At 44.9% G+C, this 118970-nt stretch overlaps 1 long non-coding RNA gene across 1 annotated transcript; it reads right to left on the bottom strand.

Annotated features, from left to right (window-relative positions):
* Window positions 1–19530: 19530 nt before the first annotated feature.
* Window positions 19531–105751, bottom strand: LOC138363782 (uncharacterized). Its single transcript, XR_011228117.1, has 3 exons — window positions 105582–105751; window positions 22546–22695; window positions 19531–19819 (listed from the first exon to the last, which is right to left on the bottom strand). It is a non-coding gene; the product is annotated as an uncharacterized lncRNA (long non-coding RNA).
* Window positions 105752–118970: the final 13219 nt, after the last annotated feature.

A 118970-nucleotide genomic window follows, 5' to 3' on the forward strand; every position in this document is an offset into this window, starting at 1 on the left:
CACACACATACACACAGTACACACGCATAAGTACTGCATAAGAGGCTGGTACATAAGCTGGAGAGACAGGCAGGTGTAGCTGGTAAGGAGCTCCAGTGGATAAGGGAGTACCTAATGTTATGATCTCAGCCTACAGGAGAAATGAGTCTCCCCCTTGAGAGTTATTCAACAAACCTGACCTAACTAGAAAGTATAGGAAATATAGAGGCGATAACACAGATGTAAAATAGCCTGTTGGGTTCAATGAACAATTTGAGATTATGGGCAGTAAATAAGGAAATAGATAAATGACTGGTTAGGAGATGTGGATATTTTGCTGGAGGCGTGAGGCTCGCTTCTGGAGGGGTTTGACCTCACTTGAGGCCAGACATCGCAGGGGGAAATCCGCGCTCCGTTTGAGCTCCCGTCAGGAAGGAACCCCTAGTGATATATCTCCAAGAGAAGAGAAGTGTGTAGATGTGCCAGCTGTGGAATTGAACTGAGAACGTTGTGGTCTCAAGTCCTGGATGGCGAGGAGAGTTTATTAAGCCGCCCAGAGACATTTTCGTGGGCTGTGTGGAGCGCCCTGACCAGGCTCCGTCAGAGGGATAGCGCCCTCGACTAGACAATCTGTGGTAAGCACGATTTAAGCCAGTTCATAGTGATTGCTTGTAGTTGGTCGTGTGCCCAGCGACAGTAGCAATGTTTATTTATAAGTTAGAAATGTTTTGGTAAGGCAGGAAGCCTAAATGAGAGGACGGAGATGAGAGAGACAGCTGGAGGGACGAGCAGCGTGTCCTCTCCTATCGACAGCCTGAAGCCAACTGACGGAGCCCAGCTCCTGGTGGCGGAGGACCCTCCCTGAGTGAGTGAGGCCCGGACCCTCCCTGAGTGAGTGAGGCCCGCCGGACGAGGTGGAGCATGGACCAGCCCAACGGGGAAGTCCACACTCACTGCATGTAGAGAGCGGATAGATGTTAGATGCAAACATATTGTGTCTATTATTTCGTCTATGCGTTTATAAGGAAACATTTTTATTGGAGTGTCGATGGGTTGCAGGTTTGTCTTTGGGAAGAAGTTGCTGAGAACTTTGAAGCCAGCACAGAGGGAGTAGTTAATGAGACTCCAAGGTAGGGGAGGAGAGGACCTCGAGCTGTGAGCAGAAGCAGTGAAAAGGAGTGTCACGTGCTTCTGTAGAGGTGGTGAAGCACCATAGTTGCTCGAGGGAACTTCATGGTGTAGCAGCCAGGAGAGCTGTGGAGGACCCTAGCAGAAGGATGAAACACCGTACTTGCTCAAGAAAAACTTCATGGTGTAGCAGCCTGGAGGAGCTGCAGAGGATCCTGGTAGTTAAACCCGGAAGAACCTGAAGAGATCAGGGTAGTGAACTTCCAGATGTGGAAGGGAAGTTCTAAATGATCACTTGTAGGGAGTTGATAGTGTTTGGTTGTTATTAGCGTGCAAGACGCAGTGAACGGTGAGTGATTGTTTGCATTCTTATGTCAAGGAGTGTTTTATACTGAAGTTTAGAGTTACAGTCGTAGGCTGGATTATCTACAGATGTATGTGTTCTAGGACTGATAGGGTGATCGACTGAATATTGTTGTGTATCAAGGAACATTTATACTGATATATTTATGTTATTGCAATCATATGCTGATTTTCCTTGTACATGTTCATAGATATATATAATCTCTTGCCGATAGTGCAACATTGAAATATAAGACTTGTCCCACTTGAGGAGGTTGATAGTATCTGGTGGTGAACCAGGAAATAGGATACCACTGATAAGCTGATGATAATTCTGATGGTGTTGGAGTGCAACCTGATTGTAATAGTATAGAGTATAGGGTTCATTATTATTATATGTGTATATGTATTGTGTATGTGCTCTGTCCAGTAAATGTATTCATATTTGCTGGTAATTGACCTTGTCCTAGTGAGGCTTCCCATGAAATAGTACAGAAGGAGAGAGAGAGAGAGAAAGAACCAAGAACCACCGCTGTGGACAGGGTAGGACGGAAAACTAGCAAGTTAAAGGGGATCGAGATCATATCACATAAGGAGAGAGTGGTGAGTCACAGCGGCTCGAGTGGGTGTGTGCACGTGACAATGAGGCTAAGTGTTGGAGCCGCATCCCCTAATCGTGTGATGTTGAGCCCCTCTCCAAGAGCCAGAAGCGCCTAGTGTGATCTCCTAGTGATGTATAAACACTCTACCGAGTTGTGGGTTGGGTTGTCTGTAAAGAAGGATCAACGGCGACAAAACCACCAACACACAACTACAACACTAAGCAATAGGAAGCCGAGAGTTACGGTGAGGGGCGAGACCGACTGGCGTTAAGTTACCAGTGGAGTCCCACAGGGCTCTGTACTCGGTCCTATCTTGTTTCTGATATATGTAAATTATCTCCCGGAGGGTATCGATTCATTTCTCTCAATGTTTGCGGACGATGCCAAAATTATGAGAAGGATTAAGACAGAAGAGGACTGTTTGAGGCTTCAAGAAGACCTAGACAAGCTGAAGGAATGATCGAACAAATGGTTGTTAGAGTTTAACCCAACCAAATGTAATGTAATGAAGATAGGTGTAGGGAGCAGGAGGCCAGATACAAGGTATCATCTGGGAGAGGAAATTCTTCAGGAGTCAGAGAAAGAAAAAGACTTGGGGGTTGATATCACCCCAGACCTGTCTCCTGCAGCACATTAAGAGGATATAACATCAGCGCATATGCCAGGCTGGCCAACATACGAACGGCATTCAGAAACTTGTGTAAAGAATCATTCTGAACTTTGTATACCACATATGTCAGGCAAATCCTGGAGTATGCAGTCCCCAGCATGGAGTCCATATCTAGTCAAGGATAAGGACTAAACTGGAAAAGGTTCAAAGTTTTGCCACCAGACTAGTACCCGAGCCGAGGGGTATGAGCTACGAGAGACTACAGGAATTAAACCTCACTTCGCTGGAAGACAGAAGAGTTAGGGGGGACATGATCACCACATTCAAGATTCTCAAGGGAATTGATAAGGTAGATAAAGACAGGCTACTTAACACAAGGGGCACACGCACAAGGAGACACATGTGGAAACTGAATCCCCAAATGAGCCACAGAGATATTAGAAAGAACTTTTTTAGTGTCAGAGTGGTTGATAAATGGAATGCATTAGGAAGTGATGTGGTAGAGGCTGCCTCCATACACAGTTTAAAGTGTAGATATGATAGAGCCCAGTAGGCTCAGGAATCTGTACACCTGTTGATTGACGGTTGAGAGGCGGGACCAAAGAGCCAGAGCTCAACCCCCGCAAACACAACTAGGTGAGTACACACATATACACAGAGCTGTGTATTTGTTTGTCAGCTCTCAGCTTATCCCCAATGCAAGTCAGCAGAACCTCTCCCTCTTTATCCCTCTCTCTCTTCCGAGTTCATATTTTATATTATATATATATATATATGCGAACAAGCCTGAATGGTCCCCAGGACTATATGCGAATGAAAACTCACACCCCAGAAGTGACTCGAACCCATACTCTCAGGAGCAACGCACCTGGTAACTACAGGGCGCCTTAATCCACTTGACCATCACGGCCGTCAAAAGGAAGTAATAGCCGAGGCTATTTGAGCCACTTTCCCGATGGCAACTCGGATGGTAATCTTGGGCATAGCATTTCACCAAATCACCTCATTCTTTGGGGCACACGTGAGGAACACAAATGCGAACAAGCCTGAATGGTCCCCAGGACTATATGCGAATGAAAACTCACACCCCAGAAGTGACTCGAACCCATACTCCCAGGTGCAACGCAACTGGTAACTACAGGGCGCCTTAATCCACTTGACCATCACGGCCGTCAAAAGGAAGTGATAGCCGAGGCTATTTGAGCCACTTCCCCGACTGGCAACTCGGATGGTAATCTTGGGCATAGCATTTCACCAAATCACCTCATTCTTTGGGGCACACGTGAGGAACACAAATGCGAACAAGCCTGAATGGTCCCCAGGACTATATGCGAATGAAAACTCACACTCCAGAAGTGACTCGAACCCATACTCCCAGGAGCAACGCAACTGGTAACTACAGGGCGCCTTAATCCACTTGACCATCACGGCCGTCAAAAGGAAGTGATAGCTGAGGCTAATTGAGCCACTTCCCAGACGGCAACTCGGATGGTAATCTTGGGCATAGCATTTCACCAAATCACCTCATTCTTTGGGGAACACGTGAGGAACTTAAATGCGAACAAGCCTGAATGGTCCCCAGGACTTATATGAGAATGAAAACTCACACCCAGAAGTGACTCGAACCCATACTCCCAGGAGCAACGCAACTGGTAACTACAGGGCGCCTTAATCCACTTGACCATCACGGCCGTCAAAAGGAAGTGATAGCCGAGGCTATTTGAGCCACTTCCCTGACGGCAACTCGGATGGTAATCTTGGGCATAGCATTTCACCAAATCACCTCATTCTTTGGGGCACACGTGAGGAACACAAATGCGAACAAGCCTGAATGGTCCCCAGGACTATATGCGAATGAAAACTCACACCCCAGAAGTGACTCGAACCCATACTCCCAGGAGCAACGCAACTGGTAACTACAGGGCGCCTTAATCCACTTGACCATCACGGCCGTCAAAAGGAAGTGATAGCTGAGGCTAATTGAGCCACTTCCCAGACGGCAACTCGGATGGTAATCTTGGGCATAGCATTTCACCAAATCACCTCATTCTTTGGGGCACACGTGAGGAACTTAAATGTGAACAAGCCTGAATGGTCCCCAGGATTATATGAGAATGAAAACTCACACCCAGAAGTGACTCGAACCCATACTCCCAGGAGCAACGCAACTGGTAACTACAGGGCGCCTTAATCCACTTGACCATCACGGCCGTCAAAAGGAAGTGATAGCCGAGGCTATTTGAGCCACTTCCCTGACGGCAACTCGGATGGTAATCTTGGGCATAGCATTTCACCAAATCACCTCATTCTTTGGGGCACACGTGAGGAACACAAATGCGAACAAGCCTGAATGGTCCCCAGGACTATATGCGAATGAAAACTCACACCGCAGAAGTAACTCGAACCCATACTCCCAGGAGCAACGCAACTAAGGCGTTGCTAAGGATTAAGGCGCCCTGTAGTTACCAGTTGCGTTGCTCCTGGGAGTATGGGTTCGAGTCACTTCTGGGGTGTGAGTTTTCATTCACATATATATATATATATATATATATATATATATATATATATATATATATATATATATATATATATATATATATATATATATATATATATATGTATATATATATGTCGTACCTAGTAGCCAGAACGCACTTCTCAGGCTACTATGCATGGCCCGATTTGCCTAATAAGCCAAGTTTTCCTGAAGTAATATATTTTCTCTAATTTTTTTCTTATGAAATGATAAAGCTACCCATTTCATTCTATATGAGGTCAATTTTTTTTTATTGGAGTTAAAATTAACGTAGATATATGACCGAACCTAACCAACCCTACCTAACCTAACCTAACCTATCTTTATAGGTTAGGTTAAGTTAGGTAGCCGAAAAAGTTAGGTTAGGTAAGGTTAGGTAGGTTAGGTAGTCGAAAAACAAATAATTCATGAAAACTTGGCTTATTAGGCAAATCGGGCCTTGTATAGTAGGCTGAGAAGTGCGTTCTGGCTACTAGGTACGACATATATATATATATATATATATATATATATATATATATATATATATATATATATATATATATATATATATATATATATATATATATATATATATATATATATATATATATATATATATACCTATATATATATATATATATATACCTATATATATATATATATATATATATATATATATATATATATATATATATATATATATATATATATATATATATCTTTAAGATAAACTCATCATCCTCAACTAGTTTTTTTTTTTTTTAAATTCCCAACCTAAATTATACAGGTAATATAAAGAGCGCTAACCTTCCTTCAGTTTATTATCAACCACTCCTCTACATCGACAAGAACGTAACTTATGATTAACAGAGCTTAGTCTACATAGGGTAATATACAGTGAATGACGATGACAACTACACCTCTATTTAACATCCTCATCATTACTATCAGTTTTAGCTCTGATTAGCGCACACAAGCATAGAAAGTAAGTAAGTAATTATCAAAAGAAGGCACCAAACCGGGAAGGCTATGTAGCACCATCAAATGCGCAGAATAATCAGAGGGCGCTAAATATCACCAAGGATGCCAATACGAGAACAAAAACGCATAAGGCGAACGATATCAAAAGTATCCGAGTCACCAAGAATTCTACTGAGGGACAGGTGACCGCGAGGGGCGGTCGGAAAGCAAGACACATGCTCGTCCTGGAAGTCATGACATTCAAGAAGGACATGCACGACCGTAAGAGGGACAATGCAACTAGGACAATAAGGAGCAGGGCGGTGCTCCATCAAGTGACCATGGGTTAAGTGAGTATGGCCAATACGCAACCTCGCCAGAGCTGTTTCCTACCGCCGGTTACGGTGGAAGGAGGACGGCCACGAGGAAACACAACATTTAAGAGTACGGAGCTTGTTACCAGTAACAGACAACCAAGAAGCCTGCCAATGGGTAAGGACCGAGGAATGGATAATCGGGTAAAAGTCGGAATACGGAATGCCTTTACGAGAGATGGGACAAGAGCGGACAGCTTCCTTGGCGGCAGCATTCACACGCTCATTTAAAGTCACACCAATATGGCTGGGAACCCAACCGACTTAAATTTACTGTGAACAAGGAACAGCCAATGCTGGATCTCGACAACTACTGGATGTTCCGGATTAAAGGACCCGAGAGCCATGAGGGCACTACGAGAGTCAACAACAACTACAAAGGAAGACTGACAACGAGAAAGCAGGAGACGAAGAGCATAGAGAATAGCATAAAGTTCCGCTGTAAAGATGCTAGTCTCCGGAGGTAAGCGACACATATAAGTGCGATCAGGAAAAACACCGTCCGCCGACTTAGACCCATCGGTGAAGACAGAAACGGAGCGGGAGTGAGAAGAAAAGTGCTCAAGAAAAAGGCGTTTTAGAACCGTAGGAGGGGTAAAAGCTTTAGTGATACGGGTCAAGGAAGTACAAAACCGCGGAAGAGGGACTCTCCATGGGGGCAAAGAAGGAACAACACGAGGAGAAACATTAGAAATACGAACGGAAAGAGAATCCTGGAGGCGAGATAACCGGACAGGAAGAGGGAGGTGGTGAAGAGGAACAGGAACCGCAGGAGAGGTAAAAGTTAAAGCACGACAGAGGCGAGAGGAAGGATGTTGTAAGGACCGCGCAAGATAGTGAAGACAGTAGCGATCACGGCGGTCCTGGAGAGACAGGAAGCCAGTGTCAACGTACAAGCTAAGGACGGGAGTCGAACGAAATGCACCAGAACTGAGGCGTAACCCAGTATGGTGCAAAGCATCAAGACGGCGAAGAGTAGAAGGAGTAGCAGACGAGTAATCAGGGCAACCATAATCGAGCTTAGACAGGACGAGAGAGGAATGTAAAGTAAGGAGAGTGCGCCTATCTGCCCCCCAAGAAGTATGGGACAAGACCCGAAGGAGGGTAAGGGCCTTAGAGCACTCAACACGGAGGTAAGAGATATGGGGAGACCAAGACAAACGAGTGTCAAGGAATAACCCCAAAAGCTTCGCGGAATCTTTGTATTCAAGGGGATGACCATAAAGTGACAAAGAGAGACGAAGAACAACCCGTTTCCGCGTAAAAGTCATGGCACAAGTCTTAGAAGTAGAGAAACTTGAAGCCATGATCGGTGGCCCAAGACGACACGGCATCAATTGCAAATTGAAGCCGGCGTTGAAGGAGAGGCGAATCATCACCCTGACAGCAAAGGGTAAGATCATCGACATAGAGAGCGGAGAAGACACCAGAAGGAAGAGAGGAAAGAAGACCATTGAGGGCAACCAGAAAAAGAGTAGTGCTCAGAACACTACCCTGGGGCACACCTTCGTATTACTGAAAAGAGGCAGAGAGAGCGGTACCAAGGCGCACCCGAAAGGATCGACGGGAGAGGAAGCTGCGAAGAAAGAGAGGGAGATGACCACGAAGGCCAAAAGAATGAATTGAGATAGAATATGATTTCGCTAAGTGGTGTCGTAAGCCTTTTCCAGGTCAAAAAGGACGGCAACAACGGAGGTCTTCGCAGCAAAAGCAGTACGAATATAGACCTCCAATATATGTTGGAGGTCTATATTCGTTCAGATATATATTCGTTGGAGATGTTCACCGGGACATCTGTTATGTTGCGGCACTTGCGGAAACCTAATTTAGAAGGGAAGAGGTGGTGATAATGTTCTAAGAACCACATCAGACGAACGTTAACCATACGTTCAAAGAGTTTGCAGACAACTTGTGAGAGCAATAGGGCGAAAGTCCTTAGGGGAAGTACCCAGAGACCCTGGTTTGCGAACAGGGAGGACAACGGCATCGAGCCAGTCCTCAGGGACTGACGACGACTCCCAGATCCGAATATACAGACTCAGTAAATACTGAGACGTGCACGGAGGGAGACGGCGAAGCATCTCATAATGAATACCATCGGAGCCCGCCGCCGTAGAACCGCAGAGGGCCAGGGCAGAACGAAGTTCAGAGAGAGAGAGAGAAGGGATCATTATAGTGAAGTTGAAGACGAGTGCAGAAATCTAAAGGACGTGATTCAAGGACAGGTTTACGAAGAGGGAAAGATTGGGGAAGATGAAGACCAGAGCTAACAGAAGAAAAGTGGGAACCTAGTTCGGTAGCGACCTGAAACGGGTCTGCCACAAAAGTATCATGGAGGTGAAGGACCGGTTAAACATCGGGAACGAACTTACCCGCTATCTTGCAGATATGCTTCCAGATCTGTGGCAGAGGAGTTTCGGACGAAATGGTGGAGACACAAGATGCCCAACATTCACGTTTAGCCACTCTCTTTCCTCGCACTCGCTTTCCAAAAGAAAAGAATCGGCCGTCTGCCGATGGCGGTGTCTCTTCCTGGCTGCACTCTTACAGCGGACAGCCCGAGCACAGTCTGCACTCCACCAGGGAACGCACTTCCATGGACACCAAATGAAAGAACGAGGAATAGAGCAGATGGCAGCGTCGAAAACAGTGTCATGAAAAAGGAGGAGAGAGCGAGGGAGAGGTCAGAGAGAGCAGCACCGAGGGTAAATACGTTCCAGTCCGCTTTAGCAAACTGCCACCTAAGGAAGGAGAGGGGAGGGCGAAAAGAGAAAAAGGTGCCACAAGGATGTAGAAATGGTCACTGCCATGGAGGTCATCAAGAACCTGCCACGTGAAATCTAAGTAAAGAGAAGATGAGCAAAGAGAAAGATCAAGAGAGGAAAGGGAGAGAGTCCGAGAGTCCAAATGCGTGGGCTCACCAGAATTCAGAAGAGACAGGGAGGAAGAAAGGATAAACGGCTCAAGAAGGCGACCTCGGGTGTTCGTCAGAACATCACCCCAAAGGGAAAGACGACAATTGAAATCACCCAGCAGGAGCACAGGCTCCGGCAAGGAGTCATTAGATGTTTCAGATCAGGAAGAGAAAGCAGGACACTCGGGAGGAGATAAATGAAACAAACTGTGTACCATTTCTCCACAAAGATACAAGCAGCAGAACAATGGAGAGGCAAAGGAAAATGTAAGGGGACAAAGGGAACATCAGAGCGAATCAAGAGAGCAGAAGAATTAGGAGCTCCAGCAAAAGTTGGGGGGGGGGGGAAGGAAAGAAAGGAATAGCCACGAAAGCGACCAGGACGAGCACCAAGCATCGGCTCCTGGAGACAGACACAAAGGGGCGAAAACCGCGAAATCAGAAGTTGGAGTTTGAGGAAATTTGCGTAATAACCTCGAACGTTCCATTGAAGAACAGACATCGACGAGAAGAGAAAGAACAGAGGACAAGGAAGAAACAAAGGCGAAAGAGAAACATAGCACGTTAAAGAAGATCAGGGTTGGGATCAGGGTCAGCAAAGTCAGGGTTAGGGGGCATGGGTAAACTGAGCAAAGACGGAGGGAAGGAAATGGGAGAACAGACCAGAGGTGGGCGGGCTGGGTCCGGAGAAGGAAGAGACAACGGAGAGGAGCAGTCAAGGACAGCAGCAAGAAGAGGGGGAGTAGAAAGAGGGGAGTACACCTCAGCAAGAGCAGCAACCGAGAGGGAAGCAGAGGCCAAAGAAACCTCCATAGCAGGAACAGGGGGCACAACCACCAAAACGGGAGAGGAAGGAGCAATAGAGTCAGTAGTAGGGGCCGAGGAAGAAAGCGAAGCCTTCTTACCCGCCGGGGAGGAGGAAGGAGAGGAGCCAAGCTTACACTTCTGAATTAGAGACACTGGTGTCCCAGCAACTACGTACCGGGCAACGGATTCCAGCGTCTCAACAGGAGAAGCTGGACGAGAGCACACATGACGGCCGTTAGGAGAGAGATGGACATCAGCCCGCACTGACAGGCGGCGGGTAGAGTCAATAGACGAAGAAGGATGGAAAGGAGTATTGGAGGGCGACGAGGAAGAAGACACAGGAGACATGAAAGACCGGGTAGAAAGAACGGGACCCAAGACAGAGGACCAGGAGGGGGACCCTTCGGGACACAACTCAAAGGAACAGAGGAGGGGGCAGTGGGCGTATCAGGGTCCAAGGCCCGGAAACAGTTGTGAGTGAGGAAGGTGGGAAGGACGAGGAGAGGAAGAGCGCAACACGCGAGCGTAAGACGTTGGCATAAGGCAGGAGCCGGCGAACCTGGCGCCTCGCCTCAGGAAAGGATAAACGCTCCCGGTGCTTCAAGTTGAGGACGGCTGCCTCAAGCTTGTAATTGATACACGCACGGGAGAAGGTAGGATGGGCCTCACCGCAATCGAGGTAGCGAGCCTGGGGAGAAGTGCACTCTGTCTTAGAGTGACCTTCGCCCCCACACAAAGGACAGAGAGAGAGTTCCAGAGCAGTGGAGGGCACAATGCCCAAACCTCCAGCATTTGTTACAGAGCCTAGGAGAAGGAATGTACTTCTGGACAGAGTACCTGGCACCAGCAAGAATGACAGGGGGAAGGGGGGGGGGGGGAAGGGTCCTACCATCAAAGGTAATCTTCACAACCCGAAGGGGTTGACAGCGACGACCACGAGGGGGACGAGTAAACGTGTCCACCTGGAGGATAGAATGGCCCTGGGCATCGAGGATATGCCGATCATCATCGTGGCAGTCCTGCAGATTCCGAACACCGGTCACAACATGGGGCGGGAAGAGAATAGTGTCAACACTGGCATTCAACTGAGCATTCTTCGAGACCCGAACAGGGGTCTCCCCAAGGCAGGATAAGGCAGCCAAGCAATCCTGGGAAGGAGCAGCAACCACACATGTACCGAGATGAGTGGGGTTGAAGATAATAGAGGCATCCACGGAATCAACAAGATGTCGATGGAGGGAGAAATCGTCAGGAGGCACAGAATCAAGAGGGAGGAGATCAAAATATTTGGCCCACGAAGCGGGACCAAACAAGGCTTGATAGGCATCATAACGGGAAGGAACCGAGCGAGTGCGGCCGTGTCGAGGATGGCGTTGAGAACCCCCAGAGAGGGGTTAAAAGGCGCAGTAATTACAACTTGAGATTGAGCCATGCCAGGGGACGAGGTAGTCACCACTGGGGGCTTGGGGCTCGACCCAACCACAGGGAGGGGAGTAGTCAGAAGCCAAAGGAGGAGCTAGGTCGGGGCCCCAATGCAGCAGGGTCTACAGAGCTGACCGACTCGGGGGCTTGGTCGCCCACCCCCACGAGCCTGAGAAGGGAAAGGAGGAACAGAATACAACATAGATACGAAAAAGAAACATTCATTCCCGAATATGCCCCCACACCCACCATGGAGCCACAATTAGAGGCAGGACACCCAACAACAAGCTATCGCCGATCTTGCCGGGGTCCCCCCAGGGGTGCGTCGTGAGTATACGCCCCACAAACGCCACCTTAAGAACCGCGAGTCCGTCGAGATCGGGCTCAGTGACGAAAGGGGGTTTGACAATAAAAGGGTCTACTCGCTCGAGACGTTGGGTACTACAGTTCTACGGGTGCAAGAGTATGCCTCCCCAAACACCCGGGCGTCAGAAAAGAAAGTCGAAAGAATAATCAAAACAGGCAAAAGGTCGGCAGGAAATTACAATATGATAGAAGAGGGGGGAGAACAATGAAACACGATGAAAAGGATAAGGTTACTGGCAAAATGGGTAAAGACAGCAGCAGGAGCATAAGGCTGCAAAAGGACAGGACTGACCCATGGAGCATCACACCCCGGCAGCTGCCCACCAAGCCCCCTCACGGCAACAACAGGCCAGACAGTGAGGGGGCACACGATCATAAGATATGCTAGTGAAAGAGGAGAGATGGCGGACTTTGCGTCTCGCCTCAGGAAAAGAAACTATTGCGGTGCTTCAAATTGAAGTCTTCCTAACATTTGTAGTTTATACACGTGCAGAAGGTAGGGTGGGCGTCACCGCAATTGAGGTAGTGAGCCTGGAAAGAAGAGCACCGTCTTAGTGACCAGAGTCACCCCTCATGGGGCATACACTGTAATTGTGCATTTGAGGGTACCATGCTCAAATTTCCAGCACTTATTGCAAAGTCTATGAGAGGGAATGTACTCCTAAGTGGAGCATCTGGCACCAACAAGAATTATAGCAGGTGGAAAGGTTTAACTATCAAAAGTGATCTTCACAATGTGTAGAAGCTGATGACCATGAGGGGGGTCGAGTGAACATAACCTGTAGGACTGAATGACCTTAGGCTTCAAGGATATGTTTAATATCCTCGTGGCAGTCTTTCAGGTCCCTAACACCAGTCGCAACATAGTGCAGTAGGATAACTGCCAACACTGGCATTTAACCGGGTATTTTTGGAGGCCCCTAACTGAGGTGGGGAGGGGGGGGGTCTTCTCAATGCTGGACAATATGGCTAAGCAGGTAGCTGCATCCTGAGGAGCAGCAGCAATGACACTTGTACCAGTACAGGTGGGGTTAAAAGTAAGAGGCATCCACCTAATCCACGAGATGTTAATGAAGGAAGAAATCTTCAGGATGTGTAGAATCCGGATGGTTGAGATTAAAATATTTAGTCCATGTAGCAGGAATAAATAAGGTGTGGAACGTATTAGCACTGGAGCGAATCTTATGAGCGAGTCTTAAAAAGGGGGGGGGGAGGTTAGTGCCAAACACCCAACGAGAGTGGGGGGGGGGGAGGTAAAAGGCGCAGTTGTCACAATGAGAGAAGTAGCCACTCCAGGTGATGAGGTGGTCACCAATGGAGGCTTGGGGGCTCAACCTACCACAGAGGGAGGGTGAGTGAAGGGAGTAGTCGGGAGGGTCAAAGGAGTAGCTTTGTCTGGGCCCAATGTAGTGAGGGCTACAGAGCCTGGTCTTCCAACAGTTCGACTCGGGGGTTGGGGGTGCGCCTGGTCGCCCACCCGACGAGCCTGGGGAGTTATACAAGGATCATTCAGCAGCAGCAGAAACTAGTATGTAATAATTACATTCCATGGTGGTTATGGGGGCTTATTCGTGAGCCACAATTAGAGGATAGGACACCTACGTACATATATACGGCGCACATACGGCACACACAGACGAGATAAAGCACCTGAATTATTGGGATCGTCTCAAAGCTCTCCAAATGTATTCACTAGAAAGGAGACGAGAGAGATACCAAATAATACACATGGAAAATACTGGAGGGCCAGGTCCCAAATCTGCACAGTAAAATAACAACGTACTGGAGTGAACGACATGGAAGAAAATGCAGAATAGAACCAGTGAAGAGTAGAGGTGCCATGGGCACAATCAGAGAACAATGTATGAACATCAGAGGTCCACGGTTGTTCAACGTCCTACCAGCGAGCATCAGAAATATTACAGGAACAACCGTGGACATTTTCAAGAGGAAACTAGATTGTTTCCTTCAAGGAGTGCCGGACCAACCGGGCTGTGGTGGGTATATGGGCCTGCGGGCCGCTCCGAGCAACAGCCAAACTCTCACAAGTCAAGTCTGGCCTCGGGCCGGACTTGGAGAGAAGAAGAACTACCAGAACCCCATCAACGACTTGGAAAGTAGAAGAACTCCCAGAACCCCATCAACGACTTGGAAAGTAGAAGAACTCCCAGAACCCCATCAACGACTTGGAAAGTAGAAGAACTCCCAGAACCCCATCAACCAGGTATCAATCAGGTGCCTGACAAGACAGACCCCCGCCCCACCCCCAGGGGTGCATCGTGAGTATATGCCTTGCAATTGGCAATCGCCACCTTAAGAACCACCAGTCCGTCGAGATCGAGTTCCGTAACGTCGGGTACCACGGTTCCATGGGCGAGTGCCTCCCCAAACACCTGGCATAAAAATAGATGTCAAAGAATAATTAAGAATGTCAAAAGGTCGGCGGGAAAGAATTAGTTGAAGAGTGGTGGTGGTGGTGGTGGTGGTGGGGGGGGGGGGGTCGGGTGAAGAAAAAGGGAACTTCAGAGGAAATAGCAACCAGCACAATTAGTTAAGACGGCAGCAGGAGCACAAGGCTTCAAAAGGACACAGGACCGTCCCATTGAGCATCACAGCTCGGCAGCCGCCCACTAAGCCGCCTCATGACAACAGGCTGGAAAGGGAGGGGGCAACTTGTTTTTAACTGCCGATATCCGCTATGTATAAACGAAGAAAATTGTTGTGGGAACCGACCTGTGAGATTTATATTTATTTAATTTATATGAATTTATATTTACGTTAATTTATATACTTCGATAGCAATTTGTATAATGATAAGTGGACTGTATTTCTGCAATAATCTCATAATCTCACAAATCGATCCTCTACACATTAGGGGGGTTTTATATTTATATATATGCAGCCAATCAAACTACAGAATTAACTACATATTATTAAACATTGAAGAGGTTCCTTATCTTATAGTACAGCAGGTTAGTCCACCAGGTATAACTAGGGTGTAGACACCAAATTATCCTCTTTGAGGTAGCTTCCATATCACCCAGTAACTGGTGCACAAATCTTGCATCCTCGTCTTGACCTGTCAAAAGTGCGCTAGCTGTGAAGCCAGAATCCTATATATGACAAGCTATATCAGAGAAAACACTATACAGAACATTGAAGACCTGGCTTAATTACCTTTAGTTTGAGGCGATTTCGCGATCTAACCGGCTCACCCTATATCCTGACATTAATGGCCATAAATGAATGATAAACGGGTTTCGGATAGACACTTAACTTGAATTTGTAGACAGCGTGTTGAAAAATGGTACACCTTTGGGTTCCAAAACACTACGTCCAAGTAAAATTAACAGGAGCCGAATTTGCTCCCGTGTGAGCCTCTGGTCTCGTATAACAACAATGGCTGCCCTCCTTCCCCACTCTGACGCCTGGCCTACTTTGTCCAGATTTCAGAAAGTGATAGAAGGGTCACATTTACTCTACTTTAATATTGATAATTAAGTTAATTTATATAAGATGTTTTTATGATGGTAAAGTCCAAAGACTAATGTATTTAAGAACAATTCCCAGCAGAATAGCTGGTGAATTATAATAGTATGTGGTGATGATATCCCGTTTTCTTTAGATGGTAATTCCACTACAAGTTACGTTTTCTATGGGTAACTTGTTTATACAACACAGCTATTATCTGTATGATTATTAAATGGTGTCGGATTTTCCGACATAATTCCCCAGGGGCTGCTCACGGGTCGAAGTCCTAATTAGAACAGACGAACACCGATACTCCTCCATCGAATTATTACATTAATTTGATGTTAGTAGTTAGTAATCACACATTTGTGTGTCTGTTCGTACAGGACGGATGTCCCGTACTAGAGTTGCAGGGGTTAGAAGTCTAATGCAATTTCATTTCCCTGTCAACTCTTGAAAGGCTAATATTCAAGCCTTATTACATATTATTTAACCCAGAAGACTGAATGTGATCAAGTACTACAGTCAAGTATGATTCAGGGACTGCAGTGAGATCAGTGACATTAGATATAACTTGAAGTTTCTTCAGGTAACTGGTCACTGATATATAAACACTGAGGCCCATGGAATACATCTTGATTAAATAATAAATGTATCAAATCAGTCATCAGATTTATTGGGGTTTTAATTTAGTTAATTGATTCAGAAGATTGAATAGCTCATCATTAAAGTAAAGTATAGTTCTGAGACTGCAGTGGGTTCAGTGACATTGGTCGCAGTGACTTGTAGCTGTTTTAGGCTACTGTTCACTGATTTGCCACTGAGGCCTCATGAACTCATCTTCAGCTTTAAATGATGATACTAACATCAACCTCTGTTAGTATAGTCAGCTGTAATCTCCTTAGTATAATGCTACTGGAGAAATATAATCAGCTGACAAATTTAGATTTCTACTGGTATTGTTTATCTGCAGGCATAGGTCTCCTCAGGCTTGATACTGGGCCTGAGAGTAATTTACCTCCTGCAGAGTTTAACATGGTTATACCCTGATATTTAGTAGGGCTACCGATGAATTGATGGTAGTAGTCTGTCCCCACAAGGACAGCCATTTGGCATTTGATTTGCTCAAATTTACCTGCAGCTGCTTGATAATAGCTTTCCAGGTCAGCATAATCAACTTGAGATTGTTGTGACAAATCTTCACATTTCTTGATCTGTCTTGTTAAATGGCCTTTAAGACCTGCAAGGGTTCTTTTCATTCTCCCTGCATTATCCATACTGGCTAGTTGGTGAAGCCTTGTGGGGCTTGTACTTGGGCTGCTCATAATACTGAACAAGCTCTGATGGTAGCCTAGGGTAAATTCTGAACTCACTAGGCAATAATCCTACCTCTACTAGAGGTTAGCACTTAAAATTAATACACATTATATATATACAATCATACACACTAATGATTTGAGTGATAAACCAGTGTCACTGGAAGTACCTTTAGGTTAGCTCTTCTATATCACCCTAGGATGGTAGAGACACTAATTAATCACTCAAAGGTGTAATGATCATAAGTAAATTATTATATATACAACTCAACTCGAGTTGATAAAAATTACACCCAAAATAGAGTCAGCACCATTCATTAATGGTGTTAGGTTGTTGAATATAGTACAACTGACTATAGTAATAATGGGACTAGGATGAACGATAATAGTTCAACTAGTCAATGGTAATATCCTACCCTGTTGTGGGTTGGCAATTAGTAAATATTATACTGTGATCACTAGTGCAATATATATTAAATAATTCTCTATTTTGGAGAAATAATATATACAATTATTGTTAATAGCCTCTTAATTAGCCTCTATGAAACTTCTAATATTATCTAGAAGTATTAAATATTATTAGTGACCTCGCGAAATAAAGTCCACAAAATTCGTAGATAATCTCTCGCGAAATGTAACACCACGAAATCCGTGAACAATCTCGCGAAGACACAGTCACTAATTTGGCTGGATTCTATATTAGCGCTGTCATTTCACGAAATAACACGCCACCAAATATCTGTGGGTGTGCATGAAACCGCTGACGAAGCTGAACTGGGCTGAGGGAGGCTCCTGAGCTCCCTCGAGGCTACGCTGCCGTCTTGACTGCTGGCTTTTGTTTAAATCACACTGCACTAGTATATTTAATGAATCCACTGGTTAACTGGTTCATCCGGTACTAAGATGACCAAATGTGGGTTCAAAGGATCAAATAATCCGTCATCCGGTTCGAAGATGACCAAATAATGTGGGAACCGACCTGTGAGATTTATATTTATTTAATTTATGTGAATTTATATTTACGTTAATTTATATACTTCGATAGCAATTTGTATAATGATAAGTGGACTGTATTTCTGCAATAATCTCATAATCTCACAAATCGATCCTCTACACATTAGGGGGGTTTTATATTTATATATATGCAGCCAATCAAACTACAGAATTAACTACATATTATTAAACATTGAAGAGGTTCCTTATCTTATAGTACAGCAGGTTAGTCCACCAGGTATAACTAGGGTGTAGACACCAAATTATCCTCTTTGAGGTAGCTTCCATATCACCCAGTAACTGGTGCACAAATCTTGCATCCTCGTCTTGACCTGTCAAAAGTGCGCTAGCTGTGAAGCCAGAATCCTATATATGACAAGCTATATCAGAGAAAACACTATACAGAACATTGAAGACCTGGCTTAATTACCTTTAGTTTGAGGCGATTTCGCGATCTAACCGGGTCACCCTATATCCTGACATTAATGGCCATAAATGAATGATAAACGGGTTTCGGATAGACACTTAACTTGAATTTGTAGACAGCGTGTTGAAAAATGGTACACCTTTGGGTTCCAAAACACTACGTCCAAGTAAAATTAACAGGAGCCGAATTTGCTCCCGTGTGAGCCTCTGGTCTCGTATAACAACAATGGCTGCCCTCCTTCCCCACTCTGACGCCTGGCCTACTTTGTCCAGATTTCAGAAAGTGATAGAAGGGTCACATTTACCCTACTTTAATATTGATAATTAAGTTAATTTATATAAGATGTTTTTATGATGGTAAAGTCCAAAGACTAATGTATTTAAGAACAATTCCCAGCAGAATAGCTGGTGAATTATAATAGTATGTGGTGATGATATCCCGTTTTCTTTAGATGGTAATTCCACTACAAGTTACGTTTTCTATGGGTAACTTGTTTATACAACACAGCTATTATCTGTATGATTATTAAATGGTGTCGGATTTTCCGACAATTGTAGTCTAGTAAAATTACTTTTGCCGTTCCGTTTCAATTTTTCGTTCTATCCATTACTATTTTTTTTCCTTCTCAATTCAATTTATGCTTTGATCTCTTAGTTTTAAATTTTAGTCTGTTTCCCACATATTGCTTGAAACTGCACATTGGTGTCTTTAGGCATATTATGTACCTGCTCAAAATCCAACATTTTAACATCTTTTATGTATGCACTTTTACCTGAATAAATTATATTATATACCTTATACATAAATCATGCATTTAACAAAGATTAAAAAAATTAGCAGTTTGTAAAGGTACACACATTTCCCGTCCAGCCTGAGCCCGTTACCAGTTTTGCACGGCTCTGGCAGGAGCCGAGGGATACCACTTACCGGACCTGCAAAGGCGCCAAATACATGTTGGTGCACTTGAGCACTGCTTCGGGCAACACCCTTCTCTTTTTAAACAGTTCAACGATATTGTACATTCTCTCAGGCCGGTGCGAAGTCTTCATCTTGCACCATAGATGGTGCATCATTCACAAGTACAACACCCAGAGCAGGCATGAGGTCGGGGGGCCGAGCCAACCCCAGCAGCTCCAGGCGGCCACTTAACACGGCAATCAGTCCTCTGCGGAGGGATTGACAAACTTGCACCTTTATCTAGCAAATAATCAACTTTTGTATTTAAAAACTTACTACCACTATACTTAGTTGCTAATAGCCTATGAAATAAACAGACTTTATAGAGGTTATTAACAAGGAAAATTTATGAAATCTTTATTTATACACGACTAGTGCACAAGTGCTAACATTCACAAAAGCATTAAAGATAATTCAGATATTCATCTTGGCAATCACTTCTATCTTGTCGAGAGCAGCAGTGAAGGTGTCGAAAGCCGCAGCAGCATGCGACTCGAGGCCAGTCCGAACTTCACGCCGCCGCCTCACTACTGCTTTCACCAAAGGCATGGTCGAAGAACTTTGACCGGTTTTCTAGTGGGATCGAACAACGACACGAAGAGCAGCACACCACCGAGTAGGAAGCCAGCCACACTAAAACAATCAGGGGGATGAGTAAATTAACACATCAGCAAAGCTACATTGCTTAAAATGTTCTAACACTAAAATGGTAATAATTATATCAAAAGTGTGGACGATAGTCACTTTGAACTGTTTTATAAGATAAATATGAGCATGGCAGTAGTTTAAGGCTGTGTGTAAACAGTAGGAACACATTTAGCCTGGGAAAGGGGGAAGGGGATTGATTGTAAAACATCCAAACGTACTTCGCTTTTGCAGTTGTCTAGAATCTAGATCACACTAATCTGTGCATTATACATAGGGTGTATGATTTTGTAGTTAAATAATAATTTGTAGAGTTGCGCCAATAGTGTACAGCATTTCGGCCAAACCTAAAAAGATTAATATTTTGGTAACTTATCAAGTAATCCTTAAACGTAACTAGAAATTTAACAATTTGAACTCTTGATAATGCTGAAGTAGACTACTACTTTTAGACATCATAGCTTTAAGTGAACTATCCAAGTGACAATGTTTAAGTGACCACGATAAAGCCAAAACCTGAAGCCCGATTAAGTGACCACGATAAAACCCGAAAAACATGCCCAAATATCTTGGCCGAAACGCTATTCATATTATTAGCTTTAGGTATTTTATGTACAAGCTCTTTATATCCTACATTATGTTTGCATCATCTATGTATGTACTTTGTCCTGAATAAAACGTTTAATTCAATTTAAAACGTGCATGAACACGCTGGCTTCCTGTCCCGACAATTGAAATTGAAATAAGTTTATTGAGGTAACACACAAAAGGGATGAGGTAGCTCAAGCTATTCTCACCCTGTTCAGTACAACGTGTTCTTACATATGTAGACACACATCAAACAAACATATTGCCGAACATTCTGCGAGATAAACATACATTTCCTCCTTTACACAAGTAGTATGGTATCAAACGTACACACAAATACTTTTATGACTTAGGTATACTGTATAGACATTTTGCAAGACAGATAATTTAACAAAAGTTTACAGTCTTGGTGCAAAATTCTTTTATCTCTCCAGAATATCAACCTTTCCGTTGTGACACATCCAGGCTATTTGTTCAGGAACAATCCTTCTCTGTTTCTATATACATTAATAAACTGACAATCAAGAACATAATGTGAAAGGGCGTGAGACCTTAACATACCACATAGTTTACACTTCGTGTCATTACCATGAACACCTATCCCATATTCCCACTAATATTTGTACCAAAGCCTGAGCCACATGTGCACAGTAATTCCAAGCATTTCTCCTTTTACCATAAGTAAAATGGGTGTTTTGACTCGCATGTAGTGTTGCATGGTTTGACTTTCCTCATACATGATACCTCTCTTCGCCACTTCTGCATGTGCCTGTCCCGACAATGATTTATTATTTTTATTATTATTATTATCATCATTAAGAGTAAATGAAAAGTATGGGCGTCATTTGGTACACAAGTCCGATTCGACGAAGCTAGTTTTCCCCCTTAGTCCTTAGTTTAAAAATAATTATGTTGTTTGTTAGGCTAGGAAGTATTCGTTTAGGTTGCATTAGAATGTTGGTCTTGGTTTTGCTTATTTACTTAAACCACAATTGGGAGACAATTCCACAATATTGGTTCCTTTTATTTGCTTTGGATAAGTGACAAAATTTCAGGGGCTTTGAGTGACTAGTTCCATTTCACCCCTTTAAGTAGCATTTCAGTTAGTAATTAAGAACTTTTAAAGTGAACTGCAGAACCGTTATGGATTTTGCAAGACAGTTATTTATACCCACTCTTAATAAAGAGCAAAGTTTTAATTTTTCAGAGTGCGTCAATTACATAGCCTATGAAGTTATACTATTACAAGCTTGGTTCTGCTCAACCCTTTACGATGCCTTAACCCTATTCTTCTACAATACTGTGTAGGCTCTAACAGCTCTGAGTAGCTATTAGAGAGTAGGCTCTAGCAATCATCGTTAATGTCATCTGCAGTTTATTCATTCCTACAAACATTGTTGGCAGACAAACTAAAGCATAATTGAAGCCTTTCACAGCCTAAATGGAATGAAGATTCCATCACTTACAATAATATAGACCACCAAAGGTCAACGTTATAAAATTGCAAATAAAAATAAATCTTAAAGAAAATTATCAAATTTTAACAAATTAAAAATATACCAACAACACTTCAAGTATGTTTATTGAGACAAGAAAAAAATACATCTCAAAGGGATAGAGTAGCTTAGGCTATTTCTACCCCCCCCCCCCCCCACTGCCCAACAGCACTTATTGTACCCGTGTAGACTGTCAGTACTTTAAATGGCTATGTGTACATTAATAAATTACCAGAAAATTTTAACCTTCAATCACTGTGGCACAAATTGCTTCGCAATAACTTGCGATCCTCGTTTCCAATCTTTCAGAACTTCTGCTTTATATAATTTTTTACCTTTCCTTGTTACAGCAAGGGAAGATTTTAATGCTTTAACTTATTCAATATACTGTACTGACCAGCCACAAATTGCAGGGCATTGATGCGCTGCTTCATTTACATTAATTATCCTGCCGGGAGTCAAGATTTAAAGCTGACTGCTTAATATAAAAGCTTAGCTTGGAATGTTACAAAATCTGCACATTTACCAGGTATTACTAAAATAATTTAACTTGGAAACTAGGTTATAATCTAACCTAGAAATTATTTTAATACGAGTTTCTCAGAGCCGAACAGTTAAAAAACTGCTTACCTGTACACAACGTTGCCGACTGTGGAGTCTGATCTAGCCAAGGGGACGTCTGTCCGCAACCTTTCCAACTCCACCTTCGTCTTGGTTGCTCCGTGCTCGTCAAGAGGAACACCCATACCCTAGGCATCCCCAATCACCATTAGTAGTACACTGAAAAAAATTACCTTTTGAAAGTTACAGCTCAAACTAATCTACACCCAAGTTATTAGGTATTTTGAATCCTATTAAACCCCTGTATATTCTTTACAGGTTTTAAATAAAAATCATTATTATTATTGTTTCAGAGCAATCCTGGTGGGTTTGATGCTCCCTGGATACTAGTCTGGGAGATGTTGAAAGAAAAATTAAGAACTAGTGCAGACTAACGTCTGAATTTTCAGCCACATACTAAAAGCTATAAATTGAGTAATTGCTGCACAGAATAAAGGGTTTCGAATCTCCTTGGTATGGGTATCAAATATAACCCATCATAATGACAGACATTGTTCTATCTGCGGTTGGCTAGCCGCTCCCTGCCACGTCCTTACCGGGCGTGTAAAATGGTGCCGATTCCTAAGATTTCTAGGCCAGGAAACACTCCCCCCACCCCTCCTCTCACACTATTTCCTCATTACCGATTCTTCTACGATAGTGCAGCCGTTTCATTAGACCGTAAACAGACTTTCAAGCTATCAGGATAGACGAGAGACAGAAGTGTTACGGACCCGAATCCAGCGTCCGAGCCTGGAGCAGTGACGACCACGCCATCTGTGGGTCAGCTCCCGAAACCCCCTCCAAATGGACGACGACACCTGGTGAGGACGAGGTGTACTGGCCACAAGGGTTAGTTTCCCGTCCTGTTCAGCTCATAACACAGCCGCTGCTGACCTCTGGTGAGGTGGAGCTTAGACAGCAACGCCATCTATGGAATGGATACGTCGGGCGTTTGTGTCTAAGCCTGTAAGTGAGGTGCTTTAGAGTGTCCCTGTTACTGATGACGTGTCTGATTACAGAGTCGACCTGGGACTGCTGTAATGGAAGTTGGATCAGTCTACCCAAGGCAGTCGTCTCGTCTCCAAGTGTTTGCTGCAGCAGCTGTGAGTCGCCCCCGGATGAACACTGTGGTGTTGACCTGCCTGTGAAGTGGCAGTTGAGGGATTGTCATATCCGGGACTGACTGGTGGAGACGCTTAACCACTGGGGAGTTGTGGCAAGGAGAGTGATCTGTGGTATCACACGAGGCTCCTGACAAGGGTTCGCTACCTTAGTATCGATCGTGGAGTGGCCTAACCAGCGTCGCTGATTTGGAACCTGCCAGCTATCTGCTGGACTTGTGGTTGATGGCCTCCACGATGGTGCCCCCAGTGGAACTGTGACTTGGCTGGCCTGTGGCCGGGGTAGACTCAAGATTCTCGAAGGATTCGTCGTGAGGCCACAAGAGCACCAAGAGCTTGGCATCGTGAGCACCGTGGAGATCCAGAGTCTTCAGAAGAAAACAGTGTATATAATAGTGTTTATATCCCCCCCCCCCCCGTGTAATCTTCTTATATATATTTATTGGTGACGGTAATTATATTAATAAGTTTTTGACCATTTCCCTTCCCCTTTAATTTACTTGCGTTACGGATCTCATCCCTTGAAAGCCACTACTGGCTTGGGCCGGATACGCTTCCTCTAACAACATCAGAGTAAGAACCCGGTTGCGACCCGAGAGGGCCGTAACATAATTCCTGTTCATTCATTCCTGTGGATGGATGCGCTGAAAACCTTTAGATCCTAGATGTTCTTCTGGCTGAGGTCCAAGTGCTGAAATTCCTGCGCACCTTGACATTGAGGAGACTTTCGACAGCGTCCCTCATGCAGCCATCGATCGGCCCATGGAGCTCAAGGAAATCACCAAGCTTTTAGGGATATTATGTCGGGCTATGATGGTGCCTCGACAGTCATAACCAGTCAGAACGAGAAATCTAAGGTAATCCCTGTGACTAAGGGAGTCAAACAGGGATTGTCCCTAGTCCCTTTCTTTTCAATTTGGCGATTGATGAGGCACTTGCCAATATGAAGAAACTGAGCCTGGGGATTCGTCTGGGGGGGGGGGGGTAAAAGGTGTCTGTACTAGCGTTTGCAGATGAGCTGGTCGTGGCAGCAGAGACGCCGACCGGCCTTCAGGTATTGATATGTGTGATACGTTGAGTGGCGCTGTCTTGAGGGTCAACGCGGGAAACTGCCGATCACCGAGCCTACAAATTGATGGGAAACGCAAGAATGGTATCTTCACAAACGAGGTTCCATGTCGAGGGCACAGCCATGGACTATTGGTATCACTGACGAGTACAAGTACCTTGGTATTCTTGTTGGCGACTGTGTCAGGGGCATCTCCTCTGTCTCACTGAGGAGGGTCTTATCACACAGGCCCCCCTCAAACCTCAGAGGTTATACGTGCTAAAACACCACCTCGTTCATAAACGACGACCGTCTTATTCTGGGCGTGGTGTACAAAACTGAGCTAGCAAGAATCAAATGGAGGATGAGGCAAGGCAAGCTATCCGTAGCTGGCTTCGTTCACCGCACGACAATAGTAGTAGGCTTCCATCAGTCTCTGGAGACCATGGAGTTGCGCTCTGGTGTCGGTCTGGTCGGAAGTGGTCTCACCAGGGCGCAAAGCCAGGGTAGGTTGATTTGGGGAGAAAGCTGTTACCCAGGCAGCAGGTCTCCCCCTCCCCCCCCCCCCTCTCCATGGCGCTGAAAGTCTCCAATGGAAAGGCACACACACCAATACGATTGGTTCCAGCGCCGTCGCAGGAACTGAGTTCCGGGGATAACCTCGAAGTAGTTGAAAAAGGGCACAGGGACCTCCAACACCAGAGACCGCCGTGGACGTGGCCGGAGAAGAACCACCCCATCAAGGGTATTAACGACCCCAGCCTCTTGAAGCAGAGCTTGGGCCGCACGACCCTCGGGAGGTGGACGTTCCGATCCTGCACCTACGTGTTCCAGACAAAGATCGTCACAGCCCTCTTTCACCCGAGGCCTGCCTTTTTCAAGACCAAGAAGAAGGAAGAGTGATTATTATAATATAAATATTTAATAATTATTATAATAGTAATAATTATAATGGCTCCGTTCACCGCACAATGCAATAATATGCAGGATAAGATACCCATTAGGTCGAGCCTTGAAGTGCGGACAGCTGAAGAGAAATCAGCGAGAGGAAATGCTGAAGTTGTAGAGAAAGTGCCAGGGCTTGACCAAGCTGCATGTCTTAAGTCGATGCTGAAACAACCCCACAACTGGCAAGGCTTCGAGTCGGGTCAGGAAGAGCGGCAGTGGCGGTGCTTCATTCTAGGTGGTGACTGTCTTCGGTGGTGTCTTAGTTTTCTTTCTTCACCTATTTCTTCTTGCTTCGTGTTATCATTTGATGTTTATTCTTTTACTCAGCATAGTCCTGGGGACAAAGTTCGGATACCAGTGTGGATTTATCGCATACCGAGAAGATTGCGTCGTTGTCAACCATTTCACATTAGCTCCTAGAGTGTGTTCTTCATACCTTGTGTAATATACGGCTGGTGAGAAATCTGAATTCGGGAGATCCAAATGCAGTGTTGTCACGTTGTTAATATATTTCAGTTACTGCTGGAGAATCAATCATGGTATCTTACGAGTCTGGGGTGGTGAGTGTTTCAATGTCAACAGAGGCAGTAGAATCAGAAGACAGGTGGAGGTCTGCAGGAGCAACTGATATTGGTGCCGATGCAGGTGATGTAGTCGCCGGTATAACTGGAGTAATATGTGGTTGGTCTGGAGTGGCAGTTTGCAGAGGTAATGGAGCTGTAGCAGGTTGCAGAGGGTGGGCGCCGGCAGAGATCTGCCAGTGCAGCCACTGCCACCGCTACGTCTGCCAGTGCAGACGTAGCGGTGGCAGTGGCTGGAGCTGTAGTTGTGAACAGTTCCTCAGAAATATTAAATGTTGGTAGATTATTGGAAGCATATAGTATGTTTAGAATTCGTGCGAATTCCTTGCAGTTCCTGCCTACCACCATTTCAACCAGGTGGACGAGTCCGAAGATGGTACTATGATCGATGTTGGGGAACAACTGGTGTGGTGAAGGCTGGCTTGTTGATTGGCCAGAGGCTGTGGCTGTTGCGGCCGAGTCGATGATTGGTTGGCGGACTGGGAGCTAGACCCCCATTGGCTTACAGGTTGTGCAGACGCTCTGCCTCCGCCTGGAATTTCAGGGAATTGGCGGCTTGCACGTTGAAATTTGATGGTGCACGGGGAGTGGTGTTGGTCTGCCTGGCGTCGAACATCTGTATTTCTTCACGTCTTCGGGGCACTCTGCGGCGACGGCAGTATGTTCGCCATCGCAGAGAAGGCATTGAAGATATTCGTTCATGCAATTTTTTGAAGTGTTGGTTCCCAGTGCACTTGCTGCACCGTTGGTCCCGAGATGTACAGTTCTTTGTGAAGTGATCGTAGCTAACACTTGTAGCATTGTCGAAGCCGTTAATAGTGTACTTTGGTCATTACACAGACATTGAAATTGCGTGATGCATTAAATGAACACATCCACAAGGGCCGTGACGAAGATTCGAACCTACATCTGAGAGCATCCCAGACGCTTTTATCGAATGAGCTACAACTTGGTCAAAAGAATTTTAACCAGAAGTTCTACTGACCTTACTGGACCCTGCAGCCTCTCAGACAAACCAGGATTTTACAAAATTCCCCCCCCCCCCTTCTGCACTCTAGCTATGTCAACAGGCCGTTCTACGTCTTTCGCCATTACTTCATTACGCAAGTCACAATAGCGTGATGCATCGAATGAACAAATCCACTAGGGCCGTTATGAGGATTCGAACATGGGGGAATTTCGTAAAATCCTGGTTTGTGTCCGAGAGGCTGCAGGGTCCAGTAAGGTCAATAGAACTTCTGGTTCAAATTCTTTTGACCATGTCGTAGCTCATTCGATAAAGGCATCGTCGGATTCTCTCAGACGTAGGTTCGAATCATCGTCACAGCCCTTGTGGATTTGTTTCTTTGGTGATCTGTCCGGGGGGGGGGGGGGTGCTAGCGATTCCAAAGCACCAGAAGCCGTTGGTAGTAGCAAAGGTAGCTTCCTTAGGCGATGTGGAGGTGACCATCATGGTGGAGAGGTGGCTGTCATGTATAGATTGATTGATTTAGATTAAGCCACCCAAAATGGGGCACGGGCATGAATAGCCCATAAGTGGAGGCCCTTTGGAGTCATTACTAGTACCAATAGCTGGTTCTTGGGATCTGTGGATGGATGGCATCTTCATGGTCGCTTGCAGTTTATGACCCGCAGGAGGCTTAGTCGCCAGGTTGCAGTTTAATGTGCAAATCAACGGTTTATATCTGAACAGAGCAACGCCGGCAGTTTGGTACCATCAGGATCGTCGTCCTTTGAGGAATTGCATTTGTCCATCAGGGAATTTGCGGTGAAATTCTGGGTCGTGGTATTCTTTTTTCAGTATTGAGAGATTATTGTAAGCGTTCATGGAGTGGGCGTGGACATACTTGGGGTGCGGGTATTTGTTCTGGCTGATTAACTCGTTACGTCTGTGGGCCAATTATCGTCTGGTGTGTGTTGCCATTGAGCTCACTATGTGCTGTTCTTTCCGATCAGCAAGTATTTTTGTTTTCTTAGTCGTCTTTGGTCGCAAGGCCATTCTCGTCAACGTCGGCTCTGGGAAGCCTCGGTGTTGGTTGTGGGAGTTTCGCGTGGTCCGTTGTTTTTGGATGTGGTGTATTCGTTGGCAGGGGTAGCCAGTGTGGGTGGCGTCCCTGTCACCGGACTGGTTGTGGGTACTTTTGCAGGGTCGGACACCGGGCCGGCCCCAGGTGGAGGAGCTGGGAGATGGTCGTCTGGTACTGTCACCGTCGGAAGTACATTTGCAGTGAGCAACCTCTTGTTGTTTTAGATTTAGCTACTCGGAACGAAGTGTCCATGTAGCACGGGCTATGGTGAGCCCGTAAGGAGCTTGTTAATAATGTGGATGTATAGGTAAATTTCGTTGCCTGCCAATTTGTTGGCAAGGTGTAGTAGCACCGGTAGGAGGGTGTTGTTGGTGGCAACTGCAGCAGCTTCCCCAGCGTTCTCGGGCAAGGCCGGGAAAGCAGACGTAGGCGGTTTGGCTAGCCGAGTTGAGGTGGTGCTTGCCATCATTTTTATTTCTTCCTGATGGTGGAGACAGTTGGGTGAAACTTCAGTGTGCGGGCCATTGCAGAGTAGGCAGCGTCAGTGGGAGGATGTGCAAGGCTTTGTAGTGATGCTCCTGGGCGCAAACTGCATTTCTGCACTTACTCGGTGCACTTACTGGTGTAGTGGGAGTATCGGTAGCACTTTAAGCACTGGCGGAGCTCTGTGTATCGTTCTTTGGTCATGTCGGCAGGTGGAATCTTAATTCCGGCGCACTAAAGGCCGTGTTCTTTGACGTGGGTTGCTGCAATGACTGTGAAGGTCACTTTCAGTGTGGGTCTGCGAGTGTTGTTGGAGTTGGGGCTGATCTTGGCCACTACCATGGTCAGCGTCAAGTTCAGGAAATTGATGCTGGCGAGGATTTCGTCGTCGCTGCGGTCAGAGATCCATGCGCTGATGTGTCTGGCAAACAGTCCTGTCCGCCAGGTGGCATCTAGGAGTGAGGGTGAGGCCGACGTCTAGCAGCGTGGTCGTGGAGGAGGCGGCGAATAGTTTCTCCAGGTCATTGTTGCTGGAGAAGAGAAGGTGAATACCTCTGGTCTCCACGATGTCAGGTGGTGAGATATTTTTGATGGTAGAGACCTTTTCTAAGATCCCAGCCGTAGTGAGAATAAGGTCCTCTTGGAGGCAAACCTTGACTGTGCAACATGGTACAGGTACCATAGATGCCTCGGTCTTTGCACTATCTGTGCACGCGTGGTGGAAAAATACCAGGGGGGGGGGGTGGTAATGTATAGGAATGAACTTTACCGTGAAGGAAAGGTGTTGTTCGTTTATGCTTGTGACGTCTTTGGCAGCTTTCAGAAAATAGGGAGCTCACTCTCCGGACAAACACCGTCCTGGCTGCGAGGTAGTGTCATGGTGGGGTGAGGTTCATGTGTGCCGCCTCAAGAGCAGAGGGGGTGGTGGGGTCGAACAGACCCTGTAATGTTGCAGCACTGTTAAACAGCAGTTTGGGGTTCTCCGTCGTTGAGGACTACGTCTAGAGCTGCAACAGGTGTTATAGTGGTGATCAGGTCCAGGATCTCTAACCGGGTAACGGTCCGGTCCCCTCTGAATCGCACCTTGATCCGGTAGATCATGGTATACATGCTTAGTACCAGAGGGTTGCACATTACTGAAGAGGCCTCCCATCTCTTTCCGGTATAATGCACTGGTTTAGGATGGGGTCTGACCTAGAGTAAAGCACTCCGAATGTGCACGACACGCCCGAATGCGTTCTTTTATACTGACTGGAAGGACGGTGGTCTGGGGGATGCCCGAATTTGCCTCTTCGATCCGGCTGCACAAGAACAAGCATTTCAGTAGTCTATTTGAGTCGGCTGACCCAACGCGCAAGGAAGCAGCCCTTCTACCAGCATTCCCCTCCCTGTTCGGCCCATTGTTGCCATGAGGGGGCTTGGTGGGTGGCTTCCAGAGAATGATGCTCCATGGGACAGTCCTCTGTCCTTTTGAAACCATATGCTCCTGCTGCTGTCTAAGTTTGTCGATCGCTTTTCCTTATGTTTCGTTTTTCTCCCGCCTCTTTCTAATTGTCATTTCCTGCCGACCTTTAGCCTGTTTTGATTATTCTTTTGGACTACTTTTTGACGCCTGGGTGATTGAGGAGGCATACTCTTGCACCCGTAGAACTATACTACCCGACGTCTAGAGCGAGGGGAAGCCTTTTAGTGTCAATCCTCCTTTCGTCACTGAACCCAATCTCGACAAACTGACGGTCCTTATTAAGGTGGCGTTTGTGGGGCGTATACTCATGATGCACCTCGGCATGATCAGCGATAGCCTCTTGTTGGGTGTCCTGCCTCTATTTGTTGCTCCATGGTGGGTATGTGGATACATTCGTGAATGAAAGTCTGACCTCTCGTCCTTATGTCAAATTCTGTTCCTCTTCTACCTTCTCGGGCTCGTGGGGTGGGCGACCAAGCCCCCGAGTTGGACCGTGTTGGAAGACCGGGCTCTGTAGCCCCCGCTACATTGGGCCCCACCCTTGATCCTCCTCTAACCATTCAGACTACTTCCCTCGGCTCCCCTCCCTCGCTTCGAGGTTGGGTCGAGCCCCAAGCCCCCAGTGGTGACAACCATGTCCCCTGGCACGGCTCTGTCTCTGACTACTGCGCCTTTTAACCCCCCCCCCCCCTACCTCTCTCTGGGGGTTCTCAATGCCGTCCACGCCACGGCTGCGCTTGCTCGATTCCTTCCCGACTGATGCGTTACAAGCCTTGTTTGGTCACACTTTGTGGGCCAAATGCTTTGATTTCCTTCCTCTTTATTCTATGTCTGACGATTTATCCCTCCATAGGCACCTTGTTGATTCAGTAGATGCCCGTTACCTTGAACCCCACCCTTCTCGGTACACGTGTTGTTGCTGCTGCTCCTCAGGATGCAGCCTCCCGCTTGGTTGCCTTATCCTGCCTTGGCAAGACCCCTGTTAGGGTCTCTAAGAACGCTCGATTGAATGCCAGTGTTAGCACTATTCTCCTCCCGCCCCATGTTGCTACCGGTGTTCGGAATCTAAAGGGCTGCCACAAAGTTATTCGGCATATCCTCGAAGCCCAGGGCCATTCTGTTCTCCAGGTGGACTTTTACTCGTCCCCCTCGTGGTCGTCGCCATCAACCCCTTCGGCTTGTGAAGAATACCTTTGATGGAAGGACCCTTTCGCCCTTTGTCATTCTTGCTGGTGCCAGGTGCTCCGTCCAGAGTACATTCCCTCTCCTCGGCTCTGTAGTAAGTGCTGGAGGTTTGGGCATGGAGCCCTCCACTGCTCCAATACTGTGTCTGTCCTGTGTGTGGGGACGAAGGTCACCAAGTCGGAGTGCACTTCTCCCCAGGCTCGCTGCCTCAATTGCAGTAAGGCCCACCCTACCTTCTCCTGCTCTTGTATACATTAAAAGCTTTATGCAGCCGTCCTCAACCTGAAGCACCAGGAACGTTTGTTTTTTATCGAGGCGAGGCACCAACTTCGCCGTCTCCCCCCTTATGCTAACGTCTCTTATTCTCACGTGTTGTGCTCCTCCTCTCCGCGTCTTTCGCGTCTTTCCCGCCTTCCTCAGTCTCGCAACAGTTTCTGGGCCTTAGACCCAGACATGCCCACCGCCGCTTCCTCTGTTCTTTTGCGTTCTGTCCCAGAGGGTCCCCCTCCTGTCTGTGTCTGGTGTTCCCCTTCTTTGTACCCAGTCTGTCATGTCTCCTGTGTCTTCCTCGTTTCCCTCCAATCCTCCTTCCCTTCCTTCTCCTCCATCTCTTAAGGGGGCATATTCATGTAAAATTAAAAGTGGTTCAATTTGCTTATAAATTTATTTATGAAATGGTTATAGAAAGGGCTGCAACTGGTCCAAGTTTCACCATCACACCCTAAACAGAAAAGGAGAAAAAAAATAAACGAATTATGCAACGAATTTTCAAATAGTTTCATGGAACACATGTGTCAACTAAAATCATTTCTATAACACTCAGATATTAAATTAAGCACATGAAACTGATCACTAGAATCCTTTATTATCAAAAAAGTGTTTAGTGCAATAATATCATTATTCAAAGTTACCCTTCTAAAAAATATGCAATATATGATATTTATAAATTTTTATAAAATCAACAAATAGACTTTGGACTAAAATGTCTACGCCATGTTGTAGAAGCACAAACGCTACATATAAGGTGTAATTTGCATGTAAATTGATTAATAAATGAAAGCTCTGAAGTACTTTGAAGGTGTAAATTACTTTCCAGAGTAAAATAAAGATCCAAGTTCGGCCACCTGTAGCTGAGCTTGACTTCGACAGATTTCGTTCATAATTGGCACCCTTGCAGATAGGCATCCAATGAGCAAGGTGTGCAAGTTTCATGCAAATCCCTTGATAAACGAGAAAAAAAATTGGCCAAAAAAAAAAAAAAAAAAATTTACATATAAATATATTGCACATACATATTACAATTATTACAAGAGTTTGTGCTTCTACAGCACATGGTAGACATTTTAGTTGACATGTGTTTCCCGAGATTATCTGAGAATGTTGAACATTCGTTGCATAATACGTTGTGTATTTTTTTTCTCCTTTTCTGTTTAGGGTGTGATGGTGAAACTTGGACCAGTTGCAGCCCTTTCTATAACCATTTCATAAATAAATTTATAAGCAAATTGAACAACTTTTAATTTATAACGATTTAAAATGATATGCCCCCTTAACTCTCCACACCACCTGTCAGTGCGGGTTGATGTCCATCACTCTCCCATCGGCCAGTGTAAGCCTTGCTCCTCTCCTCTCTCCAGCAGGTAAGAAGGCTTCGCTTTCTTCCTCGCCCCCTACCTCTGACACTCGCTCCATCCTGTCCTGTATCGCTGGTTCCGCCCCCTGTTCCTGCTTTGGAGATTTCTTTGGCCCCCACTTCCCTCTCGGTTGCTACCCTTGCGTAGGTGCACTCCCTGGTTTATGCCCCTCCTGCTGCTGTCCTTCACCCTCGGTTCTCTTCCCTCCTTTTCTCCAGACCCTGCTCGTCCGCCCCTGGTCGGTCCTCCAGCTCCCTTCCCTCTTCCTCTACTCAGTTTACCCATGCCCCGTAACCCTGATCCTGCGCTTCTTTAATGTGCTGTGTTCCCTTTTCACCTTTGTTTCTTCATTGTTCTCTGTTGCTGTCCTTTCTCTTCTTGTCGATGTCTATTCTTCAGTGGAACATTCGTGGTTATTACGCCAATTTCCTTTAACTCCAACTTCTGCTTTCACGATTTTCGCTCCTTTGTGTGTCTCCAGGAGCCGATGCTTGATGCTCGTCCTGGTCGCTTTCGTGGCTATTCCTTTCCCTTCCCCCCCCCCCCCTTCCCTTAGCTGTTGCTGGGGCTCCTAACTCTTCTGCTCTCTTGATTCGCTCTGATGTTCCCTTTGTCCCCTTACTTTTTCCTTCGCCTCTCCATTGTTCTGCTGCTCGAATCTTTGTGAGGAAATTGGACACTTTCATCTATCTCCCCCGCCCCCCAGTGTTCCACTTTCTCGTCCCGATCTTAAACACCTACTCGACTTCTTGCTGGAGCCTGTGCTCCTGCTGGGTGATTTCAATTGTCGACATACCCTTTGGGGTGGTGATCTGACAGACACCCGAGGTTGCCTTCTCTAACCATTCATCCTCCTCTTCTGTCTTCTGAATTCTGGTGAGCCCACTCATTTAGACACTGACTAGCACCCTTTCCTGTATTGATCTTCCTCTGCTCGTCTTCCCTTTACTTAGATTTTGAGTGGAGGGTTTTTGATGCCCTCCATGGTAGTGACCATTTTCCCATCCTTGTTTCCTTTTTTCTTTTCACCTTCCCCTTTCCTTCCCTAGGTGGCAGTCTGCCGAGGCTGATTGGCTCCTCCTTACCCTCCGTGCTACTATCTCCAACCTCTCCATTCTGCCTCCCCCTCGTGCCCTCTTTCATGACACCGTCTTCGACACTGCCCTCCGCTCTATTCCTCGCTCTTCCTTTTGGGTAACGCGGAAGCGAGTTCCCTGGTAAAATGTCGACTGTGCTCGACATCATCCGACATTAGCCGGACCATCCGTACGGCTAAACGTGCATGTCGGATGTCTTATGTCTCCATGTCCGAAACTCCTCTACTGCTGATCTGGAAGCGTATCCACAAGATAGTGGCCAAGTTCGTTCCCAATGTCTCGCCAGTCCTTCACCTCTGTGGTACTCTTGTCAGACCCGTTGCAGGTTGCGACTGAATTGGGTTCCCACTTTTCGTCTGTTAGTTCTGGTTCTCTTCAATCCTGCCTTCCTTCGTAGGTCTCTTCTTGAATCTCGTCCTTTGAATTTCTGTACCCATCTTAACCTTCCTATAACGATCTCTTCTGAGCTTCAGTCTCCACCTGGCCCTCTGCGGTTCTATGGCGGCAGGCTCCGATGGCATTCATTACAAGATGCTTCGACATCTCCCTCCGTGCTCGTCTCAGTATTTACCGAGTGTTTAATCGGGTCTGGGAGTCTTCGTCAGTCCGAGGACTGGCTCGAAACCGTTGTCCTTCCTGTTTGGAAACCAGGGTCTCTGGGATCATCCCCTAAGGACTTCCGCCCTATTGCCCTTACGAGTTGTGTCTGCAAACTCCCTGAACCAGGTTAACGTTCGTCTGATGTGGTTCTTAGAGCACTACCACCACCTCTTCCCTTCTCAATTTGGTTTTCGCAAGTGCTGCAGCACAACGGATGTCCTGATGAACTTGGAGGTCTATATTCGTACTGCTTTTGCTGCGAAGACCTCTGTTGCTATCCTTTTTGACCTGGAAAAGAGTCATGACTACCTGGCGGTGTCATTCTGTCCCAACTTCATTCTTTTGGCCTTCGTGGGAATCGACCTCTTCCTCCAGAGTTTCCTCTCTCGTCGTTCCTTTCGAGTGAGGCTTGGTACTACTCTGCCCCTTTTAGGCAATATGAGGGTGTGCCCCAATGTAGTGTTTTAAGTACTGCTGTTGTTGCTCTCAATGGTCTTCCTTCTTCCCTTCCTTCTGGCGTCTTCTCCGCACTATGTAGAGAATCTTACCTTGCCGTCAGAGGTGATGATTTGCCTCTCCTTCAATGGCGGCTTCAACTTGTGATTGATGCCGTAGGCCACCGATCATGGCTCCAGGTTCTCTCCGTCCAAGACTTTTGCTATGACTTACTCGAAAGCGTGTCATTCTCCGTCCCTCTGTCACTTTATGGTCATCCCCTTGTTTACAAGGATTACGCTAAGCTTCTGGGGTTAATCTTTGACACTCTTTTGTCTTGGTCGGCCCATCTCTCTTACCTCCACGCTTAATGCTCTAAGGCCCTTTCCCTCAAGGTTTTGTCCCATACTTCTTGGGGGGGGGGGGGGGGGGGGGCATACAGGCGTCTTTACTTTCCTCACTCGTTCTGTCTAAACTATTATGGTTGCCCTGCTTACTAGTCCGCTGCTGCTTCTCTTCGCCGTTTTGATGTTTAGCACCATACTGGGTTGTGCCTCAGCTCTGGTGCCTTTTGTTTGACTCCCGCCCTCAGCTTGTATGTTGACATTGGCTTCCTATCTCTTCAGGACTGCTATGATCACTACCGTCTTCGCGCTCTGGCGCTGTCCTTGCAAATGCTTCCTCTCGCCTCTGTCGTGCCTTTACTTTAATCCCTCCTGTAGTTCTTGTTCCTCTTCATCACCTCCCTCTTTCTGTCCAGCTATCTCGCTTACAGGACTTTCCATTCGTCATATTTCTCCTCGTATTGTTCCTTCCTTGCCCCTGTGGAGGGTCGCCCTTCCAAAGTTTTGTACATCGTTGATCCACGTTGCTAAGTCTTTAACTCCTATGGTTCTGAAGCGCCTTTTTCTTGAGCACTTTTCTTCACACTCCCGCTCCATTTTCATCTTCACCGATGGGTGCAAGTCTGTGGACGATATGGGCTACGCCTGACTGCCCTTGTGTGTGTCGCCTCCCTTCCGAGACTAGCATCTTCACAGCGGAACTTTATGCTATTCTCTCTGCTCTCCGTCTCCTGCTTTCTCGTTGTCTATCCTCGTTTGTGATTGTAGTCGACTCGGTGCCCTCGTGGCTCTAGGGCCCTTTAATCCTGTCCATCCGGTAGTCTTCGAGATTCAACATTGACCGTTTCTTATATTTACTAACATTTAATCCGTAGAGTTTTGCTGGGTTCCCAGCCATATTGGTGTTTCTTTAAAAGAGCGTGTGGATGCTGCCACTAGAGTCGCTATCTGCTCTTGTCCCATTTCCCGTAAAGGTATTCCTTTTTCCGAATTTTACCCTGTTATTCATTCCTCCATCCTTGCCCATTGGCAGGGTTGTTGGTAACAAACTACGTTCTCTTAAGCATTGTGTCCCCATGGCCTTTCTCCTGTCACCATAACCGGTGGTTGGAAACGGCTCTAGCTAGGCTGCGTCATGGCCATCTCGCTTAACTCATGGACACTTAATGGAGATTTGAAATCTGTTTCGTGAAAGCCCTGACCTTGACATTCCATATCAAATGTGGTCCAAGAGCACGGTAACGAAAGTTGATAATGATCACCCCTGGACATGGGTGGTCTTAACCCTTGTGCCCCGAATAACCATGAAACTAGGGCGAGTTAACTCTAGCTAATGAGTCGTACATCTTGGGGTACCACTTTCCCCATGGCTATTCTGGAAATGGATGGCCTGACCGAACCTGTGAGAGGATAAGCTATGGCTGGAGGGACGTGTGCATGGTCCTTTTACTCTACTGGGGACTTTACTAGTGCAAGCCAGGCATGCCACCCTCGTGATATTCTTTTCCATGTGTGCATGCCAAGCAAGGTGATCATCTCTTCTACATGTCTGAAAACCCAACGCCATTTACTAATACAAACACTATGCAGGTAATATTGCTGCTTTTGTATATATAAATTCACTCATAGAAGACGTGGCACAGTGGAATTTTCCGTCAATAAAAACTGAGATCATTGCCACAGCGCTATAAATTCACCAGCTATTCTGTTGGGAATTACTTAATACAGCAATCTTTGGACTCGAGTCAAATGAGATGTACTTATAATAATTGTCAGTACCAAAATAGTAAATGTGACCTGTCTACCACTTGTTGACATCTGGACAAGAGCCAGGGCGTCAGTTGTGGAAGTAGTCAGCCATTATTGCTGACGCAAGTAAGCAGAAGCAGAACACCTTAGAACTCTCCCTTGGACAGCTGTGTCACAGGAGTAAAGTACTTATGATATCAACAGACAACTACGTCTACTATAAGGAAAATATTACCCAAACCCGTTTATGTTTTTTTTACATTCCTAGCCAGTTATGTTAGGTAGATATAGGGCAAACAGTTTTCGCGCTTGCGGCGTTCTGAAAAAAAAAAAAACCATCAGCCCTGGGCTTTCGGCGTTTCGCACGCCTAAGCGGGAAGGCCGAAAAGTGTATACTCTTGAATGTCCTGACACTAATTGTAGGCGTACGTATTTAAATTTGGTATCACTGAAATCGCAATAAAATTCTCTACACGGACATATGCATATAAATATAGATTCAATGTCGTAGCCCACCCAAAACAGTGGGGGAAGTGGCCGAAGTGTTACCCGCGGCGGCATATCGGTGAAACCCGCTTTGAAGTGTATATTCAATTCACTGTCCTGACATTATTTTTCGATGTATTTCATTTTTGTTCCAATGTGTTCGCAAGAACATAAGTATAAAAGGTCACATAAGAATGCGTTCGACCGGCAACATATAAAAACTACGTCGATTATACTCGTCGTGTCAATAATACAATTGTTTTACCACGATGATTCACTGCCACACCGTTCTCTTTAATAAGCTGTTCGACTATTAGAGAAAACGTAAATTTCATGGCAAACATTTGTAAGCTATCCCCAAGTTGATCGGATAGTAAATGGATTTTATACAAATATTTTTTCTTGTGACTCGCGAGCGCGGCACGCCAGCGTAGTCAGTAGGAAAATTGGTGATGACACTTGTCACCAAAGCGCGAAAGTGTTTAATAACACAGGCAATTATTCCTTGGTCCTTATCTAACTAATAATATTTCCTCTGATATAGCTGTCATAAACATACACACATTATACATGCACATCCATACAATATGTACACACACATTATACACACATTATATATATTATATGTGAGAAAGCTACATGAACGTGCTAGCCATAGATCACTAAGAACTCTGACCCGGCCAGGATTCGAACCCATGCCGTCCAGGATCACCCCTAAACACACCAATGATCATCTTTCATTAGACGATCATTGGTGCAGTGGTCACGTACTATGTACGTTTAGGGGTGATCCAGGACGGCATGGGTTCGAATTCCGGTCGGGACAAAGAGTTCTTGGTGAGATTATATATTATATATATATATATATTATATATATATATATATATATATATATATATATATATATATATATATATATATATATATATATATATATATATATATATATATATAAATTCCTGCTTTATAGCAAGTGTCCTTTGACAGGAACAATTTAAGAGGAAGCAAGAATTAATCCTAGTAAACCAGTATATGGGGCTGATGCTAGCCTCAACGAGGATTATTTTGTCATCATCCTTGTTTATACCTGGTGGACCAGGCCTACCGTAGAATAAGGTAAGACCTCACAATTTTCATTATTTATATATGTAGATTAATACTGTAGTTTTCTTAGCTGCATACATAAATTTAATATAACCCCCTCCCCCCCTAATGTGCAAGGAGTCGATTTGTGAGAATATTGCAGAAATAGTCAGGTAAACAGCATACAAATTGCTACTGATATATATAAATTAGCGTAAATATAAGCACTAAATATCAAATAATTAAATATAAATCTCACAGGTCGGTTTACTACACTACAGAATATTATTTGGCATGCCTGCGATTTTGTGTTATTGGATATTTTAATATTTCTATGTATTGTTTATGTCTCCACTATTTTGATGTACCATCTATTGTAACATACATGTTTAGTTGTTTTTAGGATGTAATTTTTTAGGGTTACTGCTGAGGGGCCTATTCGACCCATGCCTAGTAGCTGGGCCGCTGGACCCCAAAGCCAGAGCAACACCCTTAAACCCCCCCCCCCCCCCCCGCCACCACCAAAGTGGCAAGAGTTAGGGGACAAAAAAAAACACGCCTCCCAATCCTGAGCACTAAGTGCAAACTGAACAGGAACTGCGGTATGATCTCCCACACTACATTACCGCAAGCCTAGTTATCAGACCCGTTGGCATGAGGTACCTGGAGCTTTGCAATTACTTTATTTACTGTGTCAATAATGATATCCTCAATGCAACCAGAGTTTGCCGGTGAAGACTACTGATCACATGCCTTTGTATGACTAACCATCTTGTGTGATGGGGATTTTTAGCATCACGTAGCTAGTTTTTTGATATGCTGTACTCCCTTCATATAGGCTAGGGCAGCTGCACAAATGCAGTTGTACCTAAATGTGTTAATAAAAAGTGGTGTGCGCACCATTGAATCTGAAGGACCTTCCACAGATCATGGCAGAGTGTGTGTGTGTGTGTGTGTGTGTGTGTGTGTGTGTGTGTGTGTGTGTGTGTGTGTGTGTGTGTGTGTGCGCGCGCGCGCGCGCCCCCCGTCTTTCGGACACTTGCAGGCCTCTGGGGTCCTACCCTCAGCCGTGGGACCGATTGCACCATTGGAGATTCGTACCCCATGTCATTGGCGATCCTGGACAGCTTTGGTCAAGTATTTGACCACCGTCAAAGCAGCTTACTGGGCCATGATTTCATGAAGACTGACAAAAACTGCCTTTTCATATGGGTCGTCCTTTTAACAGATCAGAATGCCATACGACTCTGGACCAATACCTGCTACCTTACAAGCCATCAACTTTAAACTGTCCTAGATAAACTCACCGGTTCTGACTATTCTGCAACCTTTCATAGTAACGTTCAGAACTCCCAAAAAACTCGAGGAATAATGCTGGATTTACACTAAACTTCAATATATGCAACTTTGCTTCACGAGACTTAATTTCTAAGTTTTCATGCAACTCCTTACTTCACCTCTACTGGCATTTCGCCAATGGGAGAGAGTCTTTAACAATTTGGGATTTTTCCTTTAGATTTTAAACAGGGCTTATCGATGAATCGACTGAGCTATGACAGGGTTAAAAAGGCAGTGTCTGGGATGCTACCGGACGCAGGTTCGAATCCTCGTCACGGCCCTTGTGGATTTGTTCATTTGATGCATCACGTTAGTGTGATCTGTGTGTAGTGTTTATGGATACTTTAGGCACCACATTCGTAACCTTTTGAGGAATGTCTCGCTAATGTCCTTTTTTTACTAGTATGCTAAATTCGTCTGGACATTTGAAACTTCAAAGAGCTTTCAAATTTAATTAATCGTGACTACCCTGTCTTAAGGGTTTCATACTTTAATGTTCTAAATCCAATAGTGTGTTTGCATCAGCAATGCCTATACTGCTGTCCCAATGTGACCAAGAAAACTTTTCCCCACGTCTTATTTCACCTAAAAGCTAAAAAGGTGTCTTACTTTCTAGGTGAAATTGGTAACTAAAAAAATGTGTTCCACAAATCAAGGGCCCCAGAATGTGGAATGACTTTCCCAATCATGTCAAGCTGGTCGAGAGGTACAGCCTTTAAGATAAAGTACTACCTAATAAACTATGTAACCTACCTTACCCCCTAAATGTCAACCCATGTCTTGCTATTTTCAACAATGCTGTTTATTGACCAATTTGTAAAATTGCCGATTTCTGCCATAACCCCCCCCCCTTTGTATTACTTTTTTTCAACAATTTTTATTTTAATCTCTTACCATTAAGTTTTAGTCTTTTGTTTCCCCCCCCCCCCCCCCACCTCCACACCTTGCCCTAAACGTTATGGGGTATTAGTGACTTTAGGTATTATATGTACTAGCGCTATCTATAAATCCAACTGTTTTGTAACTCTTCCAAGTATGTACTTTCACCTGAATAAAAAATGAAATTATATCAACATTAGTGAATCAAAAAATGCATAGGGTCAATGAAAGTGCTACTGGAGCTTTTGGCTTAAGGGCAACTACAGCACACTGCCGTATGTACCCCCGCCATGCCGATACGTCGGAAAATACGCTAAATTCAGGAAAATGAGAGTTCCATGTTGGCAGAAAATCAGCTGCACCTCAGCGGGATGACTAGAGCAGGCGCTTTGCTACAGCCTGGCATCTGCCTGGGCGGTGAGATCCAAAACCCTCAAAGAACCTACCGGAAGACTGATCACTATCACAGAACTCTTCTGCGCGCTCGTCACGCTAACCGATGTTAGCTCTCGACCAGTTAAGAGCTAATTGACGTTAGCTCCACCGAAACTGGGGGTTGCAACCTTTCTGGACCCGGTGTTTGTTCGTGGTGAAGCCCTTAGGCCAGGTCCTAGACCTGTGTGTAGGCAAGGTCTTTGACCTGGCCTACACACTGACCCTCGCTGAGCTTTATGGATTCGCAGTGATTGGCACAAACACAGGACTGTCTGCAGATAGCGAGTCACAATGGCTCACTGTCTGGATGAACTACACTAGCACTACACCCATGGATACTATTGATTGCATCACTACTTTCTTCAATACCACTGGAACACCTGCCACTAATCTTATCAAACATGTCAATACCAACAGCATCAAATTCCTCATTGCCTCTGAAGACATGCTCTAAATGCTCTGCAGAAGGCCATTTTCATATTCTGCTCTGCCCACACCCTAAAATGCACTAATTGCCATGGTGCTCATTCAGCAGTTGATAAATCTTGCCCAATGGAGAGAAACTCAAAACTCTTCGTACTAACCAACCTCGCACTCATGCACACCCTCACTCTTCCTCAACCTCCCCTAACCCATCCCATTACCAAACAGCATCAGCCAACTATATTCATGCCAGAGTCAATGCTACCCCTCACTACCATCACCACCACCCTACTACTGCACAATTTTTTTCTTTTTTTTTGGGGGGGGGGGGAATATATACAAGAGTTGTTACATTCCTGTACAGCCACTAGTACTCTTAACGTTTCGGGCAGAGCCCTGGAATACGGTCCCCGCCGCGAAGAATCTTTTTTACAACCAAGTACACATTTTACTGTTGAGTTACACAAAGGCTACAGTTAAGGATTTGCGCCCAGTAAATCCTCCCTGGCCTGGATATGAATCCATGACAAAGCGCTCGCGGAATGCCAGGCGAGTGTCTTACCACTACACTACGGAGAAACTGTCCTCTCCACCTCTCTTCCCTCACCCACCACCACTTTATTCTCCTCTTCAGAACCTTTCATATGAAAGTCACTGCCTGTGTACAAGCTGCTTACCTGAAAGCCAAGGATCGTGACTTTGCTGACCATCTTCCTATCTTTCTCACAATGGTCTTCCTAGTATCTCTGTCCCTCCTCCTCGGATCTTGCTCTGCTCCATTCTCTCCTACAGTTCTCGCCAAAAAACACCACAACTTCAGCTGAGGAAAATACCATACTTCCCCCAGAACCTCCAACTAACCCAATCCTGACACAGAAAACGGAACCACTGACTAGACTGCAGACCCTGTACTTGAAGTTGCTCGCCCACAGCGACCAATTTTGTGATAGTTGGCAGGGCGCATTACACTAGGTCAGCCCCACTCATCCTGAACATACCTTGGAGAAGATGGATGGCCTCCGAATAATTAGCATTGTCGGGTAAAGCACTAGCAAGCTAAAGTCACTGCACAAAAGATCGCAGGAAAGTAATCAAGACAGATCACAAGCCTGCCCACCGTCACTGCGACCCATCAAGGGGTGGCAATGTGCTATAAACGCTTCAAAGTCTAGACAAACCCCCGTCGACGACATTGTATTAAAGATCAACCTCCTAAAGATCCCCAAGACATCGCAGTTACACCCATCGATACCGGCCGAGACTTTTGTACTTTTTACGAATCAATGCTTGATTCTGACATTTATCACTATAAAGCATTTATGTTCATATATTCTTTCCTCAGTTACTGGGAGATTAACATAGAACAAATGGATAGAGTTAAATGTAGCATGCTGTAGTGTGCTTTTATAAGATATTTTTGTTAATGCTATTGCATGTATGTTCATGGGGGGGGGGGGATGATAACCATATATGGCTGTTCCAATGATGCGTGCAGAGTACCCAATAGAGCGTCACCAATTTGGTCCTATAATTCAGTTTTCTTGTGTGTACATTTCTTTTAATTACACCTTATTAGTGTTAAATGTATATTAGTGTATTTACAAATATGTTCAAAAGTATTACTCTCAGACAGCAGAGTATCTAGAGATTGTGTGTTCCTTAGTTGGTAATGTGTAGACCCCACAATAGACCTCAACAACTAACCCCTCGCAACAAACCCCAACCCTAAGGCCAGCTTAGGTGCTGAACTCCTAGCATTTGCCCATATCACATTTCCAAACAACCCGGTGAAGCTGCTGGCCCAGCAAACACAAATGGTATAGAAAACGTTCATCTATCTCTTCCCATAGGTGTAGGAATGACTTTCATTGAGAATGGTGCAGGAGAGCCTTTGAGAAACTTAATCCAAAAATCCAAACACACAGGTTTTATAATATTGTTTTTCTACAACTATTTTGTTCCTAATGTATTACAAATAGTTTCTACATGTTTAAATATAATTTTTTTTTTTTTTTTTGTAAAATTCATTAATAAATTGTGAATGATATTTAATGGCTGAATGAAACCTTCAAAATACATTAAGTTATTCTATGATCAGAAAAAAAAAGTTTCCCAAATTTTCTAAAAATCGCTCTTTTTAACAATTTGACTCCTTATGCATTCCACTAAACACTAATATGTTTAAATATAAAATTTATGTATTATTCCCTAAAATAATTTATATAAATTGTAAATGTTGCTGGAAAGTGGTGTGAAAGAATCTGAAAACGTTTTGTTATATTATATATTGGCGTGTTCTTATTAACTATGTCTCAAGTGCACAGTTTATCAAACAAGAAGAGTAACATTCGTCAACCCTTAAAATCTTACATGTTATCTTGCCGGTGCAAAATGAGGGAATCTTTAAGAACAGTATCTCTGTGACAAATGGCGTTTTCCCTAACTCAAACAATGTAGGGTTTATTATTCTACACATTTCTAATGACTCTTAGATGTTTACATTCTCTGAAGTATAGTTGTCAAGTTTGTGTCCATCACTCTCACCACAGATTCTTAAACTCCTCTGCATGCTCAACTATAATTGTTTCCATTCTGAATCTCCATGCATTTGTATCGAAAATGAAACCAATGTGGTTTCCTTCAGCAGCCAGCACATTTGCTCATTCATTCCACATATTCCAACATGGTAGGGGATTCTCAGAAATTTGACTATTCATATGTTATTATATGAATGCATTTCCATATTATAAGACAAATACACGAGTTTTATGATAAATTTGTTTTCTGTGACATAACATTGGTATGCTGTTTTTTCTTTAAACCCCATACTGAACTAAATCACGAGAGTATATATTGGGTGGTGGAGGGGCAGTGTGGGATGGTGGAGGGGCAGTGTGGGATGGTGGAGGGGCAGTGTGGGATGGTGGAGGGGCAGTGTGGGATGGTGGAGGGGCAGTGTGGGATGGTGGAGGGGCAGTGTGGGATGGTGGAGGGGCAGTGTGGGATGGTGGAGGGGCAGTGTGGGATGGTGGAGGGGCAGAGTGGGGTGGTGGAGGGGCAGAGTGGGGTGGTGGAGGGGCAGAGTGGGGTGGTGGAGGGGCAGTGTGGGGTGGTGGAGGGGTAGTGTGGGGTGGTGGAGGGTAACTGATGAGGAGGGCGGTTTAGTCAGGACCTTAACGGTCGTCACGGTGGGTGACCGTGACCGTACGCTCGCGAGAGCTTTCAAATTATGAAACGAAATGTTGTAAATATAAAAAAATGTAAATATGCAGCAAGGAAATAAGACATGTCAATGCATTAATATTATTATGGGTTTAAAAACTAAAAATTAGATGGAAATATTTCTGAATTCAGATTCTATAATGTTGAGGAATAGTTGAGTTTTCAAACACTGCCACTATCCCAAGAGGCCCCTGCAGTCTGCCATTAGGCCTTGTCCTGTGAACACGTGGTCGCTGGTGCTACACCACACGCCTCTACGCCAGGCCGCTACACCACACGCCTCTACGCCAGGCCGCTACACCACACGCCTCTACGCCAGGCCGCTACACCACACCAGGCTACAGCACCACACCAGGCTACAGCACCACACCAGGCTACAGCACCACACCAGGCTACTGCACCACACCAGGCTACTGCACCACACCAGGCTACTGCACCACACCAGGCTACTGCACCACACCAGGCTACTGCACCACACCAGGCTACTGCACCACACCAGGCTACTGCACCACACCAGGCTACTGCACCACACCAGGCTACTGCACCACACCAGGCTACTGCACCACACCAGGCTACTACACCACACCAGGCTACTACACCACACCAGGCTACTACACCACACCACCATGCCACGCCACTATACCAGGGTACTACACCACACCACTATACCAGGCTACTACCTGTTCCACTGCATAGTGACCCCAGGCAAGAACGTGGGATCAGACCACATCCCTGTGGTCACCACCCTCCAAGCTACCCCCCTTCTGGTTATCTTGAGGTTATCTTGAGATGATTTCGGGGCTTTAGTGTCCCTGCGGCCTGGTCCTCGACCAGGCCTCCACCCCCAGGAAGCAGCCCGTGACAGCTGACTAACACCCAGGTACCTATTTTACCACTAGGTAACAGGGGCATAGGGTGAAAGAAACTTTGCATATTGTTTCTCGCCGGCGCCTGGGATCGAACCCAGGACCACAGGATCACAAGTCCAGTGTGCTGTCCGCTCGGCCGACCGGCTCCCCTCCACCACCACCACCACCACCACCACCACCACCACCTCCGGTGGTGGTTTGTGGCACCTCCCAGGCCCAGACTGGAAACCATGCGAGCCCGGGGATATGACACCTTCCTCGCTGACGACCCCATCATTGAGTTCGAAAACCTCCCAACCCAAACAATAGACCAAGCAATAAACACCATCTACAACCGCATCCAGCTCGCAACCGAGGCCACCTATGAATGATCCACCACAAGCACTTACACCAATATAAACCGACCTGAGAAATCAGAGGTAAAAATGAACGAGTACCAACGGGCCTGCCAAAGCCACTACCAAACTGGCCAGCCACCAGCGTTAGCCCTACAAAACTCTGAAGAGAAACCATAGACCTAACGCTGACTCACAAGGGCCATATTTGGGGGAACCCTTGTGAGGCAGGCCAACCAGTACAAAAGGGAGCCGGGAGCCTTCTGGCGTAAGATCTGACAGTTCTTGGGATCGGTTAACCCCACCCTCGCTCACCTCGTACACTTTCCTTGATGATGACGAGGAACTGGAAAATAGAAGACCCATAAGAGGAGGCTGACCTCATGGAGGCAGTGTGGAAAAAAGACACTCACGGCCGTAAAGAGCAGAATCTTCAACAACTTTCACTTCAACCGTGTCAACCAATGGACAACAGTAAACACCGCCTCCCTACTCGACACCCCCTTGATAGACCCGACAACCCTCTAACAAGACCCATAGCAATGGTAGAGATGAGAGGAGTCATTAAAAGCATCCAAGATATGGCCCCAGGACCATCAGGGATCAAAGCACAGCAAATCAAACTCCTACCAGGCAATCTTCTGCAATCCCTACTCAACTTATTCAACGCCATGCTGACATCTGGTCACATTCCCGTACCTTTTAAGTCGGCCAAGATGATATTCATTCCTAAACCCAAGAAAAACCCTCACCAGCCTGACAACTACTGTCCAATCTCCCTCTTAGACACAATAGGCAAGTGCTCTGAAAAAATCATGTCCAACCGACTTAATTACTATAGGTAGTATAACAACCTCTTAACAGAAAAACTGTCTCTTTCGAGCACAAAGGTCAAAGCAGCACGCAATAAACATTTACGATGCTGTAAGCTCAATTTGCCAGCAATCAGGTAGCCCTGATTGCGACGAGAGACGTGCACAAGGCTTTCGTGCCCATGGCATGATGGCCTGGTGTACAAATTAGCAGACTTACCAGCCCAAACCTGGACCCCTCAGGCTGATGAGAAATTTCCTAAAGAACACACGTTACTCCCAGATTCAAGGCGAAAGCGGCAGCAGCCTTCACCCCCAACAGCTGGCGTCCCAAGGGTCGTGCCCAAGCCCAGTCCTCTTCAACATTTTTGTAAATGACCTGCCCCAACGAAAGTATAGGGACACCATTATCATCCAATTTGCAGACGATGTAACACACGTAATAACGTCTAACCCAAGCAGCCAAACATGCAACTAATCCGTAATGCGAACGTAAAACTAGCCAGAACTGCTAACTGGGAAAGAAAATGGAGGATCACCACTAACCCAGACAAGATCCAATATGCACTGTCGGCTGTATGGCCTACACAATCTAAAATGAGGGGGGGGGGGGAGATAAAGATCAGGGGTGAACCCATAACCATCTCAAACCCCAACAGTGCTTGAATACAACTTCAAACTACTCAACTCCGTCCAGTACGTCTCCCAGAAGGCAGCGATGGCCCGGGGTTCCCTGTCGAGACTATTCCACTTCAGGCAAGCCCCACCCCACATCAAGCTCCACCTGTACAGAATGATCACAAGGCCTAGTCTGGAGTACCTTTATGTTCCCTGAACCTTACCGACAAAACCAACATGCTGAAGATCCAACGGGTCCAAATTAAAGTACTTCGCTTTGCGGAGGGCCTGTCGTTAATGGACGGGATAAGAAGACCAAATCCATGAGAGAGAACATAATACCAATGGACACCAGGCTCAGCTACCTGACCAGAAGGCAGTTGTACCGCATGAAGCACATGTGCGCCCCAGATACCAAAGAACCCCACGAAGCAGTAAACAACAACAGTGACAACGAGAACCTTGAACCACCATACACAACTAGAAGAATCACACTCCAACAAAAGGTGATCAGACACATCCGTGATCAGGCCTTTCCGAGACCTCAAATACTAAGTGGTCTGCCAGACGACCCAGATGAGTGGCCTATCCCGGAGCCGATCTATACCTAATGAATTAAATTTATATATAAATATAAAAAAATATATAAACAAAAAACCTTTGTGCTACCAGAAGTGTAACTACCCTGATGTTGCTAAGATTAATCTTCTGCAGCCAACTCCATCGGCTCTAGGGCTTCTAAAGCTGAGACACAAACACTAGCCACAGCCGATGTACTGACAACCCAACATACCACATACCCAAACAAACGACACCCACTCATTTCAAACCCATGGTGGACAGGCCACCAAACTTTCAAACTTCTCTCTCTACACCCACATCATCCAGAATTTCACCTCCCCATCCCACTACCTCCCACATCCTTTCCAAACCCTTTGGACATCAAAGCGAAATCGAATGTGTAGACGCCACAGAGGTAGGCGTCTAGCCGTGTTAGTCGCGTGGGTAAACCTGACTGGAGAGGATCTGTAGACATGAGAAGTCTTTGGGGTCTGTTTTTGCTCAATGAACATGGCTAATTCTCTGGTTAGACCATTATTTGCGTACCCATCTATCCATATAAGATTTAATCAAGTAATACGTGCTCATAGGAGTTATTGACCTCATTATATGCATCTTTGAATATTTCTGGTGATTCTTTGCTACCTGTATTTCATTTATTTGTTTGTATATATCATTGTTACCCTTAAAGTAAACTGCTTTGCATATTAAGCTGTCGACTTATTTATCCCTAGACAATTGTAGTTGGCAAGACCTTATTAATATCTTTTACAACTGCAAAAGCAGAGGAACCATACCCAGGTCAAGGGTCATAACAGTACTCTACTTCGAGAGCGAGAAGGACCTCTAAACACTACACCGATATGCACGAAGGCGCCTCGCGACTACTACCCACGTCAATTCTTTGCCGCAAGAATGGTCTCAGACCAGCCACTGGATCGCGGACAAGCACTTGTGATATCTTCGCCAACGGAAAACCAGAACATTAAGGTATTTCCCGGGGCGGTGTCTACGGCAGGTGCTCACCATGAAGCTAACCTTCACTTCAGTAGCCGCGACAACCGAGGCCACTACACAAGGAATCAATTGTTTTATCAAGATTCCACCCTACCGAGTGAAGGAACGCTTCTACGAGATAATAGTGCTTATGTGCTACGAGTTCTCTCACTCCAAGTGTCAGCATCCCATCCAGAAGTGCAGCATTTGTGCCAAGGACTACCACTATTCAATCTGCAAGTCAAACTATGCTGCATACTCTGCGAAGGCTATCACTTCGCGATTTCTCGACGATAACCGAGGTGAAGATGCTGCTAAACCCAATTTAACAGCATCAACCAGTGAACTCTAGCAGGACCCGGACGCTCACGAGCAACAGGTCGCCAACTGTCTGCCATCTTTAAGGCCAAGCAGGTGTTGGACAACTCTGCACCCGAAGACCCAGCCCTAAAATAAACGTCTGTGACCCCCACGCGACAAAACCATCGGAAATCTGGCCGTTTAAGAGTAACGCCAAAGAGCAGTATTGTGACGCAAAGGGACAATAGTCGCGTTCAGTTAATCAGCGGTACCCAGGTAAAGCTAGAGTCCACAATGTCAATAGTGGAGTCCAAGAGTCAATAGAGTTCTCAGGAAAAAAAAATCTGCATGCATAGCTTATTTGTAAAGGGAACGGAGTCTACTATAAAAACATTATTAAAGTTAATAATTGCATGTTTGGGAGCTATCAAATACCACGTGTTAAATATAGAAAGCTATATTTAACTATAAATTACCATTTGTTCTGGATCATATACCTTATGAACCAGAATGACTACTTTAGTATCTGAATTATCTAAAATAAAGTTGGTGTTCGAGATTCTATACAATTGCTGAGGTAGTTTTTTACGATGTTCCTAGAAACTAAGGTTACAAAATAATATCCTCCAGTAAACTAAAGTTGGTTAAGTGAAAGTATTGTAAACCTGTTCTTAATAGAGTCACCTTCAGGAGTCGAGTGGTGTATACTGCTAGAAGTAAATGTTTCAAGGCACAAGCTACAATCCAATAGTATTAACTTTACTGTAAGTGATAGTGTTCTTGCTCATGTCCCAGCAGACTTGTTATCTATAACTTAAAATTAGTTACGTTTATCATGTTCTCCACTTCGGGGCCCCCCCCCCACTCACATTAGTTGCAATTCCCCAATGACACACACTTGTCCCACATAATAGGAATGTTTCGACAAGAGCACAGTCTCAATAGGACAGTTGGTTTAATGAAAATGCAGAAATTTGCAGTGTTCCATACTAGTCCACCGCATAATAAAATTGAACTATTGGGAAAGGGGGAGGGGAGAGTAAGTGGCTTTTATCCCCCAATGTGCACTACCTGCAGCATATGCATCTCTCCCTCCACCACTGAATACATTAGGACACCCAACACTTCCACTACTACTCTGGCCAAAAAAAATCGCTGGACGTGAGGTTGTATAACTTTTGATCCATTTGCACACGTTGCGGACAGTTATGAAAAAATATTAGCGTTATATACATGAAATGTGCGCAAGGGAAGGTATTAAACTTTTCAAAATTTAGCCAGAAAAGTCAAGTATTTTGAACTATATTCATTAAACTATCTGGGGAAAAAACATTAAAGGGGAAACGAGCCATACTGATGAAACTCCATGTTTAACAATTCTGCTTCACTAGGGCTGAAGAGTAACGGACTAAAGTCCTATGAAACAGTCGGCTGTACCCAGTTTTGCATTCCCCAACATTATTCCCTCTCCTCTAACCAGGGGGTAATTCTGAAGGACAAAACTCTGGACAAATAATAGCTCTTTCACACAGTCAAACACTACGATTTTCCCTGATCCTCCTCTTGGAGTGAACGGGATTCGGACACCGTTTCTGGGAGAAATACTATTCTTTGTTTCTCCTCACATTTCACACATTCAGAAGCCAAAAAGGGAAGAACAAACCTATAAACATTTTTTCTTATCCATTTCTTTACGTGTCAAGTGTCAGGAGTTATTTTTGATGATGAATTGTGGAGCCACCAATCTGGGTAACATGGAGATCGATGCATCAAGGCAGAAGAGGGCACGTGCACCTTCACCAAATCAACCCTCGACCTCGAAGGCGAAAAGACAAACTGACCCTCATACCGCAGTCTCTGAATTCCTACCAGCAGCAATGATTGAAACCCTCAAGGATTCTCTCTCCTCCGTCTCAGGAGAGGAGTGGGAAAGCGGACTAACAGAGACCCTGCTCAGGTATGAGCATGGTCCACAGCTCCCGGCAGGCACCATACACGGTGTATGGAGAGACAGGCAGGTCTGGACAGGAGCAGGTTCATCTGCATTGAAGTATCTCCCGTTCTCCCCAGACCCGGAGGATCTACTCCAGGTACACGACATCACACCACTAGTACATACAATGATGGGAAAGACCTATTTCGAAGTGGACCGTTTTTTCCTGCCAGAGGAAACAGATTATAGCGCTCGTAAAACCAATCATTACGACCATAGAGTACCTGAAAGACACACATTCAGCGCACAACCAGACTAGGAACAGTCCCAGACTACCTGGCCCTGCAGGTATGTTTTCCATTTTTCTCTACAGGTATCCCGATTCTGACAGGTCTCAACAATTTCATCAATAAGGTAAACTTAGCACAAGCTAGGGCGTCCATGGCAACCTACACGCTGCTGCTCAAAGCCTCCCACACAAGGAAGATGACCAAAATTGAGTTCATTGTGGCCCCCCCCCCACCTAATGAAAGGATGGGACGAAAAGAGGACATGGACCACCCTGTGGGAAGGTTTTAGACGGAAGACGGCCCCGAAGCAGGGCAACCTGGAGAGACCCTACGATGGACGCCTCATGATGAGATCAGGGCAAACGTCGCACAGGTACGATGAGTTTTTCTCTAATCCCAAGGAAGGTATAATGCAGAGCCTGCTGAATGCTGTCGACAGGGCACTAAACCAGGGGCAACCAGTGAACCAACAATCTGAGCAGCAGGAAGCCCAGGCTCAGGTCCGTACTTGAGTACTCAGGTCCAGCCCAGGTCCGTACTTGAGCTTCCGGATGATGAGGACATTAGCCTACGTCCTAACCAAGATCTGGCCCCCTCCCAGCAAACCTGTCCTAACCCCAAAAACGTAGGAACCCTAACCTGGCCACAGAAAACCGGAGGAGGAGCCCTTCCAGACAGACATGCCAAAGATGACTCGTGGACAAACTACGGAAAAGCGGAAGGATCGATACAGATCCAGAGTTGGGTGGGAAAACCCACCAAGAAATAACGGGGACAGATATCGAGGAAACAGGGAATAAAAACAGACCCCCCTCCCTTCCCTAGGTAGAACTACCGCCCTAACGATAAAGGTAATTATAACAATAGGGGACAATTTTTTCCGAAAGAAGAAAGACATGAGCAGGTACGACAACAGAGGCAAGGACAACAGACGTCATGCAGGGAACACCAAGATCAGACACCGGAACAGCACGAACAGAGGCCAGCAGAGAGGAGGCAGAGACGCAGATTGGAACGATGGAGGTCAGAAGAAACGGAAACAATGTTAACTACAGCAGAGGAAGGGAAAACTAAGACGGTCATCTCGGAAGTCCCCCTCACCCAGTATGAAAGGAAACTGCTGGAGAAGGGTCTTAGGTTTGTGATAGGCCCTCCAGCACGCAAGATACGACAGGCCACCATTGAGGACCTCGGCAACAGCTTTGAACACAGTATCAACCAAGTCTGGAGCAACCTCCAGCCGGAGCAAGGCAAGTTACAACGGGCAACCCCAAAAACTAAACTCTTAGGTACCTCCACACAAGAGAAACGAAACCGCGAATTCGAAACCGAATTACCACCTGGTAGGACTGAGGTCAGTGATACAAAACCTGAAGGAAGACCTCGTACGGAACAGGGAGTGCAGACAACTGCAACCTGCCCCGGGAGGAGAGGGAAGCCTTGGCGACACTGAAGTCGAGAACGGACATCGTTATTAAACCCGCGAATAAGGGAGGCACGATCGTCGTCTGGAGACGGGATAACTGTACACGGGAAATGGAACGACACCTGGCAGACACAGCGGCGTACCACCGGATCACATACCAAGACGCTGCTCTGAAGAACGCTCAAACAAGGAGCAGGAAACTAGTCCTTAAGCTTTTTGAAAATAAAGCCCAAGACAGGAATGGCGGGCTCATGCAAGCAAAGGCAAGGGACTTTTACGTAGCCTTTGAATCTGCCATCCCACACCTTTATCTTCTACCAAAGGTTTACAAACATCCGAACGAGATCACAGGAACGTGGCGGATAGGAGATGGATCCTTCCTACCCTGTTCATTCCTGGTCTTGCTGGGAAACAAACTCTCAGACGTATGGGCCAGGATGAGGGGGACACAGTGACCACCTCTCTTGGGAGAACTTCCCTCAAAATTCACCAATGATTGCGTGGAGGCGGGTCAAGTCCAAGGTTCACCTCGTTCGAGCAGGTTTACAACCCGGCACCCACGACCCGACAAGAGAGTAGGATATCCATGCCGAAGGAACCCGTCAAAACCCACCAGTGCAGACCTAACCTGACACAGGAATCTGCACAACACAGCAAGGTAACCGCAGTATGTGGAGTGGTTAGGAGGGGGCCAACATGCAAACAATCTCAGGCTATCGAGGCTTCTTCCTTCCATGGACCAACGGGCAATCCAGGGGATGTGCAATCTATGTAAAATGTGACCTGATCTCCAAGTCCATAACTAGCCCACCCGATTGTGGAACAGGGACAGAGGTAATGCGAGTATCCATTGAGCTAAGACAACAAACTTGAAGTGTTTAATGTTTACAGATCTCCACATGCTGAAATGGATCTCTTATTGGACACGCGACGACATCAATCATTTGTGGAGATTTTAATGCCCATCATCGATTGGCACTGGGCTCTAACACAACAAATGAGGCCGGCATTCACATTGCACATCTACTAGATCAGCTTCCAGAATTCCAAATCCTAAACAAGAATGAACCTACCCACATCCAAGGAGGCAGATTAGACCTTACCTTCGTTTCAGCCTCCCTAAAAGATGCAACAACATGGTCAGTTGAACCCACACTCACAAGCGACCACTATGGAGTCCAAATTGATCTTAATTTAGATCTACCCACCAAACCTCCGCCTCCATCTGAAGCCTGGAACTTTGCTTTAGCAAACTGGGACCGATTTCAAAACCTCATTTCAGAGTGGCATAGAAACTATGATGTTCCCGAAGACAATCAGGCCGAACAAGATTTTGTCAAAGCGATTCAAAGTGCAGCCAACCACTCAATCCCACTGAAACAGTCCACTGGACACCATAAAGATCATTGATACTATTGCAAACGTGTCAAAGAACACAGACTGGACTGAACAAGAAAGCTATACAAAAAGCAGCCAAGTGACAGCAACAGGACCTTACTTTGTGAGGTCAAGGAACATGTGCATCGAGAGACCAGACTAATAAAAGAACTAAAATGGCTGTAATGGTGTTCACTTTTGAATGAACACCTCCGAGAGATGAGGCAGCAAATCCACCGGGCCAAAGGAAATAAAGCACCTAAAGTTCCACACCCAAAGGATCCTCAACAGGAAGCCAAAGTACTGGCAACCAGGTTTGCAGAAAGAGCAGCCAGCAATCAGCTTCCACCAGATGTATTAGCAGTACAGACAGGATTAGAAGAAGAAAGGTGGCACAGAATCCTTACAGCATATGCAGAAGTCTGACACTAATGCCCTTTTCACACTGGATGAGCTCATTGGGTTAAGAAAATCTCCAAGGATACATCCCCTGGGACGACAAAACCTATAAAATGATTAGAAACCTCGGCCCAGAGGGACACGCTGCATACCTAAGGTTAATTAATTTAGCCTGGACTTTTCAAACTAGACCTACAGCTTTGAATAGAGCAGATATAGTGCCGATCCCAAAACCCAAAAATCCAGCTAATCCCAGGCTCATTTCTCTCTAAAGCTGTGCAGCCAAGACGGCTGACAGAATGGGACTCAACAGACTGGAGTGGAAAATGCCTAAACTTCATCATGATATGTATGCCTATAGAAGAGGGGTTGGCACAGTGGAATGTATTACAACTGTTAGCCCACTTTAATGACAGACCAGGAATGCTGATATTCCTGGACCTCGAGAAAACCTTTTAACTGGCTAGCACCCCAGCTATTCTCTGCTGCCTCATCGACAGAGGTCAAAGGCCTCTCCTGGACCAAAAACAGCCTCAAACAGAGAAGCAAGAGTAAAACTTCATGGCACAGTCTCTGAATACAAAAGACATGAAAATGGTACATCGCAAGGAGGTATTCTCAGCCCCTTTCTCTTCAACTGTTTACTGGAAAGAATAACGAGGTTGAAACTCCCACATCACTGCAGGCTGCTAAACTACGTGGACGACTTTGTCATCATCATAAAAGGAAGGGATGAGGCGCACCTTGCACTCAAGTGCTTAGACTGCATCAGTAAGGAGGCAAGACAGATTGGTATCAAATTCAACCCCTCAAAGACAAAAACCACGCCCATAAAAATAGCGAAGCCCAACATCCAACTCACAGTACAGGGTCACCCATTTGAATGGGTGGACACCTATCAGTATATAGGAATAATCCTGGACATTAATTTTAATGATGAGGTCGGTCTCTTAAGAGAACGAACTGCGGCCCGGACGGCAATCCTCGGGTCGCTAACCTCCCCCTCTGGAGGAGCCAATCTGCAAGTCCTTCGCACATACTATGTACAGGCAGTCAGATCAGTGATCGACTATGCCGCACCTGCACTTACAAATCTATCCCACCAACAGTGGAAAAAGCTTGAAGTTGCCCAAAACAATGCTACGAGAGCCGTACTGGGAGCCTCCCATGTGGACCAGGCTTGAAAGTAAGACTGGAAACGGGATTGCCCTCTCTTCAAGAAAGAATATCACAAAGAACAGCTACAATTATCAGTACGATAATTATTTCTCCTGATCCAATCCCAGTATGGCAGGCCTTGGTGGTTGGGCTTCGCTAAAACAATGGAAACTCTTGGGCTGCAAGAGCAAGAAATGTCAGACTACATTTAAAAAGCATGATTTTTAATATGGAGGGTCATTAACCACACCCAAATTACACTTCTTCCGCACCGTGGGAAGAGCCTACTTTCAAAATAGTAATAGAATGTCTCCCAATGAAAAAGGCAGACTATGATCCAACAATCCTAAGGCGCATAATAGAAAAGCAAATTTATAGCATTACAGTAGCAGGAGCCACCCACATCTTCACAGACGGATCGGTTGACATAATGAGAGTGCTGGCACTGCTCTTTGCACGGCCAGCGTACAGGCATATTGGAGACTGGAAGGACTAGTATCAACCCAAACTGAGCTGTTTGCCATACAACAGGCATTCACATATGTGATTGGACAAAACACCAAAATGCAATCTCACTGACTCGAAAGTTGCACTTCAAATATTAGGACAAAAACAGTGGAAAGATAATGTGGAAATAATTACTACCATTTTCTATCTTAACAGTCGCTAAAGGCAAAGGACTCAAAATAACCTTAAACTGGATCCCATCCCATGTTGGAATGCTGAAGGTTCGCCCTCTGCAATATGGCATCTTCAGGCAACCAAATTAGAAAAGCTAAATATCCCAAAAGGAATCCACAGGGAAATAGCAGTTAGGTTATATACACTACGTCTAGGTTACAGATGCAACTGGGAAATTGGTGAACCCCGATAGAGAGAGTGCATCTTCTGCCAAACAGTCACAGAAAAGTCATTACTTCACTATCTTCTGGAATGTGAAGCAACCAACGACCTTAGAAGAGCTTTAAGAGTGTCCCTGTATCTTGCAGTGGCCACCCTGAAGCCATCAACACAGCCACTCTCCTGGTCAAAAACCCTTAAAGACTCGAGCAGTATCCTCCTCGCGATAACAGCTTGACGATTAAATGCAACATCAGAATATTGAAAAGAATTACTGAACAAAAAAATTGTACCACTTACGGGCTAGTCATACCCGTGCCACCTCATGGGTGGCTTAATCTTTAGCAATCAATCGAGGGAGAGGTGGACACCCCCCGTCGGACGGATACAGGGAAAACAGTGCAGACGCTTCGAGCATCACCTTCACTCAACAGACATCACTCATTAGAAAGCATTTGACCGTCAGAATGGACTACCAAATGAATTGTGAGAACTAAAGTTGCTGCGCCCAGTAATAAAAGAATCTCTTCAGTGCAAGTTCCGAAAGTAATGGCGATTGGCTTCTCGTGACTAAAGCAAACAGGAAGAACCACTATGACGACCCATCTACCTACAAGCACTCCAGCTCCTCAGACTAAATCTGCACTACCAGTCTTCAAGGTCCAGCATACTGAAGGTAAGTCTTCCTACGCCACTGTAGTGGACCTTTAAAAAGAGTACCCCCAGCTCCAGATCAGAGCAAAGCCAAACCTCAGAATATATTGAGGCCCAAAGACGAGTCAGCTGTAGCGATTCTGAAAAATTACAGAAAGTGTGAGGAACTCAAGCCAGAGGACAAATTAAGAAAAATCATTGTCCTCCACCATTTCTTGCATATGGAACTAGATAATCTCGTAAAGCTAAACTGTGTGGTGTCAGCAGAGGTAAAAACCACGAAACAGGAAACCAAAGAAGCCTTCTCACAGTAAGAGGACGGATCCCGGAGAAACTTTACCTTGGAATCTGGGGCATGATCCAACACAGGCTATACACCCCTGAGCCCTTAAGATGCTTCAGTTGTCAGATTTGGACATCACAAAGATGGCTGCCAACGCCCAGCGAGGTGTGGAGTCTGCAATCAGCCCCACAACAAAAATAAGCCTTGATAAACACATGGCAAACCCCTCCCCCCTCCTGCCCAAGCAAAGTGCCCAAATTGCTCCAAGGCACATCACGCCTGGAACTTAAAATGCCCTGAAAGTTAACCAGACCCCACACTAGAAGACGAACTGACTACGTCGTTTCGGTCCGTCCTGGACCATTCTCAAGTCGATTGTGATGAGGGAAGGTGATGAAGGCAATAAATAGGCAGGAGGTGAGGAGCAAGGCTAAAGGTACGAAAGGCAAGGTGTAGTAGATGGGATAGTAGTAGGAATAAGAACTGCAGAGGGCCCATTGGCTCATATGAGGCAGCTCCTATTTATAACCACCGAATGAGAAGGGGATAGTAATAGGAATAAGAAGAGGATAGCAAGGGAACGTAAGAGAAAATAGAAAGAAAAAGGAAAGAAAAAGATAAATGGAAGGGAACGCTTATGTTAGGTCACGTTTGCTAGAAAACGTGTCCTTATTTTGTGATAAGGAATCATGAACTTATTTTATAATAAGCAACACATTCTACAGTTGCAGTATTTACATCTTTTACTTCCCCTCGAACGAGAGGACTTTTTGGAGAAGCCCTCTTCCAATTAAACCAAGATGCAAGAGCACTCGTCAGGGATAGAAGCCGTAAACAAGAAAATTACACAAAATATGCAGTCATTCAATGAAACATGTATATACGTGTAAAGGCACGTCGTTTAGCGTAGCCGGATGAAGCAAGGTGGTAGTGTTAGCCGCTTGAAGCGCCTTTACCCGATGCCGGGGACTAGCGATCGGCAACCTTGACGATGAAGCGAGATAATGGAAATACACATTATGTTGCTTGCAGTTGCTTGACCCAGAGATGTGTTAACAGAGACCAGGAGTCATACCGTAACAGTGTGAATGTAGATGGTTAAGGCCAAGCATGTTTTAGCCTCCTATTGTAATTTTGAAAATAGTGGGATTATTACCATAAGTTTAGGGAGCGTAATGGCCCTTAAATGCGGCCGGCAGCCATGCTGTTTTACACCTTGTTAATTATAAAGCAAAATTATGTACCCATTAGTTCCAGTAAGGAAACATATCGTTTGTTAGAATATTCAATCTACCATTTAGTGGGTATTGGTCATGTAGCCTTTATTAGGAATCATGACTAATGTTTATCATGCATATGACAGGTGAATAGTTGCATTAGGATTACACCACTTGCCATGTGAGGAATCCCACCCGAGCTGCCGTAGGGTGCAGACGTGTCGTCTGACCGCTCCGGCAGTTTGGGGAGGTTGCAGTTTTCGCCAGCAGGGGGTGGGTGTCTACATCCCCGCTGTCCCTGCCTGGTGTTGACGTGGCGCTTTTACGATGAGCGGTCATCTTCCCGCTGTTGAGAGGGTAAACTCCGTGGGTTTGGAGTTTACCTGCCGTGCAGGGTATCCTCTCATTGAGCAGGTCATGTGTGACGTGCTACATGTCCCGGTCGAGGAGGTCTACGGGGTTGAGCTGGTGACTGCTCGCCGGGTGATCATCAAGTTTGTGGGTGAGGAGGCGTACCATGGATTTCTCCTGCGGTACGAGGGCCGTACCTTGAAGTTGTTGGATGGCACTGGTTCTGTGGCCATATCTGATCTGAGTGGTCCGTGACGTATGTGAGCATCCATGGGGCCCCCATGGAATTCCCCGAGTCCCTTCTCCGGCGTTTCTTCCAGAGATTTGGCTCCGTCGTCAGTGTGAGGATGCACAAGCCGTCTTCTGGAAAATATGCGGGGTTGAAGACGAACATTCGTACCCTCGGGATGCGCCTGAGGTCGGACATTCCATCCTCTGTCCGACTTTTAGGGTACTACGTGCGGGTGTATTATGCCCGGCAACCCCATACTTGTTTCCGGTGTGGCTTGTTGGGGCATTAGGCTGCCGGATGCACTGCGGATCCGGTTGCTCCGGTCAACTTGTTCCGGGAAGAAGATTTCCCACCGCTCCCTCTGGAGGAGGTCTCCGGGGATGAGGTGAGCGTTCAGTTAGCAGATGCGGCTTCCCCTACGTCGCCAGACGTTCCTCCGGTTGTTACAGACTCTCCTCCGGGTCTTGCAGTGCCATCGGATGGTCTACGTGCTCCTGTCACCGTCTCCGCTGCTCCTGAAGGCCTTCCTAGTGATCATTGCCACGCACCGCCGTCTTCTCCCTCGTCTTCAGCTGCTGCGCCTGGCCCTGTGTTCTCGCCTCGGGTCCCGGATGTGCTGGGTGCTGGGGTGGCTGCGGAGCCGCCTGCTGTGTGTGAGCCAGTTCCCCCTGTGGTGGAGGCTGCTGCCGTTCTTCGTCGGGCGTCTGTTCGTCCAGCTGGTGGGACCCGTGTTTTTGGGTCCGCTTCCGGCTCTGACGATCTCCGCCCGGAGCCCAAGCATTCCAGGCGTTCGTCGTCTGCCTGGGCCGATGTTGGGGAATTCGGTGACTCTGGGTCCTTGGGAGTTGACGGTGTGGAACCGGATGTGTCGCTGTCTCCACGGTTGGTGGTGGCAGAGGTTCATGTGCCTGCTGTTGCTGGTGCCCAGGTCTCGAGGGTGCCTTCCATTCCTTCTCCGCCTGGGGATTCTCCGCAGTGGGAGGTGGTGGCTCCCGCTCCCAGGGATGGTGTGGTTGCTGGTGCTGGGCGTGGCCTGGTTGTGACATTACGGAAGGATACGCGCCGCTCTGGTTCCCTGCAGTCGTCTGGTGGTGTGCTCGTGGCCGCTGGTGCCCCGGTGGTGGTGTCCTATGTCCAACCCCCTCTTGTGAGGGTGTGTGTTGGGGACCTGGGGGACGTTGCCGGCGTCGGTGATGCCACCGGGTCACTGGTCGGCGATTGCCGAGTTACTGCTGAATGACGAGCCGGGGGAATTTCATGGTGGGGGGTGTTCCCTTGATGTGGGGGATTGTGGCAGTTACTCGCGTCAGGAAAGATACCATTTGGGTCCCCTGCTTGCGAGTGTTTGTAGCTAGGGTTCCGGATGACATGGCGTCCCCGGTGGGTGTACGAGACCCTTGGGGGTGGTTACGTTGGGAGGTGTTCAATGTGCGTTTCCCCCGGGCTTTGTTCCCGGGCAAGTATGTCCGCTGATTGGCCGGTGTTTTGCAGAGTGGGTATTCTCTTCATGTATTACCTTGTATTACCATGTTGTATTGTGTTTTATTTTTAATTTTCCCTTTGTTTATATTTGTGATTTGTTTGTGTGTGCATTGACTTGTGTTATGTTTCATTTTCTAAATTTTGATGTGTTTTGTTGTCGGTCCTTCTGGCCGGTGTTTGTTTTGTTTATTTGCTTACATTATTTGCTTGTTTGTTATTGTTTTTGTTCATTAATTTGTCTTTATGTATGCTGTTCCTCCATTTTTGCTAATTATTGTCCTGTGCTGTCGGTCCTTCTGGCCGGTAGCTTCTGTATTTTGTTTTCCCTGATATTTTATTGTATTTATTGTCTATCTTGCATGCTTGCATGTAAAAATAAAGAAAAAAAATAAAAAAAACTTGCCATGTGAAAATGTTCTAAATATGCTGAAGCTAGTAGTACCATTTCCTTTGTTTAAACCTCCTCCCTCTGGTGGCCTGATGCGGTCTGTTGCACTCGGGGCCCCCTCTGGGGGCAGGGACGCCCCAGAAGCAGTTGCGGTTGATCAGTGGGTGGTGTCCTCTGGTGTGGAAGGTCCTGGACGGGATGCGCTGACGTTGAAGTTTACAAAGTCTACAAAGTGTGCGAGCGCCGACGTTCCTGTGGGCCCTCCTCTGCAGGGTTGCCAGATGGTGCGCCTACTGTTCCTACTGCCTCCCATGTGGGGGGGCTCTGCTCCACCTTCTACGGGGGCTGTGGGGTTGGTGGGGTCCTCATTGCCTTCCTGATGGCGCCCTCTCTGACTTGTGCTATGCTGAATGTGCTTGGATTGCGTGACTTGGCTGTACAGATGGGCTTGGTGGCTGTGCTTCGTGAGCAACATGTAGATGTAGCCTTTATTCAGGAGCATAATGTGCGTGACTTTAGTGCTTTGTCTGGGTTGACTGATGATTTTCATGTAGTGCTTAATCCGCCGAGGATGTCCTTTGGGGGCACGCTGATGCTGTTCTCCCGGAGGGCGTCCATTTCCGTGCTTCACACGGAGATGGATGAAGAAGTCCGGGTGTTCGCTCGTGTGCGGTACCTCGGGGTGGAGATTCCCTTATTGACTGTGTATGCTCCTTCTGGCACGGCGCGTCGCAAGGAGAGGGAGGAGTTTTTCCAGGGTGGGCTGTTACACTTCTTGCGTCATGACAAGGGACATGGTTTTTGGGGGTGATTTTAATTGTCACTCTTGCACGGGATTGCAATAGTGCGCATCCGCAGAATGTTTCTCGGGCGTTGGTCTCCATTTTACAGAGTTGTGGGTTTCGTGATGCTGCTCTCATGTTTGGGGGCGATTTGGAATTCACCTTTGCTGCGCGAGGGGCGTGTTCCAGGCTGGATCGTTTTTATGTTCATGGGCGGGAGGGCTCTGTTTTTGCGTTTCGTACAGTTCCTGTTGCCTTTTCTGATCATTGTTTGGTGTTGGTGCGTGTTGCTGTTCATAGTCAGGTTCGTGTGAGGAGGGGTTGGTGGAAGTTGAATTGTCGGTTGTTGCGTTGTCCTTGGGTGCGTGAGGCGTTTCGTGGGTGGTGGGTGGGGCTTGTTGCTCGCAAGTGCGAGTTTTCGTCTGTGTTGGACTGGTGGGAGTGGTGCAAGGTGAAATGCAAGTCCTTTTTTGTTGTGGTTGCGAGGCGTGAGACGGCGGGGCGGTTTCGTTTGTTGCGCTTTCTTTAGGCGCGGTTGACTCTGTTGTACGTGTTGCTAAAAGGTGGGGCTGATTGTTTTGATGCTATTTCGGTGTGTAAGGAGGGCATTTGTGGTTTGCAGTAGGAGTTGGCAGAAGGGGTTCGGGTGCGGGCTCATGTTGACGAGCGTGTGTCTGGTGAACGGCTTTCTCCTTTTCTTTTGCGAAAGGAGAAAGCCCTTCGGGACTCGGTTCTTTTCACCGGTCTCCAGCGTCCGGACGGTTCTGTTTTGTCTAACATGGATGGGGTCCTGTTGTATGTGCAGCAGGAATTGGGAGCGCTGTATGGGAAGGTAGGGGTGGATGAGGATTTGGCTGCTTTCTTTTTGCGTCACTGCTCTCCTGGTTTGTCGGCTGTGGGTTGTTCCGCTTTGGTGAGGGACGTGTCGTCGGCTGAGCTCTGGGATGTGGTGCGGTCTTTCCGTTCAGGCAGAGTGCCTGGCTCGGATGGGCTCCCTGTAGAATTTTATGTGACTTTCTGGGATGTGATTGGGGAGGATTTTTTGGAGATGGTGCGATTTTGTTTCCTGACCTGTTCCTTACCCGCATCCCATTATGATGGGGTTGTGAGGTTGCTTCCGAAGCCAGGTGATTTGCGTTTTCTGTCGAATTGGAGGCCGATCACCCAGTTAAATGTTGATTATAAGGTTGTCTCGAAGTTGCTGGCAGGTCAGTGTCGGGATGTTATTGGTTCTGTGGTTTCGCTTGAGCAATTTTGTGGCATTCCGGGTAGGTCTTTGCTTCAGTGCAATGCTCTTTTACGTGATGTGCTGTGTGCCTCTGAGCTTCGCCTACCTGCGGCGATGCTCAGCTTAGATTGGTCGAAAGCATTCGACCGTGTGTCGATGGGCTTTGTGCTGCAGGCTATGGAGAGGTTCGGGTTTCCTCCGTTGTTTCTTTCTTGGGTTCGTATGTTGTATGCCCGCTGTCATATATGTGTGTGCATTAATGTTTTTTTTAGTGCCCCCTTTGCCGTTCGCCGCTCGGTGCGGCAAGGGTGTCCCTTATCTATGCTCCTTTATGTTATTTTTCAGGAGCCTTTGTTTCGTGCGGTTAAGTCATGTGCTTTGGTGGTTCCTCCGAGGCTGCCTGCTGGTCTCTGTTTACCGATCTGTGGGTATGCTGACGATACGGTTCTGTTTGTGGCGACCGATGGCTCTGTGGTTGCGGTTCAGGACCTTGTTCGGCGTTTAGAGCTGGCTACTGGGGCCCTTGTTAATAGGGATAAGTCCTGTCTGATGGGGCTGGGGAGCTGGACCTCCCGTTCGGTGTGGGCGGGGTCGTGGTTTCCAGTGGTCAGGTCGCTTCGGGTTCTCAGAATTACTTGGTTTAGCGCGTATGCCCAATCCTTGGAGTGGAATTGGGATGCGGTGTCTCGGTCGGTTGAGGTGGCGGTTGGTTTGTTATCCTCGCGTCCATTGACGGTTTATCAGTGGGCGATTGTTGTTACTAGCAAAGTTCTTCCGAGGGTGTGGTTTTTGGCTCAGTGTTTCCCCCTGGATCGGCAGCGTGCTCATAGGTTGGAGTGCAGAGTCTATCGGTGTGTGTGGTGTGGGAAGTATCATCCGGTTCGTCGCTCCACCATGGTTTTGCGGGCGGAGGAGGGGGGTGTTGGCATCCCTGATGTTTTTACCAAGGCATTGGCTTTGTTTTGGGTGTCGTTGCGTCAGTATTTGGGGGTGGGTGGGGGCCTCGGTGCGCTTGGGATTTATTTCTGTTCTGTTCGGTTTAGCTATTTGCTTGAGTTAGGGGCTGGGTGTGAGGTCGCCTTTTGTATACCTGCTGTGTATTCGTGGGCAGTTGGGATTCTGCGGAAGCTCTGTCATGTTCCAGGCTTTTTGTCCCTGTCGTGTCGGGGGGGTTATGGGGTTCTCCGTCGTGTGAGCCATCGGGTTGAGGGTTTGTTTCCATGCTGGGATTGGGGGGGGGGGGATTTGGTCGGTCTTGGGTGGGCGGCATTTGGCTCCGCAGCAGCGGGAGTTTCTCTTTCGGATGCTGAACGAGTCTTTGCCGTCGAATGATCGTTTGTGTATGCTTGGGTTGCGTTCTTCCGCGACATGTGCACATTGTGGATTGGTTGAGACGCAGTTACATGTGTTTTATTTTTGTGAGAGGGTACAGGGTTTAGTTGCTTGGTTGCGTGATGTGATTGCGGTGTTCTGTGGGCTCGGGTTTCAGGGGGATGTTTTACGGTTCCTGTTTCTTTCGTTTCCTCAGGGCTCCGGGCGGCTTCGGAACACTCCGAGTGTCTTGATTGCAGATTATGTGTTTTGCGTGTGGGTTGGGCGTTTGGAGGGTTATGGGGTTCGCCGGATTCTGGGTTTTCTGCGGGGGCGTTTGCGTTTCACATGGTGATGGTTGCGGCATGCTTTTCCGGTGAGGTTTGCCGATTGGTTCACTGACGCGTATGTTCAGGGTGATGCTTTGGGGTTGGAGGGGGGCCGGGGGTTTGATTAGTGTTTTGGTGTGGTGTCGATAGATTTGGGGGGGGGGGAGGGCTTCTTGGGTCATTTGGGCGTTTGGGTTGTGGGTATTCCCCCTGCCCCCTGAGGGCTTCCTCGGCGGTGCGTTGTATGTGTTTGCCTGCGCTGTGCTTTTGTGTTGCTCCTTGTGTGTCCTTCTTGTGTGTGTTTCGTGTTCCTTTGCCGGATCCTGCGTGTTCCGCTGTTTCTTTTTTGTGTGTGTGTTTATTTGTGTGGGCGTTTTTTGTGGTGTGTATGTGTATGTATCTTTTCGTTTGTTCCACCGGTTCCTGCGTGCTCCGGTGCTGTGCTCCTGGTTATGTGGGCTTCTGCCTTGTGTGTGTGGCCCTTTTGGGTACTTTTATCCGTCATGCTTCATGTAATTTTTCCCTTGTTATTTTAATTTTTTTTTTTTTTTATGCCGCTGGCTTATTATGTGTAGCTGCTCTGTGTGAGCCTTTGTGTTCTCTGTGTTACTCATGTGGATCTTGTGTTATGCATGATTGGATTTCTTTTTCATGTTGTATTCTTGTACAAAAAAAAAAAAAAAAAAAAAAGGAAATAGTCTTCATGCTCTTGCATTTGTTCTGTATAATGTTTGTTGTCTTAAGAGTTCTTTGGGTTCTTTACTATGTACTTTGTCAGGCTTTATCTTTTTTATTGTGTATATTGTACTTTTATAAATAAAAAAAAAAAATTGTTGAAGTTGGTAAACATGACATTGATTGGCCAATGAGGCTTGCAGGAAAAAAACCCGATTTTGGCTTTGGGACTGTCTAATGCAATTATTAGAAACATACAAATTAAAGAAATTATTTCAAATTTAGAAGAAAAATGCCCAGAGACCTGAAAGCTGCAGTATTAATAGCTATAACTTTTGTAACAGGTATTTGTATGGTCAGCACAATAACCGGACCACAGTGTGAGAGGTTGTGTTAGCTCGAGCTCCGATTGTAGTAACATTATTACAGCAATAATGTAAGGATTAGTGAAGGAACTGATGAATCTAGTTGGAGCTCTGAGGACGGAGTTTGATTCGCTATGGGAGGAGGTACGACAGCTGAAACAACATCAGGAAGAAATAAAGGGGGCGACCAGTATTAAAAAGACCGTCTTGGCAAGTTGTAAAGGACAGGGGTCTTAAGAAGACCTTGGCAAAACCGACAACTAATAGCCTAAGGACTCCTAACGCATTTGATGTGTTAGAGGACGAGTACTGTGGTGAACCTGTAGTTCAACGAGGAGGCAAAGGCAAAGCAACGAGGAGCATTGAAGCACAGGTTCCACAAAGTGCTCAAAAGGAAAAGGGAGGAACGAAGCAAAGTTTGGTTGTGGGAGATTCCCAGGTGAGGTATTTAGACAGAACTTTTTGTGCCAGAGATAGGGGGTACAGGTTAAGGGTTTGCTATCCGGGAGCTGGAATTGGTGATATTGTTGGAAACAAGAATATGACGGGAAATGGGAACAAACCCATTATTTGTATTAGTGCAGGGGGTAATGATGTTGAGCGTGTTAGCAGTGAGGAACTAATTCAAAGATTCAAGACAGCCATAGACTTAGTTAGGAGCAAGGGAGGAATCCCGATCATACGTGGCATTCTTCCAAAAGAGAGTGGGAAATGAATGGATGTCGAGGGCACTTGGGGTCAATTGCCGGCTGGAAAGAAATTGCAAGTCTAATGCAATATCTTTCATAGACAACTGGGAAGACTTCTATGGAAGTGAAATGTATGCTCGGGATGGGGTGCATCTATCGAGGGCTTGGGTGGTAGATGTTGCGAACTCGTTGGAACTAGTGGTTAGAGGCGTTTGTTTGGGTTTAAACTGTTAGTAGATAGTGGTATAGGAATTGATTTGGAGGAAGGAGGTAATAAAAGAATGCGTTTGTGGGAGAAAGGAATTGGCAAAATGATCAGGGAAAGAGAAGGGCCTCAAAATAACAATTCACTTAGGGTGTATTACACTAACAATAGAAGTCTAAGAAATAAAATAAACCAATTAAAGGCTCTTGTTTGCACAGAAAAAAATAGAGATTGTGCTTACCGAAACGTGGATGAATGTAGAAAAGAGAACTATTTCCAGAAAATCAAATAAATGGATTTAAACCATTTCACACATTAGACGAGGAGGGGGAGTAGCCATATACGTTAGGGACAATTAGAAATGTAGTCTCAAAGAGGGAATCAAATCTGAGCCCCACACAAACTATTTGGATAGAATTAAACGAAAACGCAAATAATATTATAATAGGAGTTATATATAGGCCACCAAATTTAGACAGAATGGAAGCAAAGCATCTATGGGATGAAATATCTAGATCGAAAAGTTTGTCATGGGTGACTAAATTTAGTGGAATAAACTGGTTGAATAAAACGGGGAATAATGAAGCAGAAGATTTTCTATAATTAATTGACGATTGCTTTCTTTCGCAACAATTAAGGAACCAACGCGGGAAAATAATATTTTAGATTTAGTGTTAACTAACAGGTTAACACAAATTAAGGACATCGAAATAGGGAGTGAGCTAGGGAACAGTGATCATAAAGAAATCAGATTTAGCATAGAATGGAATAGATCTGTAGGAGAAAATTTTGTTAAAGTACCCGATTTCAAAAAGCTAATTTCAATAGCCTAAGAAATTTGTTGGGTCAAATAGATTGGAAAATCTTGGGTATGGAGTGTGGGCCGGTCTTGGAGCTGGACGTGAGCCCAGCGATAGGTGACGTAAAAGGGGTTTTCGATGTGGATTCAAAATATAACTGTGGTGGTGTGTGTTACTGAGGAAGTCTTGGTTGTAGGGTTGATATAAAGCCATGGCTTGGTTATTGACTTTAATACTTAAACTGATGCATGACTAGCAGCTTCCAAGCTGGTAGCGTCCTGTACGCTCTTGTTTACCTCCCTTACTGGCGTCTCAGCCGCCGCACATAGAAAACGGATGGTACCATTTTCTGTGAACATGACAACCTATTTAAAAATATTCTAAGCGAAGCCCAGGAACGTAGTATACCAAAAATATTGAATAGCTCGAATAATAATGATACATAGTGGATAACAAAGGATCTGAAGAACCTTATAGGTAAAAAGAGGGTGGTACAAAAGGATTAAGAATGGGGAAGTCAGTTTAGAACAGGAATTCGTACAACTGGTTAGAAATACTTGAGAGAGATAAGGAAAGTGAAAAGAAACTACGAAGTTCGCATAGCAGGGCAAGCAAAGACAAATTCTAAAGTTTTTTCAGTTTATATCGAACAGACTAGGGAAAGTATAGGTCCATTAAAAACAGACATGTCAGATAACGGATAATGACGAGGAGATGAGTAGTATTTTTAATAAATATTTTATCTCTGTATTTACTAAAGAGGAACTTAACACCATGCCTTCAGCCGAACAAGTCTATGTGGGTGGGGACGTGGACAGGTTGACTAGTTTAGCAGTTACCAGGGAGGATGTTATTAAACAAACAGTAAAACTCAAACCAAACAAATCCCCAGGGCCGGATGAAGTGTTTGTCAGGGTGCTTAAAGAATGCAAAGGGGAGCTTTGGGAGCCACTGTCTACCATATTTAATAAATCAATAGAGTCAGGCAGAGTCAAAGAGTCATGGAGGGTTGCTAATGTGGTACCAATTTTTAAGAAAGGAGATAGATCACTTGCATCAAACTATCGACTAAAGGACTAGGAGACCGACATACATTCTGTTATATATAGAAATCAAGTATTTATTCAGTAATTAAATACAGGTATTCTCTATTCTGGAAATATTTTTAACATGCTTTAAATGAATTTGATATACAATTGGTATTTTTTCCAACAGTGTTGCAGACGGGGTTCACGTTGCTTGAGGCAGGATACGTAACGTCCAAGAACACTGCCAACATTCTTTTCAAGAACTTACACATTATTGGTAAGTAAGTAAACACCCGCCTTCGTTTTTAATATGTGAAGTTCTCGCCCATTTCTTGAGAAATGTATATTTGGTTTTCCAAACCCAAGTCTGCAGGTGTTATGCATAATTTTGAAATTATAAAAATTCTACTACCATATCGTCCTCTTTAATCCTTCCCTGACCCGCCTTAATTACTTCTTTACAGTACTGTCTCCATCACTTCTTTTAGTGCTTATTCCTGTACTAAGCATCTACCTTATTGCTCTCTCCAGTCATAAGTGCCATAGCGTACTTGCTGGTAGGGTTCCAGCTGGCATTTGGAAGAGGAAACAGCTTCTCTGGCATGGGCGATTGGACATAAGGGCTGGCGGACGAGCGCCTGGTCTTTTGGTTGTTCCAGTTCGCGTTCGCTGCCACAGCTGCCACCATAGTCTCCGGGTCGATGGCTGAGCGGTGTGCCTTCAACGCCTACCTCATCTGCTCCGTCATGCTGTCTGGTGGGTGGAAGGAATTCGATTCTCTTTATCTCTGTTTCTGTGTCTAAAAATTCATAAGAGAGGAGACTGTCTAACATTTGCACAGCTGGCATATGTAAGACAGCCCCTATGGTGTACCTGGATATGACAATGTTTGTGTGTTGGTACAGCTGTGGTGTACCGTGTTATGATAATATTTGTGTTTGTACAGGTGTGGTGTACCCTGTGGTGTCACACTGGACCTGGTCAGATATTGGCTGGCTCAAGACTCAACACTACCAGGACTTCGGTGGCTCCGGCGTCGTCCACCTCACAGGGGGCGTGGCAGCTCTTGTCGGGGCTGTAATTCTTGGGCCCAGAATCGGTCGCTTCGGACCCAAGGGCAAGGAGATACGTAGACACACTGTGCCGGTATGTTCATAGAACATAAGTAATGTGTGTTATTATACAAGGTCATGAAGCAATATATAATTTTAGTGGAATATCATGTTTAATACAAATATTACACGTCAAGGTGGAGGTGTAAAGTTGTGTTTGAACTTCCAGCTGGCAGCTCAGGGATTCTTAATCCTGCTCTTCGGGTTCCTGGCCTTCAACGGAGGGTTCCAAGCGTCCATCAGCCACGAGGTTGATGCTGTAGCCATTGCCAAGGTTGTCTTCAACGCTACGATATCGGCCTCTTCAGGAGGCATCGCTGTGCTCTTGATGAATCATTCTAGGAGGGAGTCCCTCTGGTCCTTCCTAATGGCCCTTAATGGTTCTCTCGCTGGCATGTTAAGTACCACTCTGCACTGTGTGGCCGGGAGTCCATCTGGTGCTAGTGTGATGGACTCTGCTAGCTGTTAATTTTCATGGATGGACATTTAATTTAAACTTAATTTAGTATTATGATAACTAATTTCTTATCAAAATACCGTTACTTGCAATATGTCTGAGTTTGTTTATCCAATGCTTAAGGACATATTTCCATGACAGGTGTCAATCAGTGTCGGGTGCAACGTTGTCCAGCCATGGAGTGCCTGTGTCATTGGTACAGTGGGTGGATCAGTGTTCCTCGCCATCCATACCCTTCTGCCCAAGTTGAAGGGTACGTCACAGATTCTCTCACCGCTCGGTTTTCTTAACAACTTTGTCTTAAGAAAACAACAAGCAGCCAGTTTTATCTAACTTGAATTTGAAATATTTAACTCTAATGTTATGTTCTGTAGATGTAAAGAAAATACTTAAATATTATTCTCTTTTTATATTACTTCAAAGTGTACGTGCATATTGGGACTCTTGAGTTTGAGTGTAAAGTTAATTAATATTTCTTCCACAGTTGACGACCGACTTGATGCTGTGGCTGTGCACATGGGAGGTGGGTTGTGGGGGCTGGTTGCTGTGGCCCTCTTCCAGGATGGTGGCATTGTGTACGGGGGCAGCGCGGAGGTCCTCGCCTGGAACATAGTGGGGGCGCTGGCCATAGTGGCCTGGTCTGGTGGTCTTTGTTTGGTTATGTTTGGTTCCCTCAGGCTGCTCGGCGTCTTGAGGGTGCCTCCAGATATGGAAATTGCAGGTCAGTGAAGATAATACATAAAGTTTCCACGTTTGTATTATATAATTGATAATTGTATTATAATTGTTATGTTTTCAGTGTTATGAACACAGTCATTATACATTGTATATGTTTTATATCTCTAACAATATCTGTACGCCAGGAATGGACCTCTTGAAGCACGGGGAGCCAGCTGACGCTTGGCTGGAGAGCCAGTACTATGGATCCATAAATGCACAGAACAAGAGGAATTCAGGTAAGATGTCAAACAAGTTGCTTTTAAAGTTTAGTGTGTGTGATGTTTGTCTATATATAATGGGCCCTATGCACCCTCTTCACAAAGTCGGTGGATGTATGTGTTGGAGACCAGGCTGTTGTGCTAAGAGTGATGGGGAGGGTGTATGTGGGGGAAGACTGCGAGGGTGGTATGGAGGGAGATAGTGAGGGTGTGTATGAGGAATAGATAGGTAGGGAATGTAAGGGGGTGATGGGCAGGGTGTTCATAGATTGAGGGAGGGATTTATTATTATTATTAACATCTTTATTGACAAAATTAATTACAATTTTTCCTTATCTGAGGATTTCGATTAAGTCTTACTGAAGTGAGGATAATGCTGGTATCCTCTGTCACGCAGGACAGAGGGTCATACACAAGACAATAGGTCTAAACTGTAGGCGGAAGTACATATACATCATGGTTACAACCAATGTTTTAATGTATGGATGTGTGAAAAAGAGGGAGGGTGTACAGTTGGAATGGAGATGGTGTGAAGATGTTTATAATTATTACGACAGTGCATATTGAAAATAGTTACAAGAATGGTAAAAATTTATGTAAGTGAAAAAGGGGGGCCATGGGATAGGGGTTAGGGAGAGACCTAGCCAAGTCATCCTAGTCATCGTCGTAGACCCCATCTAGTATGTGTATGTGTGTAAAATAATATCTATCCATCAATCTTCTATAATGATCCATTATTTTTCCAGATCTTCTAGCCAACATGTCTGCCCCAGAGAAATGTGGTTGTACCAATTTCCAGAACCCAATTCCACCCAAAGATGACCAAAAGTGTGCGAATCGTTCATCGTGTTCAGTATGCTGTTCGCCCATGTACCCCGGCCTCCCTGAAGCTAGTCACTTCAACCCCCACAATGACGGTGAAGGTAGCTGAGCATTTGACAAACTTTTCCAACATTCTTTTTCTTTATTCGTTTACACACACACACGCAATTTAATTATTGATATATATATCCATCATTCACTTAATGATCCCATTGCTTTCCAGATTTCCTGGATCTTCAACCTTCGAACCCGGAAGTTAGTGAATGCAATCAAGAAGTTTATGGATGCAATCAAGAAGTTTATGGATACAACCCAGCAGCAGCCTACGATCTCCCACCTCCAGCAGCAGCCTACGATCTCCCACCTCCAGCAGCAGCCTACGATCTCCCACCTCCAGCAGCAGCCTACGATCTCCCACCTCCAGCAGCAGCCTACGATCTCCCACCTCCAGCAGCAGCCTACGATCTCCCACCTCCAGCAGCAGCCTACGATCTCCCACCTCCAGCAGCAGCCTACGATCTCCCACCTCCAGCAGCAGCCTACGATCTCCCACCTCCAGCAGCAGCCTACGATCTCCCACCTCCAGCAGCAGCCTACGATCTCCCACCTCCAGCAGCAGCCTACGATCTCCCACCTCCAGCAGCAGCCTACGATCTCCCACCTCCAGCAGCAGCCTACGATCTCCCACCTCCAGCAGCAGCCTACGATCTCCCACCTCCAGCAGCAGCCTACGATCTCCCACCTCCAGCAGCAGCCTACGATCTCCCACCTCCAGCAGCAGCCTACGATCTCCCACCTCCAGCAGCAGCCTACGATCTCCCACCTCCAGCAGCAGCCTACGATCTCCCACCTCCAGCAGCAGCCTACGATCTCCCACCTCCAGCAGCAGCCTACGATCTCCCACCTCCAGCAGCAGCCTACGATCTCCCACCTCCAGCAGCAGCCTACGATCTCCCACCTCCAGCAGCAGCCTACGATCTCCCACCTCCAGCAGCAGCCTACGATCTCCCACCTCCAGCAGCAGCCTACGATCTCCCACCTCCAGCAGCAGCCTACGATCTCCCACCTCCAGCAGCAGCCTACGATCTCCCACCTCCAGCAGCAGCCTACGATCTCCCACCTCCAGCAGCAGCCTACGATCTCCCACCTCCAGCAGCAGCCTACGATCACTGACCCTCCAATGACCTGCCATGTTCATAATTTGTAATTTATACGATTATCATTACCGTAAATTATAATTAATGTGATAAATACTGTGCGTTTAGAATTTAGTTTATTACTATGTGTACCGTGGGACAGTGATGTGTGGTGTGGGACAGTGATGTGTGGTGTGGGACAGTGATGTGTGGTGTGGGACAGTGATGTGTGGGGTGGGACAGTGATGTGTGGGGTGGGACAGTGATGTGTGGGGTGGGACAGTGATGTGTGGGGTGGGACAGTGATGTGTGGGGTGGGACAGTGATGTGTGGGGTGGGACAGTGATGTGTGGGGTGGGACAGTGATGTGTGGGGTGGGACAGTGATGTGTGGGGTGGGACAGTGATGTGTGGGGTGGGACAGTGATGTGTGGTGTGGGACAGTGATGTGAATGCAATTGTGAGACAGGGATGTGTAGGGTGAGACATAGATGTGTAGGGTGAGACAGGGATGTACACTGTTAAAGAGTTTTAATATTTCAAGAACTTTTTGTTTAAAATTTAGCCATAATAAATCAATAAAACTCCAACACATGTTGTATTCTGTTTAGCATTGGGCCTCCTTAACCACTGGCAGAGATGAAAGTTCCTTGTATATCTTTTGCTTTAGCCCTTACACTGCTACAGCCTGGGCTGTAAATGAGGGTATAAGCTAGGGCTGGGCGAAAATATACATGAATTATGTGAAAATTAATATTAAATGTTAAACAATTTTCCAACTTATTTGCTTCAGCATCATGATAACATCCCAATATTTTCATAAATGAAATTTAGACAATTTTTTTTTTAAAGAAGAACGTTTTGTTGATAAGGAGAATAGTTCCTATTACTTGGGACTGAGGGATAATGCAGTAATAAAGAGATGCAAACATCTGTACGATGCACAAAGAAGAATAGTGGCAAGAAGTGTCCACAAAGTGGATATGCAGCTGGTGCCTTTATTGCATTGCTGAGAAATACATAATAACACAAATAATAATGAGTAAGTATGTTATTATGCTCTATTTTGTTATATATCACACAAATACATTGTCTAATGGTATTATCTGTGACTTTCATCTATGTCCTCAATTTGTTTTTTTGGGGGGGAGGGAGATTATTTTTCTGATTTTGTTGTAACCTCTACATCCTGGAGAATGCATACCCGTCCCTACCTATGTGAAGATAGAATAAAATTGGTCAATAAATCAGTCATAACTGGCAAAACTTGGGACTGAATTTTTTTGGGCTTATTTTTTCACAGATTTCAAACTATTTTTCTTGTTTCTTTAGATTGTTTTGATGATTAGGAACCTGATTAGGGCTTTTTGATTTATAAAAAATATACGCTAAATATACCCCCTAAATTAGTACAATTATCGCTATATTTTGTGTTTGGGGGTTATTTTTTCTTGACTATTTGAACACATATTGACCTACAACTTTCACATTTCGAGTATGAATGCAAAATTATGTTTATTAAAACATACAAGTAAATTAATTAGAACTACCTTATACATTGTCAATAACTTCAACTTCAATTATCTCTAAAAGTTGAGTTTCAACATTGAGTCAGCTTAAAAAAATCCAGTTTCTGACCGATATTTTTACATATAGTGTGCGCCGCTAACTGTTCTTCAATCCTATTAGAATGGATTTTTCATAAACTAAACGTTTTGAGTTATAAATTTTGTTTTCTGAATTTGGTGCATATTTCAAATGCCATATTGACGATTTTATTTTACAGTAAACTAAACTGAAAATCTATATTTTAAATCTATTAAAATGAAAATTATATACTATTCTAATAGCATAATAACACAAAATGAACAATTGGCGATATATATTTTGCAGCCGATTTGAAAATCTGAAATTTTCAATAATATATTTTATAATAATTTTGATTTTTGTTGTTTTTCGAGTTATGTTGGTGATTATTTAGACAAAGTTTTAGTGTTTGCTTAGTCGATTATGCACAAAAAATTGGAAAGTGTTAGAACAAGTTTAAAAAAATTTAACTTAAGGTACCATTAGGTCCTGTCGTATATATACGCCATGCGCAGTTTAAGGGTTAGGGGACTCGGCAATCCCCTAAATTTATTAAAAATGTTTATGATAATCTATAATCGTCGATCTATAATCTACGATCCTCAACAGGTTGTAGCATTGTTGGAAGAGTCGTGTGTAAAGGCTGCTCTGACTAGGTATTCCTTAATGGATTTTTCTATTTTCCATGCTAGCATAGGTGGTCTTTGTGGGGAAAGTCGATTAGGCCGGGTGGTCTCTATAGGTTTCTTGGAGTCATTACAATACTTGTCATATTCTGTTGAAGGTGCTTTGCCAATCCTGGGAAGTATCTTGTGGGTGATATCCATAGGTTCCCTTCTCCTGGTCTTTTTGATAGTAGGTGCACTTTGCATGAAGGGCATATCCTCCTGATGACTGCACCAGGACAGATATTAGGAGACACGTGTATGTGAAGAATGAGAAGGGGTCAAATGTCACTAGCAGCCGTAGACAGAGGAGCAGCGACGAAAACAAAGGCGGACGGGAGAGGGAGACATGTCGCATGTGGATTCAAAATATAACCGATTTAAAAATATTCTATGCAAAGCACATGAACGTAGTATACCATACAAATTGAATAGATCGAATACTAATGACCCTAAGTGGATAACAAAGAATTTGAAGAACCTTATAGGTAAAAAGAGAGCTTGGTACAAAAGGATTAAAAATGGGGAGGTCACTTTAGAACAGGAATTCGTACAACTGGTTAGAAATGTTAAAAAAGAGATAAGGAAAGCAAAAAGAAACTATGAAGTTCGCATAGCAGGGCAAGCAAAGACAAATCCTAAAGGGTTTTTTCAGTTATACCGAACAAATATTAGGGAATGGATAGGTCCATTAAAAACTGACAGGTCAAATAACGGATAATGACGAGATGAGTAGTATTTTTAATAAATATTTTATATCTGTATTTACTAAAGAGGAACTTAACAATATGCCTTCAGCCGAACAAGTATATGTGGGTGGGGACGAGGACAGGTTGAATAGTTTAGCAGTTACCAGGGAAGACGTAATTAAACAAATAGTAAAACTCAAACCAAACAAATCCCCAGGGCCTGATGAAGTGTTTGCCAGGTTGCTTAAAGAATGCAAAGAGGAGCTTTCCGAGCCACTGTCTACCATATTTAATAAATCAAGAGAGTTAGGTAGAGTGCCAGAGTCATGGAAGGTAGCTAATGTGGTACCAATTTTTAAGAAAGGAGATGGATCACTTGCGTCAAACTATCGGCCAATTATCCTAACGTCTATTGTGGGAAAGTTACTTTAATCGATAATTGCAAATACAATTAGTCTTCATCTTGAAAAAAAATTAATAAACGAGTCGCAACATGGGTTTACAAATAGCCATTCATGTTTAACAAATTTGCTATCTATTTATTCCAGCATAGTTGAGGCAGTTGATAGTGGTAAAGATTGTGATGTTGTGTACCTTGACTTTAGCAAAGCTTTTAATACAATGCCACATGAAAGACTGATTAAAAAAAAATAGAGGCTCATGGTATTGAGGGTGCTATATTAAGTTGGATTAGGGCATGGCTATTCTAAAAGGAAACGGTATAAATGGGCGAGTCCACTCTGAACCACCAGCCAGGTCGGACGTTCCTGAGGGGTGTCTGCTGGTGTTTCCATTGATCGCTTCTCGGTTGCCCTGGCGAGTGGTCGTTTGCCTCTGCAGGGTGACTACTTATTCGTCTCGGTATGGGGACTTACGTGCCGCCACTGAGGAGGAAGGAGTCGGCAGGGCTGACATTCACCTGCAAAGTGGATATTGGGGTCATCAGCAATACGCTGTTTGATATTATGAAAGTGAAGGTAGAAGAACTCGTTGGTCTGCAGATCATTCGCGAGGACAGAGTGGTGGTGAAGTTCGCCGAGAATTGCTTGTTCCGGCAGTTTATCGAACAGTATGAGGATCGGGAGGTGCGGCTGAGCAACGGTCGGGGCTCTGTGAGGGTGGCAAATTTGAGTGTGGAGTACACATACGTATCTATTAAAAATGCTCCAATTGAAATGTCAGGATCTTCTCCGTTGGGCGCTTGCCAGGTATGGGCGTGTCGACTTTATTCGTGTGTGTAGGCACACGTCTGGAGCCGTCAAGGGACTCTTGAATGGTTACAGGATGGCAAAAATAGTCCTTCGTGGGAATGTGCATTCCTCTCTATTGCTGACTATACGGTCGGCTGCTTCTACCAGGGGCAGACTCTGACATGTTTCAATTGTGGTCATGTTGGCCATATGGCTGATGCCTGCACCACTAGGATGGACGACCGGGTTAATCTATTTAATGAAAATTATTTTTCTCCTTTGCACGAGTAAGAAGATCTATCAGTTTTGAGCAGTGCCCCTTGTTTGGGAACGGATGCAGTGGTGGATGGCGCCAATCTGGGTCCTGTAAGTGCTGCTTCAGTGGTATCTCCTGGTGGGGATGACGTCCGTACTGCTGTGGCCTCTCCCGGACGGTCTGGTGGGGATGTTGATCTCCCTACAAGCCCGTGCGTGCCCGTGCAGACCGGCTCCGAAGGCGAGTGTGCTGCAGTGACTACGAGCTCTGGTGAGGTGGTAGATGCAGTGGTGGGCATTTCATCGGTGGATGGGTGCTCCAATGCCGAGTCGATTGGTGTGCATCGGAACCCGCAGCAAGTGATCCGTGATGGTGTTGATGCAGCTCTGTCTGCTGCTCGAGCAACTGAGGTGGTGGCAGAAGTGCTTATGGAGGATGTACATGCTCCTAGTCGCGGTTCTGAACGACGTGAGGCAGATTGCCTGTTGGCACTGGGCAGCACAGTATGAAGCGGCAAAAATTTGGGGGTTTTCTTCAAAACATCCTAGATGCAAGGAGGAGGCTGGCAACCCCCCCCCCCCCCCCCTTTTCCTTGACGGCTGTGCAGTGTGATCCTATGGTTCCGTCCGACTCGGATATTCCGCCTTCTGGTGGGGGCGTGTCAGTGATGGAGTCCCTAAAATTCGCGGGAGTGGTCCACCACCTGGTGATACAGAATGTGGATTGGTGGGATATTGTGAAAGGAGTCCAGGAAGAGTCGGTATGGGGAGATTTGGTGGGTAAGGCTCCAGAAGAGTTCTCTGGGTAAGCTTGCCGAAGTGGCTCCCACTCAAGTAGTTTTGGGGGATGGGGTTGAGGGCTCTTCTGTTGGGTGCGATGCTACCCTGGGATGTAGTGGTAGTGTTGTGTGAATGTCGTCTTATGTTTATTTTTCTCAATGGATTTGTGGATGAAATGTGTGACATTGAACGTTAATGGGTTGAATTGCCATTTGAAGCAACGTCAGCTTGTGTTGGTGGCCCGCTATCACAAGTTGGATGTTATATTTATTCAGGAGCATAATGTTAAGTGTATGGACCGACTGGAGGTGGTGTTGGATTATTTCGAGGTGTTGCTGAACCCTCCTGTGTTATCAAAGGGTGGCACGATGATATTGTTGGCGAAGAGGGCGAGTATGGGGATAGCGAGCTCAGAAATGGATGACTGTGGTAATGTGATTTTGGCGAATGTGTCGTTTATGGGTTCTGTGATTCCCTTGCTGAATGTGTGTGCGCACTCAGGGACGCATAGGCGAGCTGAGAGGGAAGAGTTGTTCTCGGATGGTTTGCTTATTTTTTACAGAATGACACGAGAAGGATGATTTTTGGTGGTGACTGTGTAATCTCAGTCCGGGACTGTAGACGAACCAAACTATGACTGGGTGGCACCACCATATGTCCACAAAAGAGAAGACCCAGAAGGAACCGTTACCAAAGCTTGAATGTGGACGAATCAAACGAACCTTCCCTGACGCTTGAAGATGGGGCAGGCCAAAGTACTCCTCAATAGGGAAGACGACGTCTGAACGCTGGACAGAACACCTCAACTGTACCAGAACACCACCACCATCGCCTCACCACTAGCCTCCTGCCGCTTAAGAACTCTAGCAGTAAGCCTATACCGAAAATAATCTAATCCGTGGTGGAAAGGCCACCGAAATTCAAGCCTCTTCTCTCCATACCAAATCCTCTTCCAAGAATGTCACCGTCTCGTCCTCCTTCCTCCCCCATCCTCTCCAAACTCTGGAATTTCTTGCTCAAGCAAGCACCCCCCCCTCCCCCTTGCATCACGCGCAGACATTATCCCTCGTCTTGTTAGACTAGCCGAGAGGTTTGCCAGACAAGACAACCGATTCGTCAGGGAACTGAACGTGCTGTAGCCATTGGCTAATTCTTACTAAGAATTAAATGAAATAATTACATTTTCATCCCTCAGTTTTTTTGTAGTATGAAATTGCATACTATTATGATGAGCATTTTGTTTTGGTATTTTTATCATGCTGTCGTGTCAGTATCTATAGTAGTAGGCATCCATCAGTCATGAGACTAGGGAGTTGCACTCTGGTTGTCGGTCTGGAGTGGCATCTTCTTTGATAGTATTCATTTATACATCTTGTGGGTTTATCAAGATTGAGAGGTCAGTCAGCGTCGCCAGCAGTGGTGAGCGTATTATGACCAACTTTGCATCATTGACCGACCCTGTAACCAATTCTTTTATTGTATTCATTATTACTGTATTATACTAAGTGTACATTATAGTTAAGTGTACATTATAGTTATGTTTAGATTGATCGTTCCCAGTTTGTCAGACTTAACATCTGATAATTTGGTAACTGACGCCACTCCTCCAGACGCGGGAAAGCCAGAGTAGACTCTGGTAGACTTAGATGGTCAGACGCGTCGCACTGATAAGTGTTTAGATATCAACCACAATCAACAAAAACGGTAACCAGTCTGGTTAGATCGTTATTCATGATATATGCCGTTCATTTTTTATATTATAGAGTTATTGGTCAGTGCTTAGAGGTTATTTCACCCCATTGTGTTCAGATATTTCTGGACGGTTTTTGTACATTGTTTTATTCACCATCACACAGTATATTGGTGTTGTCATTTAGACAGTTTTGTTTTAATTCCCTTGACAGTGATACTAATTGTGAGGCCAATTTTACATGATTAACAACTGTACAGCAACAAGAACCACATATGTCCACTAAATTTTACCTTCACATAAGCACAAAGGAACAAGACCTCTCTTCCTACTACGAATTTCACTTTCACATAACCGACTGAAACACTGCTATAGTCGACAACGCAGTGCCTTAACAACAATGCCTTAATAACCAGGCATTCAACATGACCGACCTCCTGAAGATCCTCGAGGACGCGGCAGGCGTTACTCGCCTCGACATCGGCCAGGAAGGAGTAGATTTTATATTCTAGTTTGACAGCAAGAAGGACCTTAGCAATTCATGACCACTACGTCAGATTGATCTAAAATGACCCTCCACACCAATTCCAGACCACAAGAACCTTCATCAACGGGAAGAGTCAATTGAACACCGATAAGCCAATTAATAGCCGACATCTACACCAGCGTAGAAAATTAAAACTAAAGTATATTCTGGGGCTCTCCTCGGCGAACGTGAAACTGAACTTAACCTTCGTCTCATTAGCCGCAACCAACCAAGCCACCATACAAGGACTACCTCTTTGGCTACAAGATCCCACCCTACCGAAATAAGATGGAACGCTTCGACAACAATGTCTGAAGTGTTACCAGTACACGCATCTCGCCGAGGATGTTAGCACAAGGATGTTATAATTGACAAATTTTAATTGAAACCGAGATGTTTAACACTAGAAGCTATGAACGGTCGTCTTCAAAATCTCAAACCAACTGAATCATATGCTTTTACTGATTGTTCTGTGCAATTAGGCACTGGTAGAACAGGGTGTGCACGAGCAGTATATAAAGGGAATGAAATGATCACGTTTACGAGCACAGTCAGTCGCCGAGTGTAGCAGTACACAGTTACAGTCACTCCCTCAGTCACTCTCTTAGTACAGTGTAACAATGTCTCCCCAGGATATGACTTTCCTAACCATCCTCCTTGAATTATTAACGTCAGAAGGACAATGATCTAGTAGCAAGAGCAAGGAAAATTGCTGAAGACGACCCAACCCTAAACGAAGTACCGTGGCAACTTGTAGGCAACGGAAAGGGAAACAAACGAAGAAGAACCGAAGAAACGCCAAAAGAAACCAAACTAGAAGCCAACCAGAACTCAAGAGCAGCATCCAAACCAATGCCAAGGACCATATTCAAAACCAAAAAACCAGTAGATGGTCCCACTTATGCTTACATTGCCGCACTGGAAGAATAATAATCCAGGATCAGATCTTAGAGCCAAACCCGACATTAGAGGTAGATATAACATATCCACAGCTAATCCGGATATAATCACAAACCTCAGGAACACAGAACACCTAGTTGAACTAAAACCAGAAGAAAAAACACACCAAAATAATAGTTCAAGATTTCCCGGTCGAAGTTCATGCAAAGACTCCTAGAATGCCCAAATGTCACAACGGCGGAAAGATGCAAGCACAACAATATCGAAACAAGAGAGGTTCTTGTAACAATAAAAGGACCTCGCATCAACACTTAGTGTTGGGATCTATGGTCAATTCAGGCCGAGACTGTACAACCCTGAACCCATGCGCTGTTACAGATGTCAGCGCTTCGGCCACTACAAAGATGGCTGCAAAGGCCCGGAACGATGTGGTGTATGTAGCTGCTCCACAATACCAACATATGCAAGAATCTGCACAAAGGCAAACAAACTAAAGCAAAATGCCCGAACTGCAGGGATACACATCACGCCTGGAACAAACGATGTCCAGAGGGGGTAAAATGAATACTAGCTTTCGGATCAACCCAGCAACCCAAAGTAACAACTTCTAGACCCCAATCGACCAGACCCTCGGTAAAAAGCCAGGTTATCTTGAGGTTATCTTGAGATGATTTCGGGGCTTTAGTGTCCCCGCGGCCCAGTCCTCGACCAGGCCTCCACCCCCAGGAAGCATCCCGTGACAGCTAACACCCGGATACCTATTTACTGCTAGGTAACGGGGGCATAGGGTGAAAGAAACTCTGCCCATTGTTTCTCACCGGCGCCTGGGATCGAACCCAGGACCACAGGATCATAAGTCCAGCGTGCTGTCCGCTCGGCCGACCGGCTCCCGACGGCCGTTGCCCGGCCGACCGGCCAGTGGTACACTCCTTGGCAAGTTCGAATAAATGAAGATCAGCAACAGTGACGCACCAAATCCTTCTAGTCTGAGCAAGGACTGGGCCTCCAACAACTGGAGGAAACAAAGAAGCACTACTCCACTAAGAAACAGCAACAGAATAGATGAAGGCAGCAAAACGAACATACCTGCTGTTGCCTCCAAGACCTCCCAAGCAGAAATGATGATCCCTACATCATCAAATGCCCCAGTAGCTGGATGTAGCAAAGACTTCAACCCAACCTAGTCTCTCCTCACCCACCAAGAAGAGTCTCCACTCCAGCCAAGAAGACAAACCGTCGGAAAACCAGTACTGTAAAAACCATGGACTCAATGATTCCACTATAACGGAAAAATGGACAATCTCAAAATTATACAATGGAATATTCAAGGATTCAAAAGCAAAGCACAAACACTCAGAGCAGTGCTTCAAGGATAGCATTGATATTGTTCTACTTCAAGAAACTCTCACCAGGACTGGCAGAAATATCAATATCCCAGGATATCAAGGATTCCACTGCCCTATGGCACAAGGTGGCACCAAAGGCATTTCAATTCTAGTAAGAAATATCAATGCCACGGCAATCACAGACCTGCCCAACTGTGGCGAGAACGTCGAAATTATGGGAGTTAAGCTCACTATGAGGAACTCAACGCTGTCCATCTTCAATGTATACAAGAGCCAGAGAGAACACGAAATGGATCTCTCAACAATCTTTGAAATAGCAGTCACTACACCTATCATCATCTCTGGCGACTTCAACGCTCATAGTGAATTACTACTTGATTCACCATGAACCGACGCCAACGGAAGACATATTTATCACCTTTTGGATGAAGTGCCAGAAATCAGTCTGCTTAATTCGACGGAACCAACCCACACTTGTGGGGGAAAGCTGGATCTCACGTTTGTTTCCACCAGTATTTATGAGTTGTGTCATTGGTCAGTGGATCATGTTCTGACTAGTGACCACTTTGCTACAAAAACAGTTATTAATATAGCACTACCTCTTAGACCTCCAGCTCCCGAGCCCGGATGGGACTTTATCAAGGCAGATTGGACGAAGTTTCAGGAAGCTCTCGAAACTTGGCACCAAAACTACACTCCTCCTGACAACACCGAAGAAATGGAAAAAGATTTAGTAAATGCAATACATAGAACAGCAAATCACGCCATCCCCAAGAGGAAAACAATTACCCAACAACACAAGGACCATTGTATTACTGTAATAGGATCAAAGAGTCACATAACAGACTAAATTGTGCACGAAAGAATTTCAGAAGAGATAGAACCGAAGCTAATCTAAGACTTCTTAGAGCTGTCCGAGATCATGTGCACGAAGAAACAGCAAAAATCGGAAGAAAAATGGGTTGAGTGGTGTGTGCCAAGCTAAATCAGCATACGTCCTTGGGCGACATCTGGAGGCAGATCAACAAGGCCAAAGGAAAATCGCCTCCTGCTCTGCCGCACCATGTTCATCCAGAGCAAGAAGCAGAAAGGCTAGCAAATCTATTTGCTTCAAGAGCCAGTTCCGCTCAACTTCCTCAAGCAACTCTGACTCGCCAACAAAGATTTCAAGCAGCAAGATGGAAAAAAATAGATGATCCTTTAGCCCCTACCTGATGAGCTAGACCAACCTTTCAATCTGAAAGAACTCAGAAGTGCTACAAATAAAACTAATAATACAGCTCCAAGCGAGGATAAAATCACTTACAACACGCTAGTCAAGCTATGAGAAAAGGGTGAAGAAGCCTTTTTGAATCTCGTCAACAGTATGGGTGACAAGAACCCGACCACTCTTGGGTCAGTGCAATTATAGTTCCCATTCCAAAACCTAAAGACCCAGGAAATCCAAGACCCATCTCATTAACAAGCTGTATGGCCAAAACTGCAGAAAGAATGGCCCTTAATCGAATTGAATGGAAAGTCAATCCACTACACCAAAATATGTTTGCTTACAGAAAAGGTGTTGGAACCTCAGGATGCCTTACCTCCCTCTCCTGGATAAAATCCATGAGAAACCTGGAATCCTTATTTTTCTAGACATTGAAAAAGCCTTCGCGTTAGCCCGTGCTCCAGCTACACTGTGCTGCCTTGTGAATAAGGATATCAAAGGACACTTGTTTTTGCCAAAGGAAGCCTGCTTAACCGAGAAGCTAAAGTCAAATTCCTTGGAAAAAACATCGACCTCAAAGAGGCTGGAAAATGGAACTCCTCAGGGAAGAATACAAAGCCCCTTTCAACTGTCTCATGGAACAATTCATGAAGCTCAAGCTACAAAAAGCCAAACTTCTTAACTATGCAGACTTTGTGGTCATCATCAATGGCAAAGGTGCAAGGAACCATGCACAAAAATGCCTAGATATTATCAGCAGGGAAGCGGAACGCATAGCAGTGAAAATAAACAGCAATAAAACAAAAGCTATGGCCGTTACAATAACTCAAGACATCAGACTGGCAATACAAGGACAAGAAATTGAGTGGGTTACCTCTTTTCAATACCTAGGAGTCATAATAGACAGTTGAAATTCACTCAAGAAATTTAATATCTTCGGCAACGCTGTAAAGCCAGAAACTCAGCTTTGCGCTCTCTGACCAATCTTAGAGAGGGTGCATCTCAACCAGTACTCAAAATGTACTACGTTCAAGCAGTTCGGTCACTCAACGACTATGCTGCCCCTGCTCTTGCATCCCTCAGTGATACCCAATGGGAGAAAACTGGAAGTGTCTCAAAATGATGCTCTGAGAACAATGCTGGGAGCACCTATATGGACGCGTAGAGAGAACCTTAGAATGGAAACAAATTTACCAACATTAGAAAACAGGATGAAACAAAGGATAGCCACCATAATAGGAAAACTTACTGGAACAACCGCCAGACTGTCAATCAAAGACAGCATACATAAATCCTTTCAGAAAAACCTACAGTATAGAACACGCTCATGGATGGATAATGTGAGGATTTTAGAGAAAATGTACCTGAAATGGACCATTAAAAACAAAGGGGGAAGATGGACCATATCAACACTTTCGGCAGCCTCCTCCATGGGAAGAATCGAATCTAAAGATAATCATTGAAAGATTACCAGTTAAAAAATCAGCACGTGACCCGCAGAGGCTCAAGGAAGTAATAGAACAACAATAGAAACTATCTCTAGACCCACAACGACTCGTCTTCACAGATGGATCAGTTGATCAATAGAGAGGTTCTGCTGAGGCAGCAGTTTACACTACCAACCATGAAGCTTACTGGAGCATGAATAGTGGGTGCTCAACTTGGCAAACAGAATTATATGCCCTGAAGGAGGCAATAAACTATACAATTGAGAATAATTTACATGACGTCATCATTCATACAGACTAAATCTTCGCTCCAGGCATTGCTATCCAGTCAGCACAGAGATAATATACAACTCCTCACAGAAATTCAACATATAGGAAAAGAAGCCCATAATCGAGGCTGTCAATCACCCTAAATTGGATATCAAGTCACATTGGCATAGATGGTAATGAAAAGGCAGACTCACTAGCAAAAACTGCCACTGCTCTATCTGTTGTACAGGTTCAAATACCTCCAAGTTTCTCACAGATAAAGGAGCAAATCAAGAAGAAACTATTCTCAACTATCGAAAGTCGCCACAGAGCCAAAGTAGCAGAAGGAAGATCCACTGCGATATGGTACGAAGAAGCCACTGGTTACTCCTCTTTCAAGCCTGGCAAAAAGATATCCAGAGACATTGCAGTAGCCATACACAGACTCAGACTTGGTTACAAGTGCTGCTGGGAGGTAATGAACCCAATAGTTAAAGAGTGTCACATCTGTGAAACTAAAGCAGAGGCACCACTATTGCACTACTTACTGGAATGTGAAGCTACTGAACCCCTGCGCATCAAACTCAACATTAATATAACGACAGCAGCTGCAGTAGATGCACATTCCACCGCGACTACAATGATTAGACAAAGCTGTTGAGGAATGGGACTCACTAGTGAGCATTCTGCATCTACATCCGCAGCCAAGATAATGTTAATAAACAAGATTAAAAACTAGTGCACTAAAACAGAAGCGATAAATAAGCAGGGAAAAGGAGAAATCCCCTCCTCCACTTTAAACTTAGACCCAAATATCACAGGAAATAGGTTATGTCATAACCAAACTCAATTACGGGCTCACCATAGCCCGTGCTACATGGACACTTCGTCCTGAGTAGCTAAATCTGAAAACAACAACAACAGATCACGTCTAGTACACAGATTGAGCGACTGGGCAAGCACGACAAACCGAGCTACTGGTAGCTATCTAGCCACGGAGTACCTTAAGCGCAATGGGGTGGAGTGATGGTGCGAGTGTTCTGCAGTCCTTAAATAACCCATTAATTTATGTCTGAAGTAGCTTGTAATAGTAAATGGAATGAATTTTTGCCAATGATAAATGTTGTATAAAATTTGTGTGGATCCCGTCCCATGTTGGAGTTGGTAAACATGACATTGATTGGCCAATGAGACTTGCAGAAAAAAAACCTATTTGGCTTGGGACTGTCTAATGCAATTATTAGAAACGTGCAAATTAAAGAATTACTTCAAATTTAGAAGAAAAATGCCCAGAGACCTAAAAGCTGCAGTATTAATAGCTATAACTTTTGTAACAGGTATTTGTATGGTCAGCACAATAACCGGACCACAGTGTGAGAGGTTGTGTTAGCTCCAGCTCCGATTGTAGTAACATTATTACAGCAATAATGTAAGGATTAGTGAAGGAACTGATGAATCTAGTTGGAGCTCTGAGGACGGAGTTTGATTCGCTATGGGAGGAGGTACGACAGCTGAAACAACATCAGGAAGAAATAAAGGAGGCGACCAGTATTAAAAAGACCGTCTTGGCAAGTTGTAAAAGGACAGGGGTCTTAAGAAGAACCTTGGCAAAACCGACAACTAATAAGCCTAAGGACTCCTAACGCATTTGATGTGTTAGAGGGACGAGTGCTGTGGTGAACCTGTAAGTTCAACGAGGAGGCAAAGGCAAAGCAACGAGGAGCATTGAAGCGCAGGCTCCACAAAGTGCTCAAAAAGGAAAAGGGAGGAACGAAGCAAAGTTTGGTTGTGGGAGATTCCCAGGTGAGGTATTTAGACAGAACGTTTGTGCCAGAGATATGGGGGAAACAGGTTAAGGGTTTGCTATCCGGGAGCTGGAACTAGTGATATTGTTGGAACATGAATATGAAAGGAAATGGGAACAAACCATTATTTGTATTAGTGCAGGGGGTAATGATGTTGAGCGTATTAGCAGTGAGGAACTAATTCAAAGACTCAAGACAGCCATAGAATTAGTTAGGAGCAAGGGAGGAATCCCGATCATATGTGGCATTCTTCCAAGAAGGGAGTGGAAATGAATGGATGTCGAGGGCACTTGGGGTCAATTGCCGGCTGGAAAGAAATTGCAAGTCTAATGCAATATCTTTCATAGACAACTAGGAACACTTCTATGGAAGAAGTGAAATGTATGCTCGGGATGGGGTGCATCTATCGAGGGCTTGGGTGGTAGATGTTGCGAACTCGTTGGAACCAGTGGTTAGAGGCGTTTGTTTGGGTTTAAACTGTTAGTAGATAGTGGTATAGGAATTGATTTGGAGGAAGGAGGTAATAAAAGTATGCATTTGTGGGAGAAAGGAATTGGCAAAATGATCAGGGAAGAGAAGGGCCTCAAAATAACAATTCACTTAGGGTGTATTACACTAACAATAGAAGTCTAAGAAATAAATAAACCAATTAAATGCTCTGTTTGCACAGAAAAAAAAGATTATTGCGCTTACCGAAACGTAGATAAATGTAGAAAATAGAGAACTATTTGCAGAATATCAAATAAATGGATTTAAAACCATTTCACACATATTAGACGAGGAGGGGGAGTAGCCATATACGTTAGGGGACAATTAGAAATGTAGTCTCAAAGAGGGAATCAAATCTGGGCCATACAAACTATTTGGATAGAATTAAACGAAAAAGCAAATAATATTATAATAGGAGTTATATATAGGCCACCAAATTTAGACAGAATGGAAGCAAAGCATCTATGGGATGAAATATCTAGATCGAAAAGTATTGTCATGGGTGACTATTTAGTGGAATAAACTAGTTGAATAAAACGGAATAATGAAGATTTTCTAGAATTAATTGACGATTGCTTTCTTTCGCAACACAATTAAGGAACCAACGCGGGAAAATAATATTTTAGATTTAGTGTTAACTAACAGGGGAACACAAATTAAGGACATCGAAATAGGGAGTAAGCTAGGAAAAAGTGATCATAAAGAAATCAGATTTAGCATAGAATGGAATAGATCTGTAGGAGAAAATTTTGTTAAAGTGGCCGATTTCGAAAAGCTAATTTCAATAGCCTAAGAAATTTTTTTGGGTCAAATAGATTGGAAAATCTTGGGTATGGAGTGTGGGCCGGTCTTGGAGCTAGACGTGAACCCAGCGATAGGTGACGTAAAAGGGGTTTTCGATGTGGGTTCAAAATATAACTGTGGTGTTGTGTGTTACTGAGGAAGTCTTGGTTGTAGGGTTGATATAAAGCCATGGCTTGGTTATTGACTTTAATACTTAAACTGATACATGACTAGCAGCTTCCAAGCTGGTAGCGTCCTGTACGCTCTTGTTTACCTCCCTTACTGGCGTCTCAGCCGCCGCACATAGAAAACGGATGGTACCATTTTCTGTGAACATGGCAACCTATTTAAAAATATTCTAAGCGAAGCCCAGGAACGTAGTATACAACTAATAATTGAAATAGCTCGAATAATAATGATCCAAAGTGGATAACAAAGAATCTGAAGAACCTTATAGGTAAAAAGAGCGTGGTACAAAAGGATTAAGAATGGGGAAGTCAGTTAGAACAGGAATTCGTACAATTGGTTAGAAATACTTAAAAAGAGATAAGGAAAGCAAAAAGAAACTATGAAGTTCGCATAGCAGGGCAAGCAATAGAAATCCTAAAGGGTTTTTCCAGTTATACCGGACAAAGATTAGGGAAAGGATAGGTCCATTAAGAACCGAGACAGGTCAAATAACGGATAATGAGGAGATGAGTAGTATTTTTAATAAATATTTTATATCTGTATTTACTAAAGAGGAACTTAACAATATGCCTTCAGCCGAACAAGTCTGTGGGTGGGGACGAGGACAGGTTGAATAGTTTAGCAGTTACCAGGGAAGACGTAATTAAACGAATAGTAAACTCAAACCAAACAAATCCCCAGGGCCTGATGAAGTGTTTGCCAGGTTGCTTAAAGAATGCAAAGAGCTTTCCGAGCCACTGTCTACCATATTTAATAAATCAATAGAGTTAGGTAGAGTGCCAGAGTCATGGAAGGTAGCTAATGTGGTACCAATTTTTAAGAAAGGAGATAGATCACTTGCATCAAACTATCGGCCAATTAGCCTAACGTCTATTGTGGGAAAGTTACTTTAATCGATAATTGCAAATACATTTCGTCTTCATCTTGAAAAACAAATTAATAAACGAGTCGCAACATGGTTTTACAAATAGCCGTTCATGTTTAACAAATTTGCTATCTTTTTATTCCAGTATAGTTGAGGCAGTTGATAGTGGTAAAGATTGTGATGTTGTGTACCTTGACTTTAGCAAAGCTTTTAATACAATGCCACATGAAAGACCGATTAAAAAAAATAGAGGCTCATGGTATTGAGGGCGCTATATTAAGTTGGATTAGGGCATGGCTATTCTAAAAGGAAACGGTATAAATGGGCGAGTCCACTCTGAACCACCAGCCAGGTCGGACGTTCCTGAGGGGTGTCTGCTGGTGTTTCCAATGATCGCTTCTCGGTTGCCCTGGCGAGTGGTCGTTTGCCACTGCAGGGTGACTACTTATTCGTCTCGGTATGGGGACTTACGTGCCGCCACTGAGGAGGAAGGAGTCGGCAGGGCTGACATTCACCTGCAAAGTGGATATTGGGGTCATCAGCAATACGCTGTTTGATATTATGAAAGTGAAGGTAGAAGAACTTGTTGGTCTGCAGATCATTCGCGAGGACAGAGTGGTGGTGAAGTTCGCCGAGAATTGCTTGTTCCGGCAGTTTATCGAACAGTATGAGGATCGGGAGGTGCGGCTGAGCAACGGTCGGGGCTCTGAGGGGTGGCAAATTTGAGTGTGGAGTACATATACGTATCTATTAAAAATGCTCCAATTGAAATGTCAGGATCTTCTCCGTTGGGCGCTTGCCAGGTATGGGCGTGTCTACTTTATTCGTGTGTGTAGGCACACGTCTGGAGCCGTCAAGGGACTCTTGAATGGTTACAGGACGGCAAAAATAGTCCTTCGTGGAAATGTGCCTTCCTCTCTATCGATTGCTGACTATACGGTCGGCTTCTTCTACCAGGGGCAGACACTGACATGTTTCAATTGTGGTCATGTTGGCCATATGGCTGATGCCTGCACCACTAGGATGGACGACCGGGTTAATCTATTAATGAAAATGATTTTCCTCCTTTGCACGAGCAAGAAGATCTATCAGTTTGAGCAGTGCCCCTTGTTGGGAACGGATGCAGTGGTGGATGGCGCCAATCTGGGTCCTATAAGTGCTGCTTCAGTGGTATCTCCTGGTGGGGATGACGTCCGTACTGCTGTGGCGTCTCCCGGACGGTCTGGTGGGGATGTTTATCTCCCAACAAGCCCGTGCGTGCCCGTGCAGACAGGCTCCAAAGGCGAGTGTGCTGCGGTGACTACCAGCTCTGGTGAGGTGGTAGATGCAGTGGTGGGCATTTCATCGGTGGATGGGTGCTCCAATGCCGAGTCGATTGGTGTGCATCGGAACCCGCAGCAAGTGATCCGTGATGGTGTTGATGCAGCTCTGTCTGCTGCTCGAGCAACTGAGGTGGTGGGCAGAAGTGCTTATGGTGGATGTACATGCTCCTAGTCGCGGTTCTGAACGACGTGAGGCAGATTGCCTGTTGGCACTGGGCAGCACAGTATGAAGCGCAGAAATTTGGGTTTTCTCTTCAGAATATCCTAGATGCAAGGAGGAGGCTGGCACCCCACCCCCCTTTCCTTGACGGCTGTGCAGTGTGATCCTATGGTTCCGTCCGACTCGGATATTCCGCCTTCTGGTGGGGCGTGTCTGTGATGGAGTCCCTAAAATTCGCGGGAGTGGTCCACCACCTGGTGATACACAGAATGTGGATTGGTGGGATATTGTGAAAGGAGTCCAGGAAGAGTCGGCAGGGGGCGATTTGGTGGGCAAGGCTCCAGAAGAGTTCTCTGGGTAAGCTTGCCGAAGTGGCTCCCACTCCAGTAGTTTTGGGAGATGGGGTTGAGGGCTCTTCTGTTTGAGTGCGATGCTACCCTGGGATGTAGTGGTAGTGTTGTGTGAATGTCGTCTTATGTTTATTTTTCTCAATGGATGTGTGGATGAAATGTGCGACATTGAACGTTAATGGGTTGAATTGCAATTTGAAGCAACGTCAGCTTGTGTTGGTGGCCGCTATCACAAGTTGGATGTTATATTATTCAGGAGCATAATGTTAAGTGTATGGACCGACTGGAGGTGGTGGTGGGTTATTTCGAGGTGTTGCTGAACCCTCTTGTGTTATCCAAGGGTGGCACGATGATATTGTTGGCGAAGAGGGCGAGTATGGGGATAGCGAGCTCAGAAATGGATGACTGTGGTAATGTGATGTTTGGCTTGTGTGTCGTTTATGGGTTCTGTGATTCCCTTGCTGAATGTGTGTGCGCACTCAGGGACGCATAAGCGAGCTGAGAGGGAAGAGTTGTTTCTCGGATGGTTTGCTTTATTTTTTACAGAATGACACGAGAAGGATGATTTTTGGTGGTGACTGTGTAATCTCAGTCCGGGACTGTAGACGACCCAAACTATGACTGGGTGGCACCACCATATGTCCACAAAAGAGAAGACCCAGAAGGAACCGTTACCAAAGCTTGAATGTGGACGAATCAAACGAACCTTCCCTGACGCTTGAAGATGGGGCAGGCCAAAGTACTCCTCAATAGGGAAGACGACGTCTGAACGCTAGACAGAACACCTCAACTGTACCAGAACACCACCACCACCGCCTCACCACTAGCCTCCTGCCGCTTAGAACTCTAGCAGTAAGCCTACACCGAAAAAAGTCTAATCCGTGGTGGAAAGGCCACCGAAATTCAAGCCTCTTCTCTCCATACCAAATCCTCTTCCAAGAATGTCACCGTCTCGTCCTCCTTCCTCCCCCATCCTCTCCAAACTCTGGAATTTCTTGCTCAAGCAAGCACCCCCCCCCCCCCCTTGCATCACGCGCAGACATTATCCCTCGTCTTGTTAGACTAGCCGAGAGGTTTGCCGGACAAGACAACCGATTCGTCAGGGAACTGAACGTGCTGTAGCCATTGCCTGGGGTCAATGGCTACAGGGTTTGGCAGGTGCATGGAATGGACTTTGGGTCTTTAGAGGACGGGCTGCTTTATTACCTAGCCTCAGAACCTCACACTTAACATCTAACTATCTGCCAACTTTCTATCAATTCCATACTGGTGGGGAAAGACAGGTCGACTAGCAGTTACCATGGAGGATGTTATTAAGTAGAAAAATGAAAGTCAAATAAATCCCAGTACATGACAGTGTTTGCCAGGGTGCTTAAAAATGCAAAGACGATCTATGAGGGTGTGTTTGAGAGTCTAGCATAATAACATTTAAAGGAGTGTGACAGCGTTGAAATCATAGACAATTAAAAGATGTTACGAATCAATTACCCTATTCTTACTAAGAATTAAATGAAATAATTACATTTTCATCCCTCAGTTTTATTTGTAGTATGAAATTGCATAGTATTATGATAATGAGCATTTTGTTTTGGTATTTTTATCATGCTGTCGTGTCAGTATCTATAGTAGAAGGCATACATCAGTCATGAGACTAGGGAGTTGCACTCTGGTTGTCGGTCTGGAGTGGCATCTCCATTGATAGTATTCATTTATACATCTTGTGGGTTTATCAAGATTGAGAGGTCAGTCAGCGTCGCCAGCAGTGGTGAGCGTATTATGACCAACTTTGCATCATTGACCGACCCTGTAACCAATTCTTTTATTGTATTCATTATTACTGTATTATGCTAAGTGTACATTATAGTTAAGTGTACATTATAGTTATGTTTAGAGTGATCGTTCCCAGTTTGTCAGAATTAACATTTGATAATTTGGTTACTGACGCCACTCCTCCAGACGCGGGAAAGCCAGAGTAGATGCGGGTAGACTGAGATGGTCAGACGCGTTGCACTGATAAGTGTTTACACAACCACAATGAACAAAACGGTAACCACACTGGTTAGATCGTTATTCATTATGTATGCCATCTACTTTTATATTATAGAGTTATTGGTCAGTGCTTAGAGGTTATTTCACGCCATTGTGTTCAGATATTTCTGGACGGTTTTTGTACATTGTTTTATTCCCCATCACACAGTATATTGGTGTTGTCATTTAGACTTTTTTAACTCCCTTGACATTGATACTAATTGTGAGGCCAATTTTACATGATTAACAACTGTACAGAAACAGGAACCAAACACGTCCACTAAATTTTACCTTCACATAAGCACAAAGGAACAAGACTTTTCTTCCTACTACGAGTTTCACTTTCACATAACCGACTGAAACACTGCGATAGTCGACAACGCAGTGCCTTAACAACAATGCCTTAATAACCAGGCATTCAACATGACCGACCTCCTGAAGATCCTCGAGGACGCGGCAGGCGTTACTCGCCTTGACATCGGCCAGGAAGTAGTAGATTTTATATTCTAATTTGACAGCAAGAAGGACCTTAGCAATTCATGACCTCTACGTCAGATTGACCTAAAAGAACCTCCACACCAATTCCAGACCACAAGAACCGTCTTCATCAACGGGAAGAGTCGATCACTGAAAAGTCAATTAATAGCCGATATCTACACCAGCGTAGAAAATTAAAACTAGGGTATATTCTGGGGCTCTCCTCGGCGAACGTAAAACTTAACTTAAAGTTCGCCTCATTAGCCGCAACCAACCAAGCCGCCATTCAAGGACTACCTCTTCGGCGACAAGATCCCACCCTACCGAATTAAGATGGAACGCTTCGACAACAATGTCTGAAGTGTTACCAGTACATGCATCTCGCCAAGGATGTCAGCACAAGGATGTTATAATTGACAAACCGGGATGCATAACACTAGAAGCTATGGACAATCTCCAAAATCTCAAACCAACTGAATCCTATGCTTTTACTAATGGTTCTGTGCAATTAGGCACTGGTAAAACAGGTTGTGGATGTGCAGTATATAAAGGGAATGAAATGATCACGTCTAGTACACAGATTGAACGACTGTGCAGGCACGACAAACCGAGCTACTTGGTAGCTATCTAGCCACAAAGTTCCTTAAGCGCAATGGGGGTGGAGTGATGTATGAGTGTTCTGCAGTCCTTAAATAACCCATCAATTTATGTTTGAAGTAACCAGTATTGTAGCAAATTGTCTACCACTCGATAGTTCCGACTGATGGACTATTACAATAATAACCCCCCCCCTGGTGCAGGAAACTATTTGTGGGAATAAAGGTATCTAAAATTATCGTAAAAATAAACTATATAAATTAATAAATTTTAAATAAATCAATAAATCACTAGTCATTTCCTGCTGTGGGAAAACTATTCTGGGAAAAAAATAGTTGTGGTACTTTGATTACAATGTGCGGCTAGGCAGGCAGAAGGGTTATCAGAGGAACAAAATATTGAAGTTTTTGATTGGATAAAGTACATAAGGCGTTTACCGTTTATACCGATACAATTCATTAAACTATCAACAATTAGTCAACTTAGTGCAGACTAATGAATTTTGCTTGCCTGCACCTTTATTTTGGTTCTTATCTTCACTAACATGCAAGCCGCATGTATTTTATCACGTCTTATTTTTTAATAAGACGTGATAATTTTTTAACAGGGGGCTCTTGCTTGCCAGTCTGTGGGGAAGACTTCTGGAGCTAGATTAATCCCCCCCCCCCTCCCATTTCCCTCCCATCCACGAAGTGGCAAGGAGACAAAGTGGTTGCTGGACACGGTTCTAGCAATCCCCAGAGATAGCATCCTGAAGCTGTCAGCATTGTCACTTTGTATACATAAAAATATCGGCTAACTGCCTCAAATACTGTAAAATAGTGTCCTTCCCACGACAGTAGTCCAGAATAAAGGTTGGCAACAAATGTGTACTACAAAATAGAGCACACCGGACTAAGCCTTCCTGAATCTAAACTTTCTAAGTTAAACCTTTCTTTGTAACCAGGGAGCCAAAATGCAAATCTCATTTATTAGCCAACATTACTCCCACTATGCCTCCTGCTCGTGGTAATTGACGAGGGAGGGAAAGGGGGGGGGGTGCGTACTACCCGATTCACTTATTCTGCAGTTTATTTATTTTTTATTTTTGCCACAATCCTACGACCAATATCTCATTCCCATGTCAAGCATCTACACCTCAAGTGGTAATCTTTGCTATCACTGAACACCATCGTATTACATGTTTCGCGTTTCCCTCTCCTCCCTTGTGCACAATTTCCTCTCCCAGGAACTGCTGCACCTGAAGGCAGCATATCCGCCTACGGCAGTGCTTCAGGCGTTATCAATGCACCCACTTTGCCCAGAACTGCATCAGCCGTGAGCAGATTTGCAGCATCTCTATGGAAAAACGTTACAGGAGTTGCAAAGCTACCTACCAGCGCTGCCTACTATGAAATGAAGCCCACACCGCCGTTTCTGGGACTGCACAGCTAGGAAAGCTGAAACACAGAATGAAGCCAGACAAACCACCGCCACTCCAAAACCGAAGACATTCAACATCCAGGCAGTAGCCTTCCCCGACCTCCCAACAAGGGGCCGCGCTCCACGCAACTTCTGGACGAACACCACCCGCGGCAACAGTCAATCGCAGATCCAGACGACACCGCCCAACCAGGCCAGCGAATCAGACCCGGTCGTCGCCAACATCACCCGCCTTCGATAGCACTGTTGCTGTCTCTCATACATTAAGAAAAAACTGGCAGATATTTTTTTGGTATTTATATACACGAGTTCTGTTGGGATTGAGTACTACAGATGTTGGAGGTAGCATGTTTGGAGCAGATACTTTTATTTATGATCTTTTAAATAGTAATTCATGTACCTGATAATTGTTTTGTTGTTGGTCGAGAATAATACCATGTGGACGAAGATTGTTTCTCTTCAGCCTTCAACCATAAGAGTTGCAACGAGGATTAAACACCTCAGGCAGGGCAACCCGTTCTCGCAAATTCGTAAAGTCAATATTGACTTATTAACTACGTGCATAGGTGATATACTAAACATAATACTCTTAAAAAGATTCATAGAAAACACCGACCTTACCTAACCTTGTTAGTATCTTAAGATAAGCATCTTATTGCTTCGTAATTACAATTATTACTTAACCTATACCTATTATATGTTAGGTAATAATTGTAATTACGAAGCAATAAGATGCTTATCTTAACATACTAAGTAGGTTAATTAAAGTCGGTGTTTTCTATGAATCTTTTTAAGGGTATCTATTATGTTAAGTATGTCACCTATGCACATATTTAATAAGTCATTATTGACTTACTAAATTTGCGAGAACGGGTTGGGCAGGGAGCCTGGGTACGAGACGAGGTGTGAGGATCAAGAGAGCAGGGCACGTCCTGTGGACGGGTGGATGCTTCGCATGCAACAGTAGAATTGTGCTACCACCGTGGCCATGGATACGCCGCTCATTTTAAAAGAGCCGTTTAACACACCAAGATCTCATTGGACCTGTGGCTCAGCCTGCTGGGAGCAAACTTTCAGTACCGGGAGATTAAGGAGGACGACAACAAGAAAGCAGACCTCTTAGTTTCACTGGGTTCGGAAGTGTATAGTATTCTCGGAAATTTGTGTGCACCCGAGCTACTCCACACGAAGACCTATATAGACCTGATTGCCCTGCTTAAACGTCATTATGTAGCGAAACCTTCATATCACAGAAGTTTGATGTATTTCCTGAAGAGGAGGAAAATGTAGCAGGAATCCATACAGGATTTATATGCAGAATTGATGGCTTTTGCTAACCACTACAACTTCGGAGCATAGTTTGACGACCGGGTTATGGACCAGTTCAGTAGTGGAAGATACACATTTCCCTAACCTGGTGGCAGAAAACTTTGATCTACAATCTATGACTTCATGGACAGTTCGAGATGATATTGAACCTGGAAAGTGCTTTTGGAAGCAAGACTTTTACTCAGGAAATTATAGTCGTACAGGGCCAGACCAGATGTAAACACTGTGGATACAATCACAGTAGTAGCAAGTGCAAGTTTAGTGCCTATATATATGCAACTTTTGTACCAAGGAGGGACACAGTGTAGGGAATATCTGAACAGGAACAGCAAGGCCTGGGAGGGGAGACGACCAGGGAATACAGGAAGAAGAGGTAGTGGTACTGTGCTCAAGGCAGTAGAGGAAGGTAAACTGTCTGAAGAAGCTGCAGGTGAGGAAAGCAGACTATATTCGGCGAAAGAAAAGGCATGTTCAGCGAAGTCACAAGTGGTAAATTTGTAATTAATGGGAAGTTAGTTCCCTTGGAACTAGACACTGGTGCTGCAGTGTCAACATTGTCTAGAGTAACAAACTAGGTTGTTGTAGGAATTATCCAGCATGTTCTCTCTCAGACATGGGAGTTTGGGAAGTTGGAGTCACGTTGTAGTGACCTGACTCTGGGAAACGGGGCATCCCCTGGGAATTGGCGGTTGAAATACAAAATGGCTGGCGCCTTTGTCTCATAATAACGTATAATGAATTATTTTACAAAATTCAGTAATTTAGAGAAATTAGTCTTCATTCAAGTTGTATTCATACATATTCAATAGTATTTCTGTTTAAAGTATCAAGAGTATCCTAAATTGTCAGGATAATGAGTAAGTCACCATCAGTGGCATCACTAGCGGGACTAGTCTCAGCCGCGGAACCATTTGGGCGACCTTAGGTCACAAGGGTCAAAGCTCCATATTTTTGGTATTTCTCAAAGGTCAAATAGCCATTTTGTAATCGGAAATAGCTCTTCCCCAAGGTGCCTGTGTAATTACCTTCAGTAAAAGAATCCAACCAGCTGGGTCGTTCAGTACAACATTAGTTGGTCAACTTAAACCCTACGAGTAAACTTAGTATGCCAGGTGTAGGGATACCCATCTGGGCGACTGTGTAGAGCAGAGCAAGGGAAGAGCAGTGTGGAGAAGGCAACGGCTCGGGAAGGTGACCACTCCACCTCGTCCCGAAACCAGCACGACACCAGCTGGTCAGCTATAAGAGGTAGAGTTGCTGTAAGTTTGGTATAGGCAATTAATTCATCTCATGCCTTAAGACGGAGTGTTCAGCCAGGGAGTGCTTTGAATTAGATTTTGTTTTAGTTTTTGAATAAATCAGTAAATTGCCTTTATTAATTTCCATTTTATGTTTTTTATTTATTGTCCTGGACACGTGGCTCCCACGAGGCCGAGTTTCGTTGGGCCGCAGAGCCTAACGCCGATTAAGAATTCAGTATCCCTTTGATAATATTTCCACACTTAACAGATTCATCCATTCATCCCTCCTATTCCAACTAACTGGGGATCAAGCCCCAAGGTTTATTGAGAGCATAATCGATCCAGACCTCTTATTGCTCCCCAGAGTTAATGGTCTGGTGGTGGCAGCGTAAGGAGATTCTAGTGTGCTAGGAGCCTAACTCCACGTCATAACAGCTGTAGAATCTTAGTCGGTCAAAACGGTTAAGACCCGTGGCGTGGGATTCGGCTTGAGTAGTTGCTCTGGGGTCCCTTGGTTTGAAGAGAGTTAAATCAGGATACAGGTGGAGAACAGAGTCTAGTGTCGGCAAAAGTAGGTTATAATGGAAAAGAAATTGCCCAAGATTTTTATGAAATGGATTCACAATTCTAGCCTATGTGGTAAGGATCATGGAAAAAGTGGGAATTTTCTTGGCAAGACCCTTCAGGTGGGGGCAACTAGTGATACCCATCCTAATAATGAAGGGGTAGCAGCACCAGCAAGAGACAGGGAGGCACAGCAAGGGGCAACAGAGTGTAATGGAGATACAGTTAACCCTATAGGTAGTAATTCAGAAGAATGTTTCCCAGAATTAACAGGTAGGGACTCGAGAAAATCAGGAAGAGTCATACGACCGCCCGATAAACTCTACCCCTACAGGTTAAGTCTAATTAAAAGGGGGAGGAATTTTGGGATTGAGTACTACAGATGTTGGAGGTAGCATGTTTAGAGCAGCTGCTCTTGTTTATGATCTTGTAAATAGTAATTCATGTACCTGAGTTTTTTTGTCGTTGGTCGAGAAAAAAAAAACCATGTGGACAAAGATTGTTTCTCTTCAGCCTTCAACCATAAGTTCTTACATTCATGTACAGACACTAGCACGCATTGCATTTCGGGCAAGTCCTTAATTCTATGTTCCACGGAATACGACTGCCAAATCTTTCAACAAACAGGTACCCATTTTACTGTTGGGTAAACAGAGGCTACAGGCAAGGTTTGACACTTAGTAAATCTTCCCCGGCCAGAATACTGTACCAGAAAGCAGTACCAAATAAATATTGTAGAAAATTCTCCGGCCTTCAATATCCGAGGCCATGCTCACCAGATACTACTACACCAATGGCCAGCACCCCATCTATAGACCCCGTCAAGCCTAGAGAAACTACTCCAATACCGGCAAGCACCTGTTCCCCTCACCGATCGTGAGACCTGCAGGTCAACCAGCGCCAGGACGTGACCCAGGAAGGTCAACACCGGCCCCAGACCACTCTTGAACAATGGAAACTACAGATAATGAAACCACAACCTTGGAAGACAACTTCGTTACCGCCTACCTAGTCAACAAACCCTAGAATGAAGATCTCGCGTACCCTATGGATCACATTTGCCTGTCAGGGGGAGTGGACAGCGCTTCAGGGTAGTAGTCCTGAGGTTCTGGGCTCGACCCCCAGTGCAGGCGGAGACAAATGGGCAAAAAGCTTTTCACCCTGAAGCCCCCTGTTACCTAGCAGTAAATAGGTACCCGAGAGAGAGCTGCTATTGGCTGCTTCCTTGGCGTGTGTAACAAAAAAAGAGGCCTGGCCGAGGACTAGGCCGCGGGGACGCTAAGCCCCGAAATCATGATAACCAATATATACCCACGAGGGATAAGACGACATCCCCTCCGGAAGGAAGTATTACCATAAACGTCGACGCAGAATCATTTAAACAAGGGATACATGCGTGAACTGCAGACCTCTCTCAGATTCTTACTCCACAACCCAAGTCACCCAGCCTTGCCAATGACATGTGATAGCATATGTCATGTTCATAGCAAATGGCACCATCCGTTTGTATGGGCTGCGTTTCATACGCCACTTAGGTAAACAGAGCGTACAGGACACCCGCCAAGCTTGGACTCTGCTAGTCATGTATCATAAATATTGAAGTCTGTGATTGATGAAGATTAAGCCACCCAAAAGATGGCAGACATGAATAGTCCGTAAGTGGTGGCCCTTTGGAGCCATTACCAGTATCAATAGCTGATACTGGAGATCTGTGGAGGTGCGACTGCACCCTCCAGAGAGGTCGTGACCTCTGGGTTTGAAGTCAGTAACGAAGCAATGGATTTATATGAAACCTACAACCAAGACTTCCCAAGCAACAAAACCACAGCCCACACTATAACCGAGAAACACGGAGACGGCAGCAAGACTTGCCAGCGTCGTCTACATCGACCTACAAGTTGTGGTGGCCGGCTAGCAACTACCTACTCAGTCCACCAAGCAACCCAAGCAAAAAGTCCAAGTTGTATCAAGACCTACTCCAGCAGTCTGCCAAACCAGAACCAACTGAAGGCAGCCGCCTTCACCGTCCCCTCTTTATAGGGATGGTGACCTAATTTTGCCACTTTGTAATTATATACAGCTAGTGAAACTGAATTGACAGACACTGAATATGCCTTTAAAGAAGCACAGAAGGAACAACTGGATAATCCATTTGAGGAATATAGCTCTGGTACTGATGAAGAGTTTTGTATTCTTGATGATGCACCTGGCACAGGAATAAAGTCTCCATCTGGTGAACCTCAGGTGCGTATCTTGACTCAGGATCCTGTTGTCATTATTGACAACCACTTCACTGTTCCTCTTGGCAAAGTTGATCAACTCAGGGCTCCTAAACACTTTCCTGCTGCATCAATGAAGTATACTCTTCAAGAGTTAACAGTCGTGTGGCACATGTACTTGTGGCACTTGTTTTTAATTAATTAATTAATTAATAACGAGTGTTATTAATTAATAACAATAATTGAATAATACACACACACACACAGTCCTAACATTATTTTAGTCACTAGCACGCATAGCGTTACGGGCAGGTCATAAATCCTAATATTCCCCGGATTACGACCCGCCAAATCTTTTAACAATCAGGTAACCATTTTACGGTTTGGTAAACAGAAGCTACGGTTAAGGATTGGCAGCCAGTAAATCTTCGCCAGCCAGGATACGAACCCAGGCCAAAGCGCTCGCGAAACCCCAGGTGTGTTACCACTCGCCAATTGGTGAAAGCCATATCCGCCTTCGTAAAACCGACGTGGCTATTCTTCAGCTATACACACTTCCCCGTTCACCCAAAGGGTATCTTGTCCTATATCTCTCATTCAGGCTCCCTCCGGACCTCACCCCCTAACAATGTACACACTACTAACTTACCGTTTACTTGAATAATGAAATTTCTCCACCTTAACTGCTTAGGTCTTTACCGCTTTACTGCATCTGACGTTATTGATAACCTGCTACCAAGTACCTTATACTTGCCGCTGTAGTACAGTTAACTCAATCTAATCTTTATCCAGGTGATCCGGACCCCTTCAGGAACAGTAAGTGGTTTATACTTTTTGAAGAAGCTTTAGTAATACGTTCTGAGACATAGTCCATGCTCACGGCTTTTGAAGAAATCTTGGCAAAATATTCCCCCCCTCCCTGGCAAAACCTCCCCGGGCCCCTTGACCAATAGAAATTTTATTTTATTAATTTCTCAAAAAAGTATACATTGTAAATCGTGAACCCAGGATGAACCGATATTTGATGAACTTCGTACATGTTAAACTTTTGTTTTTAATTGAATATACTTTGTTACATGCAGTTTGAAAGTTTCATCCTCACAACGACTGCACGCGCTTATTATCCTTATTCTAAAGGCCCGCTCAATCCCAGAGAGAGTACGGCCAAAGCCGTCAGTCTTGAACATTAAAGAACTTACTCTAGCAGCAAGTTCCACGAAGACGGGATCTAACATGGAGAGGAAACTCCAATACTCATTAGAGTATGATCATTCACACTGTAAAATGCACTAAACTAACCTGTTGAGTCTGGCCCTAGCTTCGGTAAGGGGCGGGCGTGTTGCATCGGCGCTCCAGCAGTTTGGTGTTGTTTGCCCGTTTCGGCTGGTTGGGGGCGGGTGTGTCTCTGCTCGCCTGTGCTGACGTGGCGTTACGATGGGGGTCCCTCTACCCCCAGTCGTCCGGGCTCAGTCTGTGGGACTAGAGTTCTCTGTGCGGGCTGGTTACCCGGAGATTGCCCTGGCTTGTGAAATGCTCTCTGTCCCTGTGTTTGCGATTTATGGGGTCGAGTTGGTAACGGCCCATAGGGCAATTGTGAAGTTTGCAGAGGAGGTGGCGTATCGCGATTTTCTCCGGCGATACGAGGGGGCGGACACTGCCCCTGCCGGATGGTGCGGGCACTGTCACCCTCTCTGATAGAAGTGGTGCACTTACTTACATCAGTGTGCATGGGGCTCCCTTGGAGTTTCCAGAGGCTCTGCTACGGCGGTATTTTGGCCGGTTTGGCGCAGTTGTTAGTGTGAGAGTGAACGTGGTGTCTTCTAGTCCTCTTAAGGGTGTGAGGTCTAACATTCGCACCCTGGGCATGAGGCTCCGGGCGGATATTCCGTCCTCTGTGCGCCTTATGGGGTACAACGTTCGGGTGTTTTACGCCCGTCAGCCGCGGACGTGTTATCGTTGTGGTCTTTTGGGCCATCAGGCTGCTGACTGTTCTGCGCCTGCTGTTGCACCAGTGAATCTCTTCAGTGAGGAGGATTTTCCGCCCCTTCCTGTGGGGGATGATTCGGTGGGTATGGACGTCTCTTCGGCTGAGGAGGTGCCCTCTGTAGCAGCTGTTGCTCCGCCTGTTGCGCCCCCTGTTGTTGCCGCATCTCCTCCGGAGGTTGGGTCCTCGCCTAGTGCTCCAGCTGGTGTCCCTGAGCCTCTTCCGCCTGCCGTTTGCTCAGACCCCTCGTCTTCCGGTTCTTCCTCTGCTGTGTCTGTCCCGGTCCCTGCGCCCTCGCCGTCTGTTCCGGCTGTGCTGGGAGCTGAGGTGGTTCCGGCATTCCCTCCTGTGCCTGGCCTGGTGCCCCGTGTGGTTGAGGAGGCTGCCGTGCTGCGGCGTGCGTCGGTTCGCTCGGTTGGTGCTGCGCGGGTCGCTGAGTCTGCCTCCGGGTCTGATGATGTGCGGCCCGAGCCTAAGCGTTCCCGGCGTTCTTCTGCGTGGGCTGATGTTGGCGAATTCGACGAGTGTCGTCCTTCCGTTGACGGTGGCGTGGCTCCGGATGTGGTGCACACTACGGTGGTGGCGGAGGTACACTTGCCTGAGGATGCCGGTGCCGGCGTTTCGGCCTCAACCTCTGGTCCGGTGTCCGAGGGTCCTGCTTCAGGTGCGTTGCCTGCGTCGGATGGCTCCGGTTCTTCGTAGTGTGCACGTAGTGTAGTTGGTGGTGAGCGGGGTGGTCTGGTGGTGATGTTGAGAAAGGATGCTCGCTCTGGATGTTCTGTGGCCCCTTCCTCGTTACCCGTTTCCTCGGCAGCGGTCTTGCCGCCTCTTCCGTTTCCTGCAGTCCCTTCCGTGTCTCCTGCAGTATCCGTGGAAGTGCTATCGTCTCAGCGTCCGACACCTGCTCCGATGACGAAGGCGTGGCAGGCTCGGCGACCCTCGTCCGCTTCTCCGGTGTCATCTGCTTCCTCGAAGGGCGTGGTTGGCGCTCCCCAGCCTCGTTATGCGACTTGCGTCAGTGACCTTAGGCATTGGCCGATGCCGCCAGATATAGATGTTCCTGAGTTTATGATACCCGCTCGAGCGCGGGGGGTCGCAAACCCTACCGATCTTGAAGATCTAGTCTGGGAAGCTTACAAGGCGAAATATCCTCATGATCTTTTCCCGGAGAAGTACATTTCTCACGAGGTTCCTCGCAAGTGATTTCTGTGTATTTTGTGTTGCCTGGTTGTGGGGTGTGTATGTGAGTGGGTGGGGTGGGTATTGTTTCCCGGTTCCTGCGTGCTCCGGTTTGTATTGTGGGTTTTCTTGTATGGCTAGTGGGGGGGGGGGTGTGCGGTTCCTGTGCGTTTGTGTGTTCGGTTGTGGATGTCGTGTGCGCTTGTTTGTCATATTGTGTGCCCTTCAGGCTGTTGGGGTGTGCTCTTTGTTATGTGTGCATTATGTGTGTGAGGTGTTAGCAGACTTGTTTTGTATGTTTCTCGCCTCTATGTTTCCCTTATGTTTGTATTACGCTGTGTTTATATTTGTGTTATGTTTGTATATGCATTTTTTGTTTTGTGGTCAGCCCTTCTGGCTGGTCTTCTCTTGATTTGTTCCTTTGTCATTGTTCATGTGTGTGCTTTGTACTTTTGTTCTGTTATATTTGTTCTGTTTTATTGTACATTATACGCATGCTTGCATGTAAAAATAAAAAAAAAAAAAAAAAAAAAAAAAAAAAAACTAACCTGTTGCCCATGGTGTGCCGGCTATCACCACCCCAAGTAAATTCCTTGCCTGTTTGTGCATCCTGGAGATAATTCTGCACAGCCCAGGTGAAATCTTATGTTGCAGATGCAACACTTGACGCCTACAATACGTCTTCCCAGTACACCCGAACACTCGCCACACCTCTCCATTGTCTGATGTATTGCATTTGTGCTTCACTGTATGGATCACTTGTTGATGTCAGTCATATTACTCTTTATAAAATTATACGTATATTTGTACACCTCGCTTCCTTGACACACTCGTTACTGCGTCCGTCCCCTGTAGTGCGAGACTGAACACTGAGAGCCAGCTGCTTCCCTCCCCGACTGTATACACACTTGTCCACCAATCACCAGAATTCAAGTTATTCCACCAGCCAATAGCAACTTGCCATATCAACCACCAGCGAATCGGATTTCAGTTCATACCCAGTCCAAATTACAGACGTCGTCTTCCAACAATAACAAACACTCAATAGCGTAGGACTGTTGTTTCAGCCGTTATCATTTTCCATTAAAAAAAATACTTTTTACTCACGAAAGTATTTTAAAAATCTTATGTCACTATGCATGTATTTGCAATTGTAAATGAACATAATACATACACTATGTATGTATTTTAAAACTGCAAATGAGCATCATACATTAGTAGGCTCAGCAGCGAGTATCGGTGTTGCTATTGTAACTTTGTTTTGTTTAGAATAATATACGAAAGTTTTGTTCTTCAATAATTATGTATACCCCATACTGATCTTGTGGACGGTATTGGACCCCATACCCATCCTGTGCATATTATTGGACCCCCCTCCCATACCCACTCTGTGGATAGTATTGAACCCCATACCCACTCTGTAGACAGCATTGGACCCCATACCCACTCTGTAAACAGCACTGGACCCCATACCCACTCTGTGGATAGCATTGGACCCCATACCCATTCTGTGGATAGCATTGGATCCCATACCCACTCTGTAGACAGCATTGAACCCCATACCCACTCTGTAGACAGCATTGAACCCTATACCCACTCTGTGGACAGCATTGTACCCCATACCCACTCTGTGGACAACATTGTACCCCATACCCACTCTGTAGACAGCATTGTACCCCATACCCACTCTGTGGACAGCATTGTACCCCATACCCACTCTGTGGACAGCATTGTACCCCCATACCCACTCTGTAGACAGCATTGGACCCCCATACCCACTCTGTAGACAGCATTGAACCCCATACCCACTCTGTGGACAGCATTGTACCCCATACCTACTCTGTAGACAGCATTGGACCCCATACCCACTCTGTAGACAGCATTGAACCCCATATCCACTCTGTGGACAGAATTGGACCCCATAGGTGGTAGTGGAATGGTTACTGCCACACTTACTATCTACAGTTAGCAAACTGTGAATATTGGGCTAAAATTCCTCCTAGTGGATCATTGTGAATGAAATATTTGCACAGTTGCTGTAAATTTGTTTTAAATCTGTTTCTAAATTCACGTATTTTTTCGCACTCCATGACATAGTGACGGAGAGTGTGTGAATATTTTGCGTGATTTGATAAAATGCTATGCCCAAGATTACCATCCAAGTGCCGGCGGGGAAGTGGTTCAAATAGCTTCGGCTATCACTTCCTTATGTCCGGTCGTGATGGTCAAGTGGATTAAGGCATCCTGTAGATACCAGTTGCGTTGCTCCTGGCAGTATGGGTTCGAGTCACTTCTGGGGTGTGAGTTTTCAGTCATATATATATATATGACTGTCATATATCTACGTTAATTTTAACTCTAATAAAAAAAAATTGACCTCATACATAATGAAATGGGTAGATTTATCATTTCATAAGAAAAAAATTAGAGAAAATATATTAATTCATGAAAACTTGGCTTATTAGGCAAATCGGGCCTTGCATAGTAGGCTGAGAAGTGCGTTCTAGCTACTAGGTACGACATATATATATATATATATATATATATATATATATATATATATATATATATATATATATATATATATATATATATATATAAGGCACAACTCTCCTAAACACGAGAGTGAAGTGTACAACTTTAGAACACTTTCCCACCAGGAGACTCGAACCCAACCAGCACAGAAGCCTTCCAGCAACTGGCATAACAGGTACGCCTTAACCCGCTCCACCACCAGCTCAGACCCCTAAAAGAGATGGTAATTTCGGAGTATTTAAATACACCAAAGATCACCACCTCCCAAGAGCACTAGAGCAAGTGAGGGGTCATTTAGACGTTAATTTCATCAATATATATATTTCATCAATGTATATATATATATATATATATATATATATATATATATATATATATATATATATATATATATATATATATATATATATATATACATATATATATATATATATAATGTATATAAAGGCACAACTCTCCTAAACACGAGAGTGAAGTATACAACTTTAGAACACTTTCCCACCAGGAGACTCGAACCCTAGCCAGCACAGAAGCCTTCCAGCGACTGGCATAACAGGTACGCCTTAACCCTCTCCACCACCTGCTCAGACCCTTAAAAGAGATGGTAATTTCGGAGTATTTAAATACACCAAAGATCAACACCTCACTTGCTCTAGTGCTCTTGGGAGGTGTTGATCTTTGGTGTATTTAAATACTCCGAAATTACCATCTCTTTTAAGGGTCTGAGCACGTGGTGGAGAGGGTTAAGGCGTACCTGTTATGCCAGGTGCTGGAAGGCTTCTGTGCTGGCTAGGGTTCGAGTCTCCTGGTGGGAAAGTGTTCTAAAGTTGTATATATATATATATATATATATATATATATATATATATATATATATATATATATATATATATATATATATATATATATATATATGTCGTACCTAGTAGCCAGAACGCACTTCTCAGCCTACTAGGCAAGGCCCGATTTGCCTAATAAGCCAAGTTTTCATTAATTAATTGTTTTTCGACTACCTAACCTAACCTAACTTTTTCGGCTACCTAACCTAACCTAACCTATAAAGATAGGTTAGGTGGGGTTGGTTAGGTTCGGTCATATATATACGTTAATTTTAACTCCAATAAAAAAAAAGACCTCAAACATAATGAAATGGGTAGCTTTATCATTTCATAAGAAAAAAAATAGAGAAAATATATTAATTCAGGAAAACTTGGCTTACTAGGCAAATCGGGCCTTGCATAGTAGGCTGAGAAGTGCGTTCTGGCTACTAGGTACGACATATATATATATATATATATATATATATATATATATATATATATATGTCGTACCTAGTAGCCAGAACGCACTTCTCAGCCTACTATGCAAGGCCCGATTTGCCTAGTAAGCCAAGTTTTCCTGAATTAATATATTTTCTCTATTTTTTTTCTTATGAAATGATAAAGCTACCCATTTCATTATGTTTGAGGTCTTTTTTTTTATTGGAGTTAAAATTAACGTATATATATGACCGAACCTAACCAACCCCACCTAACCTATCTTTATAGGTTAGGTTAGGTTAGGTAGCCGAAAAAGTTAGGTTAGGTTAGGTAGTCGAAAAACAATTAATTAATGAAAACTTGGCTTATTAGGCAAATCGGGCCTTGCCTAGTAGGCTGAGAAGTGCGTTCTGGCTACTAGGTACGACATATATATATATATATATATATATATATATATATATATATATATATATATATATATATATATATATATATATATATATATATATATATATATATATATATATTGGTGTATACTGGCAGCAGGTTTTCTTTCAAACATGTTTCATTGAATATGACCGCATATTCTGTATTTATTATTTTCTGGTTTAGGGCTTCTATCCCTCTATTTTCTTAGCATCAGGGCTTAATTGAAATAGGAGTTCTCCAAAACTCATTTTCGTACTTTTAAGGTGAAGAAAAGAAGTGATTTACTATAGAGTGTATTACACTTATTTGTATAATTTGCACGACGTTTCGAACCTCCATGGTTCATTCTCAAGTGAACAGATCTTACAATACTAGTTGATTTTATACCCGCATTAGGTCAGGTGATAATACAATGAAGGTGAAAACATGGGGGGATACATAAGGGATAAACATAGGGGCTGCAGAAGGCTTATTGGCCCATACGAGGCATCTCCTATCTAAACACAAAGATTAATCCAGTGTAATTGGCCTGTTATGTTGGACATTGTCTTCTGTGTTGGCATCGATATGTTCTTGTCTTGTCCTTACTCTCATGGTGGGTAGAGTAAATAGTTCCGTGATTTGGGTGTTCATGGTAGGTCGCTCTATTCTTATTTGAATTGCCTCAAGAATTTGTAATCTTCTTGAATCTTGGGTTTTGTCTATTATGCAAGTATTCTTGTTCAACATTTCTCTTGTTAGAGTAATGTCATGGGCTTGTCTCATGTGATTCCTAGGGGCACCAGATTGAAGATGGCATGTCAAACGCCTCGTCAGCTTGGTCGACGTCATACCTATGTACTTACATTGAAGGTTACATCCTTCGTGGGGGCAAGTGTACATGTATACAACGCTTGACTGCTGTACAGGGTTCTCCGTCGGCTTCGGGCTGTTTTTGATAAGGAGTTCGGAAGTCTTCTTGGTTTTGTAGAATATTATCAGGTTTATGTTTTGGTTAGGAGTAGTGCTTTTTACTCCTTTACGGATTATTTCTTTCATTATTCTTTCCTCTTTTATATGTTCACTGTGCATGGTTGATTTGTAATATAATTTTATTGGGGGTGTTGTGGTTTCTGTTCTAGGTTCTGAATTATACCAACGGTCCAAGTGTCTTCTTATAGCAGCGTTTATTTCCGCGTTGCTATATCCGTTGTTCACCAATACCTGAGTTACTCTTTCAAACTCTCTACTCACGTTGCTCCATTCAGAGCAGTGGGTAAGCGCTCGACGAATATAAGCATTGAGAACACTGGCTTTGTATCTTTGGGGGCACTCACTTCTACCGTTCAGGCATAATACTATGTTGGTGGGCTTGGTATATACGTTGGTGCTTAAAGAGGTTCCTGTTTTTGTTATTAGTACATCCAAGAATGGCAGACTGTTATTTTCACTATTTTCATGTGTAAATCGGAGTACTGACGCTCTCTCTAGGTGTCTTTTTAGGTCAATTAGTTCATCTGAGTCTTTTACTATTACGAATATGTCATCTACATAACGGCAGTATACAGTTGGTTTTTGTCTGCTACTGAAGACCCTATCTTCGATGGTTCCCATATAAAAATTAGCAAATAAAACTCCTAAGGGGGAGCCCATTGCTACTCCGTCTATTTGTAAATACATGTCTCCTTGTGGACTGATGAAAGGGGCTTCCTTTGTACATGCTTCGAGAAGACTTTTCAAGTGTGGCTCAGGTATGTCTAATTTGGGGGTGCTCTCGTCTCTGTATACTCTGTCCAGTATCATTCCTATGGTTGTGTCGACTGGGACGTTGGTAAAAAGGGATTCAACGTCCAGGGAAGCGATGATTCCATCGGGCTGGGTAGATTTGATCAATTCTAGGAAATCTGCTGATGATTGTAGACTAAACTTACTTGGAGTGTATGGAGTTAGGAGTTCATTGAGTTTCTTCTTTTGTATTTACACTCTATAGTAAATCACTTCTTTTCTTCACCTTAAAAGTACGAAAATGAGTTTTGGAGAACTCCTATTTCAATTAAGCCCTGATGCTAAGAAAATAGTTAGAGGGATAGAAGCCCTAAACCAGAAAATATATATATATATATATATATATATATATATATATATATATATATATATATATATATATATATATATATATATATATATATATATATATATATATATATATGAATGAAAACTCACACCCCAGAAGTGACTCGAACCCATACTCCCAGAAGCAACGCAACTGGTAGCTACAGGGCGCCTTAATCCGCTTGACCATCACGGCCGTCAAAAGGAAGAATAGCCTCGGCTATCACTTCCTTTTGACGGCCGTGATGGTCAAGCGGATTAAGGCGCCCTGTAGCTACCAGTTGCGTTGCTTCTGGGAGTATGGGTTCGAGTCACTTCTGGGGTGTGAGTTTTCATTCGCATATAGTCCTGGGGACCATTCAGGCTTGTTTGCATTTGTGTTCCTCACGTGTGCCCCAAAGAATGAGGTGATTTGGTGAAATGCTATGCCCAAGATTACCATCCGAGTTGCCGTCGGGGAAGTGGCTCAAATAGCCTCGGCTATCACTTCCTTTTGACGGCCGTGATGGTCAAGCGGATTAAGGCGCCCTGTAGCTACCAGTTGCGTTGCTTCTGGGAGTATGGGTTCGAGTCACTTCTGGGGTGTGAGTTTTCATTCGCATATAGTCCTGGGGACCATTCAGGCTTGTTCGCATTTGTGTTCCTCACGTGTGCCCCAAAGAATGAGGTGATTTGGTGAAATGCTATGCCCAAGATTACCATCCGAGTTGCCGTCGGGGAAGTGGCTCAAATAGCCTCGGCTATCACTTCCTTTTGACGGCCGTGATGGTCAAGCGGATTAAGGCGCCCTGTAGCTACCAGTTGCGTTGCTTCTGGGAGTATGGGTTCGAGTCACTTCTGGGGTGTGAGTTTTCATTCGCATATAGTCCTGGGGACCATTCAGGCTTGTTCGCATTTGTGTTCCTCACGTGTGCCCCAAAGAATGAGGTGATTTGGTGAAATGCTATGCCCAAGATTACCATCCGAGTTGCCGTCGGGGAAGTGGCTCAAATAGCCTCGGCTATCACTTCCTTTTGACGGCCGTGATGGTCAAGCGGATTAAGGCGCCCTGTAGCTACCAGTTGCGTTGCTTCTGGGAGTATGGGTTCGAGTCACTTCTGGGGTGTGAGTTTTCATTCGCATATAGTCCTGGGGACCATTCAGGCTTGTTCGCATTTGTGTTCCTCACGTGTGCCCCAAAGAATGAGGTGATTTGGTGAAATGCTATGCCCAAGATTACCATCCGAGTTGCCGTCGGGGAAGTGGCTCAAATAGCCTCGGCTATCACTTCCTTTTGACGGCCGTGATGGTCAAGCGGATTAAGGCGCCCTGTAGCTACCAGTTGCGTTGCTTCTGGGAGTATGGGTTCGAGTCACTTCTGGGGTGTGAGTTTTCATTCGCATATAGTCCTGGGGACCATTCAGGCTTGTTCGCATTTGTGTTCCTCACGTGTGCCCCAAAGAATGAGGTGATTTGGTGAAATGCTATGCCCAAGATTACCATCCGAGTTGCCGTCGGGGAAGTGGCTCAAATAGCCTCGGCTATCACTTCCTTTTGACGGCCGTGATGGTCAAGCGGATTAAGGCGCCCTGTAGCTACCAGTTGCGTTGCTTCTGGGAGTATGGGTTCGAGTCACTTCTGGGGTGTGAGTTTTCATTCGCATATAGTCCTGGGGACCATTCAGGCTTGTTCGCATTTGTGTTCCTCACGTGTGCCCCAAAGAATGAGGTGATTTGGTGAAATGCTATGCCCAAGATTACCATCCGAGTTGCCGTCGGGGAAGTGGCTCAAATAGCCTCGGCTATCACTTCCTTTTGACGGCCGTGATGGTCAAGCGGATTAAGGCGCCCTGTAGCTACCAGTTGCGTTGCTTCTGGGAGTATGGGTTCGAGTCACTTCTGGGGTGTGAGTTTTCATTCGCATATAGTCCTGGGGACCATTCAGGCTTGTTCGCATTTGTGTTCCTCACGTGTGCCCCAAAGAATGAGGTGATTTGGTGAAATGCTATGCCCAAGATTACCATCCGAGTTGCCGTCGGGGAAGTGGCTCAAATAGCCTCGGCTATCACTTCCTTTTGACGGCCGTGATGGTCAAGCGGATTAAGGCGCCCTGTAGCTACCAGTTGCGTTGCTTCTGGGAGTATGGGTTCGAGTCACTTCTGGGGTGTGAGTTTTCATTCGCATATAGTCCTGGGGACCATTCAGGCTTGTTCGCATTTGTGTTCCTCACGTGTGCCCCAAAGAATGAGGTGATTTGGTGAAATGCTATGCCCAAGATTACCATCCGAGTTGCCGTCGGGGAAGTGGCTCAAATAGCCTCGGCTATCACTTCCTTTTGACGGCCGTGATGGTCAAGCGGATTAAGGCGCCCTGTAGCTACCAGTTGCGTTGCTTCTGGGAGTATGGGTTCGAGTCACTTCTGGGGTGTGAGTTTTCATTCGCATATAGTCCTGGGGACCATTCAGGCTTGTTCGCATTTGTGTTCCTCACGTGTGCCCCAAAGAATGAGGTGATTTGGTGAAATGCTATGCCCAAGATTACCATCCGAGTTGCCGTCGGGGAAGTGGCTCAAATAGCCTCGGCTATCACTTCCTTTTGACGGCCGTGATGGTCAAGCGGATTAAGGCGCCCTGTAGCTACCAGTTGCGTTGCTTCTGGGAGTATGGGTTCGAGTCACTTCTGGGGTGTGAGTTTTCATTCGCATATAGTCCTGGGGACCATTCAGGCTTGTTCGCACATATATATATATATATATATATATATATATATATATATATATATATATACAAGGGGTTGTATATATAATGTGCTACAAGGGGTTGGGGTGGGTCTTGTCCAACCCCTTCCCGTCGAGGGTTAACAACACACAGGCCTAACGGGCTGACAGCTATAGCACAGGGCAATTTGCCAGGTGTTCAGAGGAGAGGGCCGAGTAAGGGAGAATGAAGGGTAATGACTCGAGGGCACTTTATACAATGATCTGGGGAGTAGGGGTGTGGAAACCAGCACCCACACTAGGATGTTGGTATCATTCCCTGCTTGTCTCAGAAATTGATGCATCTTGGATACACATTTATTTCTGAGATCAAGCAAAACACATGGAGAATTTTTTTCCTTAATAAATGAAAGTAGTAAACATATCTTGCATTTATCATCAAGAAAATAACACTTATAAACAAATAAGCATGACATAATTGAACGTGAAATAACTAAGTAATACCTGTGGAGTAAAATTCAGTAGCATAATGCACAAATAAACAAATTATACAGGATGGCTTGACCATAATGAACAGAGAGTACAGAGGCTATGAAGAAGCCTCTAATTTAAATTGGTGTGCAAAATTAAAGGTGTAAACTTGTGTATAAAACATAGACTAATCAAACAGTATTGCTTGTAGATAATAGGCTATGCAGGACTCAATAATTAAAAATAGGTGTACATTTGTTTCTGCACAATGGGAGAGGTCCAAGAAAATACTAAGGCCATGTGAGGGGATCAAACTCACATCCTTGGAGTTTAATTGTGAATATGTTACATGCAAGATTATGGTGCACTGTACTATATGGACACAGGCTTATGGGGTGCTGCACTACTTGCACACTAAATGAAACTTCATTATTTCCTTACTTGTAAAAAGCCAGTTATACTAGTTTAATATATCCTGTTTCCATTAAACAGTCCCCACACAATCCTGTATCCAAATATTACAGCACCTCATAGGTCTGCATTTAACATCTTCACATGCTCTGCCCAAAATGCTTTTGTGTTAATGACTTTGCAAGAATGTAATGCTCAAACTATCACAACCCAATGTACCTTCTTGTATATAAATAAATAAATTCAAATTTAAGTTACTCCTCAAAAAACTTCAGCATATCTAATATACTGCAGTCTGAATTTTAAAATTACACAGAACATGAGAAAAATCAGTTGGAGCTATAAGAAGGATTCTAACCCGCTCACTGGGTACTCCCAAGCACGCACCCTAGACCACTACAAGTACAGTAATTACCTAAGTGTAGTTATAGGATAAGAGCTACGCTTGTGGTGTCCCGTCTTCCCAACACTCTTGGTCATATAACACTGAAATTACTGACGGTTTTGGCCTCCACCACCTTCTCACCTAACTTTTTCCAACCGTCTACCAATCTGTTTACAGAGTGGTTCTCTATGTGCGGTTTTAGGTACTCCTGAGCACGTGCCGTAGACCACTACAAGTGTGAGGGTTCTGGGTACTCCCGAGCACACGCCCTAGACCACTACAAGTGTGTGGGTTCTGGGTACTCTTGAGCACTCGCCGTAGACCAGTACAAGTATTCACCTAGTTGTGCTTGCAGGGGTTGAGTTTTGCTCTTTCGGCCTGCCTCTCAACTGTCAATCAACTGTTACTAACTACTACTTTTTGTTTTTTACACACACACACACACCCAGGAAGCAGCCCGTAACAGCTGTAACTCCCAGGTACCTATTTACTGCTAGGTAACAGGGACATCAGGGTAAAAGAAACTCTGCCCATTGTTTCTCGCCGGCACCGGGAATCAAATCCGGGCCACAGGATTACATGTCCACCGTGCTATCCACACACCTACCGGCACCCCAGAACCCACAAGAGTGAGGGTTCTGGGTACTCCCGAGCATGCGTCCTAGACCACTACAAACGTGTGGGTTCTGGGTACTCCCGAGCACGCGCCCTAAACCACTACAATTGTGCGGGTTCTGGGTACTCCCGAGCACGCGCCCTAAACACTACAATTGTGTGGGTTCTGGGTACTCCTGAGCACGTGCCCTAAACCACTACAATTGTGTGGGTTCTGGGTACGGCCGAGCACGCGCCCTAGACCACTACAAGTGTGCGGGTTCTGGGTACTCCTGAACCTCCTTCTGTGTAAAATGGCAAAAAATAACAACATTTATAATACTGTAATTGGTTTTTATTTATGATATACAATTTAATAGAATGCATGAACCGTTAAATATGACAGGGTGATTAATATTTTATATCCTGCCTTTCAAGAATTATATCTAGCACTGTAAATCCTCTTCTTGCTTAGCAGTACCATATACAGTATTTTTTTCAGCACTAAATGCAGAGGCAGTCCAGTGCCCAGGTGCCACAGTATATCCAAAATGCTCCCATTTTTAACCCTTTCACTGAAAAAACATTTTCCAACACTATATTATTCAACTTTTCTCCAAGTGCACCCACCCCCCTCCCATAAAAAGAATAACAAATACTGTAACAGTGCTCAGTGATCAAATCCTCAGGACTTCAACTCCTCATATTGGGCACTGAGCCCAATATGTGCTGCCATCTGTTGACAACACTCAAACATGAATCCCTTTCTCTCTCTAGGATAATAATGTCTTCTTCTTGTTCATGACTAAGTCACCCTTATAAAACAAAACAGCTTCCATATACTGTGTACATGGAAATATATTATATATTATATATATATATATATATATATATATATATATATATATATATATATATATATATATATATATATATGTGTATATCACGAAAATAAACACGTGATTAAGAATGTGACAATGTCAGACCACGGAGGAAAAATGAAACAGGAAATTTCCTTAAGTACTTTCGTATATTAAATACATCTTCAGAAGGTCATTTTACAGATCGAGTGATGGGTATAAATAGGCAGGAAGGAGTGGTGAAGTAAGGTGAGGTACAATACTTGGACAACGCAGACGGCCCATTGGCCCATCAGATGCACCCAATTGACACATCCGATGTAGCCCAATGGCCCATCTGATACAGCAGACATACAAGCATAATATATAGGTAATTATAACTTAAAGAAGTAAATATATACAATAAATTAGTGAGACAAATGTTTTTCAATGATTCTACTTAAATCGCCCTTTAGCTGATCTATTAGAAATGGATCTAAGTTATATAGACCACTGCTAATATTCAAATTACTTTCTTTGGTGATCTGTATCAAAGCAGATTCAATTATGTTTCTGTTATAGGTGCTTTTACAATTTGTTATTGAAGAAGCACTCTCCCAATCAATTTGGTGAGCTTTTTCTGACAAATGCACAAACAAAGCATTAGACAATTGGCCATGTCTTACAGAGTATTTATGTTGCGATATTCTACATTTTAAATCTTTAGATGTTTGCCCGACATAGAACTTATTACATTCCTTACAAGGTATTTTATAAATGACGCAATTATCACTACGAGGGCTGTTCCTTACTAATAGCTTACCAACAGTGTTTTCGCAGCTAAACATTACATCTATATTAAAAAGTTTCAAGGCCTTGACAATATTCTCAAACCCAGAGAAATATGGTAAACATAACACATTCTTTGGGCGAATCCTTTCACTGCATACATTATTATAATATGTACGACGAGCTTTGTTACGACAAACTTCCAAAAAATTCAGTGGGTAACAAAGCTTAAGACCAATCGAATCAATATTCTTAAATTCTTCATCTAAGAATTCTGGACTCACAACTCGAAGAGCTCTTAGATACATTGAAGAAAAAATTGACTTTTTTACATTGTATTTATGCCCTGAAAAATAATGAACATAAGATAAATTGTTCGTAGGTTTTCTGTAAACACTAAACTTTAATGAAGAGTTTTCCCTATGAATAAGCACATCTAAGAATGGCAAACATTTATCAATTTCAGTCTCCATAGTAAATTTTATGGAGGTGACTTGGTCATTAAGTTTGGCTACAAATTCGTCTGTGTTTACATCTGAAGGCCAAATACACAAGATATCATCAACATATCTAAACCAAGGAATGATTCCAGGAGTTATTTTTGAAACAAATTTCTTTTCAAAGAATTCCATGTACAGGTTTGAGAGCAATGGCGATAGAGGATTCCCCACTGCCATTCCAAAAGTCTGTAAATAATACTCATTATTAAAGGTAAATTTACATTCTTTAATGCACAACTTAACAAGACTGACAATAATATCGGCAGAAAGAGGTAAGTCATGGCTCATTAGTTCACGAGCAAGATAATCGAGAATATCATCGACCGGTACCTTTGTGAACAAGGAACAAACGTCAAAACTGATTAACTTTACATCAGGAGTGACAGGAACACTATTCAATTTGTTAACTAAATCAAGAGAATTTGTCAAATGAGAAGAGGAGATAGTTCCTAACAAAGGGGACAAGATTTTGGTAAGCCATTTGGAGAGTTTGTAAGAAATGGATCCCACAGAACTGATGATAGGTCTCATGGGATTGTTAGGGATTCATTACATTCAACGCTGGTTTTCTGGGGGGAGCCCCGTCGGCTCCCCGGAGCTAACTACCCACAGAGGAAGGTCAAAGGGACAGAACCGGGAGGCTGACACCACGCACCCCCCAAGGAGGCGAGACAACCGGCAGCAAACGCCAACCCAAGGCGCCACAGCCCCGAAAATCCCGGGAACAACACGAGAACCACGAGCAGCAAGGCCACGTCGCCCAGACGGCAGCGAGAGCAGCGAAGCCACGAACGCCACAGGCATGAGGGAAGAACACAGGCAGCTTAGCCGCAAGAACACGGCTGACCACCCGGGACACTATCACCCGCGAACCGGGAAGAACAGAACCGGATCAACGCAAAACGCGCTCCGGACCCAAACGCCGTGGCACGCAAAC

Source organism: Procambarus clarkii, chromosome 11, assembly GCF_040958095.1.
Source record: "Procambarus clarkii isolate CNS0578487 chromosome 11, FALCON_Pclarkii_2.0, whole genome shotgun sequence".
NCBI lineage: Eukaryota > Metazoa > Arthropoda > Malacostraca > Decapoda > Cambaridae > Procambarus > Procambarus clarkii.